This window comes from Gasterosteus aculeatus, chromosome 7, assembly GCF_964276395.1.
Source record: "Gasterosteus aculeatus chromosome 7, fGasAcu3.hap1.1, whole genome shotgun sequence".
Classification (NCBI taxonomy): domain Eukaryota; kingdom Metazoa; phylum Chordata; class Actinopteri; order Perciformes; family Gasterosteidae; genus Gasterosteus; species Gasterosteus aculeatus.
This window is the reverse complement of record NC_135694.1, coordinates 4,791,029-4,892,458: the sequence shown is the minus strand read 5'-3', so window position 1 is coordinate 4,892,458 and position 101,430 is coordinate 4,791,029. Positions and strand designations below refer to the sequence as shown.

Below are 101,430 nucleotides of genomic sequence, written 5' to 3'. Positions count from 1 at the left end.
TTTAACGCAGGGAAGGAGAAGAAAGGGGAAAAAGGTGAATTGATGTGATGTTGAGAGGACAGAAGGCAGTTTGACAACTAGGAAAAACTTCACTCACTCACGGCCATGTATGTATGTATGTATGTTATGTGCGTCTCTACTTAAGTACAGAGTACCCCTCTGTGTGTGTGTGCGTGTGTGTGTGTGTGTTTGCCGCTGTCGGCATGCAGCTGTTTGGTTGGTCCCTTTTTGATCCTGACAGAAATATCCTGGATCTGTTGTCACAAAAACCAATGTGCACTGCATTCATGGTCCTCAGAGGATGGATCGTCATGATTTTAAGGACCCCCCCCGCCCCCCCATGACACTTGAACTAACACCGGGCCGGATGTTCGACGCAGGAGTCTGCTTCATAAGTGGACATTGAGGGAACTGATGTCCAGGGTTCAAAATTGCGTGACGGACGTGATGTAAAAATGTGGCTGTTTTGTTTAACTTTTTTTTTTAATCATGATCAAAATCATCAGTTGAGAACAAAAGAAGATAGAAAATGATTAAATGTAATGTAAGTACAATATACATTATTGAATATAAGCTGCTTTTTGAAGACCTCTGTAAATCACTTTTAAAATATTATTAAGGCTGGAGACTTTAGTTTTTTGGGGTCACACGCCCGATTTAGACAGCAAGTGAAGGCTGGTGTGTGGATTCAATTCTTTTCCACGGTGGTGGAAAGAAAGTAGATGATTTAAATACAGAAAAGAGCGAAAACAGATCTTCTGTGTAAAGTAAATATGGAAGACTTGAAATATGTGCAATTCTAAAAAAAATAACTTGTGGCCAGGAAAGGATCCATCATGAAGAAACATGTTGGTTTTACGATCCATCATGTGAATTTAAATTAAAACATTATGAGCTCTCACTTACGGCCTGCAACCATTACAGTTGTTGTTGTTGTCGTTGTAACGATGCCGCACATCGAAGGCAGCTCTGCGTTTGTCTGAACGAAGGCCGGTGGCCTCCTGTCCCTTTTTTAAGCTGTGGGAGGAAACCGCAGCTGAGGGGGAGGAGCCTGTGGTTCGCTTAGAAAAGCAGTTGCCCTCATTTTGCTCTCTGCTTCCACCTCATTCAGGACCTCTCGGTATCCACGGCAACGGCAAAAATAGACTGCAAAGAGTTGTAATCATAATGTGGTGGTGGTGGTGGGGCAGAAATCTGAATTCCCATTTAAATTTAAAGTTATTTTTATTGTCATTTTTTTGTACAAAGAATTTCACAAAAATATTTAGGAAACTGTTGCAGACACCACGGACGCCATAAAGCAAAAGGATATCACATGATTAGAACAGTGAAGAGAGAGAAAAGGGAGGGGGGACAACGATGGTAAACAAACACTCTCCACAGACTTTCTAGAGTTCCTTCCTCTTCTTTCACATCCACGAACACGGGCGACACAACAGCTCCTCGGGGCGGCTGGCTGTTTAAAATACCGCCTGTGACAGAATCATTGGTCATTTCACACTGGGGGAGACCACACCAGTGCACAGCAAGAGAGCTTACCAGTCTACATGAGCCTCCTGGTCATCGTCCATGCTGCCCCACAGCTAGCAAACCCTATTTCGATTGTGGGTTTCCTTATTTTTACAGTAGACACTCAATATATCCTCTTACTATTAGAGGTGGATGAAAGTATAAAAATATACACATAGGTTTTTGTAAACTGTTTTGCACTGTACATGTTTATAAGGTGACAGTTGGTTTCTTTTTTTAAATGTTTTTTTTTTTTTCATAAAGTCTTAAAAAGAAACAGGATGTGACTGAGCTACGGATCCCAGACAACCGTGGAAACATTCGACAATAAGAGAAACTCCCCTCTTTGCCTCACGAGCTGCTCCCCAAACGGGAGGAAAAACGTGACGGAGGACACTGTGGTGAAGCACATCCATCTTACGTAAAAGGCGCCTTTTTAATCTTTAACACATTCAACTTCGTCCTCTGATTATCTCACTGCTTCCTCCAAAGATGCTCGGTGTCCCCGCCCCGACCAGCCGAACAACAAGTTGTCTCCATCGATATGCACCTTTTTTTTCCCTTTTCTGCTCCCAGCAGATCCCATTTTACACCTTGTGTAAAAAGGTTTTGGGCACCGGGAGCGTTGGAAGGTGCACATTTTCTGCACAGCGTAGAAAACGTCTGCGATAGTGTCATTAATCTTTGGCCATCTGCTCAATGAGTCATGTCCGACTTTTCCTTCACATCCGCCGAGGTCACTTGCTCCTCCGTCGCCATCTCCTGGTTGCCGTCTTGTGCTCCTTCGCCATCTTCTCCGTCCTCCGGTTGAGCTCCGTCCATGGGCGTTTCCGACCGGTTTGTCTCGCCCTGGCGGTCTTTGAGCACACCGCCTAGCTCCATCTCGTGGATCTCCACGTCGAACGGAGCGGTGGCGGGCGCGCAGGGCAGAGACTTGCAGTCAGCACAGCCCTGAAGGACAAGCAAAAACAAAGGCGTCACTTCTTGTCCCCTGTGTGCGTTTTGACTCGATGGATCTAAACGCCAACGTCGTGCACTGAACCGCTCAAAGCTCGAGGGCGAGCGCACTTACAGACACGTTGATGGCTCGCGGCAGGCGTCCCGTGCGGATCCACGGGTGCACCTGGCTCAGCTCCCTCTTCTGCTCCTCGGAGAAGCGTGGCTGGTGCTTCTGCATGCTCCTCAGGGCCTCGCGGTCCTCTCGCAGCACAGTCTCCATGTCTCTGTTGTGGGGGGAAAAGAAGAGGTCAGCGGGTCACTGAGAGTGTGATGTTGAGTGTGTAAACAAACAAAAAGGCTGCTGTGTCACGTGGTCCCGCTTTTAAAAAAAAATTCTGTCGTACCTGACAGGCAGCTGATAGGTCATCATGACCTTGTCGTCGGTGTTGGCCATCAGCAGCCAGATGGGGTCCTGCAGGACACACTTGATGAACTGCTCCTCACCTCCATCTCCTCCGGCACCACTGCTGCCCCCTGCAGGCTGCTTGCGGGAATGGTCGTTCTCCGACGAGTCGATACTGCCAAAGTACTTGCTGGTGTGGCTGCCCTGGCTGCTGCCTGCATGGACGGGGAAGAGAAAGTTGGGAATCAAGAAATAGTGGAATAATTACGACATTACGTCTCTTTTATTAATGATAATAATAATTTAAAATGACTACTTACTCATGCCACTGGTGCCAAAGGAGCTGCAGCCGTTTGAGCCGGAGCCTGAACCAGACGACCTCGTGCCTGACGACCCTGACCCGGAGGCCGCGGAGCCGGTGCCCGAGCGGGCGTCTTCCTGTAGCAACATGTCCAGCAGGTCGCTGGAGGTGGACATGGCATCGTTGTTGGACTCATTCGCTTCACCCTAATGGGGGGAAAAAAAACGGTTTTAAGACACATTTTAAATACCATTTCTAAATGTTTTATTTCAAAGCCTAACATCCTATGACGAACGTCTGTGTGCTTACGTTCTCCTTGGAGCTATCGTCAGAGCTCCTCTGGTTGGCAGAGCTCTGAACCCCGGCCGCACCGCCGTGCACAGAAGGCGTGGCTTGCTGTGCCGCCACCAGGGCCGTGGTGACCTCTAAGCGGCCGCTGGGCGTTTCTTCCAGCTGCAAGAGGTTGAGCGGCGACGAGCACCTGGACTGGAAGAGGGGGGACTCTGCGCCCTCGCGGTCAGCAGGCGTCTGGCTGTAGGACTGCGGGGTGCTGCTGCGGGACGGGGCGCAGGTGGCCTGAATCGGTAAGGAGTTTGAAACGACGCCGGGGGGGAGGGAGCCGTGGGTGGCGGCCGGGTACGTGAAGTTCGGATTGAAGAAGTGTCCGGGGACGGGGCCCGGCTGAGAGATGGGCACTCCCATCTGAGGGAACATGTAGTTGGGAAGGACGAGGGCCACCATTGGAGGCACCATCTGGGCGGGGGGGAAAGGCGACGCGTCTGGCACGGACAAGGGCTGGGCGAGCGGCGGGTAAACGGGGTAGATTGGAAGCATGCCGGGAGCAAAGGGCGCGGCGGGAATGCCAGCCTGAGAGCCCACAGACGGCCAGGAGGAGGAGTTTGTCGGGGGGCCGACGGGGACGTTGAGAGGCAGGGGAGCCGCGCCGGCCCTCGGGTCGAGACCCAGGGAGCTCTGCTGGTCGGAAGACTCCTGGTGCTTGAGTCTTTTGCCGCCCCGCCGGCGACTGGTGCTGCTTCCCGCGGCGGGGTAATCGCGAGAACAGCGCGCTCCTGGGGAAGGGAAGGAGGCACTGAAGTGAGCAAAGGGCTGGTTAGAGATGTGTAATGTGTGTGTGTGTGTGTGTATGTGCGCTCCCTTACCTCGAGACAGGGGGTTGGCAGCTGGGGTCTGACCGTGCAGGGGGGAGGATGCCGCCTGATCAAAAACACGCAGCTTGCTGAGGTCCTTAAAGCGGTCGAGGAATACCTGCTCCTCCTGCTGGGTGTGGGCGGATAGCACCTCCTTGGTGAGACCCATGCGGCCTCCTCCTCCTCCTCCTCCTCCCACACTGCAACGGCTGTCCCTCTCTGGCTGAGCAGCTTGAGGAGGTAAAGAAGGGAAGGCGATCGCCTTGATGGCGAGAAGTGTTGTTGCGGGTGGAGCTGGCGTGGTTGTAGGAGGAGCCTCCTCCATGTTGATGTCTGTGATAGAGGGAAAAGCGAGGAGGTCTGTTAAAGCAATGAAGAAGGACGTCGCGTTGAGAGGAAAAACGGCAAGTTGTTCTTCTGACGAATGAAAAGTTAATTACAGAAAATCTTGCTCAATTCATGATTTATTTGGTCTATTAGGACCAGTAGCTTAGCAAAAGGGATAAATAGATAAACATGAACATGAGTACTACTCATGTCTTAATTTGCTGTACATGTTCTGCGGTGTTCAGCTCAAAAGTTAAAAGGAAAACAAAAAACTGCAGACACTGGAGAACGTTTTGGGGTAAAGCAGTAAAAGAAGACAGGCGACGTGGAGAAGTCCAGAGGAGAACAAAAGGCATTAATTAGATTACCTGCAATGTGAAGTTTTATCATGCGTCTACGGGGTTTCTGCTTGACTTCGAAAGTAATGCAAAAAACACTTTTTGGTCAGTTCATTTGCAAAAAAAACAAGCAAGCAAGGGAGGAAAAATAAGAGGCCGTATGAGAGCAGATTACTGGGCGACACAGAGACTTTGGGCCCCAAAGAAAAAATACAAACCTCAATAAAAGATATCATTCAAATAAAACTGAAAACATGCACCGACCTCGTGTCTCGCCGTTACAGTGACAGACTTTAGGCTTCAGAGTGTGAGTGTTGAGGATTCCCACCTGACTCAGGAGGCTTCTTGTCTCCCACATGCACGATGGTGCTGCTGAAGCTACACTGCGACGTGACTGAGGCTACACTCTCTGCCTTTGTGGCCATGGTCAGGGGAGGCAGAGGAGGTGGTTCACTTACAAGGTTAACTGAACCACCTGCAGGAGAAAACAAGGCCAACAAGTTTCTGTCAATGATTGCGCAGCGTCCAGACAAACAACAGCACACTGCAACACGCATGCTCATTTAGTGGTCATGAAATAAGTTAACGACGCTGCATTAAGTAACAAAAATCACCCGTATTCAACAACAAGAATCAGTATTTTTGTTGGTAAATAATGACTGACCAAAAAAAGGAAAGGGAAACCCGAGAAACACCAAACTAACTAATCGCCTACTAAAACAAACACGCAAACAAACAATGGAACCGGCTGTAAAAGTACCTGTGTTGCTGCCGGCCTCCAGCGGGTTGTCCTCGTCAGACGTGGAGGAGCCACACTTCCTTTTAACGGTGTTAGGAATGTTACAGCTTTCCAAGTACCTGCGTGGAGTCAGATCAGCGATGGATGAGTTAGGTAAAGATCTCCTCACCCCACCGCCACAAGAGGCTAAGAGGCACGGAGCTTCAGGCTCGCACACACACCTGATGATGCTGTCCAGGCAGTTGATCTGCTGGTAGGAGTAGCCGGTGGGGGGCTCCTTCGGCACAAGCGGCGCCGGGACCAAAGGTGTGGGGGGTTTCGTCATGTCGGCTATCAAACTTCTGATTGGGTCGCTGCTGATCGCTCGCATGCCTGTTGTGCCTGGATAAAGAAGAGAGGAGAAAGGAAAAGGAACTTGTTATTTAGGTGCCGCGTCTCTTTGACATCACTAGTTGTCAGGTAAGTTCTTTCTCACCAGAGACGACTATTATTCTCTTTTTTCATTTTACCTGTGCATGTGTTTTTTCTAGGCAGAGGGCGGTTGCGGGACTCGATGAACACCTGCTGTCCGTTGGTCTTGACCATGTGGACGTCTTTGCAGATCTGCTGGAAAGTCATCTGGAAAGAAACGACCCCAATAAACTCGTTAGACCGACGTGGAATGACGCGGCCGTTGACTGTATTTAGGCGGATCGCTTTTCTAAACGGTCGACTTAAAGGTCCCAGTTGCTCAGACTCACAGGTTTCCGGGAAACGGCGGCGGCGGCGGCGGCCTTGGCCGCGGCGGGGCCGCTGCTGTCGCTGGACGAGGCGTCCGAGGTGCCGAGGCACCGCTGGGGCGAACGCCGGGAGGCCCGCGAGCCGCTGGACCCGAGGGAGCTGTAGCCCTGGGAGCTGCCGCTGTGCACCGGCTGCGCCAGGAGCCGGTGGATCTTCTCGCTCAGCCGCACCACGTCGGGCGTGGTGGCCCGGGTCTCGCAGCACTGCGCCGTGGTGAACACGTCCTCGTTCAGAGGGCTCCTGGAGGCGGGGAAAGGCGTTAGAGCTCAGCTTTCAAGATGAGGGAAATCGCTATGCAAATTCAAACTGTGCATTTGCTTGTCAATACTTTTCTACGACTAAATAAGTGATCTTACGTTCTGACTTTGTGGCGCCCGACGATAAACGCCACCTTCCGGCTCCAGGGATTGACAAAGGAAGACCAGCTGGTGTCGATGGTCAGGTATTCCCCGTTGCGGGCGCACATCCTCAAGGGCGCGTGCTCGAACGGCTGTCCGGCAAACTGAAAGACTGAAGAGACGACGGCACGGACATTCATGAGCCAATGAGACGGAATAAAGACGGTTCTGACTCAACAGTTTAAAAAATATGTAAAAACGGAAAAAGTTCAGATTTCAGCGCTAGATGGACTCACTCTTCTCGTGTATAGCCACCATTAAGGGCCGGTCTTCAGGATGGATGTAGAGGAGGATGGGGGTCCCCACCAAGTCCTGGGGCAGATAGCCCAACAACGGCACCGCCCTGCAGACACAATATGTAGATTTACACATTTGTTAAGACAGGAATAGCATTTTTTTTGTGGTTAATTTCTCTGATTGAAAAGAGAAATACAATTTAAAAAAGCCCTCACCTCTCATCAACTTCCTGGAAGAGGCAGCTGGGAGTGTGACTGGTGGTGAAGATCCTCTTCTCTGGAGGGATACGAGGAGCTGAGAAGTACATAAGTTCAAGCATTTACTTGTCTTTAATCCACTGAATTAAAAATAAAGAACAGTTGGTGTTTGATATCCATTCTTTCCCCTGAGCTGATCTCTGATGTGCGTTGGCCTGGGGAGGCTTTGGGGTCATACAGATGTGGCGAAGCGGCCCGTACCTTCGTATCCAGAGTGAACCCTCTCTGCGATGAGCAAGCAGCAGGGCTGTGGCTCCGCCTCGTCCGAGTCTCTGATGGTGAGCTGGTAGGGCGTGAGGCGGTAGGGGTAGTAGCGCATCTCGCCGGCCTGCGCCTGGTCCGCGCTGATCCGGCAGAACATGGATTTCTCCTGAGTGCAGTCCACTGGCGGAGAAGCTGAGAGGAAGGAGGGGGGGGGGGGGGGGGCACCAGAGTCAGACAAAGGAGCCAGACCGTCCCTCGGAAATCCTGTGCTCACACGGTCTCCCTTTTGCCAACGTCACTTGGTCTCGACTCACCGAATCCGATGCAGGAGGCCCAGTTGGGCAGGCGGCAGGGCGCCGTGCCGCTGTAGAAAGTGCTGACGTCCTGCGGCGCCAAAAGCTCCGAAAACATGGTGCCCTGGAGACGCTCTGGCTTGCAGCGCAGCAGGGAGGAGCCGTGGGGCGATACGTACACCACCTTTCCGGACAAGAATGACACGCCCATAGAGAAAGTGTCCTGAAAATAGAAAGGGGGAAAAAAAGAACTGATGAAAAGTGGAGCGTAGAAAAGCTTCTTCCACATGACTTTAATTGGCAAAAAATTACCGGAGCAGTAAAAAACTAAAAAAAATTCTCAAAGCTAAAGACAGTTTGACATTCTTCAAATTCTCTATGAATATATCAGTTTTTAATAACAATGAATAAGTGCATAGACCTACAGTGTTTTTGAGGGTGTATTCTGAAGTGATGTTGTCAAGCTCCTCAATGGTGAAGGCAGACAAGTCCAGGCTGCAGCCGTGACACTCCTCCACGCTCCACTGATGGTAGTACTCCTTGTTGGCTGGAAACGTTAAACACAAATCAGTCAGTCAAATTGAGACATTGAGGCATATTGAGAAAAATTGAATGCTTATTCAAGAAAATACGCGGGGTCTTCGAATGCACGGAACTCCCCCCCCCCCTCACCTCGGACTTGTTTAACACACTGCAGTGCGTATTTGAGGGCGTTTAGAGTGCTGGTGTGGCCCTTGGCCCTGCGCTCGGTGGGCAGACGCAGCTTCAGCTCCTTGATGGCCTTCATCAGATCCTTCTGGGTCTGGACCCGCGCCGACTGGTTGCTGCTGCAGCCGGAGGTGGAGGGGGGGTCGTGCTCCGAGCTGGTCGACAGCAGGCTGTAGGCCAGCGAGCTGCTGGGAGGCGAGAGGCTCTGGGAGTTGGAGCTGGGGGGGGACGGGAAAAGGGACAGAGGAACGTGAACGACGGCTTTGCACTGAACAGATGAAGCGTGGGGGGGGGGGGGGGGGGGGGGGCGTGTCCCGTTGGTCGCAGCACGGCGTGTCGCTCACCTCTTGTTGCTCTCTCCGGCTTCCAGCATCATGCCGGAGTCCTTGCCGTTCGACGAGCTGTGGGAGCTGCGCACGGACTGGCGCCCGTGCGACCCGCCGTCTCTGTCCATCCCGCCTTCGCTCTCCCTCTCCCCGGAGTCGTTCCCGCTGGAGAGCCCGTCCATGTCGTCGGAGTTGGCGCCCCTTTCCCGCTCCTGAGCGCCGACGCCGGCACTGGGGGGACCGCTTTTTGGAGAGTTTAACCCGTCTGACTCCTCGCCGTGGTCGGGGATTTCCTCGTCGGCCCTCGCCATTGATTTAGAATCATCATAACTCATGCTTGAGTAGGATGAGGCTGGAACCGCTTTATTACGGTGTCAGCCGAGGAAAAACAGGCGGAGCTTTAATTTAAGTGGGACTGCTGTGTATACACAGGTGAATCATGGTTAATGGCTGATAGTTACAAGAACTAAGGAGAGAATTTCATTGCTTTTTCTACCCCCCTAAAAATATGGTCGGATCAAAAGGCTTTGAGCCCTTTGAGGGTTTTCAAAAAGTTGCAGATTATTAAATGGCTGTAAAAAGTATTAAATGTGACCAAAAAGCAGAGGTTGTCAATCCAACAAGGCTCCAATTAAATTGCGAAAAAGATGATGCTTATGAAACAGCCTTTGCACAAGTGCGCCAACAGATGGGATGAGAGATCGCAGGGGAGAGTGAGAAAAATAGCTCTTGGTGAGAGGAAAAAAATTAAAAATGCAAATCTCTCTGAATCTGTGACACTCGGGATCTGGCCTCTGGAGGTGCTAAAGGCCACCTGGAATCAGAGAGATGGACAAAGAAGGAAAACTATTAGTTGCAGGACTACAAAACGTTTGTCATGGTCTTTGAAGTATCTCACAAGCACTACAGCGATGGAAAGTTGCTTCTCAGCAGTTTTTGAGGTTGGCCTCAAAAGAAGCTTTTAGTACGGCCGTGAAATATCTCATGTGGTCCAGACAGATGTTTGTGGTTGTTGTAATAGCACCCAGCTGCCTTTAACAGATTATCTGGATTAATGCGGCAAGAGCGTTTGTAGGCATCTTAATATATAGAACAAGTGAGCATTACAAAATACAGGGGGAAATTGTCCAGTTTCACTCTGACATGGAGGACAGTTAAGGCAAGTGGAACACCAGGAGGACTTAACCAAGCGCTCCATGTTACAAATTAGGGATTGCTTCTCAATCCCATAAAAGTGTAAATCAGGCCATTACCTACGCAAGCAAATGTCTCCCGCGATTTATTCCAAGGGATAGGGAGACCCCCGTAAGCCTCAAAGCCTTAAAGCCTTGCGGACGCACACGGAAGAAGGCGGAGCCTGGCTCTGATTGGTTAATCCTTTCAAACGTGTACACCTTGACTGGCTCCCCCGAGCGTGCAGTGGTGCGGAATCTGCTCAGAGAGGTTTATTTACGTCCCTAGACTGACCGCTCAGAAATACTTCAGCTTCCTGTTTGTGACGCACGGGCCCAATACGGCTGAAGGGACCCGGGCGTACAGCGGCCACCGCAAGAGGATAAAAGAAGTGCGCACACCTGATGACGGATGTAACTCATTACACAGAGATAACAAATAAAACAACCACAACCACCTCCAATGGGAATTAGGGTAAAAACTGCTGGTATTGAGTTGAACTGATTCATGTGAGGGCCCCTTCAGTACAGCTCAGCGGCCTTCTTATCAGCCGTGAAATGATAACCAGCATGATGTTTGGTCAGACGGGTGACGCAGGTGACAAACGCCGGTCATCGTCATGATCTGGTAATATGCGAGTGGGGAGTGGCCTTCGAGGCTGACTGCCAGCCATGCGTACTTCCACGGGTGACGGCAGAGCCACACACAGCGGGGGGGAGGCTATTTTAAATACCTGGAGCCATACTGGTCCACTTACCCAGTTGGGAGGCAAACCGTTTCAATTTTCTGTAACAACGGGCAATGTCGGGTGCTTCCACATCACCGAACGTGCGTGTGTTTGGACTCTGGGAGGAAACCATGCAGTGTGCCACCCACCCGCTCATATTATTTACAGGAAATGCACTCAGTAAGACCAACCTCTGTTTATGCAAGATGTACCTATTTTAGGGTGGCAGAAAATTTGCAGCATCAGTCTAATTCACCTTTTTACTCACAAGATTGCAATCTTCCTGAAAATATGCAACGGTATCAGTCTTATTGGGCCAAAATGTCTAATATTCCCTACTTCCAACGGTGAGGATTTGACAATTTGATTAAAAGATTAAACAATTGACCGTCAATTACCACTTCACAGATTAAGAGTGAAATGGTCTGCCCAAAATGTTTCTTGGTCTTCAGTGATTGTAATGAGAACATTTGGGGCTTATCGACTTCTGCAATAACAAGCAATATAAACATGTCATCTATGCCTGTAGAAAACAATGAATTCTCTCACTACAGATCAAAACAATCAGTTTTCTAGCTGGAGTCAATGTAACTAAATTTGATATTATGCATTGTATATTGTACTCCAATGCAAACATGTCCGTGTCCACAGGACAGTTCAAACAAATGAATTTCCATTATTAATACAAGGGCATTATCGCACTGCTGCAATCTTCAGATGCAGGCAGCAGGGGGGCGTGGCGTAGCTCCGTGTCTGAACATGTGTGGACTTCTCCGCTTGACTGACAGGACCCGCCCCCTGGTACTTTCCCTGAGCCATGTCGGCTGCCGATTGGTCGGCTCGCTGGACCAATGACGAGGGCGCTCCCGCAGAGGCTGCCTGCGACAGGCTTCGCCTCGCGTTGACTCATGAATATTCACGATGGAGGGCGGTTCACGATCAGTGATTGGCCAGCGTACATAGATGCACATTTATGAGACGACGGGACACGCGCTCCGCATGTGTCAGCTGGACAAAATAAACTGCCCAATACACTTGTCATTACACCATTATGAACTAAATGTACATACATGACAGAACATCCGATTTGCTGTGGTTGAGATCAAGATAAATCATGCCGATCAAGCTGTTACAATCATCGAGATAACTTTTTTTTTTTACAATTTCAGCCACGATTTATGTCATTAGCAATAGCTTAAAAAGCATCTCTACTCTAAGGAGAGAATTGCTGTGTCTAATGTCCAGCCTGCAGTGGGACGAGGTTCTGTGTGTCACTGTATCAAACAAGCAAGTCGCTCATTAGGTCATCAGAGGACATAACGTTATGTCCTTAGCAATATACATTGTTGATTGTTTTGGATTAAAAAAAACACATTCAGTTTTAAGTCCCTGAACTACACCTAATATTTGATGTGAACAACGCAATCAAGATTTTCTACACGGGGTGACAAGTTAAACAACTAAAAATAATATAACAACGGTTAGCCTTCACCATCAGGAACCAGAACGAGGATGCAGGAGAGACCAGGCTGCTTCCTGGCAACACCTCTTTCCCCCAAAAAAGAGAAGACTCATCGTGCTGCTGCTGTCCTGCGACACTGACCAGAGAGCAAACTAGCTTTATGATTCATTCTCATATTAAGAGTATCACAGTGGAAACTATGAGATGTTTAGTGTGTGTGATCACCTCGTTATAAAGCAGATTCCGTGCACGATTAAAAACTGCCCACTTGTGCATAAGCAGAAAGGATCATCTGGAAGGCGCACACCCAAAACTCCCTACGTGACGCATGAACTAGTGAAACGTTAACGACAGCTGAAGGACGGTTTCGTTGTTTGCGTCGATAACATCTTGCTGTTTACAATCCTGCCTGGCACGTGCTGTCGTGAACGTGTTTGGAAATAACGTTATAAGCGGTTATGGCCTCATGTTATCGCGAGGCTGCATTACAAACTAACATTACTGCACGGCACGAACGTCTAATTGAAGAGTTCAAAAGAGAGCAATAACTAACTCACGTTAAACGGGGAAACAAAGACTCAACGGCGTTCGTTTCACAACGACGTATTCTCTATAAGAAACACATCAATTTCTGCCGCTCGAGCACCAACGGCTTGAAGTGACAGCTAGCATGCTAGCTACAAACAACCACCCACCGGACTATTTAACGTTACTCGACTAAACACCACCGACTTACCGTAGATGTGCTCGCAGTGATGACAACGGCTTCGATATTCCACCGTCAGCTTCTTGAGAGTCAAAAAACGAAGGTGCACAAATCCGTGTGGCAACGACTGTGTTTGCTTGACGGTTCTGTGTTGGCTGTGAGTTTTTTTTTTTTGTTGCTCTCCCCCCCCCACCACTAGTTTACACGCAGGACTGCACGTGCCGGGCGCCTGGTCTGGCAAGGTAAAATCGAATAAGCCACCGTGATTGGACCGCGGGAGTTTGTGGCCCCGCCTAACACGTTCCGATTGGCCGAGGGGCGGGGCTAGCGGCACGCGGCTGCGGGTGTTCACGTTGCAGTGTGTCTGGTCCTGAGTTTTCCTCTACACATACATGAGGGGGCGTGGACCGCGCTCACGCTTCATGTGGCCTACTTGGTGCACCGTAATGCGTGTAGTGACGGCGCAATTTGATTCTATGTTTGGCGTTGACGGAGTTGGTCTACAATCTTATAAGCTTAGTCGTCATTCAGCAGTTGTTACAGATTCTAGGGGAATATTTAGTTATTAAGTCTAAAACTGGTCATACATTGAGGTGTATTTATGAAAAATCAGTCCTGATGACAACTTTCAAATAGTTTTCAGTTTTACATTGTTGGTTCCACATGTTGTGTTCTCCACTGTTTAATTCAATTTAATCTTTGACCTGGAAATATGACAAAACAGATAAATAAATGTAACTCATCTTTCAGAGAACAAAGCAAAGACAACAAAAGCTCACAAGGAGTTGAACTGAAGTTGGGATTCCTAATCAAACTACTATCAATGTCAATACTTTGTCCTAATGTCCTTTTATATAGATTCAAAGTCTTTCCAACTGATCAACTAGACTGTGCTATGCAGTTGAAATCTGCAGCAGTGGAGCTGTTCTTTAACGTCGGATCTTGACTTCTGTTTTTGTTTTGTTTTGTATCCTGTCCTTTCCCCTTGCGCAGAACAACACGCAGTCTATTTCCGCTGCGCATTTACTTTGTACTTACGGCTGCGGCAAAGCCTGAACATGCACAATCCCACGTGCTCTCAGGCGATGACGTCAGTTGCACTGCTTGCCCTCTCCGAAAGGCACGAGGCCGACGGTGTGGTCTGTGAGAGGCTGTAAACAGTGCAGATGTAGGACAGATGCCAGTATGTTAATGTCACAATGATTATGGTGTCATCTTTTAATAGAACCCGATTTACCAGTCACGACGCAAATAGCATTTGTTGAGCGACAACAACCAAAATATAATAACTCTTGACTGTACACATGTAAGGACATATCAATAAAGCAGCATGAGCTTCTCTCAAAGGTATACCATTCGTCAACCAATATTAGGTCATACAATAAACGATGTATAACGTCGATTCACTAAGGGACAGTAAACTCAGTTGTTTAGTCAGTATAATTGTGTGTGTTAAAGCTCTCTGTTAAAGCTGTGCAACCCTTATTAAAAGTATTGGGATGGGAGTATATTAAAGTACAAACCCTAAAAGAACTCTTCATGCAAAATGAGTCATTTCAAAATAGTATGTTATCATTTATCATAAGTGTTCCACTCCTTCACTTGCTGTAAAGGCAAAATTAATTTCAACTATGTTATGTATCGCTGCATGGCTTCATGTATAGACCTTCAGTTGATTGACTTAATTTGACTAAAGCTGCCAAAATAACATGTAAACCTGCAGTGAGACTGGTATGTTTTTGTACAGAGATCTGCAGAATAACTTACGAGTTTATACCGGCTCACTGTCGATTTAAAAAGCAAACCTTAAACCTATTTGTGTCTTAACATGGAATCAAACTAATGTAAGGAGGAGGATTGGCAAAACACGTAAAACGGTTTAATGTCAGGCACGACTGCCCTTCCCGACGATGCTTGAATCCACACGTCCTGACATCGCAGCTACTCTAAAAAATGTGTTCCCCATCGAGGTGGTGTGTTATACATTTGGAATCACGGCATCTCATTGGTTGAGCTGCGTGGAGCCATCTGGCCAATAGTCTGGTGTTTGGCAGCAGCCACCAGCAGGTGCTTCGTGTCTTTTTGGTGCAAACGGTCGGACCAGTTTACTGCACACATGTTTGCCACATGTAATGTTCGTCATTTAACACAACAGACTGGCTGCAGATGCTATTTGACCTGCAACGAGCAATATTAAATGTACATGATATTTCTGATAAAGCCCTTATGTACTTAATGAAAAGGGGACATGGCCTACGAATGTGTCATTTAACGACTTTAACGGCACTGCGTGGTTATTTTTTATGTTAATATCTTTAACGTTCACACACACATTTCTTGACACATCAATGAGCTATTGCTTTAAGTCTATTCGTAATTCGGGGGAAATAGAGTCTTGAGCAGCCACTTTTGCACGATTTAATTTGACACTTACTAAAATTTGCAATCTGCAAGTGTGAGTGAGGCTGATAAGCAGATCCAAAACGTACGCACGAGCGTGTCCGATAGGGAGCAGCATTGCCTCTGGTTGTCATACGGTGAACGCACGGCCACGCAGGACTGAAATACTATGGGGCAACAACTTTAAATAAAACCAGTAGTTACTGGTATCCAGAGTGAAACCGAGCTTGAAGACTGCGTGGTTTTATTTGCGTTGCACGAGTTCTTACTCTGGTACCGGGTCATCTGGTGATTACAGAGGAGCGATCACAGGTGTGCGTCATCGGCTCCATTTAAGCAGGGTGTGACAAGGGCACTGTCAAGTTGTGGAAAGAAGGGATTAACCGTTTTACATTAAATTTCTATTTGTGAATCGTCTGCTTGTAAGCCAATTGGATGCAGTTACAGATCATTTATTAACGTTTTTTTTCTTCTGTCAATTTGTTCCACTTTTTTTAATAAGTGAATCTGGCTCGACCAATGTTTACCACATCAGTTAATCCCAGTTAGCATGGAAGGCCAGTCACTGGTTTAATGTGGTGGGGGGGAAAGTGGCAGCTTGCTGTGAGGCTGCAGGGTTCCCCTTCTGCTTCACGTGCTTCGGCCTTTTATTTTTATAGATTGAACACTTATCTATGCTGCAGCTCTTTGAACATTCACTTCCAGTCTTTTTTTGTCATTGTCAATGTAGGATAAATGCAATGATCAAATTCACCACATTGAAATCCAAGACTTCCACTAGCGAGTTTCAACAGTCACTTTGCCAGTCCTGACAATTTCAGATGGGGTCGGCGACCCTGAAATAGGATAAGGGGCTTCAGGTGGATGGATACATGCGTAGCTTCTCTGACCTTCTAGCCTTCTTCTTCTTCTTCTATTTGACCAATGTATCTCGACAAAGATCTGGATTTTTTTTATTTTGCGTGTTTCTGAGCAGTAAGAAGCACCAATTTAAAATCGGTGTTGAATACCTGCAGTTTTGGCATAACTTCATTCCGACACCCGACTGCATCGTGGTGGCGGGTGATGTGACCCATTTCGGCAGGTTCGAGAGGACAGCAGGACACCGGCCCACTGGGTCACCAGGTCCCGTTTGATCTGGTCCTTCTCTCTCGTGGATTGAGTGACACATCGGCAGAACAAATGGACAATGCAAATTAAAAATACAGCCACAGGTTTTCACAAACGGGAGGATTTACACACCAACTGGCCGTCTTTAGCATGCGGAAAGTGTAAAATGGCTGAGGATTTGTAATGCTCATGTTGGTGCTCAACATTTGGCTGATGAGCCCTTGTGACTGCTGCCACCTGCAGGTTGACAGAGAGAGCACAGCTGACTCATTTCTTTTAAACATTTGTTAAAAAAAACAAAAAAACATTCAACAACTCTCTTTTTTTCCCCTCCAATTTCTTGTCACACATTTTAAATTCACATTTCACCTTTTTGGGTAGATATATTCACATTTGTGGAACTGCAGTATTTACTCTTTCACTGGGTTCATGAATGATTTTGATTTTGAAATGTATTTAAGTCGCTGAAATATATATTCGGAATGAATAGAAAGAGTAAAAAAAGTTTATGTTTTGTATCTTAGTCTTGCAGAATAATTTCCACTATTGTTGAATGTGCTCAACTCTTCAACTTTGTTTGATAATTTCCTGTTATTTTTTGTACATTTTCCTTTCGTTGAATATTTCTTTTTGATCAATGTAGTTTGTCCAGGCATGATTGTGGTCACATTTATGGTTGCAGTCTTTGTTTGGTTTAAGAACAGGGTAAAAGTTGCGGTAAAATCTCTACTTTGCTTTAGAACGTCTAAAATTTTTCCCGTTTTTTGTTATGGAACCAAAAGACTCTTTTTTCCTAAAGCCAGTTCTGTAGTGGTAAAATTAGAGGTGGGTAAACTCTGAATTTTGTGATCATACAGACCTCGACGCGATGCGAAGCAACGCACAACACAAAGCGTCCCGACTCTTGTAAGGCTGTCCTGGCTATATTGCATTATGTTATCAGTAAAAGTCATATACAATCAATGACAATGAATACATGTGTATGAACAACATAAGTTAAAGGAACACTCATGTACTACCTATGTCATCATAAATAGCGCATACAGGTCCGCGAAAATATTGTCTGACATGAAACCGGTCCGTGAGGTAAGAAAGGTTGGGGACCACTGGGCTGATCCACAACGTGTGTTTACACACCTCCTGGATCCTGATTGGTGTCGCTGCTGCAGCCGCAAGGCACTGATTGGATGCTCACAGACCGTAATACAGCGCAGATGAAAATGATTCAGACTACGGCGTTTATATGTTCAACAATAGGAAACGTAGTCTTAGCTGTTTTAAAATTACACCAAGTTTTTTTCGGATTATTTCAAAGGAAGAATACAAGGCGCGGGTAACTTTGAGGTGCGTAAACACTATTTATAGGTGCGTAAACGCTATTTCCAAAATTATAGACGTGCGTAAACGGCGTTTACATGCGTTTACCCTCCACTACAGCCCTGGTTATATTATATAGTTTATCACTATATAATCATTTTTACTTGTATTGTGACTAACCATTTAACTTCATGCCCCCTCAACGGTAAAACATATTAATTAATACATGAATTTAGTATTTAGTAATAGAACATAACAAATAAAAAAGGACAACTAGATGTGTTAATGATTGTCTTGAACGTCAACCCCGAGAACAAACCTTCTGATTCGTTGGCTGATTTTAGTCACTAAAGATGGTTGAGATCAAGTTACCATTAACATTGGAGTGAGTAAATTATCCTATTAGAATATTTAGAATTTGTCATTTTGGGAGCAGTTAACACACATTTGTCTGATCCGTTTTTTTTCATATTTATTTATTCATCTATCTAAACTGTAGGAATGTTGAAGGGCTGCAGCTCGCATGGTGCAGCGTGGCGGTTCATTGAGTTTCTGATTGACAGCGTGGGAGAGAAGATGTCGTCTGTCGCCCAGCAGCAGAGAGAACGAACAGACATTCGTAACTCTGGAGTTACACTTGACTGCGTCATTAGAGACGCTCACACGTCCCGATGAACTTGGGGTTTGAATTTGCTTTATTTGTAGAGAATTGAACTTGTTTGTGCTTTGAGTTGCCTGACATCATTTTTTAGAAGCATTCATGTTTTAATCAAAATGTTCCATATCGGAAACATGTTCATTGACTAAATATTCTCTTCTTCTTCCGCCTGATGTCTGATTACAGGAGGAAGTGAGTCAAGAATTGAAATCAGGCTTAAAATGTCGACTGAAACCTTGGTGTGTCATTAAATACACAAACGCTCATTAACTCAAGATCATTGTTGTTTCACTTCATTCAAGTCAACGAGTAATAAAGAACATGTGATTCTCTTTGGTCTGAAGAAAACAAGACGGATTCATTTGGTTTTATTTCTATTAAAATTTATTTTCATTAAAATAATAAACAGACGACATATTTAACAATAATAATAACACAATCATTGGGAAAACATCTGAAGCAGTTCCTGAGAAGAGAGAAAAGAAGAAAAGTTATTAACATGTTAATGTTGTTAGTGTGTCTGTGTGTACATCTAATTGTTAGTGTGTCTGTGTGTACATCTAAATGTTAGTGTGTCTGTGTGTACATCTAAATATTATTATGTCTTTGTGTACATCTAAATATTAGTGTGTGTCTTTGTTTAGTACCAAATGTTAGTGTGTCTGTGTGTACATCTAAATGTTAGTGTGTCCCGATGACGTGGCGTCCTGATGGCGTCCTGTTGGTCTGCAGACAAGGAGAAGAGACGTGAGGAGGATCATCAGGATGTGTCCTTGTGTACATCTAATTGTTATTGTGTCTTTGTGTACATCTAAATATTAGTGTGTGTCTTTGTTTAGAACCAAATGATAGTGTGTCTGTGTGTATATCTAATTGTTATTGTGTCTTTGTGTACATCTAAATATTAGTGTGTGTCATTGTTTAGAACCAAATGATAGTGTGTCTGTGTGTACATCTAATTGTTAGGCGTCCTGATGGCGTCCCGATGACGTGGTGTCCTGATGGCATCCCGATGACGTGGTGTCCTGATGGCATCCCGATGACGTGGCGTCCTGATGGCGTCCCGATGACGTGGCGTCCTGATGGCGTCCTGTTGGTCTGCAGACAAGGAGAAGAGACATGAGGAGGATCATCAGGATGTGTCTGTGTGTACATCTAATTGTTAGTGTGTCTGTGTGTAGATCTAAATATTAGTGTGTGTCTTTGTTTAGAACCAAATGTTAGTGTGTCTGTGTGTAGATCTAAATATTAGTGTGTGTCTTTGTTTAGAACCAAATGTTAGTGTGTCTGTGTGTACATCTAATTGTTAGTGCGTCTGTGTGTACATCTAAATAATAATGTGTCTTTGTGTACATCTAAATGTTAGTGTGTGTCTTTGTTTAGAACCAAATGTTAGTGTGTCTGTGTGTACATCTAATTGTTAGTGTGTCTGTGTGTGGATCTAATTGTTAGTGTGTCTGTGCGTACATCTAATTGTTATTGTCTTTGTGTACATCTAAATATTAGTGTGTGTCTTTGTTTAGAACCAAATGTTAGTGTGTCTGTGTGTACATCTAATTGTTAGTGTGTCTGTGTGTGGATCTAATTGTTAGTGTGTCTGTGCGTACATCTAATTGTTATTGTCTTTGTGTACATCTAAATATTAGTGTGTGTCTTTGTTTAGAACCAAATGTTAGTGTGTCTGTGTGTACATCTAATTGTTAGTGTGTCTGTGTGTAGATCTAACTGTTAGTGTGTCTGTATGTACATCTAATTGTTATTGTCTTTGTGTACATCTAAATATTAGTGTGTGTCTTTGTTTAGAACCAAATGTTAGTGTGTCTGTGTGTACATCTAATTGTTAGTGTGTCTGTGTGTAGATCTAACTGTTAGTGTGTCTGTATGTACATCTAATTGTTATTGTGTCTTTGTGTACATCTAAATATTAGTGTGTGTCTTTGTTTAGAACCAAATGATAGTGTGTCTGTGTGTACATCTAATTGTTAGTGTGTCTGTGTGTAGATCTAATTGGTATTGTGTCTTTGTGTACATCTAAATATTGTGTGTGTCATTGTTTAGAACCAAATGATAGTGTGTCTGTGTGTACATCTAATTGTTAGTGTGTCTGTGTGTACATCTAAATATTAATGTGTCTTTGTGTACATCTAAATGTTAGTGTGTGTCTTTGTTTAGAACCAAATGTTAATGTGTCTGTGAGTACATCTGTGTGTGTGTGTGTGTGTGTGTGTGTGTCATGAGTAGATCTGGATTTGCTCCTGAGGGGTTGACGCGGCGTCCTGATGGCGTCCCGATGACGTGGTGTCCTGATGGCGTCCTGATGGTGTCCTGTTGGTCTGCAGACAAGGAGAAGAGACGTGAGGAGGATCATCAGGATGTGTCTGTGTGTACATCTAATTGTTAGTGTGTCTGTGTGTAGATCTAATTGTTAGTGTGTCCGTGTGTACATCTAATTGTTAGTGTGTCTGTGTGTACATCTAATTGTTAGTGTGTCTGTGTGTACATCTAATTGTTAGTGTGTCTGTGTGTGGATCTAATTGTTAGTGTGTCTGTGTGTACATCTAAATATTAATATGTCTTTGTGTACATCTAAATATTAGTGTGTGTCTGTGTACATCTAATTGTTAGTGTGTCTGTGTGTACATTTAAATGTTAGTGTGTCTGTGTGTACATCTAAATATTAATATGTCTTTGTGTACATCTAAATATTAGTGTGTGTCTGTGTACATCTAATTGTTAGTGTGTCTGTGTGTACATCTAATTGTTAGTGTGTCTGTGTGTACATCTAATTGTTAGTGTGTCTGTGTGTGGATCTAATTGTTAGTGTGTCTGTGTGTACATCTAAATATTAATATGTCTTTGTGTACATCTAAATATTAGTGTGTGTCTGTGTACATCTAATTGTTAGTGTGGCTGTGTGTACATTTAAATGTTAGTGTGTCTGTGTGTACATCTAAATATTAATATGTCTTTGTGTACATCTAAATATTAGTGTGTGTCTTTGTTTAGAACCAAATGTTAGTGTGTCTGTGAGTACATCTGTGTGTGTGTGTGCGTGTATGTGTGGGTGTGTGTGTGTGTGTCATGAGTAGATCTGGATTTGCTCCTGAGGGGTTGACGCGGCGTCCTGATGGCGTCCCGATGACGTGGTGTCCTGATGGCGTCCCGATGACGTGGCGTCCTGATGGTGTCCTGATGGCGTCCTGATCGTCTGCAGACAAGGAGAAGAGACGTGAGGAGGATCATCAGGATGTGTCAGTGTGTACATCTAATTGTTATTGTGTCTTTGTGTACATCAAAATATTAGTGTGTATTTGTTTAGAACCAAATGTTAGTGTGTCTGTGTGTACATCTAATTGTTAGTGTGTCTGTGTGTACATCTAAATATTAATGTGTCTTTGTGTACATCCAAATGTTAGTGTGTCTTTGTTTAGAACCAAATGTTACTGTGTCTGTGTGTACATCTAATTGTTAGTGTGTCTGTGTGTACATCTAATTGTTAGTGTGTCTGTGCGTACATCTAATTGTTATTGTGTCTTTGTGTACATCTAAATATTAGTGTGTGTCTTTGTTTAGAACCAAATGAGTGTGTCTGTGTGTACATCTAATTGTTAGTGTGTCTGTGTGTACATCTAAATGTTAGTGTGTCTGTGTGTACATCTAAATATTAATATGTCTTTGTGCACATTTAAATATTAGTGTCTTTGTTTAGAACCAAATGGTAGTGTGTCTGTGTGTACATCTAATTGTTATTGTGTCTTTGTGTACATCTAAATATTAGTGTGTGTCTTTGTTTAGAACCAAATGATAGTGTGTCTGTGTGTACATCTAATTGTACATCTAAATTTGCCAGCGTGTCTAAATGTTAGTGTGTCTCTGAGTACATCTGTGTGTGTGTGTGTGTGTGTGTGTGTGTCATGAGTAGATCTGGATTTGCTCCTGAGGGGTTGACGCGGCGTCCTGATGGCGTCCCGATGGAATCCTGATGGCGTCCCGATGACGTGGCGTCCTGATGGTGTCCTGATGACGTAGCGTCCCGATGACGTGGCGTCCTGATGGCGTCCTGTTGGTCTGCAGACAAGGAGAAGAGACGTGAGGATGGTCATCAGCACGTGTCAGTGTGTACATCTAATTGTTAGTGTGTCTGTGTGTAGATCTAATTGTTAGTGTGTCCGTGTGTACATCTAATTGTTAGTGTGTCTGTGTGTAGATCTAATTGTTAGTGTGTCTGTGTGTACATCTAAATATTAATGTGTCTTTGTGTACATCTAAATGTTAGTGTGTGTCTTTGTTTAGAACCAAATGTTAGTGTGTCTGTGTGTACATCTAATTGTTAGTGTGTCTGTGTGTGGATCTAATTGTTATTGTCTTTGTGTACATCTAATAAGTGTATCTAAGTGTATGTCATGCGTAGATCTGGATTTGCTCCTGAGGGGTTGACGTGACGTCCTGATGGCGTCCCGTTGACGTGGCGTCCTGATGGCGTCCCGTTGGTCTGCAGACAAGGAGAAGAGACGTGAGGAGGATCATCAGGATGTGAGACAAGATTAATAGATCCAATTATTTTAATTTGATGCACATTTTAATTATTTCATGTTTGTATGGATGTGTAAATCTACATTATATATTTGTGGTTGTTAAACTGTATTTCTGTATTTGCTTTTTATGTTTAGCTAGTCTCTGTGCATACCAATATGTTAGTGCGTCTCTGTGTAAGTACTTTTTACATTACATTACATTTCATTTAGCTGACGCTTTTATCCAAAGCGACTTACAATAAGTGCATTCAACCATAGGGTACAAACTCAGAAGTGCAATTTCCTCAAATAACTTTTATATATGCGTCTCTGTGTAAGTACTTTTATATGTTAATGCGTCTCTGTGTACATCTACATGACAACAGCAGGAATCAGAGGTTTATCTCAAGGTATTAGCTCTAAATCACAGCCTTCTCCACCCGATAGACCAATACATCATTCACAGCAGTAAGGCTGCAGTCTGTCTGGATTCCTCACTTACCTTGAGCTCTGTTAGGTGCAGCAGAACGCGTCTTCGTCCCCTCTACAGACTCCTGAGGCATTACATGGTTGCTTTCTGCAAGTGTAGGTCCTTAAAACTTCAGTGTGTAGATGCGAGGTTTGAAACTGACTGACTGGATGTGCAACAGACTGTGTTCTTATGCTGTGGTGAACGGAGCATAGAACATGGAACATGGAACGTGGAGAAATGTTCCATCATGATGTAACGTCTCTATGGTTACAGTGAAGGTATCTACAATATGCAAATGAGCCTTTAGAGTAAATGTGTGTGTGTGGACGGTGTATTTGTATTGATGGAGCTCATCCACTTCACATGGTGCATAAAACACTTTGCTCTACTTGTTTTTTTCTATGACCCCATCTTGATCTTGAAAGCAAACACTTTAAGAATAAATAAAGAACGATTTTTGTCTATTTTGTCATCAAGTCGGAAATTTGTAAACTGTTGAATCCGGATTTTTAAACATCCCTTTCGAGCCCTCTTGTCTCCAGTCTTCATGCTAAGCTAACCAGCGGCTGGCTTTAGCTTCACGTTGAGCGCGCAGACATGTCACGTGAGAGTAGGGATGAGTATCGTTTGGGTTTTTCCGATACCGATTCTAAACAAAGCCTGAACCCAAACACAATTGAAGAAAGGGTTTTTTTCACTTCAAACTATGCACAATATATGAACTTTTAAAAGTTTACAGTATGATTACAGTGTTTCCCCTCTGTAACAGCGGAAGTGTAGTTAATTTGAATTTGGGGAATATTAATCATTTAATTTGAGATTCGTGTTCATTGTGCAGGAACTAAAGACATTTATTGAAAAGCATTTACGTTAGATTGGCGCTCCTTGTTTGTCTCAAAGTATTGACGTGCAACACAGAAGAGCTGCATGAGGCACGAGAGCACATCGCTTTTCTATTGTGTAGAAAAATAAATACTAATAGAAGGTAGATGGCTAGCTAGCTGCTGTAGCTACACAAGCGGTGAGGTATCGTTAGCTGCTGCGAGGACAGAGTAATCAGGCTGTTTCATTAGGGTGACAAAACGTCCTCTTTTCTCCGGACATGTCCTCTTTTTGAGACCTAAAAAATGCGTCCGGCAGAGATTCCATAAACGTCCGGGATTTTGCTTCGTCGTATATTTGTGTTTCTCTGGGTCTTTCACAAACTAGTTGTTACGCCCTTACCAGTTTTGGAAATGGTGTCTCCCTTACGTTCCACCTTCTTTCGCGAGCTCTGACTGTAGAGAGAACAGTCATTGGTCGACCGATCTCAATGTTGCCAGATACACGATAATTATCCTCCAAATACGACCATTTTGAGCCTTTGGTACGATACTTCACCATTTACAATCTGGCAACACTGAGCACTTCACTAGTTGCATTGTTTACAGCACATGACATCTGCAGCCATGCCGAAACGTAAATGTAAGTTTACGGACGAACTAAAAGAAAATACCCATGTTTTCGCCTCGGCCGTGATGCTTCGGAAGCTTTTCTTATTTTAATATGTGGCTATATAAAGCATTTACTATTTATTATTTGTTTATTTGTTATCATTATTGCTTCAATATATGGACAAGACACATTAAAGAAGCGCTGGACTAAATCCCACAAAAAAGATTTGTTTTACATTTGCACTTTTCAGTTTTGTTAAAGTTCAATAAATAGATGTTCATATAGTCATTTGTGTCATTTTTGTCATTTCATTTCACCAATATGGCACCGGTGCTCGGTACATAATCCTACATGAGAGTGGTCAAATCAACTATTGCTAAGTAAAGGTTTGGAATAGCTCAAATTCAACGAGCAATATCTATTTAACTCTCATTCATTACCAAAACAGCTGGGCATGGTGTAGTCTTTGGCACTGCGTTTTTTGGAGGCTGTTTGAGCCCAGATGAGAAAAGTGCCCCTTTTGCTGGAGCACAATTGTTTCTTCATTCATCAAAATTTTAGAATTACTATTACTCGCACTGTCACCAAATCCCCCCAAATGTGTTTTGACATTCGACGGGGCATTTATTTGAGTTCTTGTGAGAATTTCACCGAACTGCTCCGCGGCGCCCACAAGCCGTGCTCCTTCCTCCTTCCTCCTCCTCCTCCGCCTAGTGCTCGTGCAGTGCTGACACACAGGTGATGACGGTGTTTGTGAAATCCCCCGACGTCGTTTAGTGGTAAATTACTACCAGTACAGATAGTTTTAGGATGAAAATAAAATAAATAAGCCTCGCCACAGCTCCGTCACTTTCTACCCTGTCTCCTCCATCTGTCACTCACCTAATGAGTTCATTCAGTGCACCTGCTAGTCACAAACACTACTGAGACATCACATATAGGCAGTGCTGTAGTGGTAAAATTAAAGGTGGGTAAACTCTGAATGTTGTGATCATACAGACCTCGACGCAATGTGAAGCAACGCAACACAAAGCGTCGCGACTCTGTAAGGCTGTCCTGGCTATATTGCATTGTGTTATCAGTAAAAGTCATATACAATCAATGACAATGAATACATGTGTTAGTAGTTTGTAGTTCATTAAATCTATGAAAACAGTGAAGAAAAGTATGACAACACAACAACACAATTGCAGATTAAGAACTATCTACATATGGAGTCTCCTTTTCACAGTAGTGCCCAGAGGGCCTCCTTGTCCTCCACGTCAGGTCCTGCCTTGCATAGTGCTTCTCCTCTCTCTATTGGACCTGGTGTTTCTCCTCTCCCTGTGCTCTCTGCATCATTGCCTGTCCTCTCACTGCCTGAACAAATATGTTGAATTTAAGAGTTAACCAGTTATGCAGCCTGTCAATTACACTGACAACATAAGTTAAAGGAACACTCATATACTACCTATGTCATCATAAATAGCCTATACAGCATGTTTTTTTTCACATTGAGAACTGACTTGTTTTCTAATCTACGCGTCACCAGACGTCTTGTCCTTTTACCGTGCACGACCAGCGAACACAGAGCGCGCGACTACTACACCCCCCCCCCCTGTCGGTTGTTGTTCCGCCCGCAACGACTACACCACCCCCCGTCGGACCTTCTCGACCGGTCCACGGTCTGACATGAAACCGGTCCGTGAGGTAAGAAAGGTTGGGGACCACTGGGCTGATCCACAACGTGTATGTGCCTCCTGGATCCTGATTGGTGTCGCTGCTGCAGCCGCAAGGCACTGATTGGATGCTCACAGACCGCAATACAGCGCAGATGAACATGATTCAGACTACGGCGTTTATATGTTCAACAATAGGAAACGTAGTCTTAGCTGTTTTAAAATTACACCAAGTTTATTTCGGATTATTCCAACGGAAGAATACAAGGCGCAGGTAACTTTGAGGTGCGTAAACGCTATTTATAGGTGCGTAAACGGCGTTTACATGCGTTTACCCTCCACTACAGCCCTGCCTAAAGCCTTTAATTACTGAAACCAAGTGGCAGAGATTAAAAAACGAAATTATAGTAGCATCCAAGTATTACATAGTAGTATTTTCCCCCCTGTGATCAAACAGTTGTATCTGTATTCATAATGATACAACATAACTTGTTTGTTGTTGTCATAGGACGGAAATACCCAAGTAACTGAAAACGCACTGAGACTAAAACCGCCTTTCCAGCAACAACCAACGAAAACGGAAGTAGTAAGAAGCGAATCCTCTCGCGCTTCCCGCCTCTGCACCTCTCTTTGTAGGCGGGGTCACGTGGCGTGTGGGCTTCACGCCGTCGTGTCTCTTTAAGATCAGGGCGTATCCCCCTCCTCCGTGAATCAGGAAATGCCTTGACGTCAGGACGAGGCCACGCCTCCAGTTTAGACCTGACCGCGGCTAGCCGGTGACCAGCGGCGTTACGTTTCCCGACGGCCGCCCGTTGACTTACATCCTCCGCGGGGCCTCCGGTGCGCCGCTGCCCGTCAATGGCCAGTTCTACCGCCGACACGCGTGAGTCACCGGAGCTCTCCTCCCTCCTCCTAAAAAAGGCTATCAACTTTAGCAGAGACGCAGTATCGTAAATGTTTATTCTTCCAACGAAGTGTTAATTTAAAATAAATTAGAGTGATGCCGACATGTACGGGGAATAAAGTAACTTTAAGCACTAATGCAATCTCGGTTGTTAACGGGAGAGTTCGGAAGGACGCTGCACGACTAGTTACTGCGTGCCATCCGGGACTCCGACATCATGCAGTCGACAAAAACAAAAAAAGGAGCCTTTTTAGCATTTATTAAAAGATAATAGGCTACAACCAGTGTTTCTTTTCTACACTAATAGAAATTATACACGTGGGGCTTTTGCATTGTTTCACTTAATGAGTTAGAAACGGTATGAAATGTTTGTTTTTATTGTTAATTGTTCCAAACACAAGTTAAAAGCTACAGCAAATGGTTACAATGGACTCCTGGCTTTACATTACAAACCACTATTCCTCCTTATCCAAGACTTTACTCAAATAAATTATTCAAGATGCGTGTTTCAGACTGCATTTGCAACACAGCTCACATTGTACAATGCATTCCCTTAACACTGTTTTTTTTCTCTTTCAACATAAATGACCTTAATTGCCTCTCAAATGAAGTTCCCTGTTCTGCTGCTCTCAGTGTTCTTAAAGGTTTGTTCATAGTGCCACAGGGATTGCAGATTTTTTTGTGACCTGGTTCCATAGACCAAAAAAACGCCCAGTGGGATTCTACCACTTGTATTTAATCGAGCATGTATTTAACAGATCACTTGGTTCATATTCAAACACGACGCCGGGTTATCGTCGATCTCTTGGTGGTCCCGTCTAGAGAAATCGCATGCAAATAATAATACGTTGCTGCACGCTGCTCGTTTTGGGTCTGTGGGTATTTTGAATTACCGCTAGGCTCACTTCTGTGTCTCTTGTGTTTTAAGGCTTTGCTTCTACCCCACCATAACCTTTTTAAAATTCTGGGCCCGTTTAAATTTTCCACGGAAAGTCCACACGAAACTGTGGCTTGCAAAAAGGCCGAACCCTCCCGCTCATTCAATTAGAGCTCGTCATTTGGTACAATGGTGGAGTATTAATGATTTGCTCATGCGGTTTGTGTGTGTGCACACACACACACACACACACACACACACACACACACACTGTGTCTTTGATCGATTGACCGCTTAATGTGGCGTCTGCAGGCCCTGTGGAACTTATTGTGAGCCGGGTCAGTGGTACCGGGCTGTCCCAAGAGGTTCGTGGACTCTTTGGAATATACTCTTGGACGAAACTAGTCCTTTTTTTTTTTTTTTTTGAATTCTTGGTGCCTTTGTGACATTAAGTCTGTGAAATTCCTTTTTTTTTAGAATGAAACAATAACGGAAGATAAACAATAGTTTTTATTTGCTGTGGCTATCACTCACTGTCAGACACTTCTATGAATTACTTTAAGCCCGCCGGCAGCATTGCGTCTTTATCCTGATCGTAGCTATTCTCTCTCTCCTTCCCACGGTGAGTAAATACAGATCAATGCAGTTACGAGCAGAGTAAAAGTCGCTCGGCCAACACTGATTTTGCCGCTTTCTCTCTCCGACTAAACTTGTCGCATGCTGCGTTTGGCAGGAAGTGACTCATGAAATTGAAAAATGAAATGAAACCGTGAAGCGGAAGTAGGATGTAGGTTGGGGAGCACGGCGTGGAGTCACGTGCCGCTTCCTCTTCAGCAATGAGCCCTTTTTTCGGCCTGTCGTTGTGGCCGTCGCCACGCTGCACTTTCTGTGCTTGTGATTTTTTTACATCGTGTCGTAAAAGCACGGCGCCTTACGGCCGCCTCGCCCCGGATTAAAACCCGTTCTCATTCCGGTCTCTAACCCAGAGCCCCAAAATGATCCAATCAAAGCCCAACGCAGCCCAGATGTTGCTCACGAATATCAGAACCGAACCTACGAGCGCCAGCTGTGGATGCGAGGAAACCTCTAATGATTCTATTCAACCCTTTTGCCAATCGGCGGTCTGTCTTCCCCGGGAAGGCCCGCCAGCCAAGCAGGCACGTGGACGCGCACGCCGGCGAGAGAGAGCAGACAATGGTCTTTATCAGCGCGTTCGGTCCGACGCGTCGGGGGAACTGGGACAATGGCGGAAGCGCAGACACGCCCACCGAGCGCGTTTTCCCAACGTCATGAATGTGTGATTTCTATGTTCAAACTGTCTTTGTGTGCGTGTGTGTGTGTGTGTCTCTCTCCCTCTGATGGGAACAGGAAGACGGACAAAAGCCCTCCTGTGCGTTGTGCATTCCGCTGCACGATGTAATGTCAACAGCGTGATCGAGGGCCGCTTTGCCCCCCTCCAGCTGACCCCCCCACCCCTCCCTTTTTTTTGACCGGATCAGGTCCACCGTTTAAAATCGAAATGCACTGATCACTCAGAAACCGGCAGATGAAGAAGGTAATCAACGTGGCAATGGTTAGTCTCGACTCCATGTCAGTTTTTGCCGCCCCCACTCCCCCTCTTTTATTCCCTTGGATCCTGGAGGGCAGCGGGACGTCTCTTGTCATGTCGCAGCATTTAAATCCCCTCAGCTGTTGGGCATCAGGTTGCCGTGGAGGCTGTTGTGATGTTGCAACAATATCTTATGTAATCACCTTTCCTTCCTTCCTTCCTTTCCTCCTCTAGAGGGCCAAACGACGGTTTCTGGCGACGGCGACGCGGCGTCGAGCCACCCGGACTACACCGCTTTTGTCCTGGTGCCCGTGTTCTTCCTGCTGGGCCTGCTGGGGGTGGTGATCTGCCACGTGCTGAAGAGGAAGGGCTACCGGTGCACCACCGACCATGGCGAGGAGGAGGAGGAGGAGGAGGAGAAGGATCCCGAGCTGGGCGGAGGTGAGGGAAAGGGGACTCGATAGTCCCGTTAATCTAAGGAAACAGAGCGGGGATTAAAGCGGCGGGAGGAGAAGGTCCCGACGGGTTGGTCGCAAAATAAGCTGGGAATTGGGAACAGTTGCGTTGACTTTGGCGTATGTCAGATACAGAGCAGACTACCGTGGTGGGAACGATCCCTAATAGCTAACGGAGAGATTGGCTGCGCAAGAACCCCCCACCCCCCCCCTCCCTTAGACCGACCTCAGTCTCTTTAAATCCAGCTGTGGGCTGCTGTGTTAATGTTTAAGAATCGGTTGTCTGTAAAGGTCCATCATGGGTTTTTCCTTCTGTTTCCTCCTCCCTCTTTTTACAACGAGCCCAACCCTCCTTTCTTTTTTTTCCCCTCCAATCCCAGCTCGTGTGTTCAGCTGGTCGGGTTGTCATTCTTCTCGTGTTGCACAGCGATCGGGTTTCCTCGCTCTCTTTTTTTTTCTTCTTTTTTCTTCCCATTCCGGATAAATAATTGTCAAACTGTGAGACCAATGGGAGAAGCATCGAGTTGTGATGTTAACAGGTTCTCTCGAAATATCGTTTACTGGCGTCATGTTTTCCATGAAGGGGCCTTCAGGGGTTGCCTGAGGAATGTTTGCCCCCCACACACACACACATTTCAACACACACGAGTCCCGGTTAGTTTATTTTACTGTGCCGCTCTCCAAAAATATACAGCCTAAATATTTGTCACCTGCTTTTAACCGGCTGCTGCAGCAGCGCATAATAACTTTCGACCACTGAGCGCGTGTGTTTCTCTGCTCGCCTTGCAGACATGAATGACACCCTGAGTGAAAACAACGACACCGTCGGCCAGATCGTCCACTACATCATGAAAAACGAAGGTACGTGCGCGCCGCACAGAGCAGCAAATGCATCCAACCAAGTTGTTTTTCGCACTTTTGGCCCAAACGGTTTGGACTTTTGCTGCGGTTGTGTACCGGGAGTGCGTCTCGGCGGTTGAACCAGCACTTTTATTCTTGCAAGTTTGAACCGTTGAGCCTGAGCTGGAGCAGCTTCTGTCCACATCTGCTCAAACCGGGGTCATTTGAGTCCATAACGTCCGTTGGGGAGCGTCAACAGGAAAGCGAAGGATCAACGGGTCATTCGCTAGAATAACACGGGCCTTTTCCCGTGAGGGGAGATTACAGTAATATGCCGTGATTTCCATTTGCCCGCCCGCAGCGCTGACGTGCCGCTGAAACCCGGCTGCTCGACGCTCGATGTTGAGTTTGATTTCAGTTTGTCTGAAGGGGAGTTTGGGGTGATTTTGATGGTTGTGCACATCGAGAGCGAAATAAATGTTAAATATGTCGTCAAGCTTTTCTTGGCATAATAAACAACAATATGACAAAACACAGCTGTAAGAATATAGAATATAAAATAGAAGAGATTATACTTGTTGACCAAAATAAAAATATCTGCTTAAACTTCTTTGAATGATGTTTAATGATGTATTATTTTTCATTAAACGTTTGTATACGGATTATTTTAGATAAGGGGGTAAAGGTAAAGGTTTGCCAATAATCCTCGCCGATAACAATCTTAACAACAGGTCCGGCTTGTCTGCGAGTATCGCCCGGTGACTAACCCGCTGCATCGTCCCGTCTGGCCACCATTGTCCTCCGTCCTCCTTCGCGCTGACTCAGCTTTTGGGGAGTGAACCTCGGGGACTGTAAGTGTCTACCGGAACACGCTTGAAAGAGCTTCCTCGTTGCGGGACGCTCGTACCTTCAGGTATTTTTCCCGGAAATAACCACGCGGAACAAAGTGAGTCATTTCCAGCAAGCAGTTGGCGTATAAATAGACAAGTGACCAGCGAGGAACAGCGGCCGCCTCGTTCCTCGTTGGTCGTCCATGCAGCATCAATACGCCGTGAACTTTTTTAATTATTTTTTTGAATGATTTAAAAAAAAAAAGAAGTAATAATGCAAAAAATACTTTTGGACCCCAAAATGTGTAGCGGCTGCCGGGGATGCTTCTTGTGGTGGGTGAGAAGAGAGGATGGATGCATTTCGGACGCGCTGCAGGGCGCCTGTGGTGAAGTCGCTGGATGCACCGCGGCGCGCCCTCTGTCTGCGGGAGCAAATTATGTAAATCCACATCCGAGCGGTTGTGTCTGTGTCGAGGCTACTTTGTCTTCACGTACTGTTCCAAAAAAAAGCAAACGATGTCCTTGTGCCAAATCACAGACGCAACACTTTTTCAAAATCGCCCCTCGGAGTCTTTTTTTTTTAAATGGTCTGGCACTTCCTCCTGAGGTTATCCGGTGCAGTAGCCGTGCTCTGTGAGTGTTTTAATTGGGTCGCGGGAGTTATTTGGGTGTAACCATTTTTCAATCGAGCACTGTGCCCCCCCCCCCCCCCCCCCCCCCCCTTTCCTTTAATCTGCATTACTGTGTGATTCTCTTTCCTCAGCAAACTCCGACGCCCTGAAAGCCATGGTTCATGAGAACAGCATAGACTCCGATGGGTAAGTGTCCCGTCCATCTCAACCACCAGATGGCGGCGTAAGCCTCCTTGTGAGAGAGAGAGAGAGAGAGAGAGAGAGAGAGGGGGGGGTAGTGGGGGGGGGGCTCAGTGGAATGAGATTGGCCAGAGCAGGAAGTGAACACAAAAGGCAATCAGGCCACACTTCTCTTCCGATGCTTCCTGCAGATTGGCACGGTCTGATGGGGGGCGAGCAGCTGGGGAGCGCCCCCCCCCCCCCCACCCCGCCCCCTCCCAGAATGCCGCAGTGTCCCGCATCAATGTATTGAGGGTAATCATTAAAGCCTATTGGGCACAGTTGTTGGATTATTTGCCAGAACACAGAGATAAAGTGAAGAAACCGTTGGTGTCGTTGTGCCTGAGACTTTACATGGAGTTGATCTAGTTAGACGAGTTGTGACTGATTATTAAACGCAGTGATGTTTCCTCATTCCCGCACGCGGATCATCAGCTGACTGTACAGCGGGGGCCTCCTTGTCTTATCATCTTCCCATCCTCAGTCTTAAAGCACCGTTTCCCCCGTTCCGACGAGTGCAAACGCATTGATCACAGTTTCGGATCCGGCAGCTCCACACGCTCGACAGGCGCAACTAAGGCTCGACGGCGTTGACGCAAAGCAGTCGGTCTCGGCCTGAATCGGGAGGCCGGCATTCGCATCGACCTCCGGGGATTGATTTCGTTTCTCCGAGACGAGCCGGCGTCACGACAACCGCAGCTGACGGCACGAGCCGAGATTAGACGTCGTCGCTTTGCTTTTTTTTTGGGCCGCCGAGATAAGCGGAGAGGGCGGGCTGACGGCAGAAGAGGAGTGAGGATGAATCCAGTATGTTTATTTCCTTTCTCTCTCCCCCCTTTCTGTGGGGGAGAGGCCGTGTGGATAGACGGTCCAGAGACTTGCCTGGTGCCGAGGTTTGGGTCTGGAAGTATTCTGCTCGGTCGCATCGGGTGTCCTGGAAGAATCTGCAAGAAATCTGAAAATCTGACACACCCGCCCCCCCCCCTCACCTCAACTTTTTTGCTAAAAAAGAAAAATCTCCCCCTGCACTGTGGTACTCCCTACTTCTGGTGTCGTTCTCTCCTTCGCCCAAACCAGGTTGGGCAGCCGGCCAGTGGATCACTTAGAGATGGTGGGGTGGGGGTGGAGGTGGGGGCTAATTTATGGGGACACTTAAGGGGAGAGACAGACAGACGAGGGACGGAGAGGGACTATCTGCCTCTCTAGATTTCGTACTTAACTTCCCCCAACAGTTCTCCACCCACGTCAGTTCATTATATAGTACGATATAATTTATACCTGGTGCACATGGGGCCGGCCCCCCACCCTCCCCCCCCCCTCCTCCCATGCACCCAGAACCCCTTTTTTCTCAGGACCTTTGGGACTCAACCCTGATGTGTGTGTGTGTGTGTGTGTGAGAGAAACATTCCCAGCACTTCCCAGCTAGCGTGATCCATATTTATATCCACATCTGGCGGGTTTCTTTTTCCGGAGCCCTCCTCGTCGGCCCCCCACACCACCCCCCCGCCATGGGTGGCCTGATTCGAACAAATCAGGTCGGGCTGAAGCCGATCGGAATTTGTCTCCCGTGGCTGAAAGGGAACTGATTCCCAAATTCTCCGTCCAAAGAGTGGAGGACCTGACACACACCATCCATTGGGTCCCATGGATGGTGTGTGTTTTTATAACCAGCCACCAGAGATGTTCGTGTAATTCAACGTGCTTGGTTCCATCTCCATGAAAATGTTTTTGTATGGCGGTCAGTCGTTTGGTCACATGAGCGCTCATCTGGACAATTGTGCCGTCACCGAGGCAGAAAATGTCCTCCCAAAAACCCTCCCGCACTAACTTCTGGTCCTCCTCCCTTCTAGCCCCCCGCTCACCCCCACGACGCCCGGCACCCCGTCCCCTCCGACGACTCCCATATCCCCGGGCGCACCGCCGGGAGCGGCCAAGCACACCTGCAGCCACCTGCACACCATCAGCGGCCTCGGCGGCCACAAGAACATCTGCACCCGCTGCAGCCAGAAGAAGTGGCCGCTGATAAGGAGGCCGTCTGCCCGCAGGCCGGAGCCACGCCGCAGCCAGCCCGGAGAGGTCACGGTCCTGGCTGTGGGCAGGTGCGTGTCTCTGTGGGTGTGTGTGTGTGTGTGAGTCAGGGATGCAGTAAGAGGGGGGAAAAAAAGAGCGTCCATTGCTGTTTTTGCTGCTATGAATTTCTTCTTGCCTCCAAAAAATGTCGTTCCACACAAGGTGCTTTGACGCCTATTAGCTATTAGCTTGCACACTAACGGCACAAACAATCAAACATTAACTCTAACCCCCAAAATCCTAAATGAGTCTCATCGAGAGTCCGGACCGGTGAGCTGGAAAATGCACGCGTGAACCGTCCAGGTGAAGCCTGGGAGAAAAGAACCCCCCCCCCGGGTGCCTCAGGGTTCGGACGGAGTAAGGTGTTTTCTTGTGTCAGCGCTGTGAACCAATGTTGCGGAGCCGGTGCTCCATGGCAACAGGCCCCTCCCCCCCTGTTCACAATGCATTCAACAGGAGAGGTCCTCCCTGCACTGAGACCCTGATGGTTACTAAAAGTCAATCCACGGCAACCTCCCAGTCTGAATACATCGCTGTCGGAAAAGCGCAGTCCTCGGCGCTGCTGCGACAGGATGTTCTGTTTGCATCGGCAGCGGCTTCGTGAAAACGGGGGGGACTCCCTCGTGCCCGTGAAGGGTCATCGCAACCCGACACACGGGCGCGGCGGACTCCACCGCAAACGAGGAAAGTCGCCGCGCCGAGCAGGAACAACAAAGTGTTGGGGTCTTTTTTAAAACCTGCTGCCACTATTAGAAAGCGCTCCTCGGCCCAGCAGTGAACCCGCTGTCGTCCACGTCCCGCAGCGAGCGCTCTCCTCATCCTCGATGTGACGCCGCGAGCTCATCGGGATGCAGAGAGGTCGCCCAGATGACTGGGCTGCATACGCACAGTGTCTGCATGACCTGCATACAAAACATTAAGTTTCCGATTTAATTAAAGCTGGTGCGCGCGCGCGCAAGTGCCTTTTTGGGTGGTTGGGGTGGGTGGATGAGGGCGGTGTAAAGTTTAGGGCCGCGTAGGCAGCGTGTTTGTTTGGGTGTTATCAGTGAGAAGACACGCGACGATTCCCCGCTGTGGCACAGATCCGACTAGCTGACCCCCCCCGCTGGGTTTGTTCATTAAAAGGACGATTTCCTGCTCGTTATTTATATTGCTCATGATGTAAATATGCAACAGCAAAAAGTACAAGTGGCAATTTGTTTTAACGAGCCGGCTCTTGAGCGTTTCCAGTTATCATTTCACAGACCCAGCAGAAAAAAAAAAAAAAAACCTCAACCTTTTTTTTCTTCAGGTTCCGGGTGACAAAGTGTGAAAAGCCGACCAGGGAGAGGCGCTCGATGCTGATTACAGACTCCAACGGCAGCGTGCCGTCCACGCCTACCACGGCAACGGCGCCCGAGAGCCGGACGACGTCAGAGTCCCAGCAGGTCTGTACCCTGGAAACGTTCATCCGCGTCCCGCCGAAACAGTGATGCATGCAGGAGTACGTCTGGTCATACGTGCATTCCTGTGCTACAAGCCAGTGGCATTCTGCCTTTTCACGCATCGGTCGACAAGGGCAAACGACATTTAGCACTGTTTTAATAAATATATATATATATATATATATATATATAATGTAATATATTTTCTCAAGCCTAATTTGGTGGTCTATAAAATGACGTAAGTGAAACGCATCTAATAATATATCATTAGTGTGACTTTTCTCTGTGTGAATGTCCTGTTTTATGAATTTGCTCAGTTTACCGTCATCTAATAATAAAAATAAGCAATCATCAGCAATTCTGTAGCTGGATTTAGATAATTAATTAGACAATTTGTATAATTGATTGCCTGAGATATGTCACAAACAACGTCACGGTAAATGCAGCTGTAGAAGTGAACGTGATTATAGCTCAACACGTGTTGACGTATTGGTGATGAAAGAGGTGCTGAAATATCCAACCGACGCATTAATTTGCCTCCAGTCTGCTGTTTTCTTGTTCACATAAAAGGAGCTCTGGTCATGAATGTGCGATGCTCCATGTGACCTCCATTTACTGTCTGCAAGCTCGGAGAAGATTCCGCCCCCCCCCCGGAAAAAAAGTACATTTAGACATTGTCAGTCATTTTGAAACATCACTTGCATGAAAAAATGCAGATTTAAAACTAAATAGAAATAAAAGTGTTAGTTTAGGCTTGTGAGAAAACAAAGGCAGCGATACTTCATAAGTCGTGCATCATTACACAACACCAGTAACCCCGCAGCAGGAGCTGTGCATGTGTGAGACAACATGATGCTGTGAAGGCTTTGTTTGTTGTGTATAAATACTCTCCCTGTCACCAATGTTCACCCAAAAACTCTCTCTCATCCTTTTCTGTATTATTTCCCTCCGCAGGAGCAGACGGAGAACTTGGCTGAAGATAAAAGATAGCGATCCGCAGGGTCCAGAGGCGAGAAGACGAACATCTGGACAAAACTCAAAAACAAGGACATTTGAAACAAACATCAGCGGTGGAGGAGCAAAGTCCACCGGGGGAGTCGTGCCTTCCGAGTTCGTCCCCCGCCCGCGGGGGTGGAGGGACGATGGCGGCGAGAGTGTCGCGCAGCCACAGCGGGCACGGCGCCGGCTTAAAGTCAAGGAAGCCTGAACCTGGGGCTCTGAGGTGAAGTGTGCGTGTGCGTTTACATGTTTTTGTCGAGTGGTTGATTGAACTACACCCCGAAGACGCATAACTAAATATCTTAAAACACATTCACAGTTTCTTTTTTTTTTTTAGTAGTTTTTGAGCGGCGCCGTTCGCTCTTCTTTTAGCTTCGTTTTGCTGTCCACCGTTACCAAGCAGAGAACGTCTCACGGAAAGATGCATCGTGAGAAACGTACGACTAGGAAAGTGAATGAATTATTTTTAAATCATCCTGTTTTTAATACCTGTCTAATGTCCATTACGGAAGTGTAACACTAACTTGCTGGAGTATTTGTTTAAACACCATCATGAGCTGATCATCCTTCTGTATCATCTTCCCCAGATGTTCAAAACATCATTTTAACCATGTTGTTTTTTTTGGATGTCTTTGCATTGTGCCTAATTTCTTTTTAAAAAAGAAATAAAATGTATTTGTGCTTTACGTTTTGGGACAGATTGCTGTGTTTCTATAGTAAAATGAATAAAGATCTCTTAATTCATGTCAAACCAAAAGATAAACCTGTCATTTAATCACACACTGTATACCTGTTGGGGGGTTGACTGTCTGCAGGAGAGGCGCGGTGCAAACATTGACTCCGGTCGCATGCACGCGTGTTTACTTTAGCCTCTCTCGCTCCGCTCAGCCTCTTTCTCACGCCGCGTCGAAGCCACGCAAGGAAAATTCCACAGGGGAAAATAAAGGCACGAAAGCGGTTTGGGTGACATTAAAGCTCCGTTCCGTCCCTTTTGCGTGACTTCGTGAACGGAGGCCCTGAGTCATCCAGGGTCCCCATGCCGATGGAAGGCTAAGTGGCCCCACGTCTTATCTTCGTCCCTGGATGTCGGCCAAGAGGATGGAGCTCTGGCTCAGGTGGGGAATATGTGGTGCTGGAGGGAGGGAGTCTAGTCAATGTTTAACACCTTTTAGGCCCTCGAACGCAGTGACCTTGTGAAATGGCTCAACCCCCAGCCCCCCCCCCCCACGCAGAGTCTTCGTCCCCAAAAACATAAACGGAAAACAAATCTGCTTTCCATCGTTAAAGTGTGTGTGTGTGTGTGTGTGTGTGTGTGTGTATTAAAAAAAAGGGGGGGGGGGGATTAATTTAAAAACATTTAAGAGCAAACTTTCTCTCTGTTGAAACCCGTTGACGGTATCATCAGAATCCTCTTATAGTCCAAAAGTTCTGCAGGATATTGCGCTGTTGAATCTGGCTCCCCCTAGAGGATTAAGTATTACCAGCCAATGGGAAGAGCCCTCTCACAGAGCTGAGAGCAGGTGTATATTTTTTGCACTCAAATTACATGCTGAAAAGTGGTTGTGGATTTTTTTTTTTGTACCCAAATGAAGCCAAAAACACACCACCCACCCCAGCTTTGTTGTTTCAGCATTCCCCGCTGAGTCAAAATCGGTTTACAGGTTAAATATTTAACCAGAGAGAACACAGAATAATCCTGTCGCAGGTGTATGATTCCTCTTTAAATAAAACCCTACAATCCCACTGAGACAAGGAAGTGTGTGTGTGTGTGTCCCACAATTAAGGGTGACATCATTAACTCCAACAAAGCCTTGAGAAAAACAAACATAGCAGGCGCCCCCCCCCCCCCCCCCCCCCCCCCCCCCTGGGGGGGACGCTGCTGTACACTGGGCCTGTAAAGGCAACATGAAGGAATCTGCTCTTTATTTCGCAGTCACCGCACGGCTGGATTGTGGCACAAATGAGCTACTTTGGAGCTGTTATCTGGAGCCGGCGTTGGAGGAATCGCTTACCGCGAGATACTGAGAGGGAACTTACACACTAAACGGGGTGGAAAGGTGGAGAGCTTTTCATACGAGGGGGGGGGGGGGGGGGGGGTCGTCTTTGGTCCCATTTGTGCTTTTAAATCAATTTAAGTATTAATGAATTCACATGAATGCATCGTCTCTGATCTTTACAAGGACGTCGGATGAAGTCTCACATTATGGCCTGTTTATGTGTTTCTGATTTTTCAAATCCAGCACACCTGGGACAAATGCATTGGGATGCTCCACAGGTCCCAACACGCAGATGACCGCTTCAGTTTATCTGTTGCTGTTGTTCAGATTTTGATGTATTTTTAGCGGCGTGCTGTGATCGGGAACAACGTTTCCCACGAGGACTTTGCAAGCTCCGGCCCGTGTGCGTCATTATAAAACCTTCAGATTCCACTCGTTCAAACATTGGTCTCGATGAAGGTCTGAAGAATGGAAGCGTGGCAGGATAAAGGAAAATAAAAGGATAGACATGACAGAAAGTCCCGAGAGACTAATACCAGACTCGAATGAGTTAAATGCTTCTTGACCCGTAAAGGCTCGTGACACTGTCAACGCCCTTCAGATAAATCACAAAGTCTACTTTCCTTTTGACAACACAGGGCTGCCTTTCATTGGCCCGAAGGCGTTATAACTGCAACGGTATTTAGCTGAAAACATGTTTTTATGGTGTTTATGTTTTGAGAGAATTTTCCTTTCAGTCCAACGTGGATCTGCAGCTCGTGGTCCACTAAGATGCTTTTCAAATAAGCGGAAAGGAGCACATGCGGAGGCCATTCTGATGGAAAACATGGATGCAGGTGCTACACAAAGTTGCGTTACTTAAAGGGACTTTTATTTTGAAGGAGACCCCCAACCAACATGGTTCAGCATGACCATCCCGTATTCAAATGAACGCTCCTTTTCAAACCTCCGTACCTTCCTGCAAAACAAACCCCGAGCTGCTGCGTATTCATCTCTGTCCACAGAAAATCCACCTTTCTGTGTGTGTCTCTCTTTTGAAGGATCAAAGTAATCTGGTGACGCACAAAACCCCAGAACCGCTTCACGCGGAAATAAACGGTGTATTGATGAAAAGGTGAGTCACTGGTTTTGATCCTGTTGTCGTACGGAAAGGTTGTTTGTTCATTTGGTTCAAGACAAACCCTCTTTGGTGCAGGTGTGACTTCCCGACCTCGTAACGAGAAAAGCAGAGCCTCTTCAGGAACACAAACATGCGTCATAGATTGCGTGATCGGATCTGTTAACTTTAAAGTATAACGGCGAGGCTGTTTACGCTGCTGGCGAATACGCGACTTGTTGAACCGAGAAGCGGCGTCGCTTTAGGAAGAAGTCGGTGGCGAAGAATGAGAGCGTTTGTTCTACCGGCTTGTGATTCGACTGCTGACTGAGCAGCAGATCCACTGAACCCACCAGTCATTTAGGATGAAATGCTAAACTTTGAGTGCGTTCACACACACACACGCACAAACGCCTCGTGGCGGGTTAAACCGTCAGGTGGCACCGTGCCTCATGTGACATGAAACCAACAGGGATTTAATGAAAAACAGGGAAAAACCTTTTAAAATACAAACAATTTGACCAAAGACTGCTGAAGACAAATGCATCTTCTTCAGGAGAATCAAACCTTCTTGCTTGTCTTCCCGACAACAACGTAGAGAGACACTTGCAAGGAGCACACTGTAATTGTGAGACTCATGGCGAGCAATTAGGGAGAGGGATGAAGATAGAAAGAAGTGGGTGAGATAAATGTCCTAAATGTCCAAGGAAAAGGGGCTAATTTTCGGTATCGCCACGGGCTCCGTTCCGCCTCCTGCAAGGAAACGGACACACTAAGGGCCTCTCCTGCTGCGAGGGCCCTGAATCAGTCACACACATTTATTTACACAAGTATGTCTTTTTTGGATCCGTAAGCTGTGGTGGATGTTTCCAAGGCGCTCCCCCCCCCCCTCCCCCGAGGTGTTCATTAGCCGAGGCCCCGGGGGCCCCCGGTGGGGCCGAGGAGGTGTTTGCTTCGCGACAGCGACGGTTTAAACACCAAGAGTCCCGCGGCGATCGCACATGTTTGCGAAGAGGGAGGGAAGCTCCCGTAAACACGGATGAAGAAATGAGCTGAACAAAAAAAATCCATTTTCAAGGACACACCAGCGTCAAAACCAGTGGATTGTAACAACAGAACCACTGCAAAGATTGAATTTTACTCCTCAAGTGCAACTTTGAACCAATGTGCAACATGACGCTTCTCACTAGTCGTTAGTGACACAGCGAGTCGGTTGTAAATGTCTCCGAAATACAGCCGAGCACGGCTAACGTTAGCTCACTCGCTAGCAGCGGCCTCTGTTTATTCTGCACAGTCCCAAAGTCCCTTCTTAAGTCCACACGAGGATGAATCATCACACGGCAGTACACAAAGAACCTCACAGTGCACCGTTTTTTTTTTAAAAGTGCTTTCCTTTATTTTACAATACAAATATAATATTTAGGAAGGATTTGGCGGGCAAACAATGAGGGAAAAGGCGGCATCCAGAACCTCATTGGGCGTAACGGTTTATTTAGCATTAACGCACTCGTCGCTTCGCACCAGCTGGCCTCAATTAGTTCGTCCAAAGGTACGCGAGTGAACTAATGTCATGGGCACAACACCTGACCTATGAAATGTATTTAAAAAAAAGGTTTAATCGCCAATCATTTTACGTCAACTGGTCTAGTGAAGCTCACGGTTCAGCCGTGGATGAAAAACTGTAAAAACGTAAAAATGTCATTGAATCAATCAGTGAAACGTGGAGGAGGGGGGGGCGCATCTTCCTTTTAGTAACCTGCGGAAAAACTATTTTAAGTTGACACGATATTCATTACGTTTGATCCCGAATAAATCAACGACGACAGATTCATAAATAACATCCGGTTCCTTTTCTCACAACAAAGCAAAGGCGGTGCGGCGATATTATAAATAACAGCGGAAGACGCGGAATAGAGACACAAACGCGGGTATAAAAAGAAAAGAAAACGTGACCTTTTCTTCTCCCGTCGGCTCAGCGGGACGAGGGCGAGACTCTCGGAGAGAGGCGGCGAGCTACGGCAAGAACCGAGGAAACGTGCGCTCCGTCGGCGTGGCGACGCCCCGGGATGAAGCAAACGTGATGAGACACCTACGAGGGCAGTGCGGATACGTGAAGGCCCGTTTAAGGCCGTGGAGTGTGAAACACACGCGACACAAAAAGTGTCGGCGTTGGGAAAGTGGCGTCCTTCATACGTCGGAGCTGACGAAAGCATAAACAAAAATAACAGCAGTTTTCCTTCATTCGTTCCACTTTCTGCTTGTAAATCAGAACTCTGTGGTCTTTGAACGTGTCCCGTGAGGTGAGGTGAGGTGAGGGGGGGGTTACGTCACTCGCTGTCCTCCCCGGCGGTGGCGGCCTCCAAAGCGGCGAGGGCCTCCGCCACCATCGAGTCTGTGACGCTGTGCAGCTCCTCCCCCTCCTCCTCGTCCTCGCTCTTCATCACCGAGATCCCGCTCTCCACGGTGGAGACGTCCGGGGTCTTGGGGGGCCTGAGCTCGTCCCTGGTGTCGGCCGAAGACAGGCTGGTGGTGCTGGTGTGGATCTCCACCGACAGCACGCTGCCCTCGTCCCCCGTGTCGCACAGGTACTCCGGCGTCCCCCCCACGCCCTCGTCCGCCGACAGGCTCCCGTCGCCGGCGGGGCGGCCCCACCCGTTGTCGTCGCCGGCGCGGCCCCTCCGGCGCTCGTGCTCCCGCGTTTCGGGGTAAACCGGCACCTGGCTCGGCCCGTTGTCCTGCGCCGCCCACCTCGGGCCGGCGGGCTGGATGATGTACACGCCTCCGTCCGCGGGCGGTGCGCTGGCCTGCCTGTCCTCCGGCTCCCTGGCGGGCGGATGTGCGGCGTGCAGCCGGTGGTTGACGTGGTTGTTGTCCACCTCCAGCTTCAGCGTGCTGTTGTTGGACCGGCTGTAGCCCAGGTTGCTGAAGCCCTCCTTCTGCTTGCCCAGGCCGCCGGGCGGGTCGCCGATGCCGCCGCCGGGCAGGTGGTGCGGCTGGTAGAGCGAGCTCGCCGCCGAGTCCGACTTCCCCCCGTCCACCGCCTCGGAGGGTTCGTAGACGTAGCTGTGGGGGGGAGACAGACGGAGAGGATTGGGATGAACCTGCGACGTATCTTTTCGCTTCACGTCGGGCCTCCGGCTGTGAGAAGACACCCGTCAGCACAAATGACAGTAACATGCTCGGCAAACGGCGCCGAAAGCCGAACGGGGAGCTGATTACGTGCTCGTCTGAGCAGCGGACCCCGCTGAGTGCGAAAGGGGGCATTTTAGCACAAAAAGCAAACAAAAGGAGACGCGTCGGAGGCTAATTAATGCTCATTTGGCCCCCTGATCGGCTGCAATGCCCGGGAGAAAAAAAGAGATTCTTTCTCACAACAGAACACAAGAGCTCGGACCTCCATCAGGGCCGTTGGCACGCCGGCTTTATTGCTGTCAGCCATCGCCGGCTGCGTGGGCCTCGCTCCTTTTCTCTCACCCGTCCCTTTTTATTTGTTTTCTCCACAACCCCCTAACCCCACCCCCCCCCTCTGGTATCCATGTACATCACAGGAACTCAGATGGATTTCTTCGATAATAGTCTTTTTTTTTTTCAGCCTCTGACTTAAGCACCTCTCGCTCCCTCTCTCCTTGCATCCTTCTCTCTTCCCTTCGTAGTGGAAAGCTGAGGAAATGAATGCTGTCCATGTCTCTCGCTCCTGGGCAGCGCCGCCGAGCCGAGGTGACATTTGAGGCAAACAGACAAAACACACACGCCAAGCCGGGAAGTAGGAGAGCGAAAATGAAACCGTGCTTCCATCAATAACAGGAGTTTCCAAAGGAAAGACTCATGCTTGATAATATTATTCGTCTTTGACGTGATTGTCGGGTCCAAACTGAAGCAGCGGCTCTAATTTGATTACCTCGACCGGTCTTTGCATTCGGCGGCGGGGGGAGTTTCTAGTGTCTCCGTCGGGATTCCCTTCCTGCTGCGTGTTGTTTGAGAAGGAGAGTCATCGCGAGCCGTCATTTGCATATTATTTAACTGCGACGGTGCACCGGAGAAGATGCTGCTTACCGCGGGGGGGACCAGGTCAAAAAAGGCAAAATGAGACATAGGAGGAGATTCTTTCAAGTTAATATAATAATTACCGGTTTTCAAAATAAAGCCTGAAAGTTGTCGGGTTGCCGAGGCCTCGCTGCTGACCCAGTAACCCACAGGCCCAGACTGCCAAACCACAAACACAACTAAGCCCAGAAATGTGACACGGAAGACCATTAGGAAGGTGTGTGTGTGTGTGTGTGTGTGTGTGTGTGTGTGTCACAAGCATTCACTCTGACGTGGTAAGAAGAAATAGAAAATGTGGAGGGGGGATTACGACTCTGGTATGCGTATTACAGGGTCGCCCTTTTTCTTTAACCTGCAATCAAAATGTCGTTTCTCTGCCGCCGTCGAGACTACGATGCCTTTTGTAGGCTTCCGTGAAGAGACAGCGCTGGCGGGAAATACAGTAACCGCGGGTGACGGCTATCGGCATATTGACTCCCGGTTTGCACAAAAGGGCCCACGTGAGGCCGAGAGCACGGACGCGTTGTCAATGGGCCGCTCGCCATCTGCGCGCAACCAGACAAGAAATCGTTCAGCGTGGTCGAGGAGGATTTGAATCGAGAACCTTTTTATTAAACCGTCCACAGTTCATCCACGAGCTAAACGCTAACACACGGCCTGCTAACAATGCTAACGCAGGCCGTGTGTTAGCATGGTAGCATTTGCTACAGTTGAGGCCGACGGGGACGACCATCAGTGTAGTTTTTTGCCGGTGACTCAGCGCTGATACCAAGCCGACGCTGAGTCAAATGAATCGGGTATCCGGGACGACGTTTACGTCTCATTATCCGGGGCGGCAACGCCGTGACTCAACCGCTTCTGAATTGGGCTTCGTGGTGCGTGACTATTCATTTTTTTTCTGGCTCTGTGTGCCGACCGGAGTGACGGCGTTGACTGATTGTAGGATGAAACCAAAGAAGGAGAGGAGCGGATGACTCACCTTTTTATCACCCTGCAGCATTGGCCCCCCATTTGGCCGCCGGTGTCGTGGAGCTGCGGAGGGACAAGCGCAAAGACGTTTAAAACTTGAATCACAGACGTCCCACTAAAAGGTTGACGGAGTCCCTGGCTGCTATTGATTGGACATTTCGGACACGTGAAAGTTTTCTCCTCATCCGGCCCTTTCGACACCTGGGCGAAAAAACTCGCAGCCTCGATAAAGACGTTATTGCCATCAATCACTCTGTGTGTGTGTGTGTGTGTGTGAGTGTGTGTGAGAGTGTGTGTGAGAGTGTGTGTACCTGCGGGACGGCGGTGTGTTTCTCTCTGCTTTGGCATTTTGTGGCCCGGGTAAATAATTAATCACCGGGACTTGAATGGGTTTGTCTGCGAGCGGAGGAGACAGTGTCTCTTTGTGGGAATAAAAGCAAGGACGTGGAAGACAAAACGCTTTCTATTCTTTACCTTGACCCTCTGACCCCGCGGGCCTCTCCGTTTTACCTTTTCAACAGAGTGCAATACGTTTTGTCTGCAGCCACATTTCATTACAAAGTCTGGTGCTTTCTACCTGACGACAAACATCATTACCGTGTTAGATTTGATTTAATCCCTATTGAGGACGTCAAGACTTTTTGTGTTAAAGTTAAACTTCATTATCATAGGTGATGAGAATATATATATAAATATATATATATATATATAAATACACACATATATATATAAATATACATAAATATATATGAATATAAATAAATATATATGTACATAAATAAATAAATAAAAATATATATAAATAATACAAAAAAAATCTATATAATGTTTACATATTTATATATATATGAAAGATGCACCCACTGCGTTGCTTCATCATTACAGGCAATACCGTGAGCAGGCCTCTGAACGACACGACCCCCCCCCCCCATCAAAACACAGCCAGAGTCGGAAAAGCACAAGAGTCCAAATCCTCTCGTCTTCCAGCTCGTCCTCCATCCACCCTTCCTCCTTCATGGAGACCCCCCTCCTTGTGATTTCAGATGAACCAGGCTGTGACCCACGGCCACTTCTCAATCAGCCGAGAGGGGTGCCGAGTGCAAAACGGGCTGGGCTTCAAATAGAGGAGCCTGTTTTACACTCTGTCGCACCGGCAAGCACCCACCCAGGTGACGTGTCCCTTGTCTCCGCGGACTGTGAGGAGGTAATTTCCCAGCGGGGCGTCGGGGACCGTGGCATTAATGGGGCGTTGCATAAGTCCTGATAGAAAGTCGCTATCTGCTGACTTTCACTATAACTGGTCCCGCTCGAGGAGGCGAAGCTCTCCATCCTCTCGCACTGATTTCTCCCTCCTGCTGCCGTTTCTCGTTTGAGCGGCGGCATTATGTATATACATCTCACCGATATGCTGCTTTCTGCTCTCTATTCTCTCTCGGGGCGGCTTTAATGTGCTCGCAGAACGCTTGAATTTCTTTTGGGGAGAATCCTGCATGTCTATTTGTTGAAATACACGATCCCTAACCATGTGACAGAACTACCCACTGAATTGCTTCAGTGTTTATTAAGTGTCGTGACAGGAAGATGTTTCAAATAAGCAACAACTTACTTCCTGTTAAATGACTCGTATGTCTTGATAAAATGATCGTGGGCACAAGAAGGTTAGAGACATACGAACAAAACCAGATCCTTCCGGCTTCCTAGAAATGTTGAACTGCGCGATTTAGACGCGGGTTTGTAAGCGCCACACGGGCCGAACCGCCTGGGAAAAAGCTGGTTCGCATCGGCGTGGAGTCGGGTGGCGAGTTTGCAATGCAAATGCGGCCAGTGTGAGTGTGCAGCGCCACCGGAGGGGAGGAGAGCGGGGTGAGGAGTGAGCTTATTTTTTAAAGGTATTAACGTGGCCAGACTCAAAATCTGAGACCTGAACCCGCCGGGAGACATTTCAGTTAAAACGGCCTCGGCCAGTAGTTCACCTGTCGATTGGTTCCCTGAGTAACTAACTAAAGAAAACTAAAAATACAAAGAACAGCAGCTGGGATCCAAAAGGGCCGGTCATGTTGGTCCCCCCTCCTCCTCACCCCCCCCCCCTGAAGGGGACTCAATCTGTCCATCAAAAGGATCATTCGCCCTGATTTGGGCCATTGTTGGCCGACAGTAGCTGCACGCTGTCTGCTCCTTCGATGCATTGCACATGGCCTCTGTTTTTTATGAGGAGGCACCGGAGTAAATTGAAACATTTCATCTTGGAGGAACAGGTCCAATAAAAGTGAGATTGCTGTTGAGTGTCCCCTAGGAGGCACTGGATTGAAATCCCGGAGGGGGGGGGCGGAAGAGCCGGCGGCCGAGTCGTTTTCTTTGAACGATCGCTGCAGGTGTAAAATTTCATCCGGGAAAATAGGAAACTAAAAATGAACTGGACGGGGTGCAGTTGAGATTGATGTTACCTGTGGAGAGTTTTGTTACTGTGCGGTATTATTCCACGGGACCAGCGCGTGGATATACGTGTCGTTTTAGCGGCGCCGACTCGCTGAAACTACCTCCAAGTGGACGAGGTTGGCGAACACATCACCGAAATCCATTTTCTTTCCAGTGTCTGGATATTCACAAACACAACCCGAGCCGGCGCTACATGGCTCGACACCCACTGGGCCGGTGTGCGTGTTACGGGGGCGGCGAGAAGGGAGACGGTCTTCATGTGGGGGACATGAGACGATGGGAAAGTGGGCCAACCGGTCTGACTTTTAGGTTGTTTTTGTGTACTGTGCCTTCATATTTTTTGTCGTATATACAGTTTGTTTCGTTCACGTCCGCCCAAATTTCCGTAGCGAGTCTTCTCATCCAGGAGCTCGGCGGTTCTCAGGATGGAATCATCTGCTGAGCAGCTCAGAAGGACAAACCTGAGAGGAAAAAAGTCCTGGCAGTAGACGATTTTAACAAACTATAAAAGACTAGATGGCTTTTCTAGCTTTATTGTGAATTTGAGGTTGTTTTTTGCTGGTTTAATTTTTCTCCAACGCGTTTGACATTCTGAACCAACCGATCACACCAAATTGATTAATCAAAACCAATAATGAGCATGTTAACAGATCTCCAGTTGGAGCCGTAATGAAATGCCTCCAAATGGAAATGGCCTTTTTGGAGCAATGACTGTGACTTTTTAAAATGCCATCTTTGAGTGAAGGTGTTTAACTGCAGGAACTGATTACTAGTAAACGCTGTGAAAGTTGATTGCATTACTTAAATTGTAATATGATCTTTGTTTACAGAGACAGACAAATGAATAATTAATGTCCCCCTGAATTACAAACATTATAGTCCTTTGTTTAAATTCATCACGTTTCCTGGTTATTGTTCCCGGTGCCAGATTAAACGTTAACTACAACCGGATTCCTTTTGGCCGAGCAACACAAGGCTTTTTATCTCGTGTGTGTGTGTGTGTGTGTGTGTGTGTACACACTAAGTGAAGAGAAAAGAAGCTATTATCACCAGGATTTACCCGAAGTCACCAGCGAGCGGGGTGAGCCTTCGCATGTCTCTGCAGGAAGAGAGCAGCAGCATTCGATAAGCTGCTCAATTTAGGCCCGTTATCAGCTGGCGGGCTTTTAAAATCCCGCTGAAATGTCAATACACCGATTTCAAAAGTCTGCGTAATGACCGAAAAAAGAATTGGCACCGCGTCTCGCCCCACCAGCTTTATCCGGCTCTTAATAACCTGCATATTCGGTTGGTGAGATAACCTCCCGCAACCGATAACGCCTCCCCATAAAAGAGAGCTCGAGCCGTGCATGTGAGTGATGTTATTGTGCGACCTTTTTTTTTTTCTTTTCTCGACTGCGCCTCGCACAAAGAGCCACTGTTCAGCGTCGCCGTTCAACGGCTCGACTTTTTTTTTTTTTTTCTCGACAGGAGGGAAATGCAACCCAAATCAACTCGGAATGGGACTTTTGATTTGAAGTGCAGGCCCAGGACCCCCGAGCCGTCCGATTCCAGCGAGGCCGTCGTTGGGTTGTCATGGCGACCAATCTATATAAAGTCAGCCCTTGTTAAAGCTCGATCTGCCGCTTTTAACAAAAAATGATCCGATCTGTCCGAACTGCTGGATGTGAGCGAATACCGTCCTCTGATTTCAGGTGAGACGAGGAGGCAGGAAGTGTTTCGTTCACCTGTCGCTTCTGCGTCTTGAATGTGATTGGTCCAAACACCCTCATTCGCGTGGCCTCGGGCGAGCAGTTTGATAAAAACAAGTCCCGTCTCTTCTCTATTACCCAGCAGCCCACACTCATCAATAGCCCCCCCCCCCCCCCTCTCACACTGCAAACAGACCTGCTGTCCACCCCCCCTCCCCCCTCCCCTCCAGTGAATCCACCCAGTAGCTCTGAACTGTACTTTAAGCAAACAAACAAGCGCCAATCTCGATGTATTGGTGTGCAATAACTATAAAAATAAAATAAAAAAGAGGGAGTGAGCTTGTTTTTGAAGTGTTTCACTCGTGGGATGCTTAAGGTTTTTATTTTCGCGGTTTCGTTCCAACCGAGCAGCACCGAGCTCCATGTTTACATCCTGTTCCAGGTGGCGTCACCCTGCAGAGGAGCCGGACAAACTAGACCTCGGGCAAACAGCGTTTGCATACGCTTTCAGTGAATTGTTTGGTCAAACAGGCGTCACATGGGGGGGGGGGGGGGGGGGGGGGGGGGGGAGCGCGTTTTCTACAGAAGGCCGGCAAATGAGTTTAGCCCAACGGCAGCTCGGTATCTGGTGAGAATCAAGTGTCCCGAGGTTGTTTATTCAAATCTGCCCAAAGCAACAACAAAAAAACTAAAAATACAGGTGAGGCAAAGCATTTAAAGAGACACTCTTATGTCGCGTCGTTGCTGTTGGGGGGTCATTTCCAGTGTCGTACACACGAGACGGACAGACTCCGGGGGACCAGAACCAGTTTGTGTGCCTTTTTTTTCTTCTCCTGAGTGACCTGAAGTTCAGCGCAGAGTTCCGTGTTGGGTGTGCAAACAAAGCCCGAGGCCGCAGACACGGGTCCTGGTTAACTGATTAAAGGCCGCTCCTCCTCCTCTCCACTCACCGACCAAAGGAAAGCCCTGCGATCACTCATTAACGGCCCCCCCAGGCCCCCCCTCCCCAAACCAACGAGTGGGCTCAAGGTGGAAACTTTCAGTTCTTCTCACAGAAATACACGTTACCTTCCGTGAGATCCACACACATTTATTTGGGAAACAATTCTGGGGATCGGTGATTCGCCGGAGGTCAGTTTGTCGAGGCAGTTTCGAATCCAAATCACTTAATTAAGTGATCAGAATTAATCTGAATGATTAACCTACACCAGGTGCTTATTTTAACAGGCGAACCATTATTCTCCACATACATCTATGCGCTTCACTGTGTCTATTAATACCTTTTCCCAGGTGTACAACAGGTGTACAACAGGTGTACAACAGGTGTACAGACACATCTCCATTGTTGGTACAAAACCTAAAAGTAGCCTTAGGCTACTCGTGCAGGATAGAATGTGTGTGTGTGTGTGTGTGTGTGTGTGTGTGTGTGTGTGTGAAGTCATGACTACCGTTATTGTGTAAAATATATAACTTTTATCAAAGCATTTCTTCGTTTTTCCAAGCGGGCTGACGCCATATGGCAGACATCATTCACCATTTAAAAACAATAAAACCTTTAGTAAAGCATCCGCAACACTTCATAACACTCTTCGAAGTGAATTAAGAGCCGGTGAAGAAGCCAGGAGTGTTTTTTTCGTCCTACCTGTGGCGCTAGGCGAAGGTGTGGCCGCGTGCCGCAGGTGTGAGAAACGCGCGGATAACTTCAGCTGTCATTTAGATCGTCTCTTCCGCTGCCAGACTGAGAAGAAATGAGAAACGCAGGTGAAGAAGCAGCGGCTCCGTTAAACATCTTCAGCTCGATGTAGTTTCCTTCCTTTGGTTTTGGTTGTTGTGGAGAAGAGTTCTCTCCCCCCCCCCCCCCTCCTCTCCCTCCCTCCCTCCCTCCCTCCTGGGTGACTCCACAGTCCCATGTCTCCGTCTAATGGGAGGTTCAGCCTGGGAGGCTGGTGGGCCGGCGTCAAGCTGCGGGCAGTGAACCAACACGGCTTCCGGTTAAATGTTTCAAAGTAAAACGTTTGGGCCCTGACAAAAAAAGAGTATTCAAAGTGTTTATTGGTTGTAGTTTACAAAACTGTGCATGTTTGGTCCAGTGGAGGACATTTACTCAAGTAAAAATTCGGTAGTAGAATTTTACTATTATTAAATTAAATTATACATGTTCGCATAGATTGCTGTAAAATAGCCAGAAAACAGCTGAAATAAAAAAATGTAAAGAAATAAAATAATTTTATGATTATCCGATGAACATATACAATGTCTGAAAATAGATTTTATGTTGTCTTTTATCGTTGGATGTTTCAAAAGCGAATCACACAAGTTTTACCCATAATACACAAAAATACAGCGCAGTTGCTTAATTTTAAGGGACCACAAACCCAGAAATGTTGGGAACTACTCTGTAAACACGAGGACCTATTAACCCAATACATTTTCTTTAATGAAATTAATATTTATAAAAAAGCAGCATGGCTTTCATTGACTTAAAGTTATAAATGGGTTTAATTATTATGGTAATTTCAATCTGGGGACGTAATTTACCTATATGGACGTTCGTAGCACACCAGCAAGATACAGTGTGAGGCTCTAATAATCTCGACTTCCTGTCATGATGTGTCGAATTGAAACCAGCTTGACTCAGCTTAACCCGACTAACCTCTTCACGGTTGATCATATGACTTGGAAGCGATTAGAGTGAAATCCCCCCCTTCAGACTTGCTGCTTCTTAACACAACTTGACATCAATCCAGAAAAAGAAAGAAAGAAAAAAAAACATCAGCGTCGATATGAATTTGCGTATATTGTAATAAAACAAAGCTGAATTAATCATCTAAGGTGTTATCAAACCAGCATTATTTAATTTTCTTTAATACACTTTACATCGTAGATCCCAGAGGATGAAACAAAACCGGTTTGAGCGGTTCTAGACACACGGACAGTGCGTTTTGTTTGGTGAAGGTGTTCTAACAATAACAGATGCAGGGTTAGAAAGGACACCGCATTTGGTGCCGCCTCTCTTTTGATTGAGCTTGACGTTGGAAATATGGAATTATCCTTTAACGTTAACCTTTGACAACCTTTAACCTTTAACACACCTATGTTTGTGTAAGTCACATTGTTCTTCTGTATAAACACTTTTCCTCGCCGACGCTCTGAGCGTATGAAACATTTTTTTCAGACGCAGGCTTTTGGAAAAAAAAAAAATGCCACGTTAAAAACCACAACATGAGGACGATCGAAGTGTTTAATGTCGGGGGAGAATTTCCACCACATTTAACATTGGAGGAAATACACTGGGCTCCTCGCCTGGTTGCAAAGGGAGGAAAGAAGATACCGCTCTCTTATCAGTCGGTTGAATTTGAAAAGCTAGGAGACTGTTAGCTTAGCACAAAGGTGGTTGCAAGAAAAGACACAAAACCACTTGCTGCTGCTTTTACACTCGACTCGAGGTTTCGCTTAAAGTATTTTGAGTGTAATTCCGCTCCAAAAAAATGCATAGATTACTAAGAAGAACCATATTGATGCGTTCATGGAATTTGTTCTATGTCGGCTTAAAAGTTGAGGTTAAACATCCACTAATGGACATTTGTAGTTAGATGGTTTAGTCAAATACTGTTTCCAAGTTTGGAGAATCTACCTTGAGCTCGCGGAAAAATCTTTTCAATGAAAATACTAATGAAGGATTCAGAGAACTTAACTTTGTTGTTTCCGTGGGTACACATGACCTCAGATTGAATCTAAATGCTTGTCATCTTTTTCATTTTAATGATCATTCATTCCAAAGGTCGATAACTTTGATCCGTTGTCAAACATTGCTGAGTATCCTTTGTGTCGGGCGTCGGCAGTGACGCGTCAAGTCTGCCGAAAAAGCGAATGGACTTTGTTCCTTCCTTGAGTTGGCCCTTTAAAAACAGTATCTGCAATCTACCGAGAAAGAAAAGCACTTAGTTGTAATGATTCACCGATCAGTAAAGAATAACGCAATGGATTAAACAATGGGGAGGGGGGGTCTAGCACTCCAACCAGAGGGTTGTAGCGTTACGGTGGAAATACTGCAAGGATGACTGAAGGATGACTGAAGGATGACTGAAGGAGGGCCCCGGCCTTACAGAGTAAACGCAGTTGACAATGAAGAGGCTATTCTAGGCCTGAGTAAATAAGAGACAATGTCCTACTGTACCAACGCGAGCACACGCACACACACACACACACACACACACACACACACGTGGCATGACCTGTGGAGACCTCCTGCTCCACACAGCCAGCAGAGTGATCACACGCCCGTGTGGCGCTGCAGGTGGAATGCGCCGTGTTGTCGTACGGACTGGAAGTGGCCCCAGTAGCCAAACAGACATGAGCTCACCGTCATTTACAATGAGAGGCGTGACCAAGGGCCCGGCACCGCCATGGACCTGATGTTGCCGTGGAGACGCACACGCAGGCGCACATATCGGCTCGGAGTGACACCGCTGGGAAATTAAAATGGTAGCCCAAAGCAACAGGGTTTTATTGGCCAATCACAGCTTGATCCTAGATGTGTTTGCCTTGCAAGTTTATTTTGTCTGTTTGTGTGTGTGTGTGTTTGGCGCACAGGTGCCCCCTGCGCCTAATTACAATGACAATGTCATCCAGTGTTGGAGAAATATTCACCACGCTTGTCTGGCATCAAGCGCAGAAGAGCAATTACTGGCCCATCACATCATTTTACAGCTCTGTTGTGTGTGTGTGTGTGTGTGTGTGTGTGTAGGGGAGGCCGTCTGCACCGTCAGTGTTATCTGATCCGTGAAAGAACCTCCACCCAGCATGCTTTGCAACTTTACTTTACAGCCACCCGTACGTCAGGGATAGACTAATTGTAGCCAATTAGACGAGAGTTCATTCTCGTTGAAGTCGAAAAACAGTAAATAAAAAGCAGGAAAAAACGATGGCAGAGGCGGTGGAGTGGAGGCAGAAAGTGAACCATTTTATTTCATTAAAATGTTTCATACAAACGATGCATACACACTAGTTTCATATTGCTTCAGACATAAGTTTCTTTTCTTTTGGAATTCCAGTTAAACAACTCCGTAACAAAATGTAAGTACAACATTTAGGAAAATATAAATCTCTACACAGGTAAGTCAGTCCTGACAATACAAAGAATACGATAGAAACATTCAGTATACCAGTATGTCAACTATGAGTGGCAAACATGTACGTTTTTAAAAGTCATTCAAGTTACTTAACATACAATAATACCGTTAACTGGCTTCCATGTGGACACATTCAAATATACTCTTGAACTGGCATTCCAATATATTTTTAAACTTTTTTTTAGCAAAGATAGCACATTGTCTCTATCATAAACATAATCACAGTAGACCACTGAAACATCTCGTTAACAATATCATTACAGTACAAGCCTCAAAAAACAAATGAGACAATCAAAGGAAATGAAAACACAAACTATAATCGGGACTTTGGCAATTACATAATGTCTTTATTTTTTATATATTTAAAAATTCTAGGGAAATAAAATGTTAAAGCTCGATGCTGCTACTCGGTTTTAAAATGATCCAAGGGCCACTATCTCAACATTTCAAAACTAGTAAACATTAAATAAGATGGAATAGCCCTTAGAAAGTATATGTCAGAGTGTAAGAGTGTGGTTTTCAATCATGCCTGGCTGATGATTGGTGTCATCAGAGAGTTCAAAATTGCGTTTTGGGTCATTACAGACATGCTTAAAAAGCAATCAGGGCACCTGCAAGGTACAACTTCATAGATGAGTGCTTTGCCAGCAGATTGTCAGCACACCAGATCTGAAGAGCTTTTATTCCAGCCTCTTCCCATGTAATTACATACGGGTAGAAAAGATTAGAAGATATATCCTCCAAGTAACCACTGTGAATATGTAAGGGAAACCTTTTCTCGTTTGAAGAAATAATAGAAGTTGTGCAAAAATAATAACATGAAGTTAATATTTTAATATATAATATATAAGTTTTAAACCTGTAACTTAAAAGTTGTCCAGTTTTCTACTTTGAACACCCTGAAGCCAATTTATGCAATATTATATTATTGGTATATGTCTATTTATTTTAACATTTCCAATTCTTTCCATGCAAATTCCTTTTTTTTACAGGTTTACAAAAGCTGATATATAACCAAGGTATTGAAATGATTTCTAAACAATCACAACATTGTATTGATCCTATATATTTCCAAATGTCCTGTCTTTGCTGTCATCTAAACAGTTGACAGCATCTTAATTTTGAATTGGTACCAGACAAATATATATATATATAAATATATATATATATAGAGAGAGAGAGAGAGAGAGACTGTAGCATTTCAAGTGACTTAACCGTATACCGCGAGTACCAGGATGGCCTTTTGTATTTTTGAAGGCATTTCCAGTACCTATTTTAAGACAAACAATTTATACAATGTTTCAAATAAATAAATCTAGTTATTTATCACAAACCACTGATAAAGTGCTTCCATCTATTGCCTAAACCACTGAATATATTCACCAAGGGGTTTCAGTGAAACATTGAGCAAATCACTCTGTCCTTTTCTAATGACACATTTGAATAAACTCCACTAAACCTAAAGCAATTACACTGGTTAAGGCGTGACTGTGTATGGTGCTATGCTACACTGTATGCTCGATAGTGGCGTTTCCCTTAACACAAACAGCACACAGACCGATGGAACTGCAGGTAAATTCACACCAACTTTCCGTAAACTGTTCCATGAAATTTCTACAACTATAATTACAAAGAGCAATGCCATCGATCTCTCAGGTTGTTGACTGGATTTTTGTACACTGACCGCTTAGATTTAACATCAATGCAAGTATTATGTAACTGTGTGTGTACCGTGTTTACAAATTCCCTGCATTTTCATAAATCTTGTAATCTGCACATAAATAACATTAAAATTCCAGGCACTCACTTTGATTGCATTAAGCACAACATAACATTTTAAGGAGTTGCACAAATTGCAGCAGCCATAAAGGGATATGTACACATGTTCATTGTTCTTGCTTTTTTCTACAGTACCGACAGATTTTGATACAAACATAAATCTACTCTTGGAGATTATGGCTTAATGTGTACAATGTAAATAAAGATAATGTACAATGAAAGTGGCTAAGATCACTGGAATGGCTTTGAAAATGTTTGATGAAGACATTTGAATAATAACTTTGTTCTTCAAATGCAGAAGGACACATAATGGCAAACTAATACTCAGAATTCTCTACTTTCCAAAAACAGTATTTTTCTAACAGTCTTCGAGAGGAAAACAAAGAGAAACTGTATCATGGGTTGGAAGTAAGTAATACATCATTTGAGTGCAGCGTTTATACGGTCGGCCCATTAACTACCCAGAGGGCTGACATCTGCAGCTGAATCACGTGGCTGTAAACAAGAATCAACTGCAACCCCAGAGATTCAAAACGTTGTCTCCTCTCTCTACCTGCCTGCCTTGACACCTGCTACTCTCACCTCCGCTCATCACTGCAGCAGTTCTGTCTTTTTCGTCGGCGTGGTTGACTCGCCCTCCCCGGAGTCCGACACGTTGATAGGACTGTCCCTGGAGAAGACCTCGGTGGACTCTCGCCAGGTGCAGTCGGCAACGGTCTTGAACGAATGGTTGCCACATTTGGGACGCACCTTTTGCGAGGCATTGTTGACAATCTGTCGGCTGTTGGAGGTGGCTATCTTTATCTTGAGGGCCGCATCCACGCGATCCACCACCGTGTACGTGCCGATGCTGCCGTCCTCGAAGCCGATGATGATGTTCAGCGCTCGCTGGGAGAGACACAGGAAAGTGGGCGTCTTGTACAGGGAGCACGTGCCGATGCTCTTGCCGTCAGCGAGGCGCATCACGATCAGATTGGACACAACACCGGCGTCGTCGTCTTCGTCGCAGTTCCGGAAACAAACATAGACGAGATAACGTCCATCCCTTGATAATTTCTGACGCCAAATTATACCAGCTGCATGGACCAGCCTCAGCTTCCCGCTGTGAAGATCCAGGACATTAATATTCTCATCACCTTTGGACACAATTCCTACTTTCCCATTGGGAGAGATCTGGAAGTCCTCTAGATTTTTGAGGAAATTGGTCGGCAACTGAACCCGTCGGCAAACTGACTCGTCCGCCACACTCCAGATGAAGACGGTCTCTGTGGATGTGATGAACACCACGCAGTCGGGGCAGTCAGGAATGAGCTTGAAGTTGACAATGCTAATGCCATCGTCGCAGACAAACTTCTTGGACACGCTGCCCGACCACAGGCTGACAGCGAGGAGCTTGTTTTTGGAGCTTCCCACGAGGAAGGTGTTTGCTGTGGTGACGAGTGCATTCTGGAGGGTGACCAAGATGTTGCACACTTTGTGCCCAGTCCCGAGCCTCCAGACTCTGGATGCGTTCTGCTCGCACAGGGACACCACAAATTGGTCGTTGTGGGTGATTAGCAGCTGTGATATTCTCTGCCCATTGATACGAAAGATGTTTTCTCCGGTTGTGGTTTGCCAGATGTACTGACTGGACTTGTCATCTGATGTCACCATGAGATCCCCTGAGGAGGTTAGGACACAGTTCTCCACTATGCCCTCATGCTTAAAGACTGTCTCAATAAAGCCAGTGCTGAAGTTCCACTTGTGGACGGCTTCTGAACCGTCCATAGTAAACACATAATCCTCTCTGCCGGACAGCTGCAAGGTCTGGATCTTCTTGCCCGTTTTGTCAATATTAGACATGGCGGTGATAATATCAATGTCCCAAACAGACAGCACGCCACTGCTGGCAACAGAAAGGAGCAGATTGTGGTGGGTAGATTTAATGAGTTTGACGATAGCCCCTGAGATCTCAATCAGACTGGCCATGCACTGTCCACTGTCCCTTCTCCAGACAAAGATGGAGGACGTGTTCTCCATGGAGGCCACGATGCTTTGTCCATTCTTTGAGAGAACAGCAGCCACAAAGCGTTCAGTGCGTTTGGCTTTGAACTTCTCCACCATTTTCCATACTTTTGTGTCCAGAACTTCGATACTTCTCGCCTTGCAAATGAGAATGGAGCGCTGGTCTTCAGATAACTCGATGCCCACCACTTCACTGTCATCCCCTCTGCAGTCGTAATCCTCCATTAGACGTGGACTGGAGATCTCTTTGGTGTTCCATACCGACAAACTGCCTTCATTGTCAACCATCACCATTTGGTTTAGGGTGTCAAGGACAAGAATGGATTTAACAAATCCTCCAGAAAACTCAGAGGTCATAGTGGCCAACTTGTCCCCATTTCCTAGATGAAAGACGGTAGCAGTGTTGAGGTACTGTCCACAGAAGGCGTACATTCCATCTGGAGAGCACTGGACACAAGTCACCTCATACCAGCAATGAAACTGATAGAGAGGCCACCCGTAAAGCAGGTCAATGACATTGACTTCTTTACTAGCCTCGAGCCAAGCCAAAGCATGGTGGGTGGACAAAGTGTAACCATTGATGAAGGCCACCCCACCAGTGACACCACCATGTTTGGACCCCTTGATTTCAACCTCTGATAAAAGGCAGGACTTGTGATTATCATAAATGAGCAACGTGTTTTTGGTGGTGGCCACGACCAGATACTTTTCGTCAGTTGTTAGCCTGATGCCGAGCACAACGGATCTGGCTGTGTCAATTTGTCTTTGAAGTTGTCTACTCTCTACATCCCAGGTGCTGACGGACCCATCTTCGAGGGCCACAAGAACTATGTTTGGGGCCAGAGTGGGCAAGATCTCCACAATCTGCATGTAGCTAGAGCACAGAGGAAGCCTCTCTGGACTGTAGGTGACGTCCATAGAGGAGTGGAGAGGCACAATGGAGCAGTACTTGGGGCCATCTTTGTCACACTCCAGGAGGAGGTGTCTGAGTTTGGGAAGGGAGGTGACGACTGGAAGAAGTCTTTGCTGCAGTTCTGCAGACAGTGATGCTGGGTTCTTCAGCACTTTTACCTTGATGCAACGGAGAGTGGTGGCCAAGAACTTCAGTTCTTTCTCTTGGGTGTAGCTGTAAGCTAGGTCAATGTCTGTCAAAGCCTTTTCAAACTGGCCAATCTTGATCATTGTGTACAGCCAGCTGAAGTTCATGATCACACCAAACATGAGGTCATCAGTGCGCCCACTCCTGGTGAGGTGGTACACCAGCTCTGTCATCTTCCTATGATTGACAAAGAAAATGTCAGGCTCTAAAAGATTGCACTGGAACACCCAAGGCTGCTCCGGAGTCTGTCTGTCATACGAGTACTTGTCAGAGGACGTTTTTTCATGGGCCTGCTGAAGGTGAGGGTTTTTGTGGTGGGATATATTCAGCGAAGTGAAATGGTTGTTATCGTAAGTGAAGATCTTCTTCCTGCCTCCCGACCATGCCCCCAGGAAGTACTCAGCCAGGAGGCTGTGCATTTGATGGACGTCTTCCTCGTTGCTGAGATACAGCTTCTGGGCAATGAGATGCAGGTGTCTGTTGGCCCAAACCATCAAGGTGACGTTGCGCACCTGACGTTCCACAAGATAGCCATCCAGCTCCTCCTTGAGCCTTGCAACCAAATCATAAGAGATCCTCAAGGGGTTTTTAAGGTATGTTGCTACAATTACATCCCCAAGAACTATATTATCAAGGGATAGAATATCTTCCAGCTCAACTTCGGTTAGGCCCGCTTTGGCCATGGTGATATATCCTAATGCTCGGAAGACGAATCGTTGCCCCAGCTTGTTCTCCACCGAGTAGAAGAGCTGTTCTATGCTTTCGTGCACTGTGGAGCACAGGGACCTGTCATCCACATCTTTGTGAGACCTCCAATGGAGGACTTCTCTGTAGATGAGGTTGACAAACATCGGCAATGTACACTTGGAAAGTGCCTCGTTGACATATATCTGTTGGCCCGAGGTGACCTTGCGCTTCACCCCCAGCAATTGCTGTTTCAATGTTTGGCTGCAGACTTTGCGGTCCCTCTGGATTAATTCCAAGTAATACCCCTCATCGTGGATGAGCTGTCGTAACTTCTGCAGGATGCCATGTTTATTGGGCAACGTTGAGACTACAATGCGAACCGTCCGAGGCAGATGTATGGGGAGCCACCACAGCTTGCGAACTTCGTCCGCGTCGGAGAGCTGCTCGAGGGCATCCAGGACAATGACCAAAGGCCGGTGGAATGAAGATTCCCCGAGAAGGTTGATGAGGAGCTCCTTCATCTCCTGGATCTTGTTAGGCAAAAAGTGAATCAGGCAGCGGTAGTTTATTGCAATCTGTTCACAAATGCTCTGGAGGAGAGTGCGTAGGTCGGTGGAGAGCAGGCTGGAGCCGATAAAGCGGACAATAACCACTGGGTCGGTTTCAGGGCCCATCTCTTTCTGCAGCCAGGTGTAGGCCTGAAAAAAAACCATCAGAGAAGATTGTTAGAATATGTAGAGTTGAATTAGCAAATAGATAGGTACTTTAAATAGTCCACATTAGAATAGCACATATGATAGTTACGTTATGGTAAACCGGAATTACATGTAAAAAGTCCCAAAAAATGTTAAAATGGAGAAGACGTGTGTTAATATTTAGAGTTAACTGTACTTGCATTGTACTTGGTTTGATCAAAACAACTGGAATAATCAAAATTCTACAGTGAACGTATCATTATTTTAACACTGCAAGGAATGCTGATTAGCTCAGCATGGAACGTTTTACCTTAAGGTAACTCTTATTTGACTTTTTAAAATCTCAACATTGTTGAATCCCTTTAGCTATTCTCAAAGTAATTATTACATAGATTTAATTTTTAAACCGTATGATTTCTTCAATCAATCAATACATTCGACGAATGAGCACTACGCTAATTTCTTTAGACTTCACTTATATTTTCATTCCATTCATGAATTTAATAAATAGCCCAGCTGAGATTTGAGGAGACAAGAAGATGTTATTTGACACATTTAGGGCAATAGTGATGATGCCTGCTCCACATTTAGCTGTGTGTATGTGTGAGAGACGCGGGAGAGAAGAAGAAAGAGAGCGACACAGATTCATTTACACTCATAAATATTTTACAGATATCTGTCTGTAAAACTGAATTCATAACATTCTTCAGCCTTGACTTTTTAACGGGTCGATTTTATCATTTATTCATAGAAAGTTATTGACAAATAAAATATAATGAACTAAGTAAGAATATGTACAATTGTGTTAAATTGATATACCTATTTTAAAAGAAAGACAAGATTATAGACACTTCAACATCTCAATATAGCATTTCTAAATAAGTATGCACTTAAACAAACACACGAAGGAAAGCCCACAAAACCGTATTAACCTGGAGGGAAATTAAGCGGGACTCCAGCTCTGGCAATATTCTTTAACTGTTCACAATACATTACTGTAACGCTGTTATACTACAGAAGCTCAATTAACAACTAGTTTCATTACATCCTACTGTGGTGAGCTGAGAAAAGAATAAAGCATCTCATAACTCCCTCTGTAATTATCCTCATGTTGTTTTCCATTCAGCACATTCATTAGGGGGTATAGTGTGTCTCTTTTTAGCTTGTCTCATTTTTTTAAAATTGTGAATGAATCCTTTTCTCTATAGACATACAGGTGTTTTTTTTTCCTAAATCTAAACCCGAGTTTTTGCGCTCACCTCCACAATCGCTTGACGACATTTTGAGCTGTGTTCCTTTAGTTCCTCGGTGGACTGGTTTTAACCTCATTGTTTGTTGTAAGTAAAGGTTACAAGTTAGCTTGAGCTCAAAAGTACCAACATAAATGCTCCAGGGTTCAGAATGACCCATCATAGGTCAAGTGGGATTTACACTCTGTGGCCTCCAATGAACACGAACACAGCGAGCGTGCGCGCCAAGGTCACCGAGGTTGAGACGGGTGTTTTAGAGCTGCGTGTTTTGTTGCGTATGGTCTCGGTTGTGGCGTGATCCTAACGTAGCCTGGGCAGCCAGATGGCACACGGCGCAACAACGGCCGGAGAAAAACACACATCTTCGCCGAATCTCGACAGATGCTCACACACACACACACACACACACAGGCAGAAAAAGCAAGCCTGTGAGGTCACATGTGGTCGCTCAGTGCGCACGATCGTGGCCTCGCAGTAAGCCAGAGGGGCGTGCGTGGCAACGTGCCGTCTTTTGGCAGACGGGCAGATGGTCAAGGGAGCGTTTCATCAGAGGAGACGAACGGGCGCACGGACAAGCGAAAGCGCCAACACACTGAGAAAGAAGGGCGAGAGTCTGGCAAAAAAAAAAAGGGGGCGGGAGAAGATAACGGCGTCATTGACATGGTGTCTCACCTGTTTGGCCACCTCGGCTAGCAGCAGCGTCTTCCCGGTGCAAGGTCCCCCGTACACCACCAGGGGGCTCATTCTGCTCCCCTTGGAGGGCGACAGGTACTCCTGCACGTAATCCAGCGACTCGGCCTTGAACTGGTAGAGCTCGGCGTAGCTTTTGCAGAGCGACAGGTGCTGCAGGATCTCGTCGTACAGCGGGTCGGTCTCGGCGCCCAGGTTCTGCTGCACCGTGGCCTGAATGATGTCCACCATGTCCTCGTAGAACTGTTTACACAGGCCCTCCACGTAGTGGCTTTCCACTTCCTGCGAGTAGCCCAGCTTCATGTCGCAGTGGGTGACCGAAGAGTAGACGCGGAGGTTGGAGGCGGCGACCACCGTGGGGATGAACTCGTCCCGCACCTTCAGGAGGCGCTCGTAGGATTCCTGGTTGCGCATGACGCGGTCGTCGCTGACCACGGTGTCCATGTACCGGGTCATCTCGGGGATTTTGGCGAAGCGGTCGAAGTTGGCGATCTTGCGGATGTAGCAGACGCATTTTTTGAGAAAGGCGGGAGTTTGTTTCCCCAGGGCGAAGTCCAATTCGTCCTCCAAGGCTGAAATTGGAGAGGAATAACAGATCAAGACTTCCTCAAACTCTGTAAACACTGGATTTAAAAACTTTATTAAAAAAAAACTCAGCACTGTGCTTTGTGACCTATGAAAGACTTTGAAGATTGTTATGTACAACTTTGAAAGATAAACGTCTCACTGATGTACGTTTCTTTCAGGAGCAACGGAACCGATTTTGGAAGCCTTTGGCCTCCGCTTAGATCGATTGGGCTCCTCTTGGGCTTTTTCTAGAGGGAACGGTCTCCCAAACAACAACAAAGAGCCGGCTGACTGAAATCCTGCCAGCATCTCGTGTGTGGTTGGGCTCACATGGAAGCCTATTAATTAGGTGGGAGCGAGAAAAGTGCAAAATGAAAGTATCAGGAGACGGCAGAACTTCTTGAAGCACTGCTTGAAGCCCAATTATGGTGTATAAAAAGAGACGTTTCCTGTCTTCATGTGAAATGATAAAACTTTTCCTTAATTAGCCTATTGTTTATATGCTGTGCCTGTTCCACCGGAACACAGCCGAGCCTATAAAACAGGGACTTGTCATCGGATTCGGATAACATCTCGCTTGAATCATCCACCACAGTGACGGTCTGTGACACAACACAATCTACCTGATAATTACTGCAATTGATGCATAATAACACATGAGTAAAAAAGGGGGAAAGGGTTTCCTGGAAAAGTATTTTGTCTTTTTCCACCTGTCATCGCAATACACTGTTTGGATTAATTACCGAGAGGAGAAAATAAAACCTGATCAATCGATCGATCGCTGTCATCTGCTGAGGTGAGTCTGACAGATCCAAATTGCATCTCATCCCCTGTGACCAATTTACCGACAAAATGACGACCTACAAAGCGGCCTCACTAATTAAAAACAAAACCTTTGTCCATGTGATTTTTTATCCCCACGAAGGTTGATTTCGAAGAATCAGGATTTTTCTATCAGCAGCCGCTTTCTTTGGTTTCGCGTCAACTATTAGAAAAGGTATGTAATGTAATTGTTGGAGATGTGTGGTGACTTTATACCACATGTACTTATTTTATCTTTCATTATCTGCAATTTATTCATTATTTAATTATGTAATTGTTGGTCTGTGAAAGTCAGAAAAGTGTGAGACTTATGAAAGAAATATCCATGATAATTTTGGAAAATGTTGTAAACTTCTTGTAAGACATTTAGTAGGATTTCATAGAGACTCAAATCCCAAAAATATTCACCTTTGAGAAGCGAGAACCACTGAATTTCTGGCATTTCCGACAATATAAATCACCCTTAAGTAACTCGGTTACATTCATTTAATTCCTTTTATAGTTCAGACAAAGTTGCCTTCATAAAAGGTGTCATTTTGAAATTCTATTATTTGCCTTCAAAGCTTTCCATGAATATAAATAAATAATTTCAGGGCGCCTCCAAACCGGACAGCGGAGCTGACGTCTACTCGAATTGACGTTATTCGAAGATGGAAAAGACGTCGACCGGAGACTCACCAGAGCAAAGGAATTTCTTCGCCTCGGCGCTCTTCATGGTCCCCTTCTCCTGGAGCTGCAGCACCGCCGTGCGGAAGACCCTCTTGATCTCCTCCGACACGTTCCTCCAGGCCTTGTCGTTCTTGGTCTTGGCTGCGCTGCTTGACTCCATCTGCGCGGGACGGCGAGAGAAGACGGCCTGACTTCACCGCTCAAATGTGAACCGAGGGAACGCGCTTATTCAAGTGGCGTGCAGCGGCGAAAGGGGAATATTGATTAGTGTTTAATGTGAGCGACATTCATTTGAAATGAGTGGGTAATGTGGGCTGGATTGCTTTTTGAAGATCTAATCAACCTCTTTACGTGATTCTGAAACGCTCAGGGGATTTAAGATATTTTGAAATTAGGAAACTTGTTTAAGTGGCTGACAATACGAAGCTAATCCAGATCATTTATCCCCACTATAAAGATAAGAAGGTAACAGTTTTATGTCAAATGAACTGAGCTGAAAGAGCTGTCACTCAAGGACTTTGTCATTTGCAAAACAAACAGTAAAGCGCAGGATTTCGGTAATCCATCACCAGAATAACGTGTGGCCAACGCGGTGGCCATGTCAGCCCGGACTCACGGAGTTCTGGTAGTTCTTGAGCATTTGGGCTTTGGGTTTGAGGTAGTATGCGGGTGGCACCGAGTTTTCGTCCCTGCAGTACCACTCTTCCAAGACGTGCGTGTCCAGCCCCGCCTCCACCGCCGCGTCCAAGATCATCTCAAACTCCGCCGACTCCACCTCCCCCGGCACCCGGATGCTGCCGTACTTTTCTCCCACCAGACCCTGGAGCGAGGAAAGGAAGGAAGGAAAGGAAGACATGTTGTATAAACACACGGTTTTAGTGCTCCTTTTTCTTGTTGGACAGGGCGAATAACAGAGGTGATGATGCACACAGTGTGACTTATTTAAGGCAATTTCAGAGCCACGGGTGCAACTGTGGGCCTCCAGCTGCCAATCGGTGGCATCAGGGGGCCGTAGCTGACACGGCGATGCCCCGGCGGCTGACAGCTCTCTCTGGGAGGGAGATGGCTTCACGCCACATGGTACGGTTTAAATACACAAATAGAAAAACACCGGCACGCTGAAGCCAGATAAAGTCGATAAAAAAAAAATGTAAATAAAACGCTTTCTTGCTGATAGCCTGCTGCTATTTAGTTTGCCCTTGAAGCTTCAGCGCCAACTCCGCGACACTGTAATTGCAATTTATTCGGTGGCAAATAGCACATTTGTTCTGAAAATGTTTGGATGACACACTGATTTTAAAAAATACACAGCGTTGGCCAAATTTCCTAATGCTCAGTAATCGTTAGTATGAAGGGAACGAGCAGATGGGACAGTTTTGCATTTAAAAAAAAGAAATGCATGCATTAATTAAAGTGAGGAATGCAGATCTGTGAGAATCAAACAGCGTGAAATTTGATTTAATTGTGCTTCTGTGCTCTTAAAGTAAATGTTGTTTTCGTCACGGCCACTGACATCATCCACCAGAGCTAAAACCAACCAATCACCTCGGCCGGAAACTAGAACACTCAGCTGCATGATTAGACATCATCAAATTAAACAGTGGCCTTTCCATCCCGCTATTATCACCCACTCCACATGGCATACATCGACTGGAAGCCCCAACGAGTGTCCCTCCTCCCCCCCCACCCCCCCCCGCCTGCTATGCAAATAAGCTTGAGTGACAGCCTGAGGACGTGACCGCGGCCGTCCCTCGGCCTGGTCCTTGATATGTGTGTGAATGTATATCAGACACATTGGAAGAGAATGAGAGCAGCGATAGAAATCCCAGACTCCGTGATCTTGACCTGACCCCCCCGCGTGTCGTAATTCACATCACAGTAGAAGTCGCAGGGATGAGTGAGGCACAGTCCAAATGACTGTGAGCTCCGACGAGCAGGAAAACCAGGTTAATGTGAACGCTCGGGGAGGGGAAGGGGGGGACTCCTTCTTCCCTTGGCCTCCGCGGTGGGAACGGACGCAGAGATCAAGCAGAAGCCGATGACGGCATGTGGCTCGGTCTGCAGGAGCGGCTCCCCTCTGGTGCAGTTTTGTGACCGTGTTGCACATATTTGATACGACAGGTTCATTTTGCAGCTATTTTTGGACTTGTTTTTGTTTTTGTGTACAGTATCAGTTGTTCAGGAGGAGGAGGCGGAGGTGTAATGTTGCATTTTGTATCCGAGCCCATCATTCCCAACATGTAAACAGTAAGCTGACCCTCTTCTGTAATGGAACCACGCGTCAAACGTATGTATCCTGCACCCAAGGGTGAAACAACTAAAACATATAAATGTCATTTTGAATCCCCTAAATATTTAAGCATTTGCAATAAAACCAGAGGGTTCAAAGGAAAATTGTACTAGATGACGATAAACGAGCCACTTGTGACTGGAATATTCAAGTGCAGAAGACAACAGAGCTGATTTAAATACAGAACATGAGCCAAGCTGTCAGACAGAAAATACAAAGCAGAGGAAGAAATGAAAGGGATTCCCTCTTGTTACTCTGTGTGTTCCCTTCCTGCCAAAACAAAGAGCTTAATGGATAATTGGGACAAGCTGCTCAGTGTCTCGCGTTGTGATTGACGGGAATGATCACGAGCTAAATTCAAACCTTTATTGTTTCAAGTGACAGGTGCAGCATTCGGAAATTGCATTAAAAGATGAGTTTCATTTTTGTTTTCCCGACCAGAAATGTAGGTTGATTTAACAGCGATGAGTAATAGTTTCGTTTTCTATTCCATACAAAAGGCAGAAGTCAAAAAACGGTGGTTATTTTCCCTGATGCTAAATGCTGTAGGCCATACGTGAAGGTCTAATTTGAGCAAATTAAAATATAAATACGTTATGGGAATATGACCAAACTACAGGTTAGTGCATCCCATTTAAAACCATTAGCAGAGCTAACGATGTGTCATTCTCTGCTTTCAGTAATGAGCTAGCTAGCTAGCCAATAATGCTAACGTGGCTTCTTGAAGTTGCTGTTTCAGGGGGGAGGGTTAGCTAAATATAAATGATTTCCTTTTGAAGCTTACTTGAGTGCATGAGTACACGACTATGAGTATATCACAAACTTGTATTGCTAAGACTCAACTGAGGCCCTGATCCTTGAACCAGCGCGCTGGCCTCCCTGTTTGGACGGCCTGTTACGACTCACGGTGCTGCAGTGATGGATCAATAGAGGATGGAGCCACTGGGCCCGACCACAGCAGAGAGAGAGGGAGAGGGAGGGAGAGGGAGAGGGAGAGGGAGAGGGAGAGAACAGTCGCTCTGCAAGTCTCCGTCAGGTGACCCGGCGGGATGAGCGAGCGGATGAGGGTAAAACCAACTGGTGTTGCCTATGAAAATGATAAAAGGTGAAAGAAAAGGCTAAAAGTGACGATGTTTAGCTTCCAAACGGTATTTCGGGTTTCAGCCCCCCTCCTCCCCCCTCCGCCTCCCTCCTCCCCGTTTTGGTTCCTCATCCTCTGAAAAGGGGGCTTTTGTACTCCGCCTAAGTGCACTCTAGCTGATGAGCCGGATGGGGTGAGGCGTCTTAAGTTATTGTACACAGCTACAGTATGAACCAACAAGTCAAACACTCACGGGGTCGATCAATCAAGGAAACACGCAGTCGACCGTTACCGTATTTGCTGCGTAAGCTTTGGCAACGCGGAGGGAGAGAAAAAAAAAAATGACGACGATCCAAACAGAGAAATATTCGAGGACGTGAACGCTCGCTCACAAAGAAGTGAGTCGAACACTTACTACTAGAAAAAAGAACGATGTTGTTGTCCGATAGCTGATAAAAACCCACGAGCAGCTCTGGGCGACACGTTCAGGTGAACCCAGACAGTAAGTCGCTGTGAGTACCCACGCGGTCGGCATGTGTGTATTAATCCACCTCTACCGTCGGCTCTTTTAGGATATTAATAAAGATTTTACATAATTGAAAAGCTCTTAAAGATTTACATCTTCAGGAACAAATGGGATTGGGCTTGTAAGGGCTGAAGTCAAACCTAGTATTAGGTATGAAGGTTTCTGATAAAACACTACTGTGTCTATCAACGGCACACTTGAAAAGGTCAAATAAGTGTGCTGTGCTGATTTGAAACGAAGCTTTCCAACCGGTCTAATCCTAACATTAGGAGTCTGAGCAGGGACGATTCCCACATGCAGAAAAGTCTTTTGATCGGTTCTTAGCACGGAAATCCACTTCCAGTAAAGGAGGAGAGTCGTGCGCTGTCACCTAAACACTGACACCATGTTGACTGAATGCAGGGGAAGCAGAGAGAAAAGGAGCCCTCCGGTACCCTCAACTATCCTCTTACATGCAGCAAGAGAACAAAGCCGAAGAACTGGATGCTGGTTCCCGATTCCCGTTCCCCTCGAGGCATCGATCGAGTGCTGATGTTTTTTTTGTTTTTTAACGTGAGGGAATTTGAGACTGTTGGAGAGCAGAAGAGCGAAAGAAGAAGAAGAAGATGAAGAAGATGAAGAAGAAGAAAAACAGTCATGGCTCATTGTCATGCTTAATCTCCGGGTCAATGACACCGTCACCATGCCAACCCCTGCGATCGCCATGGAAACCGGCTTTATTGCATCGACAGGTTGGAGAAAAGCCCCCCCCTCGCCCCCCAGGTGTGTGTTTCTGTGTGTGTGTGTGTGTCCAACAACCCGGCCACCTGACATGTGTTCAGCCGTGGCATTTGAAAAAACACTCGCTGCAATTGATTCCTTCAGACCGGCATATTCGCCAAATATATATTACGAACTAAGACAACTCCAAATCTCCATGTTGCATTTTTTTTTATAGTTTCCACATCAAGTGATGCGATCGGGCAGAGATGAGGAGCAGGGATTAGTCGGCTGCCTTGACGTCGACATCGCGCGGAATGATTGCCGCGGGGGAACCAGGAGAGACGTCTTTATGCTGCCAAAACGAGTATAAGGAGGTTTTTAGTTGTTGCACAGATCCTCTTTGGCAGCAAGCAACACACCTACACTACGCGTGCCAATCCTGTTTTCCTGTGTAGTGTCATTGCAACTTCGACTCCCCCAATTCCCCTCCCCTTTCTTCTCCTTCTGCAACAGAAGCCCAGCACACCTCCTCGGCTTCTCTCACACCAATTATCAGTGCGTATGTGTAACGTTTTCCTCCCTCTTTCCTTCCCTTGCTTCCTCCCTGATCCCTGCACGAGATGCTCTTTGAAGCCTCCTCTTTCTGCCATGTGGCTGATTGTTGTGTATCTCGGTCTAGCCGCCCCCCCCCCCCCCCCCCTGTGAAAACAACTAACGGCTCTCTGGAAACGGCCCAGAACTGTCAGAAACGAGAGGATCCGAGTTGCCGATCAAACCACCCAGAAGGCCGCTCCTAGAACCGTGTGTGTGTGTGTGTGTGTGTGTGCGTACCTGAATCTTGCATGCCTCGCATGTCGCATTGCTCGGGGTCGGTCGGGGGGGTTAAAGAGGTGAAATTGCCGCGCCGGCGGGAACGAACAACAGCGCGGTAAACACAAAAAGCCCCCGCGGCACAAAAGCGGCGAGCGCGTCGCTTCTTTTCATCGGGGGGGGGTCTGGCCGTTTCAGTGCGATTTTAGCCCGATCGAGCTTACGCTGCGCCGCCGCAACGTCGCACACAACGTTTCAATGAGCTTCAGAGAGCGTGACAGCAAATCTCACAGAGGACAAAAAAAAAAAAAATTCTAGACTGCTGCGAATATTAGTAGACAACTTTTCAAAGCGCCGGGGGTCAACTCCAAAGTACTTCAGCAATATCAATCAGAAATTCTCCAATTTCTCTGCACCGAGAGCCTTTCAAGCGGTCAACTGTGCTTGTGCACCACGCCGCCTCCATGCTGCTGCTGCTGCTGCTCCCTGACCTTCAAGCCAAGTGTGGGATCATCCCAATGTGTTTGACGTCGCTTCGTGGAACCGCAAACTAAAAAGCTTTTTAAGACCTGGGAATGAGCTGAGAATCGTGAAGCCGAATGTGTTTTGGTGTGAAAACAATGTTTTTGTGATTGTGGAGGGAGGGGGAGAGGCGGTTCGGGCTCCCGTCCTTCCCATAATGCATTATGTCTCCCTGGGTTCTCGCACCTCAATTTCAACCTCCAGAAACTGATCACATCAATAATTCACCATCCATTCCTCATCCTGTCAACCCCCCCCTCCCCTTTCCCCCTACTTCCACCCTTTCTCCGACTTTTTTTTTTACTTAACCTAAAATTATCTGAGGAAGAAGCTCAAATGTCAGCGGTAATTATGCGTCACGCCGCTCTCTGCCCCCTTTGCACAGGTCTTCACACGACTCATTAATACCGGTGTAATTTTAGCTTTGAAATGGACTCTTCTTATTTCCAATATTTCTTCTTGTTTGCTCTCTGGCGAAGACGATGCCGCTTGTTTGATGAAGCTGTTTCCATCTTTTTTTTTATTTTTATCACCCAACCTGTCTGGTACATTGAATGCAAATGATATATTGAAGTGATGAAGTTATTGACATTTCCAGCAGCCACAGAAGCTCAATCAGCATTCGTCAAGAAAAAAGCCGCGAATGTTAGACGAAACAAAAATTGGATTTCGCTCGTATGTAGGGCAGTTTCGACCGGCTATTAGATCTCAAAAACGGCCTCGCTGTCCTCCAGCTTTATCTCGAGGCCACGTAATGAGAGAAAGAGGGGAAACCGAGGCAGACGTTGCATTCAACGGTTTGCTTTTCAGACACACGGCGACGTGTGGAACCACGTGTGCAACCTCGCAGCGATACTTACAACAAAACACGGCCCCGCCGAGGTCTTCAGACACTCCTCCAGGAGTTTCATCCTGATCCGCTGCAGGTCCGGACTGTCCCACTCCTCTGGGTCGGCCCCCCAGTACAGGTCCACCACCTGACCACACACACACACACACACGGGCCAACAAGGGTTACTCGACTTTCCTAAATGTGCACAATAAGTCAATGCAGTGTCAGTGTGGCACAAACAGTTGAGTGACTGATGTCATCACTGAGCCGAGATGCTGGAGGCCCCCTTTGAGTCCCTCAAGTAAAAATACAAATGAGCGCGCCGGCACTGGTCCCATCCATTCCTGCTAGTTTTCCCTGGCGCCGCTCCTTCGCGCTCCGCCGCGCTCCGCCGCACTCGCCCACAGACCCCGGCGAGCTCCGATGAGTCGGGTCTGGCGCGGCGGCTGACACATCCGCAGTGTGGCAGCGAGCAGCAGCGAGCGGCAGCCAGAGGGAGGGTGTGGAACTTGACAGTCTGGGAGATGTTGTCTCACCCGCCTCACCCTCCCTCCCTCCCCCCCTTATTGCTGGAAGCTGCACCTCGGCTCACCTGCTTTGATTGTTGCGCTGCACCTGCCAGCAGCTGTGTTGATGTATTCCCGTGGCAACCGACCCTTTTTATTGCCTCCGCCGCCTCAAACCGAAGCGGCGTCCCGTTAAACGAGCGGGTGATTGCGCGTCGCGTTGAAGATCGAGGGACGAGCGGATGTCCCTACAGAGTCACCTGTCCTTACAGAGACATCTGTCTGTCTATCTGTTAATCCTTCTATGATTGCATAGGAAATTTGCAGCCAATGTAAGTTGCGATATTCAATTTGGAATTATTTCAATCATAAATGATTATTCAGATGATGTAAAACAGCAAAAAAGTCCCCCATTGTTGACACTTAAATGTACGAACCAGGGGCCTTTTTTTTTGCTGTTTTACATCATCTGAATAATCATTTATGATTGTGTTTGTTTGGACAATCTCGCTTGATTAATAACTGAAAAGATCAATTGATTTTTCGGAGGTTTATTTTCCATTTTTAACTGTCACGCACGCACACAAAACGCATTGCTCAGTCACTGCTTATCGGTGTGTGGGTGACTGGGATCGGCGGGGCAGAGGGGTGGGGGGGGGGGGGGGGGGGGGGTAAAATGAGCCACGCAACCCCCCCCCCAGACCTTGATCGTTTTCCACTGGGACTCATGCGATTGGGAGGATGCGAGGTAATTAAAAGCTAAATGAAAACACCTATTATGTGCATGTAAGTGGGAGGGACACACTGATTACACCCCCCCCCCCCCCCACACCCTCTCCCCTCTGCGGCTGCAGCAGAGTATAGATGTATGGGTGAGGGAGAAAAGGGGGAGAAACGAAGTTGAATATTTGGACGGGGGATTTGTAGACGGAAGGAGGCCCGATTGGACGAGGATCCCCTTGGGACCGGCTTTGGCTGGAACTGCTTCACAGTGTCCTCGCGCCTTTTCTCCCTTTTTCGTCTTGTGCTACTCCCCCCCCCTCTCTCATTGGGTCCCCCTCTCCCCCCGAACTCTCCCAGTAAACTGTATGGCAGCTCTTACGTAAGAGCCGAAGCAGCTTCTACTAAGGAGCTTTCTGACGCCCTTGGAAGGCATCGGCGGGTCAAGTGCCGGAGAATTCTATATATATATATATATATATTTTGATTGAATGTTAGATTTTGGGATTATGCCCGAGATGCCGAGGAGGAAAGGGCATGAACGGAGGCGCAGAGGGGAGGAGGGGGAGGACGGAATAACCCCGCAGAGAGAAGGACTCGGGTGAACAAACCCCCACCAGTAAAAATAGATGCGGTGCCAACATAAATATATCTTAAGCTTCCCACTGCAGGCATTTTGTTTCATCCAGAGCATGTAGAAACTCTCTAAGAATGTTGGATGAATTCCGCTTTGTAGAGCTCAAGCAAATTCCAGGGTTTAGCAGCAAATCCGTGGGCAAATATACAATTTCTGCAGCGATGTGAAGTACACCGAGTTTGAAAAATAAAAGCAGACGGGGACAGAACACAGGAAGGGAGTTTAAGCAGCGATCCGATACTTTAGTGTTGGATCTCTTAATGCTGTGCTTGACTTTGCTGTTTTCAGTAGTGGACGAGAGGTTGGCCGAGGGCGCCGATGCCGAGCGCCCAGAGGAGATTCCACATGCACGCTACTTCTGAGAAAAATCCTGCGGAGCTCGGACTCGCCGCTCCGGGCATCGCAGCTCAACCGCGGCACGTTAAGGTCAAGAGCCGGTCAAAGGCGGGAGGGTCAGATGTGGCGTGACGGCGATGAGGTTACCGACGGGGGAGGGGGGTGAGCAGACATTTAATACGCGCGTATCCCTGAATATGCGCCGTCACTCTCTGGCAGGCGCCGGCGTCTGTTGGCAGGCGCTTACCCACCTGATATCAGAACCAAGCGCCACGCCAAAGAGGAACTGAGGACGCGTGCATCCCTTCTGGCAACACAGAGGGTCGACGCTTTGTGTGCGATCTGACTTTAGGTGATATTCGAGGTCCAATGTATCCGTTCCATTCATTGTCTACGGAGCAGCTGCAGATTTAGGGCGTGTTACCGAATAACGTCAGTTAAGACGGAGACCCTCGGGTATCGGAAACGTCAAGTAAAGTGTTCCCATCGATCTTTGGTCGTGTTGCCAGGATACCCGCCAGACTTTTATAGGAAGTGTCAATGCAGATTTAAATCACTGCAGGGACTGTGTTTGTTTTCAAACCGTACCTTGCGTTATATATATTTATATACTCCAATGGGGAACCAGTCCATTCCTTTCATTAATCCCGCTGCCTGCCACTACATCTTTTAGTTGGAATGACTTTTTTTCAGCCGATGAGTCCACTGCAGTCGAGTCGAGAGCGCCGAAGTGTCTCTTAGTCAATCTGGCCTGCGGGTAAAAGAAGGCTGAACTGAACTAAAGCGTCTCGAGGGCGAGAGCTGTGGGTGAAGAATTGTAGGCGGAAGCCACTTGAAAACGAAGGACAACTATTCTGCATTTTTACTACGACTCGTCTCCCAATATACGAACAATGTGATGTTGTTACATTTCTACCTATTTTGTTTTAGATGAAAACACTTTGTCATGATCTCATGTTTATTTTTTTCCGTGCTTATCGGCCCATCGAATGCCATAAATATTTTCTGAATTATCCAGCTGACAATAGATGAGGGAGGGGTGGGGGGGGGGAATATAAGCATCATGGTGACAGTAATGCGAGTGAGTATCTCTCCCGTTGGCTTTACGAGCGCATGCAGCCGAGGCCCCGGAGGCCCTTCATGTTTGATTTTTGATTATCTTTGCCGTGGAGGCCGTCGGCATGTTGATGTGTTTCTGTGGACCGAGCAGAGAGAACAACAGACTCGGAGGTGGAAAGTGGATGGAGATGATGGCCGACCGCCAAAGACGGAACCGACTGAAAAAACAACAAAGAGACACGAGTTGGTCAAAAATGGAAGCGGGAAAACCGACGGAGCGGTATTTAATATGTCACGTGTTATTTCATCTCACAAATATCTCTGGAAACACGATAACAGTTTCTACTAACGGAGACAAAAAGCACATTTACAGGATTTTTTTTCTCGCCAAGCTTCAACATTTTTAAGTGGGTGACACATTCTGAGAGCATTGCGTCTTTTTTGAAAGAGTCCAAATTGACGGACGGATTCCCGCTTTCCAAAAGTTCAAGCATTAAAAAAAAAAAAGCTCTTCTTGAAATGTCACCTCGGCCCTCATTTCGCCTCCCGTCTCGCCGCTCCGTGTTCTAAAAAGACGTCGGGGAGAAAGCCGCACGGCGGGAACGTTGACTGTAATTGCTCGGTCTGACGGACAGACAGTCGGACCACGTTGTTCACGCCGCTGCTTCCAGTAACCTCGGAAAATGTTAATTGTCTGTCTGTCCAATGCCAGGCACCAACCGCCATGTCAGATTCCTTGTATGTCTCAACATGTTTTGGCGATAAACGTTCCTGATATTTGAGACGGGTTTGGATTTGTTTTTGCCGGAAACCTCGTCTCACACCGATTTTTACCTGTGTGTGTTTGGTGTAATGACTTCTAAATGAAACAAAAATAAAGTCAGCATACGAAAAACAAAAAACGGGATTAAGTGTGATCCCGCCTGCTGTGCTCTGACTGAATGAGGACGGAGGCCCCTGGGCTGGATTTGCGCTCTCTTCCCTTCCTCCATCCTTCTCTCCGTCTCCTGCGATCCCTCTCCATCCTCTTAAGGGAGCCTTCTGGGTGGAGTGTTGAGGGACCGAAGAGAATCAGGGTTTTTATCGGCGTGTCAGTGCTGATGTGTGTGTGTGTGTGTGTGTGTACTAGGATGCAGATAAATCGCAAATCAAAGCAAATGATCAATGCAGATTAAAAAAAACGATCTCGGTCGAGAGGACAATGTACATGAACAAAGCGCTGGAAGTATTCTGTGGCTTCAGACAAGGTGCCAACTCTCACTACGCGTGGGTGGGGATGAAACATGTGGGAGGAGTGGGGGGACGGGGGGAGGGGGGGGGGGGGGGTGTAAGTGAGTCATAGTATAAACGCAGCGAGCCGAATAACCAGACGGACACGTGGCCACAGACACTGGCTCCTCTCGCCTCGCGCTCGTCTGTCACACGCAGACATTTGAGCGCCCGGGCGGCGGCTGTCGGGTCTTCCCGTCTGCGAGCCTTTTGACTTGTGTGTGGATGGAGCTACTGGTCGGATGGCGTTCGTATGACAACCGCCGACCCTCCAATCAGGCCGCCATTGAACCCTCCGTCCACCGATAGATTTACACAAAAAACAGGTAAAATGCAGCTGGATTAAATGGACATAATGCACAATGCTCTTTCCTGTACAACCGGTAATGTAACAGCTAATTCCCATTTCCACTGCATCGTGAGCTCTATGAAGGACCGAGGAGTCTTGTTACAAACACCTTGTTTCAATGGTATTTGCGATCCAAACATTCTCAGCATGAAATGAGAATTCGCCCGCGGACCGCGGCTTTGAGAAACCATTCAGGGGTCACTGAAGTCCCTTTTAAGTGCAAGGAAATCACCTCTAATCCTGCCCTGGGAAAAATCTACGGCGAAAAGCCCTCTCCCTGACTCCAGGGCTCCCCAATGCAAATGTTAAACAAAACAATCCCCTGATTGCAATCTTTCTGTGTACAGTGGAGCTGATTTGCAATGCAAATGGTCTCGATCAGTGGAAACCGCAGGGAGAGAAAGTTGCGATTTACGGACGACAACGAGGCTTCCCGCCGCCGTATCCCCGGCTAGATTCGTGCCAGCCTCCGGCGGCGGGAGCCTTATCTTCGCTGGCCTTCTGGCCGCTTGAGGGGGCGGACCCTGCTGCTTTGGGGGCCCTGCGGCCGCCGCCTGAGCCGGGGGGAGTGGATTTGGAGGCGCCAAACAGTAAATATTGGCAAACTTCCGAAAAAACCAGAGAGCAAATTGAAGGACAGATCTCGGTTACCTGGAACTCGATCCCGTAGTTCTCCCTGCAGAAGTCTCGTAGTTTGGGGTAGACGTGCTCTTTCAGTGCGTTCCTCTCTGCCTCTGTGTCTGGAAAGCAAAGGAATAGGACATGTTTCACAATCAGGTACCAACAGGGGGAAATTAGCTTAGCTTAGCTTAGTTTAGCAGAGGGAGCCTTTCTGGCTCTCTTAAAAGGTACTGAATTAAAAAAGCGTTCCTGTTTAATTTCATTGAGAAGAATCCAGAAGCCTCAGACCAGGTTTATGTCATGTTCAGGTCATGTTTTAAAGCAAAAACTAATTTCCACATTCAACGATGGGTGCTTCATTTCGGGGGTTTAATCGGTTGTCAACGTGCAACCCCTTTCTTCACACCCACATCCAAACCGGGGAGGCCTGCAGACGGCGGCCGTCCCGACGCGTGCCGCTGAAGAACGCGGGAGCGAGCGCCCGCGGCTCCTCCTTTGTGTCCCACTTTCTTTCCAGCCCGTCCTGTCCTTTTTCCCCACTGTCTTCCAAAACGGTTTGCCGTGATGGATTTGGACAGGGTAACGGACGGAAACACGCCCGACAAAGAGAGCCTTCTGTGTGACCAAGAAAGCTGCCTTGCGCACACACCCGGCGGCGGCGGGGGAGGGTAGGGGGGGGACGCCTCTCTCACAGCCGCTAAACCGTGTCACGCGCGGCGCGCGCAGAAGAGCCCACATATTCGGTCTGCCGATGTCGCCGGTCTCTCGTCTATCTTTAGCAGGGCTCTGGGCCCCCGACCGCCCGTACGTCCGCCCGCCCGCGGCCGAACTGAGTCCAAATGTCAAATCGGAGCTTCGGGCGGCCCTCGATGGTACGCAGTACGCAGTCACTGTGTGTCACGGCCACGTGGGGCGACGTTTTTTTCCGTTGTTTTGATTGACGCCTGCCTGCCGAAGGGCCGGAAGGTGGTGCGATGCAAATCGGCACGTTGCCGAGCCAAGTGTCTGGCGGCAGAGTCTCTTTTGTGGGATGGTGAGGAGTTATGGCAGCCCGTTTCATGCGTTTGTGTGTGTCTGTTGTGCGCACACCCACATGCAGAGGAACAAAGACGCTGCGATTCGCCCGTCTCCCTCGCTGTGTGTGTCCCTCCCCCCAATTTTCCAATCTGTTTGTTTCAATAGTGCCCACCACTGTGTCTTTTTCCCTTCACATTCGTCCTGTCGGCTCTTTGTTCCGTCTTTCACGCTTCCTTTATAGGAATAAAGGGAAATGTCGGTGCTTTATGTCGCTTCTTACCTTCTATTGTTCGCAATTCAAGGGCAACTGTTAACAGACGATCGTTGCTTATTGGCAACGATCCCAATAAGCTTAACCAAACGCTTCCGTTGCTGCAGCCGCTCCTTCAGGCCTCCGGGTAGCGGTCAGCATCCACCGTCTCATCAACGAGGCTCCGACAAAGCAATCACTGCGCGCTCCTCGAGACGCAACACTCGGTATGCACAACAGCGCAGAGATCTCTGATTAAAAGAGAGGGAGAAGTCAACAAACCGCGTCCCTCCAGAGCAGAGGCGTAAAGAGGCGGTCATTCAAATTGACACGGATGCTACAGTGTGTGTGTGTGAGGTGCTTCAAGGGTGCATACGATTATAGACACAATGTCCTTAGTTAAGGCAAACCTTTTTAACATCCAGACTGGTTATTCATTACTGATATCTGCAACATCCGTTTGCAAGATATTTGTACACTTTCATGCATCAGGGATGTTGTTGGTTCAGATCGTCGGGGTCAGCCGATTCGACCATATTCGTTTACCGGACAATCAGACTCACGTCTGTCCCACGTCTTCTGCTGTTTATACTAGAATAGACTGAACAAATATTGAAGTTATCGAAAAAAGTCTCACTCACTCACTATAGTCTTAACGAATGCACCATCTCATCACTGCATGTTTAATTTTATGCAGTGATGTTGCTCCAAAAAACGTCAGGTTTGTGTGGTTCGCTGTCGCACGGCGCATCCAACCACGTTTCTGCCAACGCCGAAGTCGATACTGAGCGACCTGGAGGACGCTCGAGGCAAACTGACGCTGAGTAAATCAGCTCTGCATTTCCCGAGCGCAGGGAGGCCCTCGTGTTGCATCAACCACCGGATCAAGGTGAGGGAAATCCACCAGAGGTTTTTGTGCCAACATCCACCCTTGGCGTAAAGCTTCCGGCGGGGGGGGGGGCGACTAATTTACAGTAAAGGATGGTGATATGAGACTGGATGCAACGGTGATGAGGACTTCACGGGTTCGCTGCCGGTGAACTAACTTGTATCTGACTGAGTGACCATAGAGCGGGTATACGAGGGACCGGTGCTATACAGATGCACTATGACAAAAATTCATTGGGTAACATCTGTGCTAGCGGCCGTTGCCTTGGGAACAGTATCCAAGCCGGGAACACACAACATGCTTTACAGCCCAATTATAGAAAGGCCAAGACGACTGATTCTCAAGATCGAGGAGACTCCGTAACCATGGACACCTCATGTTATCTTGTAGGGTTGAGATTCAAATCTCTTGCTCGCTTACATCATCTCAAGACCGGTCAGATGGTCCGATCAGCCTGGATTATGGACTGATATTGGCTGTTGTCTCGTTCATTCTCTCTAAACGTCACCCAAAAGGTTGTTTCCAGTGAGACTTTGCAGTTGAAATCATTTCTGTTGCTGCTGACAACATGAAAAGGAATACGGCACGTTTGACATATAACCAAATATGAAGTAGTCTCGGCAATGAGTTTTTTTTTTTTTTTTTACATCAATCTCAAATGAATCAGTAACCAACGAGGTCAATGCAGGGTTGCCAGGTCTGTTTGTATCCTGCAAAATGCGTTTTAATGAAGTTTGAAAGAGACAGCGGCGGACGTTGTCGCATTTCAGGCTTTTGTTGGTTTATAAGCTGATTAAAAAAGTAAAGTAGGATATTTTAAAAATAGCAATTAGCATGCAACTGTGCAATATTACTTTACGACAATCAACAACATAACAGCAGCTCTGTTTGGAGGAATTAACATGAGCAAATATAAACGGCTGGAAGCAGGCGTTTAGAAACAGGTGGGAAGCTTGTGAGTTTAAGCTTTTTTTGTGTGTTTGTCACATCTATTTCATTCTGCCTCACTAGGAACCTCGTAGACGGAAGGTCATGTTGCATTTTCTAATCCCCAGTGTTGCTTTTTGAAGTCATTTTTTGTACATGACGCGGCGGGCTCAGGAAGAAGTGAGGAGAGTTAGTGCTGTATTCCAGGGAGAATGAAAGTGTGAGAGATGTGTTCGATATTAATGTAATTTTGTAAAAAGAAAATGTAATTTTTCATGCAAAAGTTGTTACTTCACAGTTTGGGGAAATTTGTTTTTCAACATTAAAAAAGAGTAACCAGCCAATTAAAACTTTAAAGTCCACAAATAAAGATTATCTGTACGGATGCAACCTTTTAATGGAGCAACACTGTCATGCGCAAAACAGAAAAAAAATCTGTATTTGTTACATATTTTTACTCTTTAAAAGTAACAAAGAATTGTGAGTTTCAAACGTGAGGAAGACGTTGAAAGAAGCATTCAACGGACGTTACTGGTTAGATTTTGCTTCATTCCCAATCTCATTGAACCTCCAAACCCTCCCCAGTAATTGCCCTCGATGTGCACATACAATCAAATTCCCATTAGTTACAAACCGCTAGCACGCCGCACCGGCTTCCTGGAGGCTCATTGTGTTGGTCATAAGCGCGACGTAATCTTTATTCAGGTGTATCTGGGGGGGCTGCTGGCTCTCGTTACCATCCTCCCCTGGTGAGATATCCTCTTTCGATATGCTCCACGAAATGGGGGTTGGTGGGGTTGGACGAGTGTGTGAGGGCAGCTGCTGAAATTGTCAAAAAAAAACGCACGCCGCAGGACGGGGCCGGGCTCTCCCCAAGAAAACCTGGAACTCACTGGCCCCTGAAAAGCAATTTAACAAACCAAAGGCCCCCCTCGACACCCCTCCCACTCTCCCACTGTTCTCTTACAATAAAGAAAAGAGGATGATTAAGGAGAAACCATTGAATTACAGAAGTTTGAGCGAAAAAACCTTCAACACAGACTGAGAAAAGATTTAGTACATTTAGTAAATAGAAAGCGCGGGACTAATCGTACGGGCGAATCGTGGCGTAGCCAGCGGTATCCGTGGTGACAAGCTTCAGCCTTTGGCGGCGGCACGACGGACGCGCCGACCGCTTCACGCGGACCAAGTCCTCGCGCTTCTATCAACTTCCGACAGCTTGCGTAGGAGAAGCCAAAGCCCCGGAGGTGACTTCACAGCGAGGTACTGGAGTCGCACCGATACGCTCGTATGTGTGTGTCCCTACGCGTCGACACACACACACACACACACAATGTTGACAGAGGAGTCATGGTGCACAGTGGACTCACACAAACTACACTGAATAAGTCACCTTCTCTGGTTCGTTGCTGCCACCTGCTTACCAACGAGAGCAGATATTCTGGTTTTTAATTGATCGATAGACACACACACACACACACACACACACACATTCCTGAGCCAAGAACTTGAGCGTTTCATTAACATCATGCAAGGACGACGTAAAGCCACTCCGACTCCTTGTTTAGCTTACATTTTGGCAAACCCTCGCCTCGTCGCTGAGCCGTGTTATCTATTGCTTGTCTGATCTGATCGCTTCATACGTGTGCAGGAAGGGGAATGCTATAAGCCCATGGACAGCCCCCTCTAGTGAACATGTAAAAAAAAAAAATTTAAAAAGAAAAGGTGCAGACATCGGGTCACTCGCACACCGTGCACCACCACAGAATCGTTTGGTGCAACAGAGAAGAAGAGAAAATAAAATGCCAAGAATACCCTGTGATTTGAAGCGGGGGGGATTCATCCGTATTTCAGGGCCACACTGTGTGTGTGTCTGTGTGTGTGTGTGTGTGTGTGTGTGTGTACGGCTTCATTACGAAAAATATGACACTGGATACCAACACCTCGCTTCACTGGAACCAGCAGCTCAGAAACGGCTCTTTTTCGCGGCTCGGGCTGAGACGTGTGTGTCTTTCCGTTTGCACCGGCGGCGTGAAAAGGACCCGGAATAGCCCCCTCCTCCTCTTTCCCCTCCACGTGTGGAATGAGGCGTTGCGTTTGTGTTGTGGCGGGGGGGTTGTTTTTTTTCCCCGTATGACCGACTCAGCTACAGGTGGATAAACATCTGCTGCGGGGGGATAATCTGAGGTCAATTCCTTCTCGTTCAGTGAGGACAATCGACCAAATCAACGCCCCCCCACCCCCCTCCCCCCTCTCCCTCCTTTGTAATACTGCCTGTGCCCTCCTTTGCCCTATACCGTCTCCTCCCATAGCCTACTCCACTTCCCCTGACTTGTTTACTCCAGTTTTACTGAGCCTATTTTTACCCCCTCGCCCAGAGGGTATATTCAAATACAGAGCTGCGACCGGGTGTCTGTCTCACCCCCCCAGCTGCCTTGCACTCTGCTCCCAACCGCACACTCTAAGTCGACAGCGATCCGTTGGCGTGATGGAAGAAATGACGAGTTCATTTTTTCATTTTAGTAAACACTACACCTTAATCATATTTTTAAAAGCCCTAATATGTTATAGCTGCTTATATTATATTATGTTATATTTGTTTTAGGAGTGTTTCTCCATATCTGCCAAAAACGTGTAAGACTGTTATGATCCAACAATATTAATTTCCACAAATACGAATACAAGAATACAACTAAGATGCTCATTTTTTCAGAACAAACAAACCGAGTCTTGTGGAATGTGAAGGTCTGCAGATTGGTGCGTTTAGCAAGGAGGGGGGGTGGGGAGCGTTGGGGAGGGGAAAAGGAGGGTAAAACACTGCCTTACCGTCCGGGTTGGCGCAGATGAAGACCCGGACGCTGCGGCCGGTGGGGACGTGGTGCGGCAGGGCGTTGATGTTGCCGCTGATGGCCGCCTTGCGCAGCGCCGACTCCCGCGGGCAGGGCTGCCTGCTCCCCACTCCCGACGGCCACATGGGGGGCGACTTCCAGCGTGGCTGCACACACACACACACACACGCACAGAAGGGTTCAACGTTAGCGCGGCAGGGGGCGCACATGGCCAGACGTGTATGCGCTTAAGCGCATGGTCCTTTCACACACACACACACACACACACACACACACACACACACATTATGGCAGACGCACGGGCTTGCATACTTTGGGCACATTTACTCCCATGAACTTAATTATGGGGATATTTTACTGCTGGCTCAAAGGTTACAGGACCATGCCATACTATTAACGCCCGTGACACACACACACACACGCTCGCAAATAAGTTTGTATGAATATGTCAAATCTTCTGTAAAACACAGACATGACGTTGACTGTGACTCTCGCCGCGTTCGTGTGACAGGAATATAATAATAGGATATTACGCACAGCCTACTACCGTCATGGTGCATGCGTAATTCGTATGTCCTTGGATGCATTCGTGAATGTTCAAGCCACTGTGGGACAAACAAATACCAACAATGCACGAGACGAAGCACAACTGGAACACACGGGCAAGGCAAGCATCGGTCGTATTCCCACCCCAGGGAGAAAAAAAAGATGCCCGAATAACCGCAAAGATTCGGTTATTCCGCCAGGAGGAGGAGACGTCAAGTCGCTGGTTTCCCCGTAGTTGGTCTATCCTGAAAGACGGAAAACCTCCAACAACAACAACAAAAGACAACAAAAAGCGAAGTAGGTGATGGGGGGGAGCTGGGTCGTCCACTACTGAACACTACAGGAAATCCTATGAAATCAGGCAACTATCAAATCACGGAGGCACCGCATCCACGGAGGAGAGAGAGAGAGAGAGAGGACTTGAGTAATAGTGATGCTGGAGACGGGCACAAGACACAGGACACTTCTGGTTGCTCACATTCATTCGCTTCATTTCGAGGCTTCCCAAAGTATCCGGGCGCGGAGGAGGGTGAAAGGAGGATAAAAACGCCCATCAGAGTCTCTGCGGCCGGGAGGCGACGCCGGGGGACGGTGAGACGGACGCCGTGGGTCGGAGGGCTCCCCTTGGCATCCTGCTGTCTCCGCGAGCCGACCGAGCTCTGGCAGAGAGGCGGAGGGTGCGTGAAGCGCGGCGACGCCAGAGCGCGAACGCCGGATGGCAGTTTTCAAAATAAAAGCCCTGCGTCTTGGGCGCAGAGATCGCTACGCCCGTGCGCCCCGTACTCCAGCAGCACGCACATGCTTCACGTGTTTTGATTATTTTGAACCCAGTTATTTTACTCTTTACTCTTTACTATGTGACTCACCTCGCGTTTCCCGGGAATTTGGGGTCTTTTACGCTGAAGGCTAACCGCGCAGTTCTGGTCCGGCTCTGTCTCTGTCAGTGAGGATTGACGCAGGAGCTCTGGTGCTCATCATCACATCTGTCTCCCAGGCTGCTTCCTCTGTAGTGGACCGATTGGTGCTGACCCGGTGCCTTATCCGAACCGGACCGGAGCGCAGAGTCAGCAGCGTGGTACCGTAAAATGACGCTGCCGTGGTTACCGAAAGCGGAGCGTAACGGTTTGCGACGTTACCGAATGTTTGTTTTTTTAATCGCACTGATTTAACCGCGAATAAAAGTTAATCACATAAAAGTTAAATCAGCATTTTTTTTCTCTCTCGTTTTATTTTCACCCAAACATCGTACAAACTGCCCATTTCCTTTCATGACACCTTGACCTGATCAATATAATTATCCCCCCCACCCAAAAAGCAAAGCATACAATCACAATTAATATCCTGAGGCGCTTTATGAGAGTTTATGACTAGATACAATTACTTAATTTACGTAAAATGAAGTGTGGTGTGTAATTAATTTTTGGTTACCTGAGCGCCATTTCGCCCTACATTTGGGGTAAGGGGGAGGAGTTTAGATGGATTGCTTTATCGATAAATGAACCTCTAATCTGCAGCCTCTGGTTATTTGTGCTGGAAGTTTAAGTGCATTGTATTCGTACTAAACAGAATTAATTACTGTGCTGTTCTTGTGAGGGGGGGGGGGGTGTCTGATGAAGTCTGTTGCCTGAAAGCTTATAAAATGCACATTGTCCCTTGTGTATATTTCATTTCATATCTTACTGACTTTCAGAGGCTTATATTGATTGTCTTTACCAGCCTCATCTCTCATCTTTCCACTCATCAAAATCTTAAATGATGAATACAAAATACGGACTTTGATTTGAAAAACCCAAACATTTTCAAATCATCCTTGGAATCTTTTTTATGATAGTAAATAATGTTGGGGGCTTTTTTGTAACTAAGAAACACTTAATCTCAGACAAATGCAATAAACAACCAATCTAGCTGATATTTCTCATTACAGCCAGTGACCCTTTCGTACACACTATGCGTAATGACAATAAAATATATAATTACTGAATCAATCCTGGCATATTATTTCAAAGCCCATAGATGAAAACATTGCTAACCCTATTGACCGTAGGCGTCCAATTTAAGAAAGTTTTCGCGAAAGACTAAGAAATAATAGGCGCTAGACGACTTACCGTTGTGCTGCGGGTCTCGGGGAGGATTCTCGGGCTCTGCAGGCTCAAAACGACTCACTAAATGCAGCCTGCGGGGCCGCCGCTCGCTCCAGAACAAAACTCCACAGTCCGGAAAAGCTCACGTAGAGCGGCGGGGGCCTCGTTCCCTGCAGTGTAATGACCTTTCTTTGCCTGATTGGTCCCCCCTCTCACATAATCCCCAGTCAGTTAATCATGAGTGCACCTGCACTGGATTAATGCACCGCGGTCCTACCAAAGGAGGAAATTGCTTATTGGTATCATGAGACGTGAAAAGGTGTAGATGTAGCCGCTGCTAAAGACGTCTTGCCCATGTGAAACCAGCTCACGGGGCCTTAAAACCAAAAACAATGGTATAAACTGGCATGTTCCAGGGTCCCTGTGCAGCATCCCTGAATCATTTAGCATCTCTCCCCAGTTTAGTGCACCCATGTGTGAGTAAACACCTTTGGGTGAGTGTTGGCGCGTGTGTGTGTGTGTGCATTCAACTATGTTTACAGCCGTTGCAAGTTGTCGGTAATATCGGCTCGTTCATTTGCTCTTTTTCCCGTCCCCCCCCCCCCCCCCCCCCCCGAACCCTGGACCACTCCGAGCCAATCTGAGTCACCGCGGTTACAAGAAGCGATGAGTCACTTGGCAGACACACAGGCACAACGGACAGACACCAGCTTTTCTCCTGGCAAACGTCCACATGCACACGTTTGACGCACGCAAAGGCACCAGCTTCACAAATGGCCGATGGCTTTTTTTCCCCTCCTTTTTCTGCCAAACAGCTAGATAGGAATGGGGGGGATGTCTATACCCATGGGTATGGCAACATTAAGGTGAGCTGACTCGCATATTGCCATATGCGTGGTGTGAAGTTTTAAGTCTTTGGCAGGAAATATTCACTGGGGCAAAGTTCGGATCATGCATTAAGGGAACACAAAGTCAGTTTGAGCTGAAATGTAGCGCCAAAACAAAAGGGATTGTCAACATGATTAGGATGCATCCTCTGGGGAACAGGAATATCTCCAATTCTTGTCACGATCATGCTTGGCTGTTGCTGTTTTCTGAGTCTTGAGTGAGGGCGGGGCAGGTATCCTGGGGCAGAGGCTGGATCACTCCTGCCATCAACCCTCGTCTGAACGCCCTTCTTAAGTGATCTGCAGTGTTCGCCAGATTATCTTGCTTCTAGAGTGGTAATACGGCTTCCACTTATCGCTTCTGAGAGAAGCTGTTTCCAGAGTTTTGACATTTCGCCTTTTGTCTCCTCGAGCTTACCTCCCGTTGCTGGAATCGGCTACATGTTCGGAGCCTTCACCGGCTTCCGTTTCGCCCCCTGCCTGCTCGCCCCACCACGGACTCTAGCCTCAGCATACAGCCAGCACCCTCCTCTCCTATCTGGACTCCCCTCTACTACAGTAAGAACTACCAACCTCAACAGTGGATTCATCATTACTTTTTCAACCCTTCTAACCCTGCTATCTTTTGGGGGGAGGTGCTATTATCCCAATATACATGGCAGTGAATAAATCGAATCATTGGCCGAAAGCGTGTCATATACGATAGGTGGCGCTGTTTTCATTACAACTAGTTGTGATGCAGCCATTTCCGCTTGACCGCTTCACCACTACCAACAATGACAACCAACAACATCAACATTAGGAGAAAGATGGCGAACGGAGAGCAAGGTGAAGCTACATCCCTCTACTGTGTGTGTATGATGCTAACAGGAGCACAGCGAATGTGAATGGCGCTATTGGCTGATTTGATAACGGAGAGAAGACGCCGTCGGCATCTCAAGCATGCGCAAAGACGCAAAGTCCAGTTCCTTATCCGATTCACCGCTACATGCCGCAATAGTCAAACTATCAACTGGATCGGATCGAGTTATCCAGGGGTGTTAGTCGGATCGTAGTCGGACCGCACACAATCGGATAATTCGATTTCAGTCCGACTAAGCCAGTTATTCGAATCCACGTAACCACGCTGACTGTTCTCACTCCCACCTCTGTCTACAGTATCTGCATTTGGGCCCTCACATTACAGGGGACGGCAAGTCCAGACAATTTTATTTTTACGCTCCCTCCAAAAGTACTTCTGAATTTGGTAGTGGTCCGATCATTTTAACACAATTCGAAACTTGTATCATAGATGTTACTGTGATACTTTGATGTTGCTTCGGCACGTCCTTGAATTCCACACGGCTCCAGGGACGTCGCACTAGTGCGACCGTGCACTCTCACCCTACCGTTTCTTTCCTCTAGTTTATTTCCATATAGCACTGAATTCATTTGTATTTGCTAAACCACCCCTGCTTCCCATAGCAACCACGGATACCTTTCAACTATCACTTCACATCCCCGTCTTATTTGCCTAAACAAAGGGCGCATTTTTAACAATTTCATCCACATGTTCTGGTGTGTCAGTACTGTCTGAACAATTACATAATTTTCTGAATTTCGTGACTTCCATTTCAAGCTTTTAGATGCAGCAGATGCTGCTTACCAATTTATTTATGCAAAGTAGATTAACTTTGGCACCTTGCAAATCAGCGGGTTTATTCATGAGTGAAAAGTCTACACACCGATTAACGAGCTTTGATTGTGATGTGCAAAAAAGAAAAGAAGCTTCGGTCACCGGGTGTCGTGTATTTTCCTCGGCCCTCCCCCACATTTTCTCAAGATAATGTTGACATTCACACATGTGATAACTCTTAATAACAACAAAACAAAAAAGGTACCATGGCTGTGACTTGTTGTATTAAAAAATGAAGAAACGACGGACATAGGTCATCGTAGATCAAAAGGTTAAAATCAAATGTATTTAATGAAAGATGGTGTTGTGGTAAAAAGAACATCTCAGCTGAGGAGCCGCTGGTCTCAGCAACCAACAGGCCCCAGGTCAGTCCTTTTGACCATCCCTAGTGCCCGTTGTCTCCACCAGCCAACTCCAGAACAATGGTTCCTACAGGTATTTATAACAATGCTTAAAGGTGTGAAAGTTAGTGTCCACACCTCTGGGAGTGGTCTTCTGGTGAGTTCAATGTGACTCGGATTTCGAATGACCCTTAGTCAATATCAGTTGTAGTGCAAGTATCACATACATGCATTCCAGTTGATTACATGACATTAAATACAATCATATTAAATACAATCATAACTGTACATTGGTATTATTCTATTACAGTTGCAGAATTGCGGTGGTTTTACAATATTGTCATTACTTTAATTATTACAGTTTCAGAATCATGGCTGTATTCTGGTGTACACTATATGCATCTTATTTAATTTTATGAACCGGGTCGTCAATTTATTTCTAATATCCTACAGACAGCATAAAAATACAGGCACAGCAGGCTTAGGAGGACATAATCCTGCTATTAGTTAAAACAGGATTCCATTCAGAGTTCCCTCCCTCTCGGCACAATATGTTACATTGGTACACTAACTTTGCTTTCTATTTGTAGTGACACAACTTGGGGTGAGTTTACATCCATCCATTGAATTAAAATAAAACCAACCCAAGGAAAATCAGTGCTTTGAGCTAAATGCTAACGTTAGGATGCCTAACGTTAGCATTGACGCCTTCGGCCCCGCAGGTATTTTGTTGTGAACCGAAGTAGACGCATTCTCTGCCAACTTTAAGTGGTTAAATGGACATTTGCGAGATTCCCCTCCGCTAAGGAGCGACAGTCAACAGGAGCCGAGGAGTCTGCAATGGAGCCGTCAACGCTGCTCGTGGAGCTCGAGAATTCTGTTGAAACTGTCGAACTGATGCATTATGAATTCAGCTTCTGTCACTGCAGTGCCTATTTCTCCCCTCAAATGCACTGTAGAGCTGTAAAATAAGAAAGTTCGCTCCGGCCAGTGGGAGGCATTTTTATTGACTGTTTTCGAAACCATGCATGGTTTATAAAACTAACTAAAAAAGAAAATTATGACCCATATGGGTCAACACACAGTTAGTCGTCACCGTATGACGACTATGCTGTTGATGTATACGCTCGACAAAGACACTTAAATTGTAGCTGCTCACTCATCCAAAGTCTCTCTGACGAGATTACCAGCCAAATATCAGAGGCCAAAATAAGGAACATTCTGCAATTCCAGCCAGATTCAAACCGACTTTTATACAACGTGTACAAATCTCCTCCTACTAACTTTCCTCAAGAGTGTGAATCCTGCAGCACGATCAGCCAAGGCGCATTTATATTTGGTCACTTCGGAGGGCGAAACGCACGTCGGCGTTCTATCTGCGTCTTACCTTTTTAGTGGCGAATCAAAGCCTATGAGGTGACGCCGGCACACGTCTGCGTGACCAGGTCACCCCAACGCTCTTCTTAACTAATAGAAAATGTGCATACTTGCTCACTTGATTGATTTCAATATAATCAAGTAGTTTTTTCTCTTTCATCAAACCCAGAAAATAAATGATAGAATTAATGACTTACAGAGAAATGATCAACGTCGTCAGTTGGAAGACCACACCACTACACTCTGTACTCAATGCTGTCTGGTCCAATTATAAAGAGCTTTTGTGTAATTATCACAGGTATTAATATATGATAATTTGATATATATATATCACAGGTATATGATACATGTGAGCAAATGGTGCTCACATGTAAAGGAAAGGCTCTCTTTTAAAAAGTATATGTAAAAACATAAGTTGGTTTCCGAGATGGCCTCGCTGCTGGCAACCACTTTTTGCGCAAAACAAGAATCAGCATTCGAACAATGTATATTTCCGCGTTAAGCAGCATTGGTTGCATGACCATAGACGGCGAGAAGAGCAGGCCGGCTTCCGACCGCTTCCTCATTAGATCAAACTCTACCGAGGTGCCACCCGGCATGGACACGCTGCCGTCTGTCTTCTGATCCTCGGCCCGTCCGGAGACGCTAAGCTGCGTGTTCGCAAAGAGGGTGAGAGGTCGGGTCTTGTTCAAGACCAGCGAGAAAGTGGCAAACTCGCTTCAACACAACATAAAAGTGGGTGAGCTGCCAAGTGCAGGGATGTCAGTAACGGTCAGATATAGAAATGTAAACCAAAGCAGGAATATTATATATTACATGCAATAGCAATCTATTGCAGACTGGCGATCGGATCAAGAGGCATGAAAGGATGTTGCCTCATAAGGGCGATTAATTTGGATCAGCACGTGGGGAATCAATTAATCAAATGAAAGAGAAAGGGACGCATGGAAAGGGACAATTCAAACGGAGATGGATAGTAATAAGATAATATGGAAGGATCCGTCATCCTAACAACTTTTCTTCTGTGCTCACTGAGCACGTCTCATCACACGCCTCGCAACTTAAAAGAATTAATCTTGTGTCGACGGATCCCCCGACGCTCCCGCCATCCGATCCCGCTGACAAAACCCCTCCCAAAACAACGGAGAAGAGCAGCTTGTCGGAGTTGAGAGGTGGAAGGAGCAGAAGGACCTGCGGGGAAAACATTAACCGCGCCGCACTTGTTTTGGGCTTTAATTCAGTTTGCCGCATTCCTCACGGAGCAGAAGTACGACAGCAGATTGGCCGTGACCTGTCGTCACATTAATCTGAGGATGACGGCTGGCCCACTAATTCCCCCCCTCTCGTCTCGTGGGATTAATATGATGTCACAGGAAAGGAAATATGAACCTCCATCTGGTGATGACGTGTCATATCGGCTGAAGTGTAACTTTTAAAAAGTAAAGTCTGTGTCGCATTTAACCTTTTGGTCCGACATAGGGTAAGTCAAAAGTATGATTGCAACAGGAATCCCACAATGGAAATCAGTAATTGTGCTACTTGCGTATCAAAGACGCCTCGGTAGGTATCAGTGTTTGTCCTTTTGGCGGATGTGCGAACAGAAGCCTTCAACATTCATGCACGCGAGAGAAACAGCTTGACATCCTCCGTCACTTGTATTTGTTTCGTTCTGTTCCCAGCTGTCTTTCAGTCAAAACAACAAAAGCCATATTCACATTTGTAGCGTGTTCCTTTTTTGGGTCTGAGTCTCCACTTGGGATTTGAGGTTAAATAATAGGGGTTTTGTCATGATGATGATTCAGCTTTTTTTTTAAATCGTTAGAAACAATCATTATGAATTATTATGAAACAATTATGAAAATGCCCATAATTCTAATCTCCACAAAGTTTTACTGTTGTCACACTTTTGATAAATTATGGTGGAAGAGAACTACCTGATTTATTATGACATCATCTCTTCAAGGGGTAACTATGTTAATTCAACTCAAGGCCAATCACAATGGGGGGTGGATGCATGTGTGTCTGTGTGTGTGTGTGTTGGTAATTTACCCGTCTGCACACGTCCGCGCGCCACAATCCGCTGGTCGAAGAGCGATTGGAGAAATGAATCACGGCCAAACTGCAGGAATTCAAATGAGTGTCAAAGGTCATAATAACAGAAATCAAAGCGCATATCATTTCCTGAGAGACTTATGATAATTTCCCAGCATCTCTGAATGAATACATGAAGCTTTATTTTTATCTTTTGTAAGGCGGCCTAAAATTCTCCCACATCTTTGGCACCTTCGCTTTCATTTTCATGGCAAACACTGAACGTTACACACACACAAAAAAGGAAATAAAAAAGGAACCGCACAATTAGCAATTTGATTTAGCTCCCAGTACATAACACTGAACCTTCCTTTCATTTTGACTTTGTGCTCAGGCTTTGACGCTGCTGTCTAACGCCGTGGGCTGCCGAGTACCTGAAGCTTCGGGCTCAGGTGTGCAGCCTTCCGGTTGCCCCGCGTAGACGAAGCCGTCAGCGTGCGCGTCAATCACTCGCCTCTTTCCTTCGGCCAAGAGGAAGCGGCAAACGCGAGGAGCGACCGGGCCAGGGGGGGCGCGTGGAGCGACTCAAAGCGAGCGGAAGCGAGTGGGCTTTGATTGGAGGCGCACTTCAAAGCTGCATCCCCGCCTGTCGGGAGCGCGTCCCTCCACTTTACCTCGGCTGCCGCTCAAAACTGACAGGAAGGCGCGCTCCCCCCTCGATCTCGAGGCCTCGCTTCTGGTTCCGCTCATCGGATTTAGTTCCCTCTGTACCACCCGACGAAGAAGAAAACCCCTCTTTTTTTAACCGCGCACTCTAAATTTTGACGCTCGCTTTAATGCAATTTGGGGGTTTGAACCTTTTTTTTTTTGCGGGGGCCTCAATTAGTAATCGGGCTGCCTGCTGCAGTGCACAGAATAACGCATGCCTTCCTTCCTGTGATCGTAAATGATCAAAAGCATTACCCGCTTTTTTTTTTTTTTTGATGAGAGGGATGACAACTTTCCCGGGAAAGCTGAAAAAATTCCCACCAGCGGAGGCGGGTTGCGCCGCTCTACCTGCTGAATAATAGAGGCCTACATTTGCATGAGACCGTAAGCCGTAAAGAGCACTTCCTGTGAGAGGAAACCGCATCCGTACGAGGCGTGATTTCCACAGAGGCCGCATGCTCATTACTCCTCATTAAGACGAGCGCAGGGCAATCCCCGCCCAATCACCAGCCTCAGACACGTCGACGTCTCAGTTGAAAGGCTTCCCGTTAAAGTCCACGCGTCAGACTCCTGGCAATCCTCCATCGCTCCCCAGCGAGAGGCGCCGCGTCCATCAACATCCTCGGATGCGTTCTCGCCTGTCTGTCGGCTGCGTGGATCTGCAGCAGCTGCATCGATGGAGACGTAAACGTCCCGCTCGCTGTCAGGCGGAGAGGACTAATTGTACGGGAGAAGCAGATGGTGCGCTGAAGCTTCGGCAAAAACGAGACATCTTAACTCAAGCCGGGGGAAAAGTTTTTTTTTTTTTTTGCCCTAAAAGTGAAACAAAAAAGTGAGAGGAAGTTGAGTGAGGTAGCTTCAGTCGCAGTAGGACCTCTTTGGTGGGGCGCCAGGTCGGGGGGGGGGGGCTTTTTGGAAGTTGTTTGGCTAATTGATGGGCGCCTTCGCGGGGCCGACTTTGAAACAGATCTGACGGTGGGATTTGGAAAGCGAATGGAACGCTTTCAGAGCGAGCGAGATGATGGAGACCCACATTGTACGTAAAAAAGACGAGGGTTAGAAAAAAAAAAGAGGATTCAAGAGCAAGACAGGATAGCGAGAGAAGGTGGGCAGAAGGCTCGTGTGTGGGAGGCAGCACGTCGACGAGCACAAAGGGCTTTTTATTCTGTCTCTGTGCTCCCGTTCGTTCAAGGCAGGACCACTGATGCAGAATGCGGCGCTAATGAGCTCCCACAGGAGGCGGCCATGTTGGAACACAGATTACTCTACCAGCTCTCTTACTACCGGCCAGCTCGATGCAGCTCAGTATAGCCTTAGCTTAGCCTTAGCTTAGCTAAGTCCAGGTTAGCCCACACCAGGCTCCCATGCAACCTTCTGTGTTGGCTCATACGGCGTAAATGTTGCATGTTTTCTCTTTTCAGCCTAATGTGCTCGGATTTCTTTTTACTATCTTTTAACTTCTTAAATATTTTACATTTTTAACTTTAACTTTACTCTCTAATTTTATACTAACCCATAGCCTTATTCTACCAACCCATTGCATTAGCATTTCATTTTATTTTATTGTATTACTTGTGCACTGCTGTCTTGTTGTCTATTGTTACACTGTCTACTGTCGCGCACCAACCGCCAAGACAAATTCCTTGTATGTTTGACATATTTTGGCAATAAATGTTTCCTGATTGCTGATTGCTGCATTTACTGAATGTACTGTATGTTTATGTTTGCTCCCACTGCCATATGCAGGAGAAAAACAGCCCAGGTACTGATCTTTTTTTAATCTAATTTAAGTTCTCTACTCTATTGTCTGCCAAAGTATTAATCACACTCAACACACCTGTCTGTGTGCGCTCAGACACATGAGCAATAAGCAAGCACACACACGCACACACACACACACCAAGCTGCAACAAGCTGAAGAGACCACCTATTTATAATTAACCTCCTTTGCTTCCAAAGAATAGAGACAACCAGATGGGTGGATATTATTCAGACAGCGTGGCATTCGCCAGCAAAAAAGAATTTATTAGATAGCGATTAAAAGTGGGTGAATAAAAATGTTACCTTCGTGACTAGTATTAAAAATGTAACGGTTTTATTCTGAGAATGTGGGAAGTTGTCAGAAGAAAAGCATCCTTCCCATCCAAGGGAAAAGGCTTTTTTGATTATTTCCCACTTGAAATGAGTTTTTGGAAAAATAAAAAGGACATCATAAGTTAACACACATATTTAAAAAGTAGAATAATATGAAAAATTTAAGTTAGGGCTGTTGAGTTACTTTTATCCACCATAATCATGTCCCCACTGGGTCCAAAATAACAATGTGCAATGTCGGCTCAAAGCCAAATCATACCAAAGTGGTTCCATGTTGTTACACAGTAGCACCTGGTGTTAATAGTGTATAAATGTGAGTTGTTAAACACACAACAAAACTCCTCAGCTGTCCATGCAGTTCAACCAGGACATACTTTGTTTTCGTCTGGGTTTTCAATCTTCAGTGCAGCGTTGAGGCACGTTTAATAAAAAAAAATGTTTCTTTAAGAATCCGAGGCCATTCGGTGAATTGTTGATATACAACCGCTGGTTTTGGGGGTAAAATATTCCTTTAATATATTTCCTCTGTCTGGTGAATGAACGAGGACTGCCAAAAATAAATAAAGAATTCCTTCGCTCTTCATCCGAGCAGTTTATCAACCTTTTACATGAACGTGCCCATCCGCCTCAGATGAGCCATATTGCTGCAGGTATCTTGCACATGACGGTGTAATACTTTATTCATTAACACATTCATCATGAAAGCATCATTTAATCTGCATGTAAATGGAGTTGCTCCGGTCAGACGGAGGTGAGGAACATCTGGACACATAACGATGACTCACGGTGCAGAACCCAGTTGAATTTCAGGGCTGCTCTCAAGCACAGCAAATGAAGATGGATTCCACTGGGACACTGCCATGTGTGTGTGTGTGTGTGTGTGTGTGTGTGTGTCCAGCAAAGGAGGCGGCGAAAGTGCAATGTCCTTCTGAACCTGTCAGTATGATGGAGAGTGTTTGTGTAAACACGCAGAGCGCACATTTGAACAAGCTCACCGTATAGCGTTGGGGTGTGTGTGTGTGTGTGTGTGGGGGGGGGGGGGGGGGCTCAAGTTTTGTTGTGTCTTTTGCCTCAGAGGCGGACGACTCCCCCTCTGCGTCTGACAGGTTGACGAGTTGGCCGTTGTTTTTTTCCCTTTGACAGTAATATGGATTAAATTGATAAGAAGACCATTAGCTGGCGCTTCGGCGCGTCGCCATGACAACGTGTCTTCTGTGGAGAAAGGCACGGTGCCGAAGGTGTCTCTCTTGAGAGAAACCGTAGCGCTGTGTGAGTGTGGGATTTTTTTTTTTTTTTCATGTGTTGAATTAGCATTGAATAAAAATGAAATCAACATTAATAAAACAATAATGCTCTCACTTCCATTACATTTAATCAAAACAACACACCGGCCCCTTGTGTGTGCATTTAAAAATAATCTGTTACGGCAGATGTGTGCACCTCCTACCTCTTAGCTCCACAGTGTGTTTTCCAACATCTGGACCTGCCACTCAAAGCGTCTCCTGGGCATCGGTAACATCTGCACACGCCACAAGCCATCTGATTGGTAAAATGAACATCCCTCTGTTGCAAAGGCGGCCGTTTGGTGGTCTGGTGGTGCGACTGAGAGGAGGAGGAGGGAGGGGGGGGGTCACGTCTTGAATTGCAAAGCTCGCTTTTAAAACGGCGGCAGTTTGAGGCTGGAAGGTCAGCGGAGCTCATGACTGGAATGTTGCTTCGCCCCGCACAACAGCGAATACGCATGCAACTGCGTGGGAGGAAGCGAGTAGCCAACACATCCTCAATGTGCCCTTGAGCAATGCAAAGGCAGCGGCTTTCACCTGCACGGAGAGCCGTCTTTGTGACTGTGTGCAAATTGCGACGTGAGCTGCGTTCAGCTCAACCTTGGAGATTAATGGTTAGTGAAAAACATTTTTCATTTTGAGCGAACCAACTATATGTGCATATATAATAAATATGTCAGATGACCTACAAGCAACCCTGAGCCACATTACAACCATTCACAGAGCATTGATGCTGGAGTTTTAGATTAGTTTTGCTCACAAATATTTATCTAGCCATTTCAGATATTACATAGACTATATGATTTCAAAATTTGAACTCTGCATAACCCGCCTCCCACAGGCGAGGACCTCCTAAATCCGTCGTCACCTTCCCATTCTTTTGTATTGTTTCTGTATTGTTTACCAGGCGTTTTTAGGTGTTAATTAAATAAATGGAGTCCCCTTTTCATGCTTGGACATTTTAGGACTAACCAGCTCGACGGGAACAACTCTGCTTGGTTATTGTCATGTGAGGATGCGGGATGTGTGACGGCTTGTGACATGCGGCCTCAGGCTCAGTCGTGTAGCGTCATCAAGGTCATTTTAACAGGGTTCTTGTTTGGAAAAAGTGTCAGCTGGCCAAATGTTTATAAATGCTGGTTAACCGAGGTCCTGAGAAGGGCCTCGCTGAAGATTCAGCGCACCGCAAACGCTCAGATGGCCTAGATTTAAAATTTGATAAATGGATTTGTGCAAATGGAAGTGTCCAATCTGCAACTAATCTATCGGCTGAAAGTATAAATACATTCTGGGGAGGGAAACGTTTTGGCCCTCCGATTCCACATCATGAATTCAGTACCGTCCCTGGAGTCACTTTACTTCATTATAATTATCAATGTGTTTTTATCACTCAGGAACGCCTCCTTCCAAAGTATGAATATTCTCACCGAGACGCGTCCACACAGCCATCCAACGCACGCTCGCTTCTTCCACCCTCACTCTCTCCGTCATGCTCCGGCGACTTCTGGAGCGCTCTTAAATTAATCAGTGATTTAATGGGAGCTGGTTAAATATTCAAATTCAATAGCGAGCTGCTTTAACACATCTGCAGCTCCGAGGACACAGGCTGCCGCATCCCGCCGCGCATTTAGTGCACAACGGTTCGGCAAAAAGGATGCACCAAACCAACAAACACATAGGACGTACTGATTGCACTGACACGTAATTCTTCGCCCCAACATCGGTTTTATATTTTAGTCGCTTCTCAGCGAAATCAACTTCAAAGAAAAGCAAATACTTTTCACTCTTGGCACACAGATGGCACAACTGGACAACGCCCTGCACGTGCGATGCATTTTAGGCCGCGGTCGAAAATGTCCCGAGAGGGCAGGGATGGCGTCGGCGCCGCTGGTGACGTTGGCCGTCATTCTCAGCACCTGGTGGTTTGACTCGGCCTTTTTAAGGGGAGCACCTGTCAAATAAATCCCGGCCGCTGCAGCCTGTCATCAGCTCGTCCCGTTAAACGTTGCACTGTGTTGAGAACCCTGTCAGTCTTAAATGCACACACACACACACACACACACACACACAGGGACGGTAAACTACCACCTCAGCTAACCAACCGTCTGTTCTGATTGATGGGACTATCAAGGAAATAGTGTGCAGCTGCATGTATGCACTGTTTTTTTGTTTTTTTTTCAGCACCATGATGTACGAGCACTAATATCTATTTTCAATCTGAGCTCAGCATGAATTCTATTTAAATATCCATTAAGGCTCATTCCATCGTGCACGTTCATGTTGGGTCCCCAAGTGGCTCCTCCTCGCGGTGGCTGAACTAAATCTGTGGACATCTAAAATTAGCCGTGCGATACATAAGAAGCGTGCCGCTTGTGTCCAGTGCGGCTTCCCGTATCGAACAAAACCCAAAGCTCGACAGCGGTGAACTCAATTAGCGGCGTACACGTGGTATTGTTAGTTTGTGTCACCATTTAAACAAAGGTAAACAAAATTTAGACCCATTCCCGAAGGCAAAATCCAGTTCAGTAAGTTGTTGAGCCGTTTTAAGCAGATTTCTACATAATGCATTGTAGCTTTCTCCATAAAGAATGATTTCTGCACTATAAATGTATTTGTTTTTCTGTGCGTGGGTCGGTTCTGCGAGGCTGTACGAAGGTGATCAAGTAACAGCGTGGCGCGGAAGCTGTTTTCGGTTCAAACTCCTAGAAAAAAGAGCGAGATTGCAGGCGGCCCCTCAATCAGCTGTGCAAAAAGCACACAAGTCCTGCTGGGACCAAGTAGAGTGCTTTGAGTGCAGACTTAAGGGCTCCAGCATTTGGGGATAATCATTGACAACATATTTTTTGTGCAAACACACACACACACACACACACACACACACACACACACACACACACACACACACACACACACACAACATGCATGTGTCTCTTTGGTAACATTTGCAGTGTTTTTCTGCCGTGTGTCTAAATGACCTGGTAATTATAACATGTCCTCTACCTGTGGGAGAGGTGTTCACACACAGTGTGCCCTTGTTGTCTCTGGGGGGTGGGGGGGGCATCAGCCGGGGTCAGAGTAGCCGAGGTAATGCGTGTTAAAGATAATAAAAAAAGCACATGCACTAAGACACCGTGTGTCAATGGGACCTCATTTGAGAACGCTTGGGGGGGGTTTAATACCCCCTTTCTTTGCAACTGTCAGGTGGATGGTGCCGCCCACCCTATTGGACCCTAACTCCTTGTTTCCTAATGATAGCTTAGTCGATTGGAAGAAGCGCCAAGTTGTCCGGGCGTTACTATCTCACCCATCGGCTGTCGCTGCTATTGATGTTTCCAAGGAACTGATCGCACTCGTCCACAGTGTGTGTGTGAGTGTGTGTGATGGAAACAGGAAGACTTAGAACATGTGTGTGTGTGCAGACTTGCAGACTTTCCCTTAACAAAGAATGAATAATTCATGTGCTGTTGTGTAGACATTTCCTCAAACAAGCTTCTCTCTATTCAATGCTAAACTCTCATCAGCCGTCTGACATCAATAATGTGATTTTACACAGTTCCTAAAATAAAAAATGATAATGCGGACAGCGTCGCTTAATGGGGAACAACTTCTCTAGTTAACGGCTGTTACAAGATACAAACCCTGATGGAAATTAATTGAAAGGCAATCATGTCTGGCAACGGGGCCTTAAAACATCCGTGACAATAAAAAGGCTAATAACCCGCTGCCTCGTAACAATCGTTACATAATTACATGACATTACGTGACACGATGAGGTTTTTCTTGTCGATTTCCTTCTCAATTTGTCCGTCCGAATGGTTGAGGAGGAAGGAAATGACGTGATACGGGACGCGCTATTCAGCCAGAAGAAATCTAGTCAGAAAAATCTAAAATTGTGAAAGGAGGAAGAAAGTGTGTGTGTGTGTGTGTGTGTGTGTGTGTGTGTGTGTGTGTGTGTGCCAGATGTTGTAGTGTACGTGTGTTAGTGGCCCCATATCTCAATGTAAGTCGAGGAACCTCCCCTGGTCAACAATCTATGAAATCTGTTTCTTTCAGTGCATCAAATCCAATACTGAGAGGGTCCCCGTCTTCCCAAAGTAGGCCATTTGACACACACACACACACACACACACACACACACACACACACACACACACACACACACCACTACACAGAAGGAGTCACAAATGCACACAAAGTAGTTTGTGTGCATGCCCCCCCGTGCACACTCAGTCACTCACTTACACACACCTACACACACATACCTTTGCACGGTGACATGCTCGACACTCACTGTCAGCAGCAGGCAGGAGTCCAGCAGCGAGGTGCCCGGCAAATTGCCGGTGATTATAGCGGTTTCACAAAATTCCGTGGAGGCGGGAGAGAGAGAGAGAGAGAGAGAGAGAAAGAGGGGGGAGGAAAGAAGGCGGGCGTGACGGAAAGGGGAAGGCAATCAATGAATTCAGAGAAACTGACTTTCCAATCCATTCCTCTCCATCCGTCCGCGGTTTGCGTTCTCATTGGGCGGGGCTGCACAGGTGGAATAAAAGGTGTTTGATGAAGGATGAGATTTTCTGAAATGCCCTTTCATCTTTTGGCCTGAGAATTTTCCACAAAGGGACAGTGGGATCAATAACCATCAAAGAGCCCATTCGATTCCTCACAAATGAAGGGAACCTGAACAGAAACATTGTTATCGTTGCGTTGTGTGCATCTTGCATGCAGATGTATTTTAGATCTAGACAGAACCAGGCTAGCTTTTTCCCCCTGTTTCCAGTCTTTGTGCTAAGCTAAGCTAAGCTGACCAGCGGTTGTCTAATCAGTATCAGTCTTGTCATCATCTACCGCTCCCAGTAAGTGAACCGTCGCCCTTCAAATCCAAAAATGCTCCGGCAGAAAAGAAGCAGCGGGAACAGAAGCGTCCAGCTCTCCGCAGGGGGGGGGGGGGCGGAGGACGAGGGTCAAAGATGACGCCAATTATTGAAATGCAGAGTCGGATCACATCTTCATTTCAATTTACACCTTTTGTCAAGAAGCACAGCGGACGCCCGGGGGGGGGGGGGGGGTTCCCGGCCCCCCTTCCTCTTGTGTCTCTTGATCTGCTACTAACGCCACACTTTTCAGAAGGTTACTAATGCAAGAGCCTTGTAAAAAGCTCAAATGCAGAGTAGAGAGACCTGGTAGAGCACGAGGAGGCGCGCTCTCACATGAAGGGGGGGGGGGGGGGGGGGGTTTGACGAATCCCAGCCGGGGC

General features: G+C 46.8%; 4 protein-coding genes and 1 long non-coding RNA gene across 6 annotated transcripts; 1 reads left to right on the top strand and 4 right to left on the bottom strand.

The window, feature by feature from the left end:
• Positions 1-1,205: 1,205 nt before the first annotated feature.
• Positions 1,206-13,199, bottom strand: per1b (period circadian clock 1b). Its single transcript, XM_040181481.2, has 20 exons — positions 13,006-13,199; positions 8,926-9,721; positions 8,546-8,799; positions 8,299-8,420; positions 7,895-8,096; positions 7,578-7,772; positions 7,335-7,413; positions 7,119-7,225; positions 6,841-6,994; positions 6,445-6,724; positions 6,214-6,322; positions 5,926-6,085; positions 5,726-5,823; positions 5,294-5,440; positions 4,313-4,633; positions 3,462-4,222; positions 3,172-3,358; positions 2,853-3,066; positions 2,582-2,732; positions 1,206-2,460 (listed from the first exon to the last, which is right to left on the bottom strand). Exons 2-20 carry the CDS (start codon positions 9,240-9,242, stop codon positions 2,206-2,208), a joined length of 4,113 nt encoding a protein of 1,370 aa, XP_040037415.2. The 5' UTR covers positions 9,243-9,721; positions 13,006-13,199; the 3' UTR covers positions 1,206-2,205.
• A 9,614-nt stretch (positions 13,200-22,813) lies between these two features.
• LOC144410396 (uncharacterized) lies at positions 22,814-24,728 on the bottom strand. The gene is made up of 3 exons (XR_013468428.1): positions 24,671-24,728; positions 23,477-23,551; positions 22,814-22,952 (listed from the first exon to the last, which is right to left on the bottom strand). It is a non-coding gene; the product is annotated as an uncharacterized LOC144410396 (long non-coding RNA).
• Positions 24,729-26,993: 2,265 nt separating this feature from the next.
• Positions 26,994-38,094, top strand: rell1 (RELT like 1). Its single transcript, XM_078107136.1, has 7 exons — positions 26,994-27,421; positions 30,103-30,309; positions 31,113-31,184; positions 32,757-32,811; positions 34,695-34,943; positions 36,206-36,341; positions 37,293-38,094. The coding sequence occupies exons 1-7, from the start codon at positions 27,397-27,399 to the stop codon at positions 37,326-37,328; spliced, it is 780 nt and encodes a 259-aa protein (XP_077963262.1). The 5' UTR covers positions 26,994-27,396; the 3' UTR covers positions 37,329-38,094.
• A 3,706-nt stretch (positions 38,095-41,800) lies between these two features.
• On the bottom strand, positions 41,801-51,490 carry LOC120823008 (uncharacterized). Its single transcript, XM_040183059.2, has 3 exons — positions 51,213-51,490; positions 45,454-45,506; positions 41,801-43,493 (listed from the first exon to the last, which is right to left on the bottom strand). The coding sequence occupies exons 2-3, from the start codon at positions 45,483-45,485 to the stop codon at positions 42,758-42,760; spliced, it is 768 nt and encodes a 255-aa protein (XP_040038993.2). The 5' UTR covers positions 45,486-45,506; positions 51,213-51,490; the 3' UTR covers positions 41,801-42,757.
• A 3,019-nt stretch (positions 51,491-54,509) lies between these two features.
• On the bottom strand, positions 54,510-85,879 carry nwd2 (NACHT and WD repeat domain containing 2). 2 transcript variants are annotated; one of them, XM_040181901.2, is made up of 8 exons: positions 85,808-85,879; positions 83,134-83,302; positions 77,255-77,343; positions 71,756-71,872; positions 65,581-65,784; positions 64,974-65,124; positions 62,889-63,478; positions 54,510-60,969 (listed from the first exon to the last, which is right to left on the bottom strand). In XM_040181901.2, the coding sequence occupies exons 2-8, from the start codon at positions 83,279-83,281 to the stop codon at positions 57,073-57,075; spliced, it is 5,196 nt and encodes a 1,731-aa protein (XP_040037835.2). In that variant the 5' UTR covers positions 83,282-83,302; positions 85,808-85,879; the 3' UTR covers positions 54,510-57,072. The 2 variants fall into 2 exon arrangements, with proteins under 2 accessions (XP_040037835.2, XP_040037832.2); XM_040181898.2 differs by lacking the exon at positions 85,808-85,879 and adding an exon at positions 84,181-84,516.
• Between the last annotated feature and the right edge of the window lie 15,551 nt (positions 85,880-101,430).

Coding starts and splice junctions, on each gene's coding strand:
- rell1 (XM_078107136.1), top strand. CDS start 27,397: ATGGCCAGTTCTACCGCCGACACGC. Junction 34,944..36,205: donor ACGGTCCTGGCTGTGGGCAG/GTGCGTGTCTCT, acceptor TTTTTTCTTCAG/GTTCCGGGTGACAAAGTGTG. Junction 36,342..37,292: donor CGACGTCAGAGTCCCAGCAG/GTCTGTACCCTG, acceptor TTCCCTCCGCAG/GAGCAGACGGAGAACTTGGC.
- LOC120823008 (XM_040183059.2), bottom strand. CDS start 45,485: ATGGGGGGCCAATGCTGCAGGGTGATAAAAAG. Junction 43,494..45,453: donor TGCTGCAGGGTGATAAAAAG/GTGAGTCATCCG, acceptor TCCCCCCCACAG/CTACGTCTACGAACCCTCCG.
- nwd2 (XM_040181898.2), bottom strand. Junction 65,785..71,755: donor CGGCGGGGCCGTGTTTTGTT/GTAAGTATCGCT, acceptor TCCTCGCTCCAG/GGTCTGGTGGGAGAAAAGTA. Junction 63,479..64,973: donor GAAGAAATTCCTTTGCTCTG/GTGAGTCTCCGG, acceptor CTCCAATTTCAG/CCTTGGAGGACGAATTGGAC.
- per1b (XM_040181481.2), bottom strand. CDS start 9,242: ATGAGTTATGATGATTCTAAATCAATGGCGAGGGCCGACGAGGAAATC. Junction 6,995..7,118: donor GGTGGCTATACACGAGAAGA/GTGAGTCCATCT, acceptor TCGTCTCTTCAG/TCTTTCAGTTTGCCGGACAG. Junction 4,634..5,293: donor CAAGAAGCCTCCTGAGTCAG/GTGGGAATCCTC, acceptor CCTCTATCACAG/ACATCAACATGGAGGAGGCT.